Genomic DNA, 144,179 nt, shown 5'->3' with positions numbered 1-144,179 from the left:
AATATTTCTCTACAAGCATACCTTCCCATACGTTTTCATTCCTCTTGTAATATGAAGGATTGATGCTTTTCTCTGAATAGCCTGAAGGAAAAGCTCCTCAAAGCTGGTCCATCCATTGGATTTCAATAGGTTTAGTGCTAGGGCCAATACAGTATAAGAAAGAAGTTGGACTAAAGAGTTCAAAACTTACCAAAAGGGGCAAATTCTTTAAGTGCAGTAAAATCCTGAGCTCATCCATTGATATCAGAGACAAATCTAATCTGTGCTGAAAGGGAGCAGGACCAGGTCTTGGTCTTGCTGCAGCGTTTGATGGTAAGATGTGTGTGCTAAGCACCTTCAAGCTGAACCTGGTCCAAACCCCAGCTCTGCAGAATGGAGATGGAAATTTCATGGAGCTAGGCTTCGGTTTGAATATTTTTGTTCCTTTTGCTTTCACACAAATTACCAGAGTTCTAAAAACAGCTTCGAACTCTCATTTCTACTGGCACGGCTGCTATCGATCTTGTCCAGAAAAGGGATGGAAAGACATGACAGAATTGGCAACAGTCCCGAGCCATGGAGTTGGGATCTCAGTCCCGATCCAAGCATTGCTAATGAACAGGAGTTTTTTTGTGTCTGGAAGATTGGTTTCTAGTCTTTCGTACATGCACGAAAAATCCATAGGGCTTTTTTCTCAGTGGTTGAGATCTATTGGATCTGGGATGACCAGCTTGATCAGAAACCTTAGGGGGAGAGTGGCTGAAGCAGCTTCAGCTGGGGAGTGGAGGGGCTTCCAGCCATGGGAACCAATGAGGCAAAGGATGTTCCCAGCTCTCCCACACACAGCACAACTCAAATGTTTCCTTTAGCTTTTTTTCCAGAACAGTTACTCTTTTGATAGGATGAGAGGGAATGGCCTCAGTTTGTGCCAGGGGAGGTTCATGTTGGATATTAGGAAAAAATTATCTGAAAGAAGCAGTGTTGGGTACTGGAACAGGCTGCCCAGGGAGGCGGTGGAGTCACCATTCCTGAAGGTGTTCAGGGAACATGTAGAGGTGGTAATGAAGGACGTGCTCAGTGGGCACTATTGGTACTAGGTGGAGGGTTGGACTAGGTGATCTTAGTGGTCTTTTCCAACCTGAACGATTCCATGAGTCTGTGATTCAGTCAGATGGAGCTGCTATAGGACATAATAAGACCGATCCCTAGGAGCTCCCCTGACTTTTGATTTCAACCAAATGTTGCACCTAGGAATGAAACCAATTTTACTATTTGTAGTTTTTTAATTTGCGGCTCTTCAGTCTCTCCAGTCAAGAAACCAGATTATTATCGTGTGGTCGAGCCAACCAATATAATCATTATTATTAAAATCAACTAACAAAAATATCACACTGTACAATTAGCAAAAAGACAACAGCTTGGCAAACACTTCTCCAAACTGTTTAGTAAATACGTTCCAGCAATGAATGTCTTAGCAGAAAACAGGAGAGAAAGACCACAAATAAAATCAATATTATTATAAATATTATTTGCCACAAGTAATTTGAAAACCTCTGCCTTCATCCAAAACATTTGTTTTAAATTATCCGCTGACGTATTCTGGAAATAACTATGATAGACTATTTTTAAAGTAGTAGTACACAAAGGAGTTTCTTCTTTACGTCCTTTTTCACATCAATGGTTTCTGATGTGCTAAAATAGACTCAGATAAGGATTTGTGTGTGTGTGTGTGTGTGTGTGTGTGTGTGTGTGTATGCTGCTTTTACGTGTTTATTTTCTGTTTTGGAGTTGAAAATTGCATGCCGTGGGGAGCAGGTGGTTTCCAGCACTTGAAGAGATCTGCATGTTAAGCGAGTTGAGCTTTGCATTGCAGGGAAGCATTGCTACATGTATTTTTCATGACATTCCTTTCAGGCATCTTCTTGGGTTCCTTTCCAAAATGCTATGAAAAAGTGATTTGCTTTCAGAAAGGAATCGCTCAGCTAAAAATAATAAATATGTTATAGCTAATGTGGAAACTGCAAATGTCAGAGGTGATGTGGAAAACATCAGAGCGGACTGAACTGAAAGGATGAATGATCCTTAGGAGTCAAAGGAAGCTGCTGCAGAAAATCCAACTGTTTGCAGTCGGGACAGTTTGGAAACCGCAGATGAAAGATCCCAGCTTCCTGCGTAGGCTTCAGGAGAATTGAGCCACCTTCTGCCGGCTTGAGTGAAGGAGCCAGTTGCTGCCTGTATGATGTGTCCTGATGCTGCCCATTTCTGGGTGGGGACCCATGTGTCAGTAGTGCCCCAAGCCCTGCAGACTTGCTAAAGGGTGACCAGGAGGTTTGTGCCAACTGGGAATACCATGTTTTTGTGGCTTCCAATGTGAGCACTTTGCTTGATGTTCTTTGTAAGTTTCATTATAGTCATCTCAGCTGGGATTTCCTTGGTGGAAATGCAAATAAAGAACTGCACTTTCCACATTGCTGTATGTAACTGAAAGGCCCATCCCCATCAGTATATGGTATTCCCAGGTCCTGAAACCACAAGTTATCCCATTGGGGAAGGGCTGAATGTTGGCTCAGATGGGTGTCGTGCGCTTTTGAGAGCATTCTTCTTACCAGATCTCCCAGATCAATTCTCCAGTTTGGTTACTGAAATGAAAATTAAATATCCTACCCACCAGGAAAACTAATTTGGAGATACATTTTTAACCCCAGAGCAATCTTTTACCTACAAACTTAATTGTATTCCTTTAAGAAGATATAATTAAGTATCCCCATGGCAGACCATCAGTTTTTACAAAGCATTTCTAGAGCAGATAGACATCATTAGTAATACAATTCGTGGTGGTGCAGGCAGGAAAATAAATTGGTTGTCATTGGGACATCATCAATATAATGAACATCTGACATGTAGACTGTCTGTTTCAGATGAAGCAGACATAGATGAGGGGAAAAATTGTTAATAAGAGCAGCAGACAAGATGTTGCAGACTATAGCTGTCTCATGAAATGTTGTTTGCTGCCAACACATCACGCTGAGGAAAGTCTGGTCGACCCATGAACAGCTGGGGTAAACAGAGGGAAGAGATGTTTTCAGGTATGTTCTGAGAAGCTCTGCTGAATCACAGAGTTTTAGTCTCTGATTTTTTTTCCTTATTGCTCAGTAGTTACTTTCATTCCATGGAGGAAATTGGTAGTTTGCCTGTCTTGTACTTTTCATTTACCACTACAGCAAAATGGAAGCTTTGATTTTTGGAACTATCCTGTCTTTCAGAGAAACCAGTAGCTAACATTGTCATGCAGACGGACACAAAGCAGAGCTGGATCGAGTTCTGCAAAGCCTGGGGGGAAATTTTGACAGCAGAAATGAATACCCAAATGCCCTCCGAGGCCTCGGGGATTTCCGGCGGTGTCTGATGGATGCTGGAGAAGAATTCCAGTGTTGAAAACAGCTGAAAGCATTGCGGGTAGTGTCCAGCTCAGTGTTTGTTGGTCTCACTCATCTTATGTGGATTTAAGCATGCGGTTGTTGTTAAGGGTAGGTCCATTTCCAAGCAGGAATACGGCCGCTTCTCTGACTCATGCACATTTGATAAGTGAACTCAGTGTTTTCTTCCGGTATTTGTTAACAAGTTCAGATGATGATTCAACTGGATACTGTTCGTTTTGCATGATAGGTGATTTAAATCAAACAGTATACATTCCTTGTTTTCAATGGCTGCAATGCATCGATGGAAAAAAAATTGTTTTATTGACTTGGAAAAGTTCTGAATGAAAGATTGCTAATGTCAAATGCATTAGCAAAGGGATCCCTGTGTTGGAATGAGTGTGAGCTGATAGCCCACAAGTCAGACAAACAGCAAGGAGCCATTAGAGAGCACCATTATGCAACGAGAGCAGCTCAGAGCACTGCGCAAATAACTGCAGCTGATCAGGAAGCATAAATAACCCTCCCCATGAAACTCCTTTGGCTGCGGAAAGCATTGTAGGCAGCACAAAACCTGACATGGAACCTGAAAGAGGTAACCGATCCTCAACTAGATCATAATGCAGGAAAACATCCTAACTCCCCAATGCAAGCTCATCACAGTCATCTGGGCACAGACTGTTAACATAGCAGTGTCATGTGAGATGGATTTCTCCCAAAGTTTCTGATGCTTCGTGTTTGTTTGACAGGCAGGAAATACCATCAGAAGCTCCTTCCTTGCTGTAGTTCATCGTGTTCAGTGTGAGCAGAAATCGGGAAGTGCAGAGGCAGTGTGAAAATGAAAAGCCAGGAGGAAAGGGAGCCGTGTTACTGATGCAGTTGAATGGGGCAGTTTGGAGGAAGGGGTGCTGTGATGGGATGCTGTGGGATGGAGGCTCGCCCACTGATTCCCGCTAGTCCAGCGTGGGCATAGCATTCCCCTGTCAGTAAGGAATGCAAAGGGATGAGAAGCGTCATTGAAATGAGGAGCTGCAAAGCACTTTTTAGCTCTATGAAGGATTTTCCTTGTGAGGATCCCAAATCACTGACATTAATCTTGATGCTGTTGTTACTCTGCTAGGTACATGACATCCTGGAAACGCTCGCTGTCCGTTGATTGCTTTTTGTTTAATTCATTTTTTGTTTGTTTGTCTTACAGCATCCTAATTAACCACTAGGCTACCCTGCTGGCCTATGCAGCACTGCCTCATTGCTCTGGGTTGACAGCACAGCAGTGCTCCTCTCTGCTGACAGCTTGAGCTCTGCATGGCCATGCTGTTTTGCTGCAGCATAGGCAAATGGAGAATTCTTTGTGTGCAGGTCCGAGGCTGCATATACACGTGTAAACTCTCTAAAAGCAAACAACCGGCCTTTAGAAAGCCAAATTCCAAGCAAGCAACCAGCTCAGCAGCTGCGAAAGGTGTCTGTGTGTTTCATTGTTGATAAAAGCACAACCCGCAGTGACTCAAATCTCAGGATGTGGTGAGAAATGGGGAAGAAAAGAAAGAGTGAGAGAGAAAAGGGAGAATAATCCTTGTCATGAATTGCATTGGATGAGGCGTTCAGACACGCCAGATTTCTTTGGCGCAGACATTGCTGTCATGAACCTTGCAGGCATCTCACGTTAGATTCCTTGTTTTCTTTTCACTTGGCACCAATGGTGTGATGATGGTTTTGAAGGCAAGATGGCAAAGTGTGGGCAGGAGCCTGGCGTGTGAGGGCTGTCACCCATCTGTCATCGGCCAGCATCAGCTCGCTGTGACAAAAGCATCAGTGACTGTTCCTATCCCATCTCCCCTCTGCTCCAGCCCCTTCTTGAGCTGTTCTGGGAGAACAGAAGGCAGCCTATGGCAGGACAGTGGTGTGGGAAAAGGAGAAATCTAGTTCGGAAGCTGAATGCTAAAACGATGCATCGATTTCCTATCAGAGAGGTGAAGTGTTTGAATTTGCTATGCTGCTTTGGCTTGAAAGGCACTTACCCAGATGTCAAGACTACAAGACATGCTGTTTTAAGACGAAGTTAAGCTTTTGAACTTGTTCTGAGGCCCCAAGTTTCACTCCACAACTCCAGCCAGAGGTGTTCAGGAACTCCACCTTTTCACAACTCCACCACCTCCCTGGGCAGCCTGTGCCCATGCATCACCACTCTTTCTGAGGAGATGCTGTCCCACCACAGGGATCATCTAATAGCAAAACGGGTCTTTTCCTGATGAATGTTTGTTTCTTTCAATTACAATGAAATAAGGGTGCAACCACAATAGGAACAAATTGAGAACAGAACCACATCGGGGCTGAAAAGAGTAAGAACCAGGGCATGTTGTGTGAAGGCTGGATGGGCTTGTCTCTAGCATTTACTGATGGAAATAATGCAGGACCTCCTGTCAGCTCGAATCAACCTGTTGAGCTGGCGGTTGCTGATTCAGCAGTGAGACACAGTGCCTGCTCTGCAGGGGAAGATTTACAGAGCTTAACCTGAGCTTCTGCAGCACTGATTTTCACATTGCTGATGGCTGAGAATCCAAGAGCTACTCAAACAAGGAACATAAAAGATAACTAAGGAAAACAAGCCTTTTCTCGGTAGACTGACATTGCCACATCTCCTCCATCAGGCCATTATAGAGCTTTGTGGAAGGAGGAAGATTGGAAATCTCATCTGCAGCCAAATCGAGCTGCTCTGCATCATCATCACTGGTGGAATGTTCAAGGAAAGTGTAGGTGTGGCACTGAGGGATGTGGTCAGTGGGCACGGTGGAGATGGGTTGATGATTGGGCTAAATGATCTTAGCGGTCCTTTCCAATCTTAATGATTCTGTGATAATGGCAGTGGTGCCATCAAGGCACTCGGCAGTTGCTGACAATTGAAATAAACCACGTGCTGTGGTCATTATTGGCTGAGATTTCAGAGATACTGAGCTCCTTCAGGGACAGCAGGCAGTGGGCATGGGGAGAGGCCACCTACTTGTTTGCTCAGCTCTAGAGCACTGAAACAAAGCTTTACAAAGCAAAATACGATATATTCATTTGAATGCCAAACATTCAAGTGTTCCTGTGTTCACATACATACACATGTATGTGTGTGCAGATATAACGTGCGTTGTATCAGTGTGTGTGTTAATTGGTGCATTCTCTACATGGCTGTGGTTTTTTAATGCAGCTATTCCCTTATCTCCACAAATGAATAACACTGTCAGATCTGATCTCTAATTATATTCTGAAGGGCAATAAACCCCTGAACCTTTCTGGATGTTCTTAATTAAAATGAAATCCAAACAAAACAGCCAAAAGAAAACAACCGGAGCGGTTGCTGGAATCTTGCTGCACATTTATCGGTGGTTGGGAACAGAATTGAGTGAACCAATCACTGCGAAGATTTCATGATTTGAGACCTTTCCAACTTTTCTCTGCATCCTGAAAACGAGCTTTGGTTGGGTTTGTTTTTTCACATTTATATTCATTGAATTTTTTTGATACATAGTTGGTATAAACATGTTCCAGCACACTGGTTGTGAAGCAGTTCTTAGCTGCATGCAGGGCTGTCAGCCACTGCTTGTGTACTTTAATGAGAAGGAATGAGTGTTCTTTATATACATCTGTCTTCTGAACTGTGATGCTTTAGTTCACTTCTGCTGCTGAACTGAGTGTTTAAAGATATTTTACCTTTCCTTATTTCTTGTTCTGCTGATTTTCATAGGTATAAAAAAAGCCTCCTTGCTGAAACTCTTTGTCTTCTCAATAGAAGCAAAACAAATCTGGGCTGCAAAGATGCAAGATCAGGATTGGATGGAGAGTGAGCTTGGGAACAAACTCTCTGGGAAGTACATGAGAGGGATCAGAGCTCATTGCACGTGAACTGAACAATGAAAGAATAAAACAACTTACAAGCTACAACAGTCCTGGAAAACAAAAGCATTTTACAGAAGATTTCCTCTTGTTTGAGTTGTGATATCCAACCGTGATGGATAATCACTTCTTATCCTGGTTGGTTTTCTGCTTCTGAGACATGGAGTTTTCACTTTAAGCCTGGTTAAAGAGGGGATGCAGCTGTGTCTGAATTAACCCTTAGCTCAGCAGTAGGGTTTTCTCAGGCTGCTTTGAGAAGAAAAACATGGTTAAAACAACAAAAAAGTTCTAACGTTTGCCTCGAGGGCTGGAAACCCATTTTTCAAGCAGCTTCACTTCTGTCATTCTCAGTGCGTCTCCTCAAATTAGCTTCAGACAGTGAAATAAATAGGAAATATTGCCCAATAGTACTTGGTTTTATCAGAAAGGACTTTGAAAAAAAAGTAGAGGGGAAGAAAAAGAAAGCCTTGATCTTGCTGATGTGAAATCAAAACCTACTGAGGTTATGGTCGTTCAGTTATTACAAACCAGTGTACGAGCAAACCAATGGTTTGATGATTCTGGGTTAAATGATCTGGACAAGACATGGTGTGAACTTCCTCACGTTTGATTTCTAAGTTTCAGTAAAGGGAAAATAATGCCAAGTAAACCTGGTAGAAAGAACTCATCATGTTATAAGATGTTAACGTCGATTCTGGAGAGCTGAGAAGAGTGAGAGATGGGAGAGTAGGGCACAACTAAGAAATGGCACTGGTTTCTCCATAAGCATCCCTAACTGGTTCCTTTCAGGTGCTGGTAGCTCTGTGTCTTCACTGCATCAGGACACAGGGCAGCAAGGTGCCTCCCAAGAGCTGTCCATAAGGTGTCCAGTCCAAGAGTCTGAAAAATATTTAGTGCAACTTTGAAGCTCTGTTGACCGGCATATGTATTGAGGATTGCAAGGCTGTGTGTGCATGTAGGGTATCATCCAAGCCCTGGTCAGTCCACAATGTCTTTCAGCTGTAGAAACTCATGCATCTTAACCATGACTCCTTTAAGCATTGTTCCTTAGGAACAAGAGCTGTTCTGCCCAATTAAAGGGCAAATATCTTCCTTTCTGGATGTTTGTCAGTGGCCTCCTGGTAGTCAGGCACCCATCTGCAGCACAGAAACAGCTCCTGATTTAATATGGTGGTTAAGGAGAATAATTTCTGATCCCAGCTCTTTACAAGCAGCAGCCTGACATGACTCCCTGCCACCAGTCTGCTTCCATTTTCACCCCTGTAGTTTATTTCTTTCCCTCATTCACATACTTTCCTAAGTTGTCTTTTGTCCTCGGTATTTAAATTACATGTCAACTCTTTGTGTTCTCTGAGTAGATGAATTAAACCATTATCAACAGGAGGAGCTTATCTCCTCCTTTATTCCACCTGGAGTTTGCTAATGCATCCATTACCTTTATATCACAGAAAACAATTAACAGAGGTGTTTGTTGATAAAAATAATCAGTATATCTCGATCGGATTCTTGTAGCTCACAGCCCGCAGCTCACCCTGCACACCTCAGGTCCAGAGTCCTTTAGCAGCTTCAGTATCCTTTAGGATGAATGCAAAAGGTATTCCCATATTTCATTTCAAAGATGATTTTTGATTGCAAAGAAAAAACACTTTCACTGTTGATTTTTCTCTAAATATTAAACAACAACAAGAGCCTGAAAAGAGCATGGAAGTGCAGTTCACAGCTCTCTCTTGAGAGATATGCAGTATGTAAATGTATTGCTTTTTGACAAGAACCACTCTGGAAATGTGTGTCCTTCCTGGAGTTGTGCTGGGTGTTGTATATTGCATCATTTCTGTGGGTGTCTCAGCCCTTTCTTTGGGACAAGAAAGGAGAACATCAAAGTGCCAGCATGAAACGGTATTTTGTGGGTAGAGCAAAGCTTGTAATAAGTAGCCCCATATATTCAACCAGATCTGCTATAAATGTCTTCTCCATTTATTGTGATTGCTGTAACACAGAGCGCTCACCACTTTATGCCGCTTCTCTGACAGAAGAGAAACTGCAGTAAAGGAGAGAAATATCTTCCATCTGTGACCAAGGTTAAGGCAACCTGCAGGGAAGAATGGAAACGATGCAGAGAAATAAGCACCTCATTTCAGCAAGGTCCCAACTGCTGTCTGCAACACTGCATGCAGAAAATGTTGGTCCCACAACAAAGGCCTGTTCTACATATCAGAAGCACTTGCTTCACTGCAAAAACACAATCTACCTCCCTCAATCCCAAATGAGTGAGAACTGCCCATTCATGGGTAGAAGTATTGGTTTCCAAACCATGCCATTGGTTTGGAAAGGGTTAAGGAACACCAACCTGCAATCAAACAGCTGAGGCATAATTAGCCAGACTGATTAGGCCATAAAGGCTGTGGTAACCCTGAGTTTGGGTTTGCCTGGAGGGGAGACTGCAGGGCTCTTCAGCTGGGGGCAGCTCAGCTTCTGGGGTGAGTCATTCAGGGCACTGAGCTCTGTGTTCATCATTTATAGCTGTGTTGAAGCTGCTCTGCAGTCCTTGGGTTGAGGCCTGGTCTGTATTTATTTGTGTATTTGAGATTCCCTGTACAGATTTCTTTGCAGCTGCTCTTTAACTGGGTTTTTTGTGAGCTTCTGTGTGCTGTTGAGATACTTGGTATAAAAACCTGAAAGCTGGGGAGCAATGGCTTTGAGCACCCAGAGCTGCAGAAGAGCTCTGATAGTTCATCCTCATTGCTAGCAATTCAGGGCCTGCTTTTCCTCTGGCACAGTGCAGGCAATGGATGAGGGCTGGGGCACCACACAAAGGTTCTCTTCTTTCTTCTCTAACACTCAACAGGGAAGTGTTTGAAGGCACTTACAGGGTAAAAAGAAGAAGGAAGGAAATAATAGGCTTTTGGAGTTTGTTGCTGAAAAACAAATCGGTGCGTCTCTCCTGTGAGACAAAGAGAATGCAGTGCACAAATACAACTTGGTTTCTGGCTTCTAAAAAAGAGGTGAGGGAGTAATAAAAGAAAAATAAGTAAAGCAAAATACAAATGTTTATAAAGCTCCAGGCTTGTGGCACGTTTTGCTGTTTCAATGTCTCTAAAAGCCCTGTGCACCTTCAAACATTCCTGGCTGAGGTGGATATATAGAGTAAGTGCCCAATTTGGGCTTGCAGAGCCCAGCCGTACCATAAACAAGCAGTGCTGCCTGGAATCATTGGCCAGACAGCTGGCATCCCCTGCAGATTTGCTACCACCAACTCTGTGCTTGGAGGGGAGGCTGAGACCTGCTGCATGAACCATCCCCTCTGTGCAGGGCTGGAGGCAGGCTGCAAACTGAGCAGGGAGAATAATTCCCCTACAAATTGCTGTGAGTGTTAAAGCTCCGGGGAGTGGATTTAATAGCTGCCTTCCACTCTGCATTGGTTCAGCAGGCTGTGGTTTATGGGCACAGCTGGACGATGGTGAGAGAAGGCAGGAAGGGGAGGCCCTGCCGAGCTTAGATTTGTGGAGAAAAATGAGCTTGCACTTGTTTAGGCTTTGCTTTGTGTCAGTTCATCCCTGTAAGGTTGGATGCAAAGGGACAACAGTGGGCTGGGAGTGAGGAATGTGGGAACCAGCAAAGTGAGGTTCCAGCAACATGCTGTGGGATTTGGGTGGCCACGTGGAAGCAGCAGCAAGTTCAGCCTTCTGGGCAGAGAAAAAGAAGTTATGACTTCAAGCTCCTATTTGCCTCAGGTTTCACATGGTAAAAAGGAGTGTGTGTGTGTGTGTGGGGAAGGTTGGGGGAGTGTTTAAACGCCAGCTCAGCAAAATGAATGGTTCACACAGAAAACCCAGCACTGGGAGTGAAATTTGACTCACTGAGAGCCTCTTGTGTATTGAGTGCATGTGCAGTAGTGACTGAGGAATATGCCGGCTGCCCTTGTCGTGACAAAACATAATAGTGTTTAATGCATATTTAGAGATCAAAATGCCCAAAAGGAGAAAAAGTTGCCCCCTGAAGATGTGGCAAAGTGGATGCTGGAGACTGAAATGGCTTAGCTTAGGAGGCAGACAGCGATGATTGCGGATCTGGGGAGGAAGGACGTTGGCATCCTTTGACTGCTTCTGTTGCAGGTGTGGAAATGCTTATCTGACCTGGCAGACTTTGCTGAGCTTCATGTAGGAAATACAAAGCCCTTGAGGTTCACAGGGTTTGTTTCTGTTTTTCTCCCACCAGTGGCAGGATTGCTTTCCAAATTTCAAAGCTGGTGAGCAAGGGCTGCCAGGGTTTGCTTTTCCCCAAGTGGACTCTTTGTGCCTCCAGCCCAGGGCATGTGTTCTGGGAAGAGGTCAATGTGTTTTTGCTGTGCCTGGGGACAGGTTCCTGGTAGTGGCTGTACCCCCTCACTTCTGTCAATTTCACCTTCTCAAAAGGGTGGAACTTTGTTCTTTGCCTTCTGGGCTATGTAAACTCTCCAGCTCTAAATCTGGCTGCTATTCACCATTAAAACTGGTCAGAAGCTGGAAAACTCTTGGTCAAGGGGAAGTTTTTGGGACACTCTCAAGTTCAGGGAAGCTTAGGCCAGAGGGGGAGAAGTAGATTCTGCCTGTTAGCAATTCAGTCTGCTTCCACATGACAGCAGCCAGCCACCAAGGGACCTCTTGCATCCCTGCTCATCTAAGTGGAGGATGCTGGGGTAGAGATGAAGGATGGGGGAGGTTTTCCTATCCCATAGTGATCTGTCATGAATGTAAAAGTGGTGGTTGCAGTGTGCCAATGTAGCATGAAGTCGTTTAGTTCTCAGCCTACAAAACAAAAACTGCAGAGAATGCAGTCCAAACCACATACAGCTGCAGTGAACAGAAACCAAAGGGTCCTTCAGATGGCAAAAATTGCTGCACTTACCTAAAACCATGGTCCCCTATGGTTGGGGACGTGGGTGGCAATGGGTTGCGGTGGAGTTACTGTCCAAGAAAAGGATATATACAGCACTGAGGGATGTGGGCATGGTGGGATGGGTTTATGGCTGGACTGGGTGATGTTGGGGTCATTTCCAACACTGAATCTATGAGCGGTGCTGGGACTCGCTGTCTCGCTGACACCTGCAGTTTGGGGCACTGCCGTGGGTCGCGTATGTGAGCTCTGCCCCTCCGAAAGGGCTCGGCACGTTCTTTCCGTCCGGAGCGATCCCTGCTCTCCGGCCCCGCCCCGGGAGGCGATGCTGGGAACGCAGTGCCCTCTAAAGGGGAGCCTAGGAGTGAAGCGGGGCTGTGGGAAGAGCTGCCGCTGAAGCTCATCATACGGCAGGAGACGATTTCAAGCAATCAGCCTGCAAGTGTTTATTATAACCGCGAAGAGTCGGAGACCTTGTGAGGATGCGCAGTCAGGGATGCGGGCATCCCCTGCAGCATCCAAAGCGACTTCTGGTCCTGTGTAAGAGCTGGGCAGAGCTCTTTTAACGCTGCTGATGTGAGATGGCCCTCATTTCATGAGCTCTGATGGAGCGGTTTTATCTCTTTTGCTGTCGAACACCCTTCTGAGCTAAATGGAGCAAATCAAAGCGAATATTCCTGACACATTAATGAGCAAACACATTAGGAGCTCGGAAAATGAAATGCCTCCGCATCACATAAATTCATTTCACAGTGTTTATATATTTATGGAAATGTCTTTGAATTACGCTCCCAGCTCTAGCAGGGATGATTTCTTCCATTACGAAGCAGGTTATGTGGTGATAACTTCTAGACCCCAATGAGCTACTGGAGCATGTAATTATCTTGTTCCACTTATTAATGATGAAAGGTCCGTGCAAGTCCCAGAGAAGCTGTATGTACTGGGCTGAGTAGTTTAAAGAGGCTGTGTAAATTTAATTTGGTCTCCGTTTTAGTTGCTGACTTGAAATCATCTTCAAATAAGGAATGCAAATATTTTGGGGCATTTAAAACTTTTCGAAATCACAAATGGATGTGGAGTACTGAGAAATTACACTGACACAAATGAGGATTCGGGCTCTTAATTTAGGAGTGAGCCCACTGGTGGTGGAAGATGCATCGAAATGAGTTTAATTTTGGCAGTCTGGGGAGGTGGCCAATGCATACCTTCTGGGCAGGAGGTCTGCAAACCTCTGCCCTCTAGCTTTCCTAAAATGGCATCATTGCTTTTATGTCTCCTCACTATGATCCTGCTTCTCCAGGCTGCCATCGTAATACTAATTGGTTCTGTATGTAAATAAACTATTGTTGACAGGACACTTTCGGTGATTCACATATGACTCATGGAGAGAGAGAGGCTTTAAAAATGACTTATCCATAAACAGAGATTCCATATGTTCTAATCTGGCACGGATTTCTCGCCTTCTCTTTATAGCAAGGAATGTGTGTATGCCTGTGTAGCAGGGTTATAATGTGACAATTGGTCTCAAAGTGAAACCAGGATTTATGGTACTTACTGGAGACCACAGAGGTAAAGTGAACAGCGGGCTGCATTTAATCATCTGATTTCTCAAATATTTCTTTTTCTTGGGTAAATGTAAGGCCTGATCCTGGGGCCTTCATCAATGTGATGCTGCTCCAACCTCAGTAGAGAAGCTGTGCTTGTATGAATTGGGTTACTGGACTCCCAGGTGCTTAAGAGGTGAATGTACACCCTTCAGTGCTTGAAAGCTTATTGGGGATATGGAGGTTATGTTGAAGCTACATTTCTGTTCTTTTTATTTTTCCCTGTGACTCGACTGCATTATATATCCTCTTAGGAATGCTATTCATTCTCCCTGTCTCTTCCTTTGGCCTCTTGCATCTCTCCAGGTACTCTTGGCTTTGTCACAGGGTCGCTCATGTTACTCTCACTTTAAATCAAGATTAAGTTTCTCATAACTGCTGGGGCCTTGAGTAAAACAGCTGAGAATTGTGGGTTTTTTCATAACATGCCTGGAAAATGGCAGCAGGGATTACCTGAGCACACAGAAGGCAGTTTAAAAAGTCACAAGCCAGTGGCAGGTGGTGTTTGTGCCGTCATAATTTGCACAAGACAATGCTGCATGTGTGAGCCATAAAATGGGATGAAAGGAAGCGCTGCTGGCAGCGGGTTGTGTTGACTAAACTAGAACAAAAATCTGAATTTTGTCAGTGTGGGGGCAAGGCTGGCACCTGCTGATAAAAAGGGCTGTCTGCTTATTCATGGCAAAGACGTCAGCTGCTCTGCCAGCGGAGATGGAGCCCATTGCCTTGTCTTCAGATGGAGCTCTCTGGGATGGGCTGGTGTGCTGCAAGCACTGGACCAGGCTTCGGTCCGTTGGCAGAGCTGTTGGTGGGGAAGGCAATTCTGGCTTTGCTTTTTCTTTCCAGATGAATTTGCAATGATTTTTCCTTCTTCAGGCTGCGTAGGGAGAACAAACAGAGGCACTACATTGGCTCAGCTGAAGGAGGATCCCTGGGCTTGGCTCCTCTCGTCTTCATCACATTTCTTGGCTCACAACCCGGCTCTGAAGTCCCAAGGGTGGTAGTGGTGGTGCTGGTCAGGTTCATCAGAGAGCCCATTTAGCTGCTCCCAGGAAGATACTTTGCAGCTGTTTCACCTTCCCCTGGTGTGTGAGGCTGAACGCATCCCTTAGCAGACCCATGTCAGCATTCAGGCAAGATTCTACTGATGTGCATTGGCAAAAGATAAATGATTGGGTCAAAGTCTGACCAGTTTCTAGAGAAGAAATTTGATTGAAAGAAATGGAGTTGTTTGTTTGTTTTTGCATATAATGAGTATTACATTGTTATCCTGGTCATGTGAAACTCTCATGCTGTTTTAATCTCTCTGTCTTCTGAAATGTGAGACTTCTGACTCCTTTGCTCTTGATTTGGTCACATCTGGGCATTTGCTATGGAAGACAGTAGGTAATTAGAGAATATTTTAACTTTGTTGCCAAAGGAAGGAACCAGGATGGGAAATCTGAAATGTGGGATGTGGACAATTTATGGAAGGATTATTCGGTTGTTTTACGTGCTGTTCTTATTGCTTTAAGCTGAAGGGAAGAGCTGGTTGTGTGGTTGCTGAGAGGTGAGTAATGTGTTTACTGAGCAGCAATCTGCTGTCTGCCAGCACACCTCGACTACTTGCACTTGCTGGTTGTAGCCACAGAAAGAGCTTGAGGTTAGGGTGCATTTGAACCTTTTAAACATAAAGGGTGTTTGTGACTCATCTCTTTAAACAAATTATTTAATAAGCAATATACTCAGAATAGGTTGCACGAAATAGCTATTTTGGTCAGACAAAGAATCCCAAACCAAAACTCAATCCTGGGTTTCAGTGGTGGAAGGCTGAGAGGGAAGTCACTGAGATGAGTGATGAAATAGCAGGTTATTGAAATTCTATTGTCTTCAGAGAGGCAAGGAAATTGTATGGTGTATTAGAACATGCGTTTCTCATGGCCCTATAAATTCTTCAGGAAAATATAGCAATTAAAGGCCTGTTTTGGTATTTTTGGTGTTACTACCATTTTGCAATAGCACTTGGTCTGGACCTCTTCTAAGAAATGCATCTTGTTCTGGTGTTCAAAGTGTTCTTAAACCCTCCCTGTTCATTGAGAAGGAAATCAGGTTTTGAGTTGCCAGAGGGCTGGGCAGGCAAAAATGCAAGTATATCAGTGAAACCCTGCATTTAAAGGGGAAAACATGAGAAAGATGTCTTTGTATGGTTCTTGTGTATGTTCTCTAAGAACTGAACAGCTGCTGTTCTTGGCATCTGTTAAACTCCTGATGGCAGTGTAAGGGCTGTTGCTTATCCCTTTGCACCGTGATATCGTACCATGTGCATTTATCTTTGATATTCAGGTGCTGTGTTCCTGGAGGGAACCTTGCAGCTAGCCCAAGGACTCCGCTTTTGTCTGTCCACCCTTGTGAGTGATCAGTGCTAAAGAGGAAAAAGCGTTTCGAGAAGGGCATCCTGAAGAGGCTTTTAGCGATGCTCTGAATACCAATTGTGTGAGGAGGTGAAGAGCCAAAGGAGTTGTCAGGATTTTGTTAGAGCTTTGCTGTGAGGCTCTTCTCCTGTAGGAAGCATTGGGGCCACCTAAGAAAGCCCCGTTCACCATGGAACAGGCACTGCATTGGAGGCTTTGCAATAGTTACAGAAGGGGTGCTGGAGAAAAAGGGATACTGAGTGGCAAATAACAATTGTGCCAAAACAGGTGTGGATAAATGAAGTAATTCAGAAACTCTTTTGGGCTTATTTAGCAGCTTCTGTAGAGCTTGTCTGAACACAAGCTTCAAAGTGGATGAGAAGGTGAGCCCGGTATGATCTAAACGTACAGATATTACTGGAGTTGTGTTTTGTTCCAGAATCTGCTACTGGCCTGGAAGGAAGAAGGTATTTGGAGAACATACCCCATCTGTCTTTGATTTTCAGTGAAATCAAAGCAGTGATACCAGTTGCCCACGTGGAGATGAGCTGATAGGAAGATTAATTATACCAGTAAAATAATTTCCATGATCATCTGTGGCAAGTTTCCCAAACTAGAATCTTGAAATAACTTTTTTTTTTTAAAGTACATATTCATTTGATCATGCCTCTTCCCCTCTTATGTCCAGAATGCAAGAAGCATCTCCACTTTTTTCTTTTACTTCCATTTAATTGGATTAGTCATCTACCTCCACAGTTATGTGCCTCGGGTCTGGTTCTTGCTGACAACCAAACCAGTGGGCCGTTACACAAGGTAGATGGAATCCAACATCAAAGGAGGGAGCAATTTGGGTTGGAGAGGTGCCAGCAGCTCTTTGTGCTTATCCAAATACCGGCATGCACGGAGATTTTTCTCATTGCTGCTAGAACTCCTTGCAAGTCAGAAAGTAAAAGCTTTGCTTGAGAACACCGTTTTGCTACCATTTTCTGAATGAAAATAGTGGTGTGGGTCTGCTTGTAGTGTTGGCCAACTCTTTACATTCCTCAGACCTACCAGCATACCAAAATGAAAGTGAGTTGCCTAAGTTGCCTCCCTTGTTTCTTTTTTATTCTAGCGATGCCTCAATAGGATCAGTTCTTCATCTCTTCCCATCACACAATCAATGAGTAATTAATAATTATCGTTGCTATAACGTGGCAGGAAGTGTTTATCCAGAGATGTGAGTAGAGAATTCCTGCTGAGTTCTCCTAATGAAGCTACTGCTGCAAAATAGCTTCCAAAACATCTGTGAAGTTCCCTGGAGAGCCTGTGGGAGATGAGACATCGCAATTGCTTGTGTTGCTCTGGTGTAGACCTCAATAGTGTGCCCCAAGCTCTTGGCCATGGTAACCTCCTTTATGAGCTATTGGTAAAGAAGAACTGGAATAGAAGGCCCTGTTTGAATATTGGTTAGGTGACGGAACTTCATTCCTGTGCTTTCTCCCTCCTTTCACTAATGTACAGAATTGAAAGCTCTGTTGAGGTAGAGGGCTGTCACATAAAGAACAATGAAATCCATGGTGCAACAAGTGCAGGGTCAATTTACAGATGCAGCCATCCATAGAGTGTCTACTAAAGCAGTTGAGGACCTTCAGTAACACTGGGAGTAAGAGTGTTGGGACAGGAGCTCCCTATGTGTCCCACAGCACATTTGAAGCTGCTTTGCTGTCACATTGAGTGCTCTGTTTTTGAGTCCCTGGCTCCTGTATTGGCTGTGCTGAGACTCAGCTTTTCTGCTGGCCTTGGGACAACGTGCCCAAACAGCTCAGAAGGAAAAAGTTCACCCTTGGAGCGCCTCATCCTAGGGGTCTGCATCTGTAAACCCTACTCTGTAATGTCAGCATTTGGGTATGGCTGTTCCCAACGTAGGATAACACAAAGTCAGGAATGCCAGTGTTAGTGCTGGGTGTGGATTTGCTACTGGCTTTTTTTCTATTTATTTATTTATTTTTTTTTCAAGGAGAAGATATTCTTGCTTTATTTCCAGAGGCAAACCTTTCCAAAGCTGTGAACACAAGAGCTTGCTAAATATTAGCTTTCAAGGCTTTAAGTCACAGTGTTTACTCGAGTTACCTCTTCTTGAAGTCTATATAAAAGAGTGCTGTTTGCTCAGGCGTACTCCTAAAAGCCCCAAGACATGGTTCTGGAAGGAGGTATGCAGCAGCAAATGTAAATATTGCTGTCCTTTAAAGCTGGAAGCTCTCAGAGTAATCTATGGAAGGAAAATAGCAACGTGAAGGAAAGATTTCATAACATTTGGAGGTGAAAACAGCGGAACAGTGGAATGAATTAGTGCAATCCTGAGAAATCCAGCGATATTGTGAATACAGCTTCACTTGGATGAGGTTTGGCCCTGCGATTGCAGCTGTTCTGTGTTGCCCTTTGCTGTCACCAAGGCAGTATTTTCCCATACCCCAGCCTGAAGCAGCTGCTGGGAGCAGCTTTTTGGGTCTTTGCTGATCAAACTATACTGTGGGACAGCAGCTGGGAGCAAAATATTGCTCATAGTTCTTCCCTCCCAACTTCTGTCAGTAACTGCTGTTGTTTTTTATTGAGCTCGTGGAACTTTGAGCTGAAATTCAGGTAAACTGCGGAGGAATGTCACAAAGTGGTGTCTAAATACAGAGCATGTAAAGGGATTGGGACAAAAGCTCAACCACAGCATTTACAAACCTCTCAGTTCCTCCACATCCATGCAGGTATGTTGTGGCCAGAATTCATATTGTGTGTTATGCAGCAGAGAGTACTGAGCTAATTGAGCTGTATGGCAAGAGCAAATGCTACTTTTTCTATGCATCAACAGACAACCCATCCAATCCCCATTTCCTTTCTGCCCTGCCTGTAGGAAGCCATGAGCATCCTTCCCACTGCAGGGCTGGGATGTTGATAAATGGTACCAAAACGTTTCCAAGCTGCAGCAGAAAACGCTGTGCACGGGTTAATGTGTGAATTGCTCTCATCTGCATGTTGCATCTAAGGCTGTGCTGTCTGGATGAGGGAAGGGTTGTTACTGAGCCAGATCAGCGGGACCAGCAGTGCAGATGGATTCATGGTTTCCCGATGCCATCTGCTGGCACGCACTTCACACATGCACCCTAAGCCCTTCAGCCTCCCTCTCCCATAAGACGCGCCTCCCTGTGTCTTTGCAGGTGGTGTAACCCCAAACCGACCTCCCTTGCTGCTTTCTTGAGCTCTGCAAAGCAAATGCTCCCTGCGGCCAAGCACCTGTAAAACCACTCTGTGATCCCTGCCGAGGCTGGGCTTTATCTTGGGTGCCCAAGGGCTTTTCACACCTCCCTCTGCGTGGTGTAGTGCTCTATGGGAGCAGGCCTGGATCCAAAGGGAGCTGCAGCTGGGTCGGTTTTGTAGCCATGTGGTTTGGAGGGCGCAGGTTTCTCAGGTGTGATGGTGGCATCAGTTGATCTGGGTATGGGTAAGGCTGTAAGGATACTGATAGCTGAAAATGGGCTGAAGGAAATCCAGGTTTAAGAGGTGGAAGGATACAGGGAAACTCCTCCTGTTCTTGTCTCTCAGCTTGTGGTAAGCAAAGCTGCCCAGCAGCATCAGCTGTACATGTTCCTTGGCTTTGCTACTGTTGACACTCCTGATATTCCGGTGAAGCTGCTGTGTATCCCATGCTAAGACTGCTGTCTCCATCACAGCATCTCTGTGGAATGATGGATACTGCAGGAGAAATGATCTCTGGTGCTTCCTCAGAGTTCAAGCAGGTAAAACTCACTGCATGTAAGCTCTGTTTGTGTGCCAAAGTCATGGCTGTGCTTGTGTGTGCTGCATCAGTCTGATGGGCAGGTCTCTGTCAAAGGAAAAGCTCAGTGGCAAAATTCACTGAATTCTTGTCTTTTAATCTTCCAGTATTAGGAGAATTGTTCTCCTGCAAAAACAAACACTAAATTAAATAGACTTGAGAGTCATCTGTTAGAATTAATGCTCTGTGCTTTGACTTGGGTCCAGGTTTGCCATGGCTTCCCTTCAGTTCTGCCTTTAGGGAGCTTGAAACAGTTAACTAGAAATTAAGTTTGGAGTTCCTGACACCTAAATTTGAGTATGTCAGGAATGGGTAGTGGCAAGACCTGGCTGGGATCTGTATTAGCATGTTTGCAGATATGGATCAGAGGTTGGAAATCCACTTGTCAGAAGGATGAATGAAGAGGAGAAGTTGCTAATCCAATTTTCAAGGGCTGCAATGCAATAAAGCAGGGTAACTCGATGGCAAATGTAATCAAGCCTCCTAGTCTGTTTTCCTGCTACATTCAGGCTCCAATTTTTCAGCCCTCATGCCTTCCTCTTCACGTGGACTTGAAAGGGAAGGAGATGTCTATGAGCATCCATGAGGTCATTTAGTGCTATCAAACAAGTCCAGCAGTCCCACTGGATGGATCTTCCTGATGGCTCTTGTTTGTAACTGGAGGCAATATTTAAAGGAATGTTCCATCTTCAGACTGTTACTGGCACAGATAATTCCAAAACAGAAGATAATGCTGGAGTAGAGAGGGAGAAAAAGATATTTTCCACTTATTAGCTAATAAGTGGCTGAAGTTGAAAGGCATTTTCTATCTTGCCCTGTTTTTCTGATTTCTGACGCTTGATTTTTGTGTCAGGGAAAACTGTTAAATATACTCATGTTTGTGAAAGGAGTGCGTCTGAATGTAAAATGCTTATTGGCAAAGAGTAGAGATCACAGACTGTAATGGATGGGATGTATATTTTATTGATGTGAAACAGATGCCTGCCCGCAATGTACTGCCACCCCTTGATTGAATGAGAGTGTCTCCTTGCTTAAAGCATGAGAGCTCTTACTGGAAAGAGGAATCTGAGGTATTCTGGCATCTTTCTTATAGGATGAAAGCATCTGAGCAAGTTCACAGCCGATCTGCAGGTGTTGGCTTTCTGCAAAGTAACCCCAAATGCTTTTTTTCCTCCAAATTATGCAGCGTAAAAACACTGCAGTGATTGATGCACTGCTTGCCTTTTGAGTTTGAGCCAATATTTAACTCTGAAAGTAATAATGAAGAATTTGGGTTTCTGTAATATTTCAGGCATGTTAGTTAGTAGGTTTAGTGCTGTGCCTGAGCAGGAAGCTGTGTGCAGTATTGCTGACTGAAGACTTAGGAGCTCTCTGCAGATCATTAATTCTTCCTAAGTTCGTTCTAAAACCTGGCTGCCAGGTTGAATGCAAAGTAACATTTAGCTGGAGCTGCCTGATGAGAACAGTAAGCTTTACCTTTCAGGGAGAGTGACAAACTGCCAACATCTTTTGTGACAGGAGACCCTCTAGAATCAAGCTTTTCTGGTTCCAACTTAGAGGCGATTTGTATCTATGTAGCTACAGGGATGTGTGTGCATCCAGGGTGTTACACTGTAGTATAAGGATGCTGGAAGTTCTTCCAGGCATTACGATACAAATAGAATAAATATATGACAGTGTCCTATAAGGCTGGTGGAGATGCAGTTGTGATCGTAGCTGAGGAGTTCTAAAGCTTGTGTTTTACTCGAGCGTCCTTGCTCTCAATGGCCACGCAGTGGCAGCAAAACCCAGACAGGTTACCCCGTTCCTATAGGGGCGGTGGGAGGACGCATGAGCCCATGGCTGCGTTTCTTGCTGAGGATGACACGCTGTGCTTTTAGAGTCCGTTTTCCTTCAGTCTGTTCGGTCATAGTGTTATTTACGGCTTCAGGCTCCTATATAACTGCGTGCAAGCGTGAAACAATCCCAAAACCAAACCTCCAAACCGTGAAGTATAGAGAGAATGCAGTAAAGGGGCAATTTAAATAGAGATAAGGAACCAAAGTGTGGAGGTAAAGAATTGCTTTCTTATAGCACAGGGTTTATCTAGAGACAAGGAGCTGGATTTCTTTATTTTAAGAGCCTTAGATTCATAAATCAGACGGGACTATCAAATATTTGAATGCTTCTTGCCTAAAAAGTGGGCACGGTAGTTACAGGAGGAGCTGACTGCTAAGCAATAATCGAGTGAGATGTGAGGCTCTGGAAGGAGGGCATTGTGAGCAGAGTATCTGGACGAAGGAATGTGGCCACAGAGGAAAGCAGGTCAAGATATCAATGGGTGTGTGAACTCTGTAGCATCTATTTTTTGTGTTCCAAGCAAGTAGATTAAGTGAGAATCCAAATATCTTAATTGTTACCGTTTCCTAAATGTGAGTCATTTATTGGTTTAAAGAGGAAATAATATAGCGCAACTTAATGAAACAGTTCTTGTGGAACGAGGCAGATTCAGCTCACTGTTCTGTGTTTATTCTGTAATAAAGGATACCAGGAGCTACAGCCATACAGATGTGCTGTACGGGCTGCAGCTTCTGGCTGTGGCTCTTCAATATCACCACAGGCCCGCTTGGTTCTTCAGTTCTCCTGTCTTTTCAGGTTTATTAGAAATGATGTATTATGGTTGAGGTGCATTTATCCCGAAGGTAACAGCAGGTGGATGGAATAAAAAGCATGTCGCCAATTTTAAACTTCTCCTTTTCTCACTTATCATTTAGTTCAAAGAAAAATAGCACAGCCCCAAATGGGTTTTTACCTCCTGGTCCACAAATCTTCACTGTTTCTCTCCTCGTCTAGAAGGACAGGGGTTTCTTTGCAAGGTGGTATAGATCAAGATCGATGTTCATCCGGGTCAAAGGATGAACGCATCCAAGACCTTGACATAGTCCTTCTGAATTTCCACTCCAGTGTGCAAATTACATGGTCTAGCATGAAATTCGTTTCACAGCATGTAGTGGATGGAGGGCTAGACTGACCATGAAGGTGATCTGAGAGCCTTAGGTGTTTGAAAGAATGTCATACATTGGAGGCATCTTCTGAAAGGCTTATGGCTCAAGTATAGAATCATAGACTATCTCAAGTTGGAAGGACCCATGAGGTTCATTGAGTCCAACTCCTGGCTCCATCCAGGACCACCTGAAAATCAGACCACTTCCTGAAACCATACTGGGTACCCAGTTACAATCTCATGGCTACTGTCCTCCTGCTCCCATGGGCTTTCTAACAGCCTTTCTTGTTGCTGCCCATAGCCGGCTCTGAGCTGTGGAGATCAGTAGGCACTAAACTTAAATGCTGAAGTCAGAATTACCTTATCTTTGAGGATAATGAACAGTGGCTTTTTCCCCATGTGAGCTCTCTCTCAGCTCTTTTCCTGCTGCTTTTGGGAGGTACAAATATAAACAGGAGGTAGTGCAAACACACTAGACCGTGTTTAATAATAAGTTTCTTCCCCTTATGTTACTCCTAGCTCCCAAGATTCATTGTATTTCCCTGCTCTCTTTGGAGGTGAGACTTTCAGCTCCTGCTCAGTGCACAGCCAGCTTGGCAATACCACAGTACCAGTGGTTCAGGTGAGCAGGCAATGCACCTCCCTTTCCCAGGGTCCTGTTCAGTTGGCTCAGTGTGGCTTTCTCCCTGAATGTTCCCAGATCCTGTTATTTGGTCTCATTCCTGCTTCCACATATTCTCTGAACCTGACTGTTTGCATAACCAGAAGCATATTTCCTGACTGGCGTGCAGCCCTGGGGTTTATTAGCTGTAGTCTTGGATAGGGGTAAGTTGGTGCTTAGAGCTGTACTCATGCTTCATGTGTTCTGCTGTTCATGTAGGTTTAGCTCCTAGTCTCACTAAAGGTTTTCAACCCAATTTAATTGTTCTGTTCTATGTCTGCTCCCAAATATTGCTGCACGTGAAACTTAAGCAGATATGACTCCCATAGAAATGGCCATGTTAGAGCATGGATAGCAAACAGGCACACCTGCCAAAAATGCAGAGCTACCCAGAAAACGACCCATGCCAATTGCTTTAGACCCTCATGCAGGTGATGCTCCAAATGGGCTTGTACTTGTCTTTCTTGAGTATGAGTGGATTTTTGATTATGACAGGAAGGAAGGTTAGTGATAAAGGTGGCGAAGACAAGCAGGGAGCACTAATTAGCACACAATATCAAATATTTTGTTCTTAACTAGTTATAAAGAAATTCCTGTTGGAGATAAGAGAAGAATCCGAGCTTTCCCTTCAGTAAGAGCAATCTTTCTGCATAGTTAAGATGCTATGATCACCTAAAGAGCAGACTTAATCCGCACTGGAAACAGGACACAGCCAGCCGTCACTTCTACATGCAGTGTAATCCGTGGTCTCCTACAGCCCAAAGAAATTAATGTGCTGTAGCAAGACTGTGACGTGCTGTTTTCCCGTCAGTGAGACTCAAAGGAAGAGTGGGGGGGAAATATTCATTTCGGTGGGAGGAGAAGGAGGCATTTCCATTAAGTCTGTCTCCTATTGCCAACACTGAGGAGAAATTTCTTAATATTATTTTATAACTTCACTAAATCATGCGGGAGAATCAGGCTTTGAATAAAGAAAAGCACGGAGGAAGAGAGTGACTCAAAGGGTGATCTGTCTTACTGAAAGCAGAGCTAAGCTCTGTGCACTTACTGTTCCTGAGGCTGTTTTCCCACCTCGTAAGGTTTATCCTTGAAGTCACGACTCACTCACGGCCATGGAGGAAGCAAATGTTGTAGTCTGCACAGGATGTTTGTGGTATTTCTGGAGGGGTAAAAATAACTTTCCCAGTTTCAATTAGTCGTCCTAGCGATAATTTGGAGTTTGTGTCCTGACATTTGGATTCCTGGAGATGGTGTCTGTTGGGCTACCTGTGCTATACATAATATTCTCCATGTATGATGCTGCTATGTTGGCTGAGAGAAGTAATGGATTGGAAAAGAAGCAGTGTTTTACTTCCCGTTGTTTGTGAAAATCAGAGTGTTCAGCTTCACTTTTAAATGGCTTGATTCCTTGTTCATGGCATTTCCTAGTTGTTAAGGTTCCAGGACGTACCTATTAGTATTGAAATGCAACGTTGCAACTCCCGTTCCTTCTTATCAATGGGGAAATAACTGCACTCCTAGGTTTAATTTCTCTGTAAAACCTGTGCTACTCAATTTGACATCTAAATTTTCCCTTTCTTACAAATAAAAAGGAGGGGGATTGAAGGGAGAAGGAAGAAGTGGCTATTTGGGTAGGCCACAAGATCATCCAGTCCGACCATCCAACCATTCACTTCAGGTGGGAAGCGACTTGCTCTGTCAGATTCCACATCTGACCTAGCTGCTGCTCTCCTATTACTTAAGAGCTAGGGCAAGAGCAATAATTGCAGTGGGAGTGTGATTCGGAAAAACCATAATGATACCATGGGACTTAAGGTGTCATCAGTGGGTTCTCTGTGTATAGCTGCTGGAAAATATTGCTGCTGCCTGGGTTATACACATCACATCCCCCTGCTGGAAGTGGCCCTCAGGAGCCCTGGCAGAGATGTTCCCATGTTGGGTGAGAGTGGGGAGAGGAAAAGGGCAGGGTAGAGGCAGAGTTTCCTTCTGCTGTCACCAGTGTTAAAGATACCATCTTCAACACCACTTTAATCGGTTATTTTTCTCAGGTGCTCGGTTCTGTAGTTTGTAGCCTCTTGTGAAATAGAACTAGAATGGTCCTAAAGTACTAGAAGAGTGTTTGTGGCTTCTGGACTAGTAAGACTTGCACATATCCCACTGGACTCAACAACTGTGATAGGTTTGCCTGTAACCCCAAGATGGAACATGATCCAACTACTTTCCTAAATTAAATGTTAAGGTTTTTTTTACCAGTAGGGGGAGAAGAACTTACTCAGAAAACAAATACATGCTTCCTTTTCCCAGTATATACCCCTCTTGTTCTCATGAGTCCCTGTCTAACTTTCTAGGTTACTTGTGTGTTTTAAGGATGAGAATCTGGAAGGATTCCCAGTTTGCTTCGTTCGAACACCGCTGTAATTACAATTTCACTCCTGGCCTTCAGCAGAATTGAGCATCTCATTTCTTGGAAAGGAACATACACAGGAAAACAAACAAAAGTACTTACCAGCTGGTGCTGGGTGAATGGCACTGTTTGAAGTTCAAGGATATTGAGAATAGTATTTGGTATTTATGTGGCTGCTTTGCATGTGACCTTTTATAATGCTGCTCATGCTTTGTATTTATACGTAAATATATATTTATATATGCTTATGTAGCTTCTCTCTTGGCAAAGAGGCTTGGTTTCTCAAATCTTTCTTGATCCCTCCAGATAAATTTCTTGTTCCCTGTTAGCAAATGGTCTGAATTGGTTCCACTCTTACTGGACTCCACAAAATGGTTCTCTTTTTTTTTAACAAACCATAAGCAGATACAGCACGTAGTGAAGGCTGGCTCCCAGAAATGCCCTAACAGTGTGATTGCAACACTGAGATATATGGTTTGCTTTCCTGCTGCCATCTCTTGATTCCCACTACTAGGCGTTTCTCCCTCATATCTGTCCCTTCTATTCTCCCCTCCATCGCCCAGCAAATAGCTTTAGACATTGTATGCTGGGGGTACAGAGAAAGTTTGGTCTCATCCTGTTGTTCTGACTTGGTTATGTCACAACTTCCTTCGTGAACCACTAGGTCTGTTTGCAACATGGAAATGCTGGCTGTGCTGAAAGAAAGCTTTAAAAGTTAGTGTGAGTGAAAACTTTTTCCCCATAGCTTTGAAGGTGTGGATCCCTGATATCGACTGAACTGGATGGGCAATAGAGAGTCCCCTTGAGTCCAGGATTTATCCTCCAAGAGTGTGACTTTCCTTGAGTTGCACTGCAGGGAGTTAATTAACTTTGCAAAGCAAACAATGCCACCAAATGCTTGTAGAACTGTGTTGAAATTTCTGTAGTCTATCCTTTATAAGTTCATGGAAGGCATTGTGAATTCATTGTGTGCTGAAGAAGCAGCACAGCTTTTATGAGGGTATTATTATTATTATTATTATCGCAAATGTCTCTTATCAAATCTGGAATAGGTTTAGGTACCTACAGAAGTTCAGAGGAGTTAGGCAGTGTTTTCCTATGGTGAGAAAAATCTTGGGTTTGAGGGCATATTTCTTCCAATTTGGCTTTGTGCTTTTTCAGATGTTAATCATTCCCATCAACTTAAGATTCATCAAGGAAGTGAATGACAGGTGCCTAAATAATGCACAACCTTGGAGTGTCTTGCCATGTGATTTGTAAAAATGCTGTAATAACGCATGTATTATGCTAAGCGTTAGGAAGCCCTTTCAAGCACCCACATTGAACATGCAGTGTTTCTATTCCTGTTTTCTTCTGCTCCATGTATTTTTCTTTGCTCCAGACATCCAGGATGTTAAATGTACAGGCACACACAAAAAATTCATACGGTAATTCCATCCTATAATATTTGACTTGTATCCCTGTGCAAAGAATAGCACTGTTTCATTCCCAACTTATTAATGCTCGTGTATCTCTTATCAGAAGTGCTGGAGTTGGATGTCTGAAGCACCTGGCTGTCATTTCTGGTTGTTACCTAGAAACATCACTCAACTTCTAGTGCTCTCTCTCCCCTTTTACCCGCCGAGTCCTTAGGTAAACTGTTTACATTAAAAACCTTAACAGTAACCTGCTGGGTTTATCAGGATGGGTGGAGCGGAAGCAAGCATGAAATAGATTAATGTATGCTTATTTTATGTCAGCCTCAAACTGCCTGACACGAGGATTAGACATTCTATAAGGCTGCAGTACTATAAATTTCTCATCTGGCACTTGTAGTTTATAGGGGCTGAGTGGCTGTGGTGATCCTCTATAAACAATTCAGACATCTGGAAGATGAATTTTAATGAGTACTCTCAAAGCGAAGTGCTTACCTCTCTCTTTTACACCTCAAATTCACCCATTTTTTATCGTTACATCAGAGGGCTGCTGTGCTTTTTGAAACTGCCTACAGTCAGGGTGGATTCTGTCAAACCCAATAGAAAGGGAATGTAGCATGACACACAGAGATGGGGTTTTCACCTGGCCTTGCTTAAGTAGTGAGGCTTTAAGCTCTCAGCCAAAACACCTGGACTTCTTTAGAGGTGGGATTAGCATTTTGCGTTGAGGAATTGTTTCACTTGCTTTTGCCCTATGGAAGAGACTTCCGTGTTTCATGTTCTGTCTGCAAAACTTCAACCTTGTTTTAGGAAAGGCTCCAAAGTAAATTGGAGCAGCCTCAGGGGCTGTTTGAAATCACAGCAGCTGAGGCTGCCCCAGCACTGCATGATCCTCCACCCTGCACCTCTTGCACCACTGCTCTGCAATAAGCTCAGATCTTCACCTTCCCAAAGAAAACTCTGCTCTGCACCACTGGTAGGTTTTCCTAGGCTGGGAAATAGTCCTATCTGCTTTAAAATAAGAAGAGAGTGAGAGCCTACTGGCTTTGCTGGGAAATGGGCATTCACCAGTTATTGTAACTCAGCGTTACTGTTTATATCCTGAAGTGTGTAGACTGATGAAATAGGAAACACGTAGCTGGAATAATTGCTCCTGGGAATTGTGCCCGTAGATGCAAAGTTAACTATTCCTAAAGCTGCTGAGGACAATTTCCCTGAACTTCCAGCATTGTGCAATTTACCAGATGCCTTCTCTGGGGTTTCCACTTTCCTCAACTCTTAATAAATACTGGTTCCTGCCAGAGGCAGCACATAGAAATTGATGGATCGATGAAATGATCCAGTACCAGCAAACCTAGAGCTGCAAAAATAGCCAGTTATTCTTATCATTTCCTTGTTCTGATACAATTTCCTGCCCTCCCACCAAGCTGCCCTGAAGACTACCTGAATGACAGATCTGCTTTGGAGATAGTTATACCCTCTGCAAAGCAATGTACCTCTTCTCTTAGAAGCAGGGTGAGAAGCTGAGCTGATGTCAACAGCCTTTGATCACATTTGCCATGTATCTGGGGTGGGTAGTGCTTGTTCTTAAGGTTTCTGACTGTATTGCACTGAAGCACGGGAGATGTTCTTTGCAGCTCAGAACAGGAATGTGGGGACAACAGCAGCAAGCCACTCCCAGCTCTGTGTACCATCTAGTTTGGGTATGTCTCTGCTCAGCAAGGGAGGAAGATGCGTGAGTTTAACAGGGTTCTGGTTAGTGTGGTTTTTTTGTCAAAAGTGGATTAATGAGATATTGCAACTGCAGCCCTGTTGATGGATCTGAAAGCAGTGATGTCCAGCACGTAGCTGTGGTGAGCAGATGGAGTTGGTCACCCCTTTGGCATGTACAGCTGTTGTTGGTGTAGGAAGCACGACAGCCTTCAATATTACCGTAAAGACCTTTTGGGATCTATGTACTACTAGGTGTCTTTAACAGCTGGCCTTTACAAACTGGTCACCATCATCAAACCTCATTATGGTCAATTTTAGAAGGTCTCAGCTTACTTTTAGTGATTCCTAGGTTTTAGATATGAAGAAGTGATGGAAATGAAAAGACTTAAGAGTGCGTAGGGTTGGTGTTATTCAAAAGTCTGCTTGCTCATGGGAAATCACTTGGAGTGCTTTGCTTGGTAGTACTCTAAGCAGTCTTGGCCTTATGTCTACACTGAAATACTTGTTCTCATCCAGCACCCTTAATGGTGTGTAGTGCATCCAACACCTACAAGTGTCTGCAAGACTAATATCCCTCAGTCAACAATTCTAGTGAGTCTGATCAGTCATTTCCAGAAGGTTGTTTAATAAATATGGATGGAGTCTGCTGTGCTTCTAGTTTTAGAGTCTGGATTTAGATACCTTCATCATGCTACCAGAACACCTTATTAGGCGGTGATAAATACTGTAATAGAAGGGATATTCATTTATGTCAATTTTGAAGGATGAACAGCTTGCTTCCTAGCTATTAAATACAAACAAACACAGTTGAAGTCTCTGATGTTAAAACTTTGTGTGCACATTTTCCTTTCTTCAGCTATCCCAGCTCACAGTTTATGAGCAAATGCCAGTTCCCAGAGAGGCAATGCAGGGCAGGGATATAGGATATACTGCACTGAACATGTACTTCTCTGAAAGTAACCATAATGGAAAATACCTCACTTGGTACAAGCTAGTACAGAATACAGCATTTAAATTCATTTCCCCATTCCCAAGTTCCAGAACTTGTCTAGAGCACAGCGTGTTACTCTTCTGGTTTACTTTTCCACGTCCTTTCCACAAGGATCAATTGGACAGAGATAAGAACCTGCTTTTAATATAGCATTTTTGATGCTGTAGATGCAGAAAGAAGGAGAGGTTTTTCAGGAGAAATGTTACAGAATATTGAATGTCTACATTCTTCAATTTGCCAACCCTTTATATCTTATTTGCGTTGCATTTATTGTTCGTAGGCTCTATAGCTTGTGCTTTGTGTTCATCAGACATAAGAACACAAGGGAATGAGTATATACTTAAAAAAAGAAGAAAAAGAGGAATGGCTGAAAAGAGCAAATATCTCCTGGTTTCAGTGGGTGTGTTCAAACCATCTGCTGCTCATGTTTATCAGTGCTGAAGGTTGCAGTCAAAGTCAATTTGGTGATTAGGAGTGAAGTTTAGGCTAGAGATTGCTGTGGGGTAAAATGATCCTTATATGTTACTGTCCAGTGCCCCTGGTATTCTGTAGCTGCCACAACACTATTAATGATGTGTCAGTAGTAAGATTTAACCTGTAGCTATGTTTAGGTTTAATGTTTAAAGCTGATAATAAGGTATCAGCAGTATGAACAAGGCAGCTTAGCGGGTTTCAAAGGAAAAGTGGGTTGAATATGAGAGATGCAAACTTCTGACTGCGGGCTCCTGCTGCACTCAGAGCTCAGCAGGAGTTGAGACCACCTTCATCCTTTCATGGCAGGATCTCTGTGCTGTTTGAAACACCTATTGATTAACAAGAAGTGGGAAAGAAGCAGTGGGGTCACTGATCCTCACTGATTTCAAGGACCAAATATTTCATTATAACTCTGGAAAGAACACTGAGCTGGAAGCTGAAAACTTTGTGGACTCCATTTTCCTGGAACAAGGAGTACCAGCAGAACAGCCAAACCAAAATAAATTATTTATCTTTTCCTTCCTTCCCAACTACTTTATTACTGGAAGAATCAATGTTACATTCTATTCCTGACTGTTATTGGATTTTTATAAATACATATTCCCATATAACTTTAAGCCAACAATAGAACAAAGACTTAGCTCATCAGTCACGTTTATAACTGCTTCTGAGATGTATGAAGATGAACTGATGTTGGTAAACTGCTTGGAGATTCTTGGATGCAGTTCCTTATTCTGCTCCCTGTGTTTCTGCTGTAGCAGTTGTCAGCTGCTCTCAGAAGCACACAGATCTGGTGTATAGCTCTGCACTACTTGGGGGATGTATCAAAAGCTGACTTTTCAGATGTTCTTGAGGTCCATTGTTTGCACAAGAAACAGTCCTCTGCATCACTGCGCAATGAGCTGTCAGGAAAATTACTACGCAGATAATAAATGAAAAGATCTGCCACAAAACGCAGCATGCTTGAATAACTTTCAAAACTATTAATAAATCCTGTAGTAGTTGAAACAACTGTCCCTGTTCTTTCTCACCAGAGACAGCTGATTGAGATGTGGTCAGTGCTCAATGACTTGGCATGGTTGAGTTGCACTCAGATATGGGTGCATGACTTAAAAAGAGGGAAGAGGAAACTTGAGATTTGAGTGGTTTCATTTCTTGGAAGTTTAAACTCAGGTTTCAGCAGCATCTCCTCTGTTTGGGCAGAAAAATGGCCAGGGACAATTCTTCACCTATGAGGTGATTCACCAAGAGTGGAAGGTATGTGTTTATCAGGATAAGTTATTGAAGTTGAAAGTGATAATTCGAGTCGTAACTGATTAGCACTGTTCATATTTTAATCCCAGACTATCAAGAAGTTGAAGTGCCTCAAAGTCTTTGGTATGTTTGTGTAGTTACACAGTGACTTGTACCTTGCAGCCAGCTTGGTTTGTATTGTGGGAATGGCTTAATGCTCATGGACACGGAGAGCAAGCACGCCCTTGGTCCTGCTCCAAATTCCACCTGTAAACCGGGAGCTCAGCTGCAGTTTAGGGACCTGTAATTCTGTGCTGGGCTCACTAGGACTTCTTGGTTGTAATTGTTATGTAATAAAAGACATAAAGCTGACAAATGTTGCTGTGTTTGTTTGAAACACCTTCATTGATTGTGTGCCTGAAGGTTTTTGTCCTAGGCTAACAAATGTCAGAGATCTGTTAAGTAAACTTCTCCAAACAAGTCAGTGTTGAATAGCTGGGTTCAGATGGTTGCTTAGAAGTCAGCTAAATTGATCTGTAGAGCTTCTGGTGGTGACCAGTACTCACGGCAGTGAACACCTTCTACTTGTAGATGGGACTGGAGACTTTTAGAGGAATAACGACCAATCAAAGCTTTGAACTCTAAAAACCTGTATTACTACACACAATACCTGTAAGGGTCAGGGGTATTTTAATGCAAATGGAAGGACTACTTTTTCTTGTGATTGGGTCTCGTCGTGTCTGATGCTGCTTTCAATTCCTTTCCTCATAGCCCTGGAAGATGTGCTGTTGGAAGCAGAGAGGTGGTCTAGATGTTAATGCTTTTCTTGTTGCACCTCTGCAAGATTGCAGCTGAATTTGTGGTTTTGTGTTGAACTACTCAGGACAAGTTTTGTTAGCAGCTGATTAAGTTATATTTTTCCAGTAGTTGTGCTTCAAGGAAAAGAAACAGTGTGGGGGTAAAGCTGCATTTCTTTTCTTTGCTGAGAAAAGAGCTTTTATTTCTTTCACAAGAAAATGAGACATTTTCACAAAAGACAAGTAGAATTTGATAATGCCAACTGTAGGTTTCAATTATACATATTTTTCTCTTTTCTTCCCCTAAAGGAATCGTTAATGCCATCCTTCATAACATGGAGAGAAAATCATTTGTGTGCGTGAAGGGAAAGTTGTACCGTGGCTCCTTGGAAGTAATCCACAGAGCTGCCTGGAAAGGTAATAAAGAATTCTTAGATACATGTATTCTATTTATTTTTTTTCCCAATTGAAACAATTTTGGCTATGTTTTTGACCGTGCATTTGTTTGTTCATGTGCTGTTTACAGCAGGATTTGATCAGCGTTTGTGTCAAAGTCCAGCACTAAGTCAGTTAATAACAACCGATGTTGTAGCTCTTGATGGCTTCAGAGTGCATTGGATGCATTCATAATACATCCTCAGGTTGGCTCTGCTTGTGTTTTACCACTGACTGTACCAGGGTTTTGGTGATCCTTCCTAGGTGTTGTCTTCCTCCTTTTCCCCACTTCAGTTTCTTAACGATGAGTGCTAGTAAACTGGTGTGTTGTTACAGATAGAAGATAAAGACAGAAGAAGTGTTCTCAACAGTTCTGATTTCTTGCTCGTTGGTAATAATTAGTTGTTTAGGTTGATGTGAATATGTTATCGACAGAGGAAAGAAGACTGTGAGAAGAAGAAACAAGGTCTCTATAGGGGCTGAAGAGCAGTAATGACTCACCACACGCACCAGCATTCACAGCAACTAGACAGCAGATATGGCTTCACCCTCAGCATCTGTTTTACAGTGAGACAGATGTCTTCAGTAAACAAGCATTATCTGAACCTGATACCTTCCTTGTCTTAGATGAAAAGATGAAAAAATTATTAGTGGTGCAGGTCTCCTCTCTGCTTTCAGCTGAGATAGTTGATGGGTTTTTCTGTTCTCAGCAAAGTTCCCCTTAAAGCATGTATTTTTAATTGCACAAGCTAAGTAAAGCTGGCTGCTCAGCATTCAGCAGAATTTTGGGAAGCCATATGCACTCTAGGAGTAGCCGCGTATTTGATATAACAGTGACTGCGGTAACCGATCCTCTCATTGAAGTAGTGCTGGAACATTAGGAGCTGGCCACTCAAATAAATCAGGAAGCGAAATACAGCTTTGTCAATACTGCCTTTAGCCCTGCTCCTATAAATACCTTGCACATGTGAGCAATAACCTTAGTGATGCATATGTAGTTCCTCGTGCCTCATCCTTTAGGTTTGTGCGGGACTGGCAGATGTGAATTCTTCCTGTCTAGATTTGGTAGAGATGAGGGTGATAATACTCAAAGTTCTTCCCAGTGCTTAATGTTCATTGCACTATGACAAACCCTCACCAGATGTGCATGGCAATTTGTTTCACAATGGCATAACGTAACTGCATCAGCAGGTTTTACTGGGTGATGTGAGGTCTCACTACGTCACCTGTGCTCTTGAATATACTCTTTAGGGACGCAGAAATGACCTGAGGGATGGAACATGCCTAAAAGGATAGGCTGAGTCTTGGGGCTGTGCATCTTGGAGGAGAGAGGGCTCTGGGGAGACCTTAGAGTGCCCCTTCAGTATCTAAAGGGGCTGTAAGAAAGGGGGACAGACTCTTTATCAGGGTCAGTTGTGATAGGACAAGGGGAAATGGTTTCAAACTAAAAGAGAGGAGATTTAGATTGGATCAAAGGAAGACGTTTTTGCCAATAAGGATATAATGAGGCACTGGCACAGGTGGCCCAGAGAGGTGTTGGGTGCTTCTGGAGATACCCAGGGTCAGGCTGGGGGGGCTCTGAGCTCCCGATCAGCTGTAGCTGTTCCTATTCATTGCAGACAGGTCATACCAGCTGACCGTTAAGGGTCCCTTCCAACTCAAATGACTCTATGATAACATAGAATCCTTGTGAGCAGAAGACGGGGAATTAAATAGATTGCATTACTAAGCTTCTGTTTTTACTTACTGTATTGTGCCTCACATAGCAATACTATGGTCGATGGAGGGTGAATGCCACAGGAAAGAGCAGTGACGTTTGTCCTGTGTGAGATCTTTCAGGCAGGAGTGTGGTGGAGAGTGAGACCCACAGAACGCTGCCGCCAAAGTACCATTTGCCTTTCCATGCTGTGCCATAGTGATGGGGGAAATCCAGGCTTGCTTCAGCTGCAGGCATGCCGGTTAAGTAAACCACCTCACCCAGCCCTGCCTTGATTGCCTTGCCTCAAACACACAGCTGTGCTACTTGGCTCTCTTGCCAGGCACCTGAAGGTGCAGCCAAGAAAACGTGTTACGTGGCAATGCTGCTGTTGGTTTTCTTTTCCCTTGCCTGTAGTCACGCATGCAATTTCCTTTGCAGCTCCACCCTTACTAAGGGCTGTCCACCACCTTCCCCTCTGCCCAGGGGCCTTTGGGACAAAACTCTACTGGGATGCTCTGGGGATCAGAGTGCAGGTGAGTGGGTGAGATTGGGAGCTGGGGAGTTGGTGATGGAGGGACAGAGGTACGGTGTATGGAAAGGGAATGCACGTGGTGATGGGGCTGCTCTGAGGGCAATACTCTGAGAGGAGGAAAGCACTGCTGTAGGGCACTGCCCTGAAGGAACCCACGGCTGGCAGTTTTTGGGGGGGGAGATGCTGCTATAACCGCAGGAGGTTCTGGGAACGGCCCACCCCGCCGTGGCCGCGACGGAGGCGGGGGAAGCGCGCAGGGAGGCGGCGGCACCGCCCCGGGCCGGGGGTGGGAGCGGCGCAGTACGCGGGGAGGAGGAAGCGGTGCTGACAGCAACACGTGCCCTCCGAGGGGAGAGCAGCGCGACCGCGGAGAGGTCCGGCTGGAGATGGACGTGCCAGGCTGGCAGGTAACCCGGCTCGCCCCGAGGCTGCGGCTGGTTCTTGTTGTTATCTGCGTCTGGTCGCGGTGGGGTAAATACGGTGACTTCTCTTAGAAATCAAAGCTGCCCGTGGGAGCGAGACTTTGTGCGTCTTTTATGGATTTTGCTTGTGCTGCGGCTGGCCGGGTTGTTATCGGACTTTGTTCTTGTAGCACTAAAGTAATCCAGGGGGAGTGAGTTTGTAGCGGGCGGTTTGCTTTTGCTCCGCTGTCTGCTTTTGCTTTGCAACGTGCAGCTTTTGCAGAGCAAGAGGCTCGGAGCAAAGCGGTCAGAGTGGTGTGCGTGTTTGTTGTCTACGTAAGAAAGTTAGGCTGAGAAGAATCCACATGTCTTTTACCCGATCCCTGATCTGATTCGTCCCGTTTGCAAACTGCAAAGGAGTTGAGTGAAGTTTAGGCTTGCAATGAGAAATAATCTGTTTTTTTCAGTGGTGTTTGCATAGCACGGCTCTAGCAACTGACAGGGAAATGCTTCATGCCCTTAATGTTATGACAGTGCTTGGAAGCTAAATCACTGCCATGTGATGTTAAGAAAATGGGAATTCTCACCTGCATATTCCGGTGTTAATGTTTGGGTGATGGAGCTGTAGGAGTTGTCAGGTATCCTGCAGTAGTTTTGGTTCCCTCTCGGTGGTGATGCTATTGAATGGGTGCTTCTACCTGTCAGGGTGAATGGGAGCTTTTGAGTAATAATCCTATTTGTTTGATTTCTCGCTGCTGTCATAAAATAGCTTATGGTGGAGGATTGATTCAGCACGTGCAGCTCTGCTTTGCAATAGCTGCGGGAAGAGTTTGAGTGCAGAAAGCAGTGCAGAATGGAAAGTTTCAATCTATCTAAGTTTGTTTTAAGCACACTTCATTTCTAACAGAGATGGAGATGTCAGAAGCATCTTTAACTTGGTTAACATTGAAGAAACCATCAAATGGGTTGAATATGTAGGTTTATAGAATCACTTGGGTTGGAAGGAGCACCTAAAGGCCATCTGTTCCAAATCCCCTGCGCTGAATGGGGACACCTGCAGATCAGTTGGGTTGCTCAGAGCCTGGTTCAGCCTGACGTATGTGTGTATATCTGTGTGTATTTAAGCTGTTTATTAAAACCTGAGATGTAAGGAGCACCTGCAACTAGACTCAGCACAGGTAGGCAGCTGAATAGCACAGGGATCCCTAAAATGGACCCCAGTGCACTGGGTGGTCACAGGGGTGGGAAGGTGTTGCTTGTCCCCTTATTTGAGATTTTGGGGCCATCTGTGATGAACTGGGTTGGTCTGGTGTGCAGCCTGCATCCCTTGGTTACCCCCACAGAGATTTTTCAGGTGATATTGTACATCTGTTTGGCTTGTTTGGTTTAAGTTATAGCGATTTGCTCATCTCCTTGTCTCCGAAGAGGATTTCTTGTTGTTAGCTGAAGGTTGCTGTGAGTCCTCTGTTAGCTGTAGTGAAATTCATGCATGTGTGCAGCAGCTTGAGGTGCTGCCATGACTGGAGGACATGTCAGTTTTGGTCACTCATCCCTATACTCTGAACTAATTGTAGTGGGAGGCATTTGGATTTGGGGCAGATGTGTGGTCTCCTAGCTCACTCTCTATGGAGGGGAGAAGCCATCTTCACCTTGGCGGAGGAGGCCAAAGCATGCTAAATATGCCCTAATTTCCTCTGTACCGGTTCCATTCTTGAGTGGAAAATTGCTCCTGATTTCCTCAGATCTAGAGGATTTATGTTGGCATCCTTCCCACATTCCCATTTTACTTCAAGTTGCATTTATTAGACAGCGTACATGCAATAGAAGCTTGCTTTTAAGTGACAGGACCGCTTTTTCCCAGTCTGTTCCTACCCACGCCAAGCAGTTAAATGTTCCCCAGGTCCTGGGGGACTGTTTCTCAAAATGAAATTGCTCTTTGCAGGATTATGAGGTTGTCGGAGACACGAGTGCCTCCAACACTGCTTGCAAATCGACTGTCAGCCTAACAGCTGCACCGCGGAGTGCCTGTTGATGCTGTAGCAATCAAGCGATGGAAGTAGTTATTATCTGTTTTGGGGGCAGTTTGTGTCTGTCAGTTTACACTTTTTCTTTGGGGTGGGGGGTATCCCATGTAAATGAGAGTCCTGAATGAGGGCTGTAGAATCATGTGCTAAAAGAAACTGGGCCAAGTTTCCTGCCCAGTTGGTCCAATGATATTGATCATCTTATTAAATGCTTGGCAGTTTCTTCACTTGAAGGAATTAGATTGGGTGTAACTACAGGTTTACCAGCATTGCCACAGAGTGGGGTGATTGCTGCGTCGGTGGTTTTGCTCTACCTTAGGCAGCAATTATAAGGAAGTTGTTAATAAAACACTTCATTTGTTAGCTGTGCTCCATCTTCTCTGGATCTCCAGTACTGTGCAAGTGGTAAGGCACTGCAGATGTGTTCTGTGCCTGTACTGCCCCTATAGCGATGAGGACATCACTTCTACAAGCAAACCGTGCTGTTGCCACCCCCATTCTAGCTTGTCTTTCTATGCTAGGGCTAGTACCTTCACCTGTGTATTTTTATATGTAGTAACTCATCATGTAGCCACTGTGCTGATGTAAACTGAGTTCCTGTTAAAAGTATTTGGGAATTACAAGTTTTCTTCTAGTTCATTATAAATGCAGTCCTTAAAACAAGGCAAAACCTCTCGCAGACAGTTGGAGCCAAGCTGAAAGCCATTTGACCTGTCCTTTCCACTTAAAAATTGCTCATTATTTCACATAACTCAACATCTGAAGTGAGAATAAATGGGAAAAGTTCAGTGATTTTATTCATTTATTCAGTTTAATCCTGAGTTTCTTGTCAGTGAAATGAGATGCTGGTTCACACACATAACTTACCCATGGAACTCATCACTGTATGGCATTCCTTTTGCTTATTCTAAACGATTTAATAAACTTTTAAGACAAATCCATGTAGGAAAGTGTTCTAGGGCTGTTAACCTCAAAGCTGCAGATACAGTTTCTGGCAGAAGCAGCCCCTAAATGACGGATTTCTGGAAACCAGGAGATTATTTTGCAGGTGGACTCTATATGATTTGTCAGCCTTATATTCTTTCCTCTGTACATCTGCTTTTGGTCAGAGTTAGAGGCAGCTTATTGGGCTGAAGCGATATTTGGAGCAATGCTGTCCACTTACATACTGTATGGGATAAAAATTTGGAGAGATTCTTTTCAGGTCACCATTACTTTGCCCAAAATCTATCCGAGCAGGTTTACATTGGAGAACCCCACTTGTGTAGGTGGGATGTATGGTGTGGCCACCTTTCGTCTTACAGCATTGCTTGGTGGTAATGCTTCCTGGTGGTAATGCGTCCTTAACTACAAGCAGTTGAATTAAATGCTTTCTTTTGGTTTCTTGGTTACTGTTTGTGGAGAGTTGAGTTAAAGTGACGCAGAGGATGATTTTTCTGCTTGCCACGTTGGTGCTTGTTTTGTATGTATTTACACAGATGCTCCTTGCTAGCTTGTTTTCACTTTCCCACAAGAACAATTTGCTAAAATACCAGTAAGACAGTGACATAGGTTTGGAAATCTTTTGGTTGTTATTTTGTTTACCTTCTAGATCGGGGGTGGGAGGGGGAAAATATTCATATCCTTCCTTTCTGGAAAGTACTTGTACCCTTGACTATTCTTCCTGTTACCCACTCCGAAGAGCTCCATTTGTATTCTGCAAAGTAAATTCTGCTTCAGTGGAGTCTTTAGGTTGGTACAGCCTTCGTTGTTTCAGAAATTCTTGGAGTTGTGTAGCTTTGCTGCCTTAAAATCAAAGATAGAAGTTAATTTGGAAAGGGTTCCAGCTCTGTAGAACGCGATAAGTTGAAAGATAAAAGTGCCTGTGGGATTTTCCAGCAAGTGCTTTTATTCCTCTTTTGCTCTTACATATAGGAGAACTGCTCAAGAACTAAGTTTTAGCTGGGATATGGCATGTAATCTAGGCTCTTTGATTGTCTCTTAATAGAGATAGAGTGAAAATGAGATGACTGTTCTAACTTAAGCAGGCATTTGTCTGTAATGTTGTTGATGTGGAAGTGGTAATGATTTGGAACTGTTGGCAGGGACTGGCAGAGTTTCTCTACTCATGTTACCATGGCTGTGATTTCTTTCTTTTTTATATCTGGCTTATTTGGCTTTAAGTGGGAAGGGGTTATGGTGCTTAGTTCAGTAGCATTCTATTGCAGACCAGTTTCCCTTAACGTGAAGCCCTGTTGCATTTGATGTTATTGACAAATTCAAGTGAAAATATCCACCTAAACTGAAGTAACACAACTCAGTTCCTTATTGCTGCTTCTCTGGCTTTCAAGTGGAATGTTTTCTGGCATCTTCCCTCATGGGAAACATCTGCAGAAGCAAATGACAAATCATTAATGTTAATTCAATAGCCAGCTTTGTTCCAGGTTTCTTGTACTTGGAAACAATTAACTGTAGAGTTTTGTTTTGCCTGGTTTTCTTTTTTCTTTTTTAAATACGAATATTTGATCTCTTATGTATGCTAGTGGATTTTTCAGAACTGATTGTGTGCTTATAGTCTTAACTCCCTGTTCCCTACTTAACTAGCGGTAATTGTGGTGGCACCGTTGTGGTTGGGGTGTGATGCTGTGGAAGTGGCTGCGTTATGCTTAACTTCATAAAACTATAATATAGAATCACATATATAATATATATAGCATATAATTTGGTACACAAAGCTTATGACATGCTAGGTGAGGATGTCTGAGTTTTGGATCCTTCTTCTAATTTAAAGACTCTGGCTTTTAACACCCACTGAACAATACTGGGTGTCTCATGGTCACATTCAGCCCCCCAGAAAAGTCTTATCTGGTCTTTGGTACTAATCAAAAGACAGCTGAAGATCAAGCATTCATCTGGTGTAGAATTTGTTTGAACCAGAAAACCTCTTAATCTATTTAGCAAACTGCGGGCAGTTCCCATTTCAGGACACTTGTCAAATTACCGCCTCTTGCCTCTATCTGTTAGGCACAAGTAAATGGAATCTGGATAGCTCTTAAATTCTTTAAAAGAATTACTGCGTCTTTTCAAGGTTTTTATTGACAGCTGTTGCAAAAGTTTTGTTTGTGAGCTCTAAGTGGTTGTAATCTACAGGGAGGGATAGGAGGTTGTGTAATGATGCAGAAACCTGTCTTCATGGGGTCATCCATCTGGGTACAGCAAGGGGACATCAAGAGCTCTCCAGACCTAGGGTTTGTGTTCTTCAGTCAGTCCGATGTCACTGAAATGGATTTAAATCCAGCAAACTCTTTCTCTTGAATAAAGACATTCAAAATACCTTTATGCTGATGTTTAGGTGTCTCAGGCCAACAGACGAGGTGATCATCCTGATGGCGTTCAGTGAGAATGGACAGTGTTTATGAAGATGCTCTCCAGACAGTCCTAGGGAGGCCTTAGTGTCATGTTGAGGCTCTGCAGCTGAAACCCTGGATGGTTCACTTCATCCTTGCGTTAAGTTGCGGCAAACTCATATCTATCTATATCAATCTATCTATATCAATCTATCTATATCACCTTTTGATTTGATCTTCTAATAGTTACTGGAATTGTAGCTTGTGATTTTCTTGTGGATGATGTCAGTCTATAGGGACTTCTGCTTTAGCAAAGTGAAAAACTGGTGTGTAGACTTGGGTATGTGACTGCTAACAAATGAGAGTTAGATGTACCAACTTTGTCTGATCTCCTTAATGGAAAAATCGGGCTGTAACAGAACCCAGAGTCAAGTTGCGTGTTTCTTTTTCCTGGAGGCTGTAAACTCGTGTGGTGTATGGAAAGATAAGCCTCATAGTTTCACTTCTGTGAGAAATAGCTAGTGGTTAGAGAGACCTATGCTGGCGTATGCTTAGTCATTACAATTAAGAAGAAAGAAGTTTAGAGGAGTCATTAGGTTTATTCTGCCGTTTGCAGGCTGAACATCTTACTGCCACGTCGCTTGGGGGAATGGTGTGACTGGTGTTAGCTGCATGCTTTTGCTTTTTCATTGTTAAAGAAGGACATTATTGTCTGTCAAGGATGAATCCATTCCCCAGAGCTGCATGTATAAATAAATGGGATGAAGCTCCTTCACTCCAAAACGAAGGCATCCTGATGCATGTGCTTGCTTCTCCATCATTTAACAGTCCTGCTTCTTACCCAGAAGCCAGGCTGGTGTAAGCAAGGGAAGTTTTCTTGGCCTTAGTCTTAGTTTATATCATCTCTTTTCTACTTTTTAACCAAATTAAGTGTGTTTCAGCTTATGTTTATGAAGTTAGCAATGCCCCTTATGGCTTACTCTTTATCTAAGTTTACTGAAATGCAAGGATTTGCTGTATGGATGCTAGTGGTTCTTACCAAGATCTTTCCTCTGTAGCCACTGATTCTTCGTAAGTGGTATGGCAGTAATAGAGTTATTTAGGGAACGCACACAAGTGATTTGCATATAAAAAGATTTGCATAACTTTGTTTAATAAGAAGATACTTCAGTGCTTGTAAAAGGCGCTGCCTTACCGGGCCTCCTCTGGAAATGAGTCTCCAGTTTCCTTCCTAGGTTTGTTTTCTCCGTGAGTTATGGAAAGGGATGATCTATTTCTGTGCACCTCTTGTTACAAAAATATGCCTCTTGTTATGAAGGAGGTGATGGGCTTGAAGGAGAGAGTGAGGGAGGAGGCTGCAGGCCTGAATTCCCTCTGGAGCTGCTGGAACATGCAGTGCTGCCTCTCTTTCCTTGTACTGCTCCTCATGTGAGCCACGGTAAACCTTCCATTCTTCTCTTTGTTTTAGACATCACTCTATCAGTACCCGCAGACTTCCCATGTCACTCCTTCCCCTTTGCTGCTCATCAGCTTTCCCTCTTCCCATACTCCTGGATGTGCTCTGCTCCGTGTACCACATTTCCAGGGGTGTGATTGGAATCCATGTGGCAACTTAGAGAATCCAGTGTTAAAGAAGCATCCCACTTGCTGGCCCGATCTCTGCCCATGACACAGTGCCTTTGAAGGGCAGCATCTGTCGTTCTAGGATTTTGCTTGGGGTATGATTAGATGTGCACAGCCCCTCCTGTGATGGATGGCTGCAAGAGGCAGAGCTTCATGCCCAGGTGTCCTTGGGGGGAGGTGTGATGCTCGGTGTGGGATGACATTACAAAGCACATACCTGATTGTAACACCTTCGTGCAGTCCTATGAATTAGATGGAGGGAGGCCTTCTGGCACACGCAGGTACAAGTGACAGTATTTTGAAGGAAGCTGAAAGAGTGGAAGGAAATTGTGAAATATTTTTAGATAAGTGCAGCCAAGCACTTCCTCCTTCATTTCCCCACATACATACTCATCATTTTTCTTTGGTTTCAGAAGAGGCAGAAACAAACCGAAAGCAGTACTTAAGCTGCAGTCAGGCGCAGGGTTTTTTCAGCAGCTTTCGCTATCAGGTGCTGTCTTAAGGTACTTGCAGCAGCTGGTGGGTCTGTTACTTCTTCTACTGACTGTCTGTGCATTAATGGTCAGATGGAAGCTCTGCAGACACCCAGAGTCTGAAAACCCTGTGAGATCTGAGGAGGATATTATTGAAGATGCCTTTATTGTCTGCACTGAACAAGCACATTCTTCTTAAGCTTTGCATTTTCCTTAAATGTTATGTCAATTAAAAAGAATCTGCATCCTGGCATGCTTTGCCAATGAACCTGTCACAGCATCACAGGATGGACTTGCATTATTTGAAGCCCTGAAAGGGAAACCTGAATCCAAACGCAGTGGCAAGATCTGGGAGCTGGCCGGGAGCTGGCCAAGACCTGACCCTGCTTTTGCTGCAAGCTGCCTGTGCAATGGAGATGTTAGCTACACTTCAGCAGTGTGCTCCCTTTCGTGCTTGTTAGTACTAAAAATAATTCTGACACTGATTTCCCCAGGGTAATTAGCCCGTGCAGAATCAGACTGAGGTTAGACTTCTGATGCTGTCACAGATTTAAGCTCAGGTATTTACCCTGTGCTGCAGGGCATGCAGGCAGGAAGAAAGATCTGTCTCACTTGTTGTATATTGTCATGTACGCGTTTAATTCAGTGGCCCTTGCTAGCTTGTGTGATCACCCCCAAGGGGATGGCCTCAAGCCCACCTAGATCAGATTTCTGTTTTGGACTTGTTTTTTCTCTGCAAAAGAAGCCTGATGCTTGAAGGTCTTGATAACCAAAGAGATATCTTGTCCGCGGTGAAGTATGCAGTTCTATTTCAATTACTTTAAGTATGGGTGTAACTGGTGCTGAGTTTGGAATGTCCCAGGAGATACCGGTAGTTGTGAACAAAGCTCTGGCTTTACTTGGATGTGCAGATGTTTTGTGGCTTCGTTTAGTATGTACGGATAAATATTTTCTTATCTCTATGGCAGTCGATGCTTATGGTTAAACATTGCATTTCCAAAGAAGCAACCAAAAGGAGCCACTGCAAAGAAGGAAGCATGGGTTGCTTTTTCTGAAGTGATTCTGCTCTTGGTTGTCTTTGTTGTACTCAGATCTATCTGCTGGCTTTGAGGGTTCATCCGAAGTGCTTTGGCAGGGAGTGTTTCAAGGGTGTTTCAATGAGCACTGTGTACTTTGGATGTGCAGAGTGCGGTTACTTAAGGAGAAGAGCAGGAACATATTGTGATTATTGTGATTTCCAGTATGTAGATCAGTTTGGTTTTGTTCTGGCTTCCTGACAGGGCTGTAAGTGAAACTGAATTACAGGATGATTCCTCTATGCTTTCAATGACTTTTGAAATCTCTCTTGGAGCTGCCTGTTAGAGCATCTAAGGAATGCTTTACCTCTGAATATTCTGACTGTTAAGGGAGTAAGTAGCGTGTGCTACAGTAGGAAGGAGCAAAACACGTTTAAACAAAGGAAAAAGTAAACCAAAGGGCTGTGATCAGAAGGTACTTAAGGGAAGATAAACAGCTAGAATGGCTCGTTCCATCAGTCAGATGATGTGCTGTTACCAGTTGTTGTATCATTAGTTTTGTTGTTTTTTTCCTAGTCTCCATTGCCCCCAAAAGAGGAGGAGATGAAGCAAAAGAACAAGATGTAATAAAAATGACAGGTGCAGGCCCAAGTGGTCTATCCGAAGGAAGGGATTAAAATACATGGATTGCTCTGAGCCTCTGAGATTTAGCAGCGCATTACAGTATATGCTGAAGAAGATAGGCTAAAATGATTTTTTTATTATTATTATTCTTATATACTTCTTCTTGCATAAGAGCAAGGAGCCATTCAATTAAAAACAACCCAGTTAACATTGATAACAGGAAATGTTTCTCCCTGAATGATCATTGTTTGCAGCTTTTTGGTACAATGGTTGATGCAAGCAAGGAATAGAGGCTGTACTTAGAGCTACTATTTGGCAAAGTACACCTCTCCCCGTGGGTGCTTAGGGGATATTTGGAGATAAGCTTGGCACTGAGCTTCTGAGACAGTGGAAGGAAAAGGAAAGGCTTATCTGTGGCAGATAAGGAGTATGTGAGTGAGCAACATGTTGACATGGGGGGGGAATGTGCTTTAACAAGAAATGGGCAATTTTTCTCTATAAAGTGTTTTTATTGATGCTGCTCAGTGTGAGATAGGAAAGTAGAGGGAAATTGATGGAGGAAGAGAGAATGGACTGGATTTATTAGCAGTGCAATCCAACGTTCACCAGAAGCAACAGTCTTAAAGCCAACGTGTGGCTCTGTCTCCAGTACCAAAGTTGGGTTGTGTGGTGATCCCCATCCCTCACTTTGCACCGTTCTCTTTGGGGAACGAATTTCTGCTCACGGGGGTGGTTTTGTGTGTGGGTTTGTTTTTTCTTTTCCTCCCCTGCAAGAAATGAGGAAGTGAAAGAGGTGCCAGTCTGCATCTGGCAGATGTCAGGCTGCATTTGCACTTCAGACTGCATTTGGGCCTTCTTTTTTTTGTTTGACTAAAACCAGGACACTTGCTGCTGCAAAATAATTTTTGCAGTTGTGCTTTAGAGCAGTCGTTTGGATTCATTTGCTTGTCATGACAACATTTGTAAAATGAAAGTGCCAGCTGCAGCAGGAGTGTGGGTGTGTGGATTCAGGAGTGGAATATGGCCAAACCTCTTGGCGGTGCAGGGCTGGGCTAAACAGCTTCTCTGGCCTCACTTCAGGCATCCCTGTGCTTTCCTTACACAGCAAATACTGCCAGCACTGCTTGGTGGCAGCTGTTGGAGCATCTTTGCTGCTGTGCTGGGAAAAAGCAACAACAACAACCACCAAAAGCTTTTTGTGCTTTTTCTCTAATTGTTTTTTTTTTTCTTCCACTGTGGTTGTCTGCCCTGGGGAAGAATTTGCACGTGGTGGGTTGAGTGCAAGTGGGTCTCATATATACTGTGTGGTCCCTGTGTGCCAGCCTTGCTGAGCAGACTTCTGTAGCATGGAAAAAAATACCTAGAAGAATGGAACAGGAGCTGCTAAGGAACAGAATCTCTGAGCAAACAGAGAAAAAACCATAGCAGTGGGTCGTCAAATTGAGAAGGGTGGAGAATAACAGGAAAGGAATGGGAAGCAGCAAGAGCCTTGGGAGGTCAGTGTTGCGAGCCGGGTCCTGCCTTTATTTACACTGAATTCACTTTGGCAGGTTTTGTGCGTGTAGACAAACAACACAGGGAGTGCTGGCATGAAAGGAGTTGTTTAAATGAGTCCCAACAGTGGTGTTTCATAATGTTTTGTGCAAACGTTTGGCCTAATGATTCCTCTTATGTGATAAAAATGCTATCAAGAAGGCCTGTTAACTGCATTATGAATTTATCTAAAGAGGCAAGAAAGAGAAAGCTGTCAGCCAGGGTGAGCAAACTGAGCCACGTCTCCAGTGAACTTGCGTGGGGCTCTGGGTGCTTCAGCATTGGTTTTGCTCCTCAGGGATGCTGTGAGGAAAAAATCATTCCAGTTTGTCCATGTGCACTTTGATACTTGGCCTGACTGCGGGAGCTAGAGATGAAAATACTGTGTTAGGTGATGTATATATTAGCAAACACCCCTGTATGGACAAAACCTGATACTGATGAGTTGAATGCACGTAATGCTGTAACAGTGTATTAATTTTTGTATTGATTATAGCTATTCTGTAGCAAGCAGTGTAGATGGGAGCATCAGTGTAGCAACACAGATTGGAGGCAGGAGGGTTTGTGTGATTCTACAATGATATGATAGTTTTAGTTGCGTAGTAATGCAGGGAAAGAATGTTTTGTAGATGTCCAAACATTGCAAGTATGGTGAGGATAGTCATAACATTATTTAAATAAGTTAATAACGCAACCTTCAAATTAATGTAACAGTAGATGTCTTAGAGAGCAGACAGCGATTCCTCTGTCTAGGTTTATGCACATTTATATTCTACTCTCTGATCATTCTGATGTTTTCCTTAGTGATCGGGATAGCAGTAGATTAAGTTAATTTTGGTAAACCCTGCAATTTGTTCAGCTGCATGTATTTAAATGCACTGTGGGTTTTGGGAGCAGCAGTCATGAACTTAATGGGTATACATTGCTATTGATGCAGGTATGTGAAGTAAGCTGTGTTGCATGTGTCGTCAGAGACTGTAAAAGAGCTAATCTTGAAGGTTTCATTAGCTGTTTTCTTAATGACTTTGGGTGATGATTTGACTTTCTGCTTTTCAGAAGGATGGTTGTTCAGCTGTCAGCCACCAAAGACCCTGTCTGTGAGGATATTCCAGTGCGCAGAGGCATCCATTTGACCCTTGTGTTACAATGCATATTCAGTGAGTGGTTTTGGTTTGAATCTTGTCACCCCTCCCTGTTGCAGGTATAGATGAGAGATGAGAGTCCACCAGCAGCTTTTCAAAATCTTTAATTCCTTCTGTTTGTTTCTGTCCTCGTTTTCTCTCAGCTGCCTTCTTTATGAATATTACTTCTGCAGGGGTGACCTCCATTGAGAACGCATTAACAAAAGGGAATATTTCTAGTTCTTACTTGGACTTTCTGATGTTATCTGTTATATATCAGGACACTCTTCTGCCTCAGTCCCCTAGTTTATGGAGTTGGTATTTTGTGTTGCACTGGTTCACCTGTAAGTCATGTAAGAACCCTCACAGCTTAAGAAGTAGCAAAGAAATTGTGCATAGCCCAGAAAGTCATCATCAGAAAGTGCAGTGCCAGCTTTGCCACCTTTTTTGTGTGCTAGCATTATTGTGATTTAACTCCCATCAGTACGTTTTGTACGGAAACAATTTGAAATGGGATAAATCACCAATTTTTGCCAGTTGGCACTTGGCAGAAGAAATGAAACAGTGTCTCCTTGTAGCAGCCATAAAACAGAGGACAGACTTTGCATTTTAGTGTAGGATCAATTACTTTTTTTTTTTTGTTTTCTCCCTAAACAATTAAACCTACCTACCAGATTTCATCAGGAAGCACTTAGTAATGCTTTCTGTCATGCTTTCTTTTTACTGTTTGGAAAAATGACTGAAAGTTTGAAGGTGATGCAACGTGAATCATAATCTTCAACTGCTGTTCATTCACATAATTGACTTGCCTTCTTCCTACGTTCTTTTTAATCACCCCAGGAATCGCTGATGCTGCTTCGTACCAGAGGCATTGCTGAGGTTCCGGTGTGCAGCCATGGACTTGGAGAAATCATCTGTCTGGGGATCCCTGAAGCAGAGAACGAGGCCGTTCCTGCAAAACCTAAGTGTGAGGAAGACAAAGAAGAGGTCGAGCAAGGTGCTGGTGAGCAAGGTCCGCTCCCTGGACCGGCGCCTCAGCGTGTCAGTGCCTGACATGCTGGAGGTGGAGACTCTCACGGAAGAAGAGACAACATATTCAAGCACTCAGGTGCTGTCCAGTGGCTGCCCCAGTGGTGCCCCCAGGCCGACGGTGTCTTTGAAAAGAAGAAACTCATCAATGAGACCAGAGGGAGAGGACTGGCCATGGCTGCAGCCTGTGCGCACAGAGCCAGCTGTGGCCCGCTTGGATGCACGCATGGCAGACAGCCCTGTGTCTGAGGGGAAGCGACCGTCCAGCGATGACCTCTTGGAGCTGCTGCAGAGAGCCCACCTGAGCACTGAGCTGACAAATGAGATGATGGAGGTAAGGGGCTTGGAATTAGCTAGTCTGAGCTGCCAACGTGGGGCTTATTTGAGTGTGTTTTAAGGGATGGAGAAGGGCGCCTTGTGCCAGGAACGTGTAAGGAAATAAATAGTGAACATAAACCAACCACGATATTCAGACATCCATTCTGTCAGTCTGGAGCAGTAAGAAAATAGCATCTTTTTTTTCTCTACACCTTTGTGGTCAGTGCTCTTGTGACAGTGCTGCAGGAACTGGGGGATCCACGTCTAAATTGTCCTGAAACAGTAAATCCTGCCAGACCTGCAGTGGGGAATCTGCAGGTGCATGATGGTTGTCTGAAATGTTTTCGCCAAAATTTGCTTAGTTTGTCTTGTGGAAATGGGCATGTTTCCATGCCTGCTGTGATGCAACATATCCCACAAGTAGCCGCTGACTATCGCTTCTAGTTGCTGAATTTCAGACTTGTTGGCTTGCTGTTGTCTGCATTAAAAGTAGCTCAAATAGTTTATAACTTCATTTCTATGAGTTGGACTCGGTGGCCGCTATGGGTCCTTTCTAACTTGGGATATTCTGCAGTTCTTTGCTGTACCACATCTCACATAGAAGCATCTGAGATTAATCAGCATATACAGCTGACTGGAGACTCTGGACACGGTGTCATTTTAGGACTTTGTTTCCATGTTGTTGATGGTACTGATGGAATAGGTTAACTTCAAGATGATTTCCCTCCAGGTGCAGAGCAGTCTGTCTTATTCTCTGTAGCATTTAAATCATTCACAATGTATGTGTGTGTTTGTGCATATAAACATTTTAATATATAATTTCATACCAAACCATTGCTCTGTGTGAATGCACTACCTTCCTTCCTGTTATCTGCCTCCAGTAGCAACTTTTAAATGCAGAGATTATTTCTAAGTAACAAGTGGCAGAATGAAGCAAGTGAAACAGATAAGGAATATCAAAGTAAATCTTTTTGTCTTTAGCTCTTCTGCATGACTGAACAGGCACTAAATCTGTGCTCTATGCGCCCTAGGTTGAAACAGCATGTTGCATGCCTACTAGTTGAGGTTGCTGTAGAGAGCACAACAATCAACTCATTCTTTTGTGAGCAGCGTTTGCTGATTAGCGAGGTGTAAATTAAAAGGAAGGCAGATCCCTGGAACAAAATAAACTAAAAAAAGCAAAGATGTAGGTTGGGCTTTTTTTCCCCCTGAGTTGCTTGTCACATGCCACCTACTCATTTGCTGGTTTCCTTTGGTCACCCAATAGCATGAGATACTTCCTGAGCCTCACGCACAAGCACAGTGTGGGGTTGTGGTTGTCAGTCTTCTAAATGCTCATCACAGAGCTGTCAGTGCACGGAGTGTTCCGTCTTCAATAAAGGTTCTCCTGCACGTACTACATATTAATTTGCTGAGAGATTTACTTACTTAATCCCCCGTTGCAGCAAGTTAGGCAAATTAGAAGGGTGAAGGAGTTACCGACCTTGCCTTTTACCCCTACCTCATCTGCTCATGTTGCAGATGAGGTAACGGCACTTCTAAAGACACTTTCTGCCTGTGGTTGTGCATCACTGCTGCAGTGCACTAACACCATTTCTTCATCTTCTAACACTTGCTGTGTGTCAATAGCAAACCCAACCCCATCTGGTTGCTGATGCACTTGATAAACTTGTTCTGAATTGTTCTTCCACACCAAACGAGAGATGGTAAAGATTGTGAACCCAATCAGGAGGAAAGTTGGATTTATATATGTGTATTCATGCACGTGCTCTTGTTTTACTTTCGTACACAGACGCATTTGAGACTATGACCCACTTTGTGAGTGAAGCCTCATTTGCTCATATTTAAGCTCAGAGTTATCTCTGTGGTTAATGAAAATCAAGATTTCAGGAATATGTTTTCAGCTGAACTTTGATCTGTATTCAGTGATGTTATTGCAATCAGCTACCTAGAATAATAGCACTTCACACTATATGAAGATAAAATGAAAAATATATTTTCGATTCTGTGTTAATGCAATGCAAAACAAGCTGTGAAGTGAAAGTATTATCATTGCCAATGATGGTGCCTGTAGGGGATTCCTGTGAAGCCAAAGATTACCATAGAAGTACTTGGTTTAATGCGCACAAGTGAGATTTTATGCATACTAGTCAGGATATTCCAAGTTAGGGTTCCCCTAGCAGCTGTAACTCAGCTCTGTTGTGCAAGGAAACTCTTCTGCTGCTCTTTATGGTGATAATTTTTCTACTTCTAATGTGTTTTTGCAAGGTGGCCAAGTTATGATTACTATGGGAACCATAATGTTAAATTTCGTCTGTCATGTGAGTAAAATTTTACTTGCAGCACAGAAGTATTGTGCTTCCTGATACGAAATATGTGTATTCGGGGACGGGAGAAGAATAATTATGTGGAAGCTTGTATTTATTTTAGCATGTCAGTATATCTTGGTTTTACGTGTGATGCAGAAACTGGTTCTGTTTTTCTTTGTATACTGCTCAACACAATGCAGCTCTCATCGGAGAGATGTGGATGTTACCACACTGCACGCAATAACATTTTCACATGGGGATCAAATTCCACTTTGTGTGCATTTCTGTAGAGCGAAGTGGTTGTTCTTAGAGTAAATCCCTGCATTTGAATAGGCTGAGACTGCTCTGCATTAAGCCAAAGAGTTCCCCATGCATGTTGGTCCTCCTCAATGTAAGTGATGACATTAGACTATCCTGGTAGTCAAAATAGCATGAGTGGTGTCCTTACCATGGAGCGAACCCTTTGTGTGTCCAGGCAGTCTAGACACCATACCTTCAAGTTTTTGCGTGAGTCAGTTTTAAGAGGAAATGTTTGACTTCCTCTAATGTGTTCTAATAACAATCATTTGAGCCTTCCAGTTTCTATAGAATGTGGGGATGTACACGGCCAGCATTTATTTTCCCCTCTTTCCCTTCGATCATTTATTGTTATTACTATTATTATTTTCATGGTCTTTCCATCCCTTGGAGTTACACACATTGTATACGTGCATAGCTGAGTTACTGAATATAAGCCAAAAGGCACTTAATCTTTAGATCGCACCGAAGATCACATTAAGTGTGCAGTCACTGTAAAACAAGTGAAAAAAATATCCCATCTCAACTATAAATAGGTTTTAACAAATAATGTAAATGGTTCTGAGTGTTTCCTTCACTAACGTTATGACTTGAGGGGTATTAGGAAAATTTTCTTGATCCTTATGCTACTGTTGTCTAATTCTTTGTACTTATTTTTTATAGGAATGTGGAGGACTGGCTTTGGATTCATCAGTATCTTCTCAAATGTTTGATGATGGGATGGTAAGTCCTTGAACCTGATCAGACTGTTTGGTGGAAGCAAATATTTGTAGGCTTGGGATGTAACACTGGCGGCAATTCTGAACAGGAATTACTGAGTTTGCTATGGCAAAACCTCATAAGTAGCATTGCCCGCTGCTGCTGCTTTTCTATCTTCTAGAACTGTATAAAAAAACGTGGTCTGCTCGGTAGCTTTATGAAGTGCGTACATCCCCGCGAGTTCATTACATGATGGTGAATGCACAGTGAAAACAAATATTGCATGAAGTTGCTAGGATTTGGAAATCCTGTTCATGCATTTATGTTGTTTACTGTTACAACCCGTTTTAGGGTGTAATCCTCCTTGTGTTACTCTTGGCTTTGTGAGTTTATCCGACAATGATACTTGGCTATTTATGTAATAAAGTCTCAGAGAAACATATTTATTCCCCCTTCTGACAAGCAAAGGCTTCCAGAGTGAAAGGTTTGTGAGAACACCTGCTCTGTTCATGTCTGCCTGGTGAGATGTGCAGCAGGGATTGATTTCTCTGTTCATTTTAGGGTGCAGAGGAAGGAAGTGATTGTTTGAGCCATCTGCCCAGCCCCTTTGCTTACCTGCTGACCATCCACCTGAAAGAAGGCCGGAACCTGGTTATCAGAGATCGCTGCGGTGAGCTGCACCTCTCAGCTGCTTCCTTTTATGAGTTGCACCACTCTGCTTTCCCTGACTTGAGTTTGGCTGCGCTTTGCCCCGTCAGCTTCTTTTCTTATCTCTAATGCAACAAGCCGTTGACTTGCGTCCAGATCAGAGAGCTCAACACCTGGGTTTGTCCGCCTTATACACACAGGGGAGGGAGCTGCCCTGTGTTTGCTGCTCCTCCTGCCTGATTGTGCAGCTGCAAAACCCCTCCCTTGTTCTCAGCATCTGTGGTCATTAATCTTGGGAAATTCTACCCTAGCTTAAAGAAATAACAGTTTTGGGATGTGGTAGATGAAGTACCGAGTGCTTTTTGGGTTATCTGTGAAGACTGTAGTGAAAGGGAAACTGTGAGAGTTAGGGGGGTGTAAGCCAAATCTACCCCCCATCTAATCTCAGCTACAATTTGAGCTGAAGGAATAGGGTTATTCGTACAGGTTTAAAGGAAATAAGCTTAAAGTAGCCATAGACTTACAAAGGTTTGCATCTGGGAGAATCTGTATGGGTTAGTTAACCTTCATATGGGTGCATGCTTTTGGGATTTCCATCTTCTGTTATCTCAGTTGACTTTTCCCATGTCTTCACCAAACAGTAACTCTTGGCCAAGCGTGTGCTACATTTGCCTCCTAGCTTCCAGCTTTTGGAAGGAGCGAATGAATACTTAGATTAAGATCATCAGTCTTCAGACAGAAGCATGTACTTCCCGACGGCATAGCAGTTCATCAGTTTTACTAGCAAGCCGCACAAGCCAGGACACATCCAGCTGTTTCTACAGAAAAGATACTATAAATGAGCAATTCCAGTAGAGGAGGACTTCTATACAAGGACAGAACACAGTTTGCTCTTGACTGTGGTTTCCTGCATAAGAGTGCAGATGCTTTAACTAAGCTTTGTACAACGGTGAAAGGGGAAAAATCAATTGGGGTCTGTCACTGTCTGTGGCAGATGAACTGTTCATTTAGAAGACTGTGAGATGGTAAATAATTCAGTAAAATTCCTCCTTTTTTATTTCCTTTAAGTGGACATTGGGATGGGGGGCAGAAATAGTGACTTAATAATTGTTCTTCAGGCACAGTTGTGTTGGTGGCCTCTTCAGGTAAACATGCTGGTGATGCCCGATGCTCAGCTCCATAGATCTGTGCTGTCCTACCGGTTACTCAGGATTTTTGTGAGGTATTTAGGTCTGAGCTCCAGCTGCTGTGGTTTTGCTGTGTGCTTTTATAAATGGGAAGTTGTTGGAGAGATGAGCAAAGCCAACAGGGGGAAACCTCAGAAAACTTGTGGGCTGGGAGAAAATGCAACTTCCCTTCTCTCTCCCTCGCTGTGACTCCGGATATGGCCGCTGAGCTGGGTTGTAATATCCCCCTCCAATAGTTTGACTGTAGGAACATGCTGCCTGCAGCCAGTGCATCCTTCAAACTGGCTGCAGAGCCGGGGTTGGAGGCCAAATCGTGCTCATTCATGTTTTGGGAACAGGAAACCCCCAGAGCTAACCAAGCAAAGCTGTCTGACGCAGCTGTGTGATGGTTTCGAACCCTCTTCACCACATGTTTTAAATGTGCAGCAGGGTTCTCTGGAACTCTGCAGTGGGTCAGTGCTGTGTTGTTGGTCATGTGTTTTAGCGTGGGCAGTGGGGGTATGAACATCCTTTGGTCAACACTGTGTGAACAACTGCAAAAATGCTCAGGTAGGGTAGCAGGGATGTCAGGCTCCACGAATAGGAGTTCAGCAGTGATTACTCACTCACAGTGGTCTTACAGTGGTGGTAAGTGATCAGAGATGGAAACGAAAGGACAGAAAGTTGTCATATAAACTATAGAGCCTGAATGAAGAGTGTATTGCCATCATCTTCGACTTAGATCAGTTTTGTTAAATTTCCTACGTTTTTGTTTTTAGTCATTGCAATAACAGCAAATGCTTTGGGGGATGGGGGGGGGGTTGGGGAAGACTCGGACATTGGTGTACAGTTGGGGAAAGCTTTGTGTTTGCTCAAAGCAAATTGCACTCGTGTGGTGCCCTACCCTGTTCTCACGTTCTCACACCTGCACTTTTTCCCTCAATATTAACTCCCTGGCATCCCCCTGAACGGCTCCTGCTGAGGCTCAGGGGCTTGCAGGAGGAGCAGAAGCCTCTCCATGTGTCCCTGCTGCCCTCTGCTGCCTGTTTGCTGCCTTGTCTGCAGCCTGTGCCATCCTCAGGGCAGGGGGAGGAAGCGGCAGCTTCAGTTGCATTGTGCACTTTAATATTGTGTGTATGTATGTATTAATATAAGGCATTTGGCAGAGAAAATATCAGTCTGCCATTGGAAACAGCTGTTGCTGGATAGTCCTGGTTCTTCTTAGCAAATTCATGTCTTTCCCTGAGTTGACTTCATTATAAGCTTGTACTGAAGGAAGTAATTGCACTTGGCTGTGTAAAGGTGAGGAATGGTTCTGCTTTAAGATTGGCATGTGGCTTTGCTTTTCCTAAACCTTGCAGATACTCTTCTGAGCTCCCACTTGCTGCATGCTGCTCTTTTAGGGACATGTTTCTGGTTTATTTGCTTCTCCATGATGCTTCTTGGGATACAGGCCACCATGGCCATACATTAGAGACTGCCTATGGAGACGGGGCGTGCTTGGCAAGTGGAAGTCACATCCCCTATGTATACATTGTGCCTTATGGCAGATGTGTGTGGGTGCTCCCATATTTATGATTGCAGCTAATGAACCAAACACTGTGAATGTGTGTGGGTACCAACCCGTTACCAGCATTTTGCTTTTTTGTGCACTTTGTATAGGGTTCTTGTTACTAATAACCCAATAACACGATGGTGAGGGTGAGAAGTTTGTGACTTGTGTAGTTTGAATGCTGTAAATGGTAACAAAGCAGAATGCATTTTATTATTGAAACGTGCATATCTGAGAAACAATGCTAGTTCCATAGGAGTGAAAAGTACTGGATATCTTATTTGGCTTTGATAACATATTAAGAAAGCCAAATGTATCCTAGGCTTCATCCAAAGCAATGTGGCCAGCAGGGCAATGGAGGTGGTCCTGCATCCTCTGCTCTGCTATGAGACCTCATGTGGAGTCTTCAATACAGGAGGGGCATGGACCTGTTGGAGTGCATCCAGAGGAGGGCCACAAAAATGACCCAAGGGATGGGACATGTCCCCTACGAGGATGGGCTGAGAGCTGGGGCTGTGCAGCCTAGAGGAGAGAAGGCTCTGGGGAGACCTGAGAGAGGCCTCTCAGTACCTAAAGTAGCTGTAAGAAAGAATATGGAGAGAAAAGGGGGACAGGATGGCACACACTTCCCTCTTTAAGCACCGATACTCCTGCGGTACACCTGCCATAGCTCTGGGCTGTCTCCTGCCCAGCTCTATTATGGTAGCAGTGCTGGAGGCGAGGATGGCTTTGCGTAAGACTTGGGGGTTTGTCGGCTTGCACGGAATAAATCCATTGTTTGGTAAGCAAATGCTCAGAGCAATTAGGCTGAATCACTCCCTGCAAACACACTGATTAATTTAAATTCTCTCTGTTTTCAGGGTATCCGCAATTAGATCATTAGCTCTTCGGATTTATTAATTATTCAGATGTATTAGGCAACTTTTCACACTTCTTTATGAAAGGCTTAATCATGACTAATTTACAAACACTGCGGATTTGAATGGCTTCAGTACTCATTTGTGATGTTCTCTGGATTCCTCACGGCTCTGCATACAGCAGCTCGTGCTGCAGTGGTTGCTGCTGTGCTGAACCCAGTTTCTGTAGGGATTGTTTTCCTATAGGTACAGATCCGCATGCATCCTTCTCATCCTTCCTGATTTCCCCTTTAAGCCTTGATCTCGGCTGTTTCACCACAAGGACGTTGGTTTTCCATTTGAAAAGCGTGTTCCATTATAAAATGTCTTTTACTGCTTGTTGTAAATAACTCCAATAATTCTATTTCTAGGAGGATTATAAGGAATCTATTCTTTATATGCATATAAAAGAAATCCTTCATTTCCTTCTCAAGATTCAAATGTAGGATTTTAACCAAACCTTGAAACGGTCTGAGTTGTGTTTCACGCTGTTCTTGCTGTGAGCTTTTGGGATTCTAATGCAACTAAGTGGTAATTTTTCTATGTATGCAACAAAACTTGTTTCATATGCTGCATTTTCAGTAAGTTTACTCCTGTAAAATGGAGCATGCTTTGAAATCGTATGGGATCTGGAGTTCTTTTTACTTCTAAATATGAATCGAGTGTGTATACTGTTATGTGGCTGATGTGGCACATCCCTTGCTGGCTGCTAGAGGGCAGCAGTATCCATTTAAAAACGCCATTAACAGTTTCTTGTGCTGCTGAACCCTGTCTTGTTGCTGTGTCTCAGCCACTTTGGCTCTCTGAGTTTGCTCAGGTTTTAGCTGTGGTTCGCTGTGCCTGGACTTGTGGCTTTGTAGCGGTTGTGGGAGCTTAGAGAAGCAAAAGAATGGAGGTGAGCATCACTTTTGGTACGTTCTTGTGCAAAACCAGGTCTAGCTGGTAGAATGATTGGCTGTTTGTTGTATGGAAGTCATCCTTTCTTTTTTTGCTATTAACTGTCTCGGTTGTCTTTGCTGAGAGATCACTTCTCAGAAGCTTTTTTTACTGGCCTGGCTTCTTCAGAGTATTCTCGAGCACCTGTTGTGTCTAATAGAAAGCTAAAACAACTTCCTTTGACATCAGTTCATATCATAAATCACCATTCACTGATTTGAAAAGTTTGGCTAGACTGTAGATTGCCCCTAATTAATAACACTGAATAGATGCAAATATCTGTCTGGTCTTGAATCCAGAAGGCTTCAAACCTTGAACTCTGCTGCAGTTAATAATTGGCAGCCTGTGCTATTCATCCCATCAGGTGTGGCTGCCCCACTGGCCCTGCTTCTCATTCCGTGTCTCCTCTTAGCCTGTGCTGACCACCTGAAAGCAATCTGGGGCATTTTAAAGACCACCAGAAATAAGTGCAGTGACCCAGGGAGACACAGCGGCTTTGCTGACACAATGCAAGGGAAACCTTGACAGCCTCAAGAGGAGCCACAGTGCCTTACCCCCTCCATCCAGCCTTGTAGCCTAACTCGATCAGCCCAAGGAAATGCCACCGAGCCCCAGTTCATATCCAGCTGCCACCTCGGAGGTTGAGGTCCATCTGCCTGCTGGCACAGAGGTGCCATTCTGTCATTTGTAGGATGTTGGAGCTGCTCTCCTGCACTGCTGGCCCCACTCCCCTGCCTGCCTAGTTGAGATGTTACCCCTCTGACAGCCTGACAGCCAAGCGCTGCCGAAACCCACACCCGCTCACAATTATTTTCCCTAACAATTAACACCGCACTAACTTGACACCTTTCCCTTGTTTGGCTTTTGTTAGCCATCATCCCTTTCTCTATTAATTCCAGGCATTAATATTTTCTTTTGCGCAAGTGCCGCCATTCACCCGTGAAACAGTTTGAACATTATGTAGCTGTCAAGATAGCGAGGGATTACCCAGTGTGCCTTGCCGGAGTAAGTGACACCACTGAGGCCCGGGTTTGAGATGTTTATTTTGAGAGTAAGCTGACAAGCATGAAGGCCTGATCCCAGTGTGGCAATCTTATTTAATTAAAGGCCTCTTTTTTATTATAGCTTTCCCCCCGCTGTTTTTTTTAATATATATATATATATTTGTATATATTTTTTTTCCTCTTACATACGTGTTTATAAAAAGAAAGATTACTAAAGCCTAATTCACACGAACAGCACCAGGCAGCCCCTTCCCCCTCTTTTTATTTCCCTTTATTAATGATCTGGAAAGCTTTCAGAGCAATAATGCAATTAGGATGCTTACTTAGATATGGTCCTCTTGCTTCCCATCCTCAGAGAAAGGGCTTGGAGTTTCGTGCTGGCAGATATTGAACTTGCTGGCTGTTTGCTTTCTCCGGCTCCTCTTTTTCTCTTTTTAGGCTTTGCCCTCTCTCATGGGTTTTCTGTGCCAAAACCAGTTGAGTTACAGCCATAGACCTCCTTCAATCCTCTTCATGCTTTAATTTCATCAGCCGCTTTCCTTATCTAAGCTGGTTACTATTTTGTGTGCAGGATAGGTTCTGGACATCGTTATTACTGTTATTGTTTTTGAGCGTGGAGTTTCTTCCTACCCATCCTTTCTTTTCCTTTTAAAGCAGAACAGAGTTGGGATCTTTGGAGCTGGGAGAAACCGACAGCCCAGAGCTCAATGATGTCGTTTCTCAGCCTATAAATCCTTTGAGGGCCACTACCCACATAGCGGGGCTATGTTTTATCTTAGTATTTCCATTCATTGTGTAAAGCATGCTGGTTTTAAGCCGTTTGCTTTATGTGGAACTTCGCTCATAGTTTTGATAGGGATCCTAGTGGAAGGTCTAGTCCTAACTTGGTAAAATCAATGAGAAGTTGACCTCTGACTGCCCTGGCCTTTGGATCAGCCCCTTATTATTATCCCTTCTCAGAGGAGAAAGAAATTTGTATTTGTGTGTGATATTTTTCCCAACAAAAAGAATTTGATTTCAGCAATTACTCTTTAAGAAAAGAATCAGTTACGGGTAGCATTTGAAATCCAATCAGTATTTTCCTTCTGTGAACGAAACAGCCGCTATGTGCAGAACGGGACAGGGCTCTGTGCTTCATCCCTTTTGAAGGAGAAGCAGAATGAAAACTTTCTATAATTCTTAAAAATAACTCTGCGTATCCCCAGACATTCCATTCTTCTTGGCATTTACTGCTTGTTATCCTGCATAGTGAGAGGTGCTAGTGCAGAAACCATTGGCTTAATAACAATCATATAGTTTTCTCTTTTCCTCTGACAGCTGCAAGTCTGTCTGTTGCTGCTGAGCAGCACGAGCCTCATGGTCTGTCTATGGACATCTGCTCCATAAAAATGTGGGACATGATTGCCATGGCAGGGTGTGCTGCTTGGATTAAAAAACGTGTTACCTGCGTATTGTTGCTTTTCTTTATGGAATCTGCTCTCGGTGTGATTCTATCCCGAGCTGATGAATAACATCAGTGTTTTTTTTCCGGTAGAACTTCAAATTGGGATTTAAGCAAATGGGCAAATGAAACCAGTGATGAAATCCTGATGGGTTTTAGCTATTGTTTTACCGGTGTCCTTGGCACTCCTATCCAGAGTTATAATGCCTTTTAGTTTTGGTCTGAATATTTGTTGTCTCAGGATCACATTTTCTCTCTCTTACTGTCTGCGTTCCTAATTGGCCTGTAAAGATTTCTTCATCCTCGTTTGCTCTTTACTCAAAATATTAACGAGGTTACTGAAGAATAATTAACACTCCATAAGAATAATAAGGAAGAGATCAAATAAACTATGAAGATGTTGCTGTCTGCTCTCAGAACTTTCTGGCTACGTTCAGCTGATTTCCTGTGCAAACTAGTTTTCATACAGGTAGTAATGCATATTAGAAGAAAGACATTACCGTTTATTGTTAGGTATGGTTTTATTAAGCTGTATTTTAAGATTTACATGGGGGCAGAGCTGATCTATTTCCTTATAATTATCACAGGTACAAGTGACCCTTATGTGAAGTTCAAACTGAATGGGAAAACTCTGTACAAAAGTAAGGTAGTCTACAAGAACCTAAACCCAGTTTGGGATGAGACTGTTGTGCTGCCTGTACAGACCCTCGATCAGAAACTCTGGGTAAAGGTAAGGCTTGGTTTTAAATATTTTGTAAGCGACATAAATAGCATTTTAAGCAGTCGTTTTCTGCTGTACGAACATAGTGATTGTTTTACTCACCGTAACAGCATGATGTAAAACACGATCCGGTTTAAGGGTTTCAGCCATTTCAAATTAAAAAGCACGTATGTCTTTTCCAGGTTTCACTTGAATGTTTTGCTTTCATTCACTGCAAATTCAAGTTGAAACAAAATTCCTTGACTGGATATACTTAAGATTACAGAGCTGAATTCTGCTGTGCCTTACCATACTTGTGCAAGCTCGGTGAAATCAGCAGTGGTTTCATACGCTCATTTTAAGAGCGCAATTTGGCTGGATTGAACAGAGTTATTGCCTGGGATGCAACCGTGACAAGTAGCAAAGCTTTTTCTCATTACGAGTACCATTACAGTTACCAGAACTGCAGGCTACCAGTTGTGAGCACTAATTGCTAAAACATCTGTAGCGAGAGCTACCTGATGTTGTGCAGCGTTTCATCATAGAGCATAAAGGAACAGGCACAATCTGTAGCAGCACACGTCTTTGTTTACATAATATTAAGACGATACTTTCAAAACGCAGTTTAAATATTTAGCTAAAAATACAAATTAAAGCAGGGAAATGGAAAATTATCCCTGAATTATGTGTAAGCTTTGATCTGAAAAGCCTTTAAAATATCCGTTCTTCTATCAGCTGGATAAAACTGCCTTGTGATGTGAACATTCTGAATATTCATTTTTGTTTTGCCGCCAGGTGTACGATCGAGACCTGACCTCTTCTGACTTCATGGGTTCGGCGTTTGTAGCGCTCACTGAACTCGAACTCAATAGGTAACACGTTTATTTAATTAAGGTTGTTACTGCACTTTAATTGAGAGACGTGATAAAATAATGAAGTGCTAGCGCTTGGAATTTATCTATCCGTGGAAACTTTATTTCTGATTGAAGGGTGAGGAACGTGTTTCGAAAATGAGAAATCAGCTTCAGATAAATCCCTCATAGGTGTGGTTTTGTCTGGCATCATGTACTGGATTGCAGTTCTACCTGGATGGAGCCCTGTACTGAGGAAGCTGCTCTTTTTGTATCTAGAAATAAGAAACGAGTTTCTGTATGCAAGGATTATTTATTCTAGCTGCGCCAGAATAATTTATGGAGGTGGATTTATGGCAGAAGAAAGGGGGTGGAAAGCTGAGAGCCCTATGAGCCCCCTGTAGAGCAGGGTGCATTTTTCTGCGGGTTATTTGGCTGGGGAGTGGTTTGCCTTGCTGCCGGCAAGCTCCCCAATTCCATCCTCCCCCCTGCAGCCACCCAGCCCTGCTGCAGCCGCATCTGGCCCTGATTTAGTGCAGAGGCAAAGCCCTTCGCCTTTTGTCTACTGCTGCTTGGTCTGAATGTGAAGCTGGAAGCCAGGAATTCAAGTTTTATTTCTCTCTTTTATACTCGCTCACTGTGTGACTTTTTTTCTTTCTTTTTTTCTTTATTTTATTTTATTTTATTTTATTTTTTTTTGAGAAAATGAGTTCTCTGTGTGCGGGTGTGTTAAAGCTCCCATGGCTGTTATTTGTGTTTCCAGAAACATTAATGAATTTATCTGTCAGGTAGCGCCACCAAGTAAATGCCAGCGTTACCGTTTTCAGAGGGTGAACTGAGTCACAGAGAGAGATTAAATGCACACAGAGGATAAGGTAGGATACATATCCTGAGTCAGGTCTCAGGCATTAATGTTAGAAAATTCACTTGGATAAGTTTCTCTGTCGCTCTTTTTCCCTGAGAAACAGAGGCAGCAGTAACTTATTTCAGCTTGTACCCACATCTGAAGAAATGCAGATAAGATAACAGCATCGTGATAGGATGCCCTATTAAAAGGGTTGTATGTTTTCTTGGGACTATCAGTGAACCCTTCGGACTTGCTGCTTTCATATTTAAACTCAATATTGGGAATTCACAGAAGAGGCTGAAATTTGCACAGCGCTGAGTGACCTTTAGGAATGAACTCGAGTTTAACTGAAGACAACAAATCCACATCTTGTTTCATTTTCTTTTTTTTTTTTCCTCTTTTCTTTTGCTTGTAGAACTACTGAACAGGTTTTAAAACTGGAAGATCCCAACAGTTTAGAAGATGACATGGGAGTGATTGTATTAAACTTGAGTCTAGCAGTCAAGCAAGGAGACTTCAAGAGAAATGTAAGTGGCTTAGGAAATCAAATTTATAGCTGCAATGTGTTGAGGCGAGGAGAAAAAAAAGAAAAAAGGACCTGACCTAATCTGATTTACTTTGAAATGCCACCTTTATTTTCATCTTCAGAGAACTCTATATAGAAATCGATATAGACGATGGCTTTAGGGGGGAAAAAAAAGCCAGCAACTCCTTATTTAACTGAGTAAAAGATGCTTAGACATCTGTAGCTAAATACTTTTGTCTTGTAGTTGTGAAGTGCACTGTGTCAGTGCTCTCCATGTATCATGTGCATGTTATCTTCCACTCTTGCAATTGCCATTCCAGAGCACGCTGTTTTCTGATTTCCATCAAAGAGCTTAGATTTTAACACTGAGAAAGAACCCAACAGTTCTTTTCTCTCAAGCCAGTGATGGAAAGAAAAAATAAATACATCTAATAGTAGGGATTTAAAATCAAGACTGAAACTGCACCAGTGCAGCAGGAAGTGCACTCTGGCTGAGAGGAAGAGATTTCTCATTAACACCGATTTTTGCTACTGAGTTTCTTTACTCGAGTTCACTTGAACTTGGCTCCTGATGCAGAAGTATGGTGCAGCTTTGGTGCTAAAATGACGGGAAAAAAAACTGGGCAGATACTGCAAACAAACAGCTCAAAGCTGATGATGGTTTTTAAGTTCAGTGTCGTGCATATGTTGGTTTTGTTGTTGTTTTAAACTAAGAAGATTACTACCAGTGTTGGGTACAGCGTGCCTTACTGGTGAACTCACGTTGCTGCTGTCTATTGAGCAGCTTTGCAAGGGGTGAGGAAGAGACACAGTTTGGTGTTTTCTTAGCTCTGGTTTTCAAGCTAGTCCAGTTTTAAATAGGAGACTGAAATATAAATGGAAAAATCTTCCTACAGTCTTCTGCATAGTCCAGTATGGAAGTTACTGTTTGCAACACACTAAATCACAGGTAGGAGATTACTGTCTAAACGGGATTATTTACAGAAATGTAAGTGTTTCAAAGGGTTTGAAAGCAAAATGTGGAAAATTTGGCATGGCTTGCCTGCTCTTCAATCATCATTTTTCAAAGCGTTGCCTTTTTTTGGAAGTTCTGAAACCCTCTGTGTTAATTTTATGATAATTGTACATTTACTTCTACTTTGCTAATGTGATCATTTAATGACTTAATGACATCAAAGCGCTGTTGCTGTATTTATATGCCTATAGTATAAGACAATGGCTTCAATCTGAGATGTGAATTCCCCTGCAAACTTGTACGAGACAGTGTTGTTGGCAAGTGTCACTGGATTACACGAAGGGGTGAAGCAGAGACATTGCATCTTTAGGAGAAAGTAATGTAGCCAGAAGAACCTTTGGAATTCCTCCGGGATTTTTAGGAAGACATGGAATAAAGTGGACTTAGCCAGTGAGACAGAAAATACATTGGTTTAAAGTAAAGGCTTTTGGTACTCTAGGGTGCTTAGTTAACATTCAGAGTGCGGATGATAGAAGAGTTGGTGCACACTGTAATTTTTTTTAAAGATGATGTTTTAAGCCCTCGTATTTCAAATGCAAATTGCTCAGCCATTTCCACTGGAATCAGAATAGTGAAATGGCTCTGTCCACATTAGCACTTAACAGCAAGATGATTCTTTTCTTTTTTTTTTTCCCCTTTTTTTTTTTTAAATTAGCTTACTGTTGAACCAGATGGCACCAAAAGTATAAGCCATGTTTCTTACTAATGGCTCCCTGTCCCTCAGATTATTTTTCCTGACTTTTTTCTTTTATGTCCTCTTATTTTTGGTGCAATGCAGGTATTTTGAGTTTTTGATGGCGCCCTGAAGGAGGAAGGTAAATTAATGCAGTAATAGATCCAAGCCCCTCCTTGTTAATGAGAGTTTCCAGTAAGTTTTATAAGCTGATGTTTGAATTACTTTACTGAATAACTTTCCCCATTTTACTCCTTCTCTCTCCCCTCTCCTTGGTGCAATGCTGGGGACTCCCGAATAGAGATGGTCAAGTAGGAAGAAGAGATCTTCGTCCAAGGTAATCCATACTTTTTCTTTTCAAAATGGCCCATTCCCAAATTTTTGTGCTCTCCTTTATAACCAAGTGAAAAGCATCGTAGCTTTGGAAGTCTAGGTGTAACCTAAGTGTGGTAGTTGCCATTCCCTTTGCTTCTGTTTTCTAACAGTATGTCCTATAGTAGCATCTATCAACAAATGAGAGAAAGGTCTCATTTGGCAAAGTACTGTAAAAACTAACTGAAAATGAGAGCAAGTTCATCCTGGATCCCAGGAAGCCTGATCTGGAGGCTGGCAGCCCTGCCTATATCAAGGAGTTGGAACTACATGATCTTTAATGTCCTTTTCAGCTTTAACTATTCTGTGATTCAAAAAGAACTTCAGCAAAAAGCTGTGGAGGATTTGAATTGCTTAGGAGTACCTGAATGTGGCCATGAGTAGGTACTGGTGTTGAAGACAGGTCTGCTAGTTCCCAATTGGATTGTTTGGGGTGTGTCTTTCCTAAGTAACTATTAAGTTTGTGCCTACATAAATTAAATAGCGAACCCCCTCTTGTTTTATTCATCATAACTGCATCGTGGTATGTAGAGGAGCCAATCCTCTCAGGTACTGTGCTGGCAAAAAGACTTCTGTAAGCAGAAGTGGTACGGAGTAGAGCCCTTAGAGCTGGCTGGTGGCTTGGGGAGCCCTGGATCCAGGGAGATAACACAGACCTGTAGTGCTGTGCTTGCAGAAGGCTGCCAGACATCCCTGAATGCAGTACGACACAAAGTGATGGAATAATTGAGCTCAGCACTTCGGTTTTTAACTAAAGCCCTTGAAATTACTCTGCCCTCACTCAGTTGGTGTAGCTCGATCCCCCTCTTTCTCATGCAAGCACACACAGTTGTCTCTTGGCGCTGGCTGGCTTTAGGTCCCAGGAAAGGGAGCCAGGTTTTAAACTCTGCTCTTTGTTGTGCAGAATAGCCAAACTTCTGTCTCGGTTGCTGTCATTTATTTTTTCTCTGCTGTATGCTGTATCTCATTGCTTTTTGAACTTTTTTTTTCTATATACACGCTTTTTTAGACCTTCAGCTATAAGCCATATTGTCAGGTCTGACGCTTCTCAAGACTCTGGTTCATGCCGTGGCATCTTTTTATACAAAACTGAGATGCTAAGGCGTGTGACCAAGTTACGAGAGATGCAACTGTTGTTTAAAAGGGAAGAGGGGAAGCTGCAACCTTGTGCTCTATTCATTTACAGTCACTAGAGGGTAGGAGAGCTTCAGTTCTTCCAAGGGAAGACACAGTTCATGCTCCAGCGTGATCTCTAAAGAAAAGCTCTGTGACCATCCAAAGGCACTAAAAATATTTCCCAGCATGCAGTGGCAAAATCTGACAAAGCAGTATTTCCTAGTTTATTGATTCTGCTACTGCACTAAAACACTAGTACTGTACATCAATAACCATCTTTAGTTAGGAAACTCTGGGCTGTGGAAGCAGTACTAGCAGTTTGTGGCAGAACATAAAGGCAAGAAAGAAAAATGGTGTGCGTGTAGAATATAGGTGTCTAGGGAAGGCACAAGAGGTTATGGAAGAATGGCCGGAGAGTATGATGGGGTAGAAAACAATGTTGCTGGACCAGATAAAGATATAGCAATAAGGGGGGCAGGGGAAATGGGAAGAGCTCTGTAATACATGCACAAACTCATCTCCTTTTTGTCTCCTGAGCTGATTCTGGTTGGTTGTTGCAGGAATAAAGGCCATATACTTTCCATTTGAGCAGCTGAACTGAGACAGATCTGAATTCCATCTCTTCAGGTTTAAGCAAATAAAAGTTTTCAGTAAGGACTGGTTTTCTTGACTCCATTAAAAGTGAACAAGAGGTGACCTATATTGTAATATTTAGCTTTTCTTTTTCTAAAAAATGCAAGGAAAATGACTTACTGCAAGGATGGGCAACTTTCGCTTTTCCCTATATGAGGGAAATCAGGCTATACTCTGTTATGGCCATTTTGTGCACGTGGCAGGTTTGGAACATGAGTATTTTAAATGAGTTGTTACATTAGCCCTGGGGTTCTTAATGGCTTCTGATATTCACCCCAAATGTGTAGTACCTCTGTTGGCAGTATTGATGCCCAATGCGACCCGGTGTCAGACAGGTGAAGGGACTCACTTGGGCTCTCGCAGATACTACATACTTTTCATGTGTGTTCTCCACACTCCCTTGTTTTTTTGTTTTCAGAGAAAAAAAGCTGCATTTCAGACAACAATAGAAACAGCAGCAGTACGAGTTCATCCAGTCTAGTTACAGTAGTTTCACAGTCGTTACAAATATTACGCAGGAAGGATTTCAGCAACTGAATATTGTCTTTTAAATCATTTTGCTGCAAGAGCTGTTAAACTTGGATGATTTAGCTATCTGATGACTGCACAGTATATATCCTTCACTGCTGCTAGAGGGAATCGTTGCACATTTGGGCAGCACCCCAAGACATGAGCAGCACATCCAGAGCCCTCATTTTTCATGGGAGCTGAGAACTGCATTGTCCTCTGCAGGAGCTGCCTCCAAGAGTGCAGCTTTCTGCTTTCTCATGGAGAGTGGCATTCCAAAGGGAAGGGGATTCTGTTGAGTAGCATTAACGTATGAGCTCATATGTGTGCGTACTGGCAAGCTCTCCCCACTTTAATGGCTTTATTTCTATTTTTCTGGAGCTATCTGGGGTGCAGAAGGAGTTGGTAACCATCTCAGCTGAAGCCCAACATGGTGATGCTCAGTAGCCTTGTTTGTCCCGGGTGGTTTGAGTCTCGCCCCGAGAGCCCCACGTGCTGTTTCCAGCATTTGTACAGCTGAGTAACCTTTAAGTGTTGAACATCTCTGAAGCAAATAAGCAGGTTTGCTTGGGGTGGATTGACCTGCAGCAGTTCAGTCCTGAAACAAAAGCGACGCAATTGCCACCTTGATAGCCGACGCTGATTGAATAAATTGGTCTGAAAGGCTGACCAGACCCAAGCGCTTCACGGCATCTCATTGCAGGGGGCAAATCCCTCGCTCTGCTTTTTCTGTGTGGGCTGTTAGGTTTCATTTTGGCCTGCCTCATTCTATTTGCCTTTCTCCCACGATACCCTGTGGGTAGCAACGTGCTCGGAGCGTTGTGCGGAGCTCGGGGACTCGGCTGCCACGGGGTCACGCATCGTGGCGGCAATCTCATGTCGCTTCACTTGCCTTTCTCGCTGCCCTCTCCTCTATCCCAAGGGGGAAGACTGCCTCTGCAAAATGGTTTCCCTGCCTAATGAGGAGAGGTCCAAAGAGTCTTCTATTTGCGTGTTGTTGTTTTCTCAAATGGCAAATTATGTGGCCCAGTTTTTACGTTGACCTCTTCACAGGGATTGCAGCAGGCTTTCTGTTGTCCTGTCTCATCCTTTTAAATGAAAGATGTGAGAGATGGGCTCACTTCACACTTGGCCACCTCGCTGTGTCATTTAAATGGACAATTTTTCTGCATCTCTTTATTGCTTCAAAAACAAGTTTGAACTTGAGGCGTGTATGTGTGGGTCAGGGAAAGAGACAGATTTGAAAGCGTTCCTGATGCACCAGAGGGGATTTGCTGGGTGCCTTCAGAGGGACATTATATCCAATGGTGTTCGCAGGGAGATTCAAGCTCCCAAAGGGTTTTGTGAAGCTATGGGTCAGTGAGTCCTTTCTTTGCCCTCCAAAGCTCACTCTCGCTCATCTCTAGTGTTAGCCTCTGTGAAGGCAGTGTGGCTCACCTGCTTGTTCTTGTCCAGCTTTCTTCTTGAAACCAAGACTAGAAAGCAGCAAAAAACTGAAAGTTGGTGCAAGAAGCTTCTCTTGACTCATTTTTGAAACCAGCAACTAAATTTGGGGGACGGTGCTGTCAGCACTGATGGTTTTTCCTGTTCAGAGATGTGCTCTTTTCCAGGAAGATGCCCTTTCTAAGCGTATGGAAAAGAACCACCTCTGTTCTTTATGTGACAGGGTCCTGCTCCACCACAAGGCTTCATAGAGTATTACTGCTTGCCTGATGTTTTGCAGTCCCTAAATCTGCGATAAACACGAGTGCTTAGACTTTAAATCCTCTGCGTGTTTTTGGGTTTGTTTGCTTTTACAGTACAGCTTTCTTGGATATTCGTGTGCTCATTTTCTTTGTCATGCTTGTGTGGGAAACATTTTGCTTTACTTCTTCTCCATTTTTACAGCGTTGAGCTGGTCATAAAGATGACTTTTATGGTATTGCTGGTGGTTATTTGCAAGCCAACAGTTACATTAGATGCACGTATGGATATTTTTCAATGTATGGAGAACTTGGATGAAGTCAGGGCTCTTGAGGCGACCCCTCAAATTCTAATCTCAGGGCCAGAAGTGTAATTTCAGAATGATGGATGCTGGATTTGGGGAGGAGGGGGTTGAGATAAGTGAACTTGTCCAGTGTCTTTTGCTCGGGACACCTGCCAACTGCCATCATAAAGCATGTGTTTCCTAATTTCCAGCCCTCTAGTCAAATCCTAGCTGCAGCCAACTTTTCTGTACCTCGGCAAAGCACCTTGATTTTGGTTTGGGACGTAGCCAGAGTGTGAGTTGGCTGACTGCAGCCTTTGGAGGAAAATGCAGCAAGAGAGAGGCCTTGAAGCCTGGCATGTGGTTGGGGAGCACAGCTGGAATGAGCAGGGTTCAGGGACAGGAGGAGCTGGAGCACCCACGCGCAGAGCTGTCTGCAGCTTGGGAGGCAGAGAGGAAGGAAAGAGCTGAATAGCTAAAAATGTTGTCTGATTATCACTGAACAAGCCACCTTTGCTGGGCCTTTGGTTTCCCTGGTGTGAAGGCAGATCAGTGCAGGGACTGATGCACTGGGATTTCACCTGGGATGCGTTTTCTGTAGTACCGCATTCCCCAGGCACCATTAAAGTTGTCTCATTAATGGTTCAGGTCCTTGGCTGTACCACATTTGGCTTTTCTTGTACGTCCTTCCTTCCAGAAAGTGAGGCATTGCCTGTTTGGAGAGGATTTTGATCAGATCAGGGTGGTCAGAGGAACAGCCTTCCAACTATGCAGGAAGGCCGAGGAGGGGGCTGCAGAGAAAGCACAGTTCAGGTCTTCAGTGCTCACATAGAAGATACGAGGCATGGGAGATGTCTCAGACCTGCTAAGCACTCAGGACCTGGTCAAGGGCAGGAAACCCAAAGCATTGCTGATGTGACTGGGGCCGGAGGGGATCAGCTTCCTTGGGACATCATGCTGCTCCACTGAGAGAGAGGGTTACAGGGACAAAATTGCTGTACTGTGGAAGCAGGCAATATTGCTGAGGTGGTGCAGATCAGTGCTATATCCTGAACCAGCTGAAAACGTTTTGTCTCCTCTAACAGTGTGGTGCTTTAAAGCGATGTTTGATCTTGTCCAGAAAATAGTCAGGTCCTGTTTGCACAGCTTGTGGCCGATAGACTCCACTCCTGAGCTGGACTCAGCACCCCAGCACAGGGTGCTTTGCAGCTGCCCAGCCATACAGTGGGGCTGCACAAGGCTGTTTGTTCAGGGCCGGCTGTTTTGGGAGGTCAGAGTTGAAGCATTGCAATGTGCTCTGATAATACTGAGCTGCAGGTGCTGATATTTGCTGGGAATGGTTTGAGTACCTCCCAGCTCTCCTTTGAACTACCAAGTTAGTGGCTGAGAAGGCAGGCTTATATTTCAGGCTGTATTTAGGTAGGAGGACCCCCACCCCCCCGCCTCCCCCATTCAGCACCGTGAGACTCCCTAAAATACCAGACTAGGTAAAAAATGAAAAGAATCCAAATTTGATTTGCAAACTGAGTGATAACAACTCTTTCCATGTTCGGCCTGGAAGCTTTGAAGAGAACGAACAGGATGCTTTGTTTTTTAAAAGAAATTGTAATGTGAATTATAAACTTTGTGGGTTTTTGTTGTTCTTTTCTTTTTTTTTGTGAACTAACATCAAATACCTCTTTCTCCTCTGAGGAAGGGTGGGGGGGAGGGAAAAGCCTTGGTCCGCAAGCAGCGAGTACATCACATCAAACATGACTATGTTAAATACTAAAATGTTCAAAGTACAGCTAAGATAGATAAAGGCTTTGATGGGAAGTGGATATTTCCCAGGGACATTACAAGCAATAATCCAGATGTTATGGTGTAATGCAACGAGTGTCCATGGATAGATCGGGAGCTCAAGCCAAGCAGCGCCTGCTGTAGGCCTTAGCCCTCCACTCCCATGCTGTTACGCCATATGGAAGCAATCTCCAGGCCCCTTTAATAGCCAGCTTTGGATTCCATTTTCACAGGGCTCATAGAGCTAAGTGGAGCTGTTTTATGGACAAGTTAGATAGAAGCTTTTCCAAGATAAACATCCAATTTGAAATTAGGACATACCAAGCTGCAAAATTATTTTAGGGCATATTTCATGGAAGCACTGCCATTTTTCTAAGGCGATTGCCAGACTGCAGAATGCCCTTTGATCCCTTGTGGACATTACTCCCTTCTTTATAAAAAGGATTTTGAAATAGTTGCAGTGTTTAGGGAGGAATATATCTGCCGGGTCTTTGAAGTATGTCCATGGGAACAGCCATGCTTTAGTTTTTTGGCCTAAAAGACAAACTTTAAAACAAAAATAATAAAAAAAAAAAAAGGACAAAAAAATTACATTGCAGCTGGATTTATGAATCAAAATCTCATTTTCTTTTTAAAGGTAGGAATTTTTTCTCCAGTGTGCCAGGAAACACCAAACAGGGTGTTTAAATAGAAGTATATTAATATGCTTGTGGGATTCAAAGAGTTGGGTGTTTTAAAATAAAAAGCGAGTAAAACTTTGTGAGTTCACCACCCGTGATTTAAGCATTTTGTAGCTGGGTAATTGATCCATAAAAAGTAATCTTCTGACATCAGGTGCTTTTTCAATCATTTTATTTAGCAACAAGTTTTCTTACTTGCTTTTAAAGCCAACATGTCCTGCTTTAAAGTGACTTGTGAAATCTCCTCTGTCTTGCTCTCACCTGTATATGATATGATTGAAGCTCCAAAGCGTGGCGAGTTAAAAGTTGCTTCCTAAGAATAAAATATGGCAGGGCTTTTACTGCGAGAAGAAGAGGATAGCCTTGAGTTTTAATGTTTCCAGCTCTCACTCTTACTCCCTCCAAATAAAGACCTATTTAATCATCCTCTGTCCAATAAAATACTGCCAGTTAGCAAACTGTTAGTGCAGCCGTGCTATGTAGGAGGAAATAGCGAAGGTAACAAATGTGCCTACTGGGTAACCGTAATTCCTGATAAAGGGCCCAATCGTGTCAGTGCTTTTCAGCAGGCATTGGTGTTTTTGGTTCCTGAGCCGGGTTTCTAGAAGCTGCAGCTCCCAAGGTCTACAGGCAAAGAGCTGATGCAGAGGACAGACAGTGAGTGGTGGAAGATGTGGCTTCAGTCCTATACCTGTTCACAGGCTGTGTATGGTTGTGGGCTGCCTCTCAGGAAAGGACAGACCCTGGTTTTATGGGTGTAGCTGGAGATGTTTAAGTTTGCTTTTGGTTCTCCCTTCTTCTGTCCTTTCTCCGCAATACTCTCCTGTGTCAGGGTCAGCTGTAGCGTGGAATAGGCAGAAAACCCTTAGCTTTTTTGTGCCCTCAGTTCCTTGCTTGCTATTAGGAACTGCTGATACCTCTCTCACTTCTAATGATTTCATATCGCTGTCAACGACTGCATGAAAACGTGGCTTAGATTGTATAACTGTTTTGTGCCTCCGACTTGCTTTTCAGTCGAGTTTCATGCGGAGCATGCGACTCTCCGACTCTTTGCGTAAGAACCAGCTGTGGAATGGGCAGGTTACCATCACGCTACTGGAAGGGAGGAACATCCCCTTAGGGGGCTTGGCAGAGGTTTTTATTCTCCTGAAACTGGGAGATCAAAGATACAAGAGTAAGGTAAGTACTCAGAATTTCCTCTAGTTTGGAACTGTTCTTGAATCTTACTGTTTTATTTTTTGTCACGTAAGTGAGATCAAAAACAGGAGACCAGATCAAGGATGCTGATGTTTTACTGTTATGTTATATACGGCAATACAGAAATGAGGAAGTTGGGAGCAGTGTATCTGTTTTTGTGCATATAACGTGCTCATCGTATTGATGGATGCTCAGTGTTAATGTGAAATGAAACAAGGCTACATGCATCACACATGTTCGCTCTTCTCTGCCAACGCAGAAGTCAGGTTTGCAATGTTAGGTATGCTGGGGAAGCAGACCTGAAATGGTTCCTGGTGAAGGTAAATGATAGGTTTTTTTAAGCAGTTTTCTTGAGAAATGTTACTTTAACAGAAAGGGGAAAAGAAACAAAAAAGAAAGGAAAAAGCCCACCACCAAGCCATAAAACACCTGGAATATTCTGGAGTTTTGATTTAGAGTTTTGTTCATTTAGGCTGCATTTACCTGTAACGCTGTACCATTTCATAGGAAACTAAGAAATGAGTAGGGTTCCCAAAGGTACATGTTTCACCTCCAAAGCCTAATAAGGAAATAAACAGTAATTAAAATACTATTCTATTGAGAAAGCAAAAGTGTCATGAACTGGAAATGTGGAGGGAGGAGGAAACAAACCAAATCCCTCCTGTACAAAACGTGCAGTGGAAGTTCACAGAACACAGCGTTCGGATGTAGACTGAAACCTGCACTCTGTCCCCCGCAAAAGACCTCACGCAAGGTCACGATATGATGTTTTTATTTTGTAAAGCAGCTTTGAAGAGTAACAAATGGTTTAGTTATTTTAGAATAAATACGCGGTATTCTAGTTAAGATCCCTTTTTATGTTTCTCTTTATGGTCCATAGCTTGTGTTATGAATCCGAACGACTCTCCATTGTTTGCAGTCACAGAAAATTGAAAAGTTTAAAAGAGGGAGTTCAGGCCAATGTTGCCTGCACTGAATTAATTGCTTAGTACTTCTGTCTGGAGTCCAGCAAGAGTTGGGGACCACAGCTTTAGCGCTGCAGTAGGAATTCAAATTGTCTGTACTTCATGTTCTTTCCTGGAGTTTATTTAACTTATGAAGTACAATCTTATGGCCCAGAAAAGCAGCCAGGGTGGAGGAAATCTCAGTCATGGTCCAGCTAATCCTATCTCCTGTTCTCTCAGTGGCCACACTGATGCTGATGGTGGTTAGTGTAGTGTGATATGAATTGCAAGTGATTTAAGTCTCAATCCAGTGAATACTTGCATTCTTGGAGTAACCTGAAAGTGTGAAAGACTGAACTCAGAAGGACAATTTACAGATTTCAAATGAGCAGCATGTTAATATTACCGAAGCTCCTCCTTTGTCACTGATATCTTAACATTAAAGAGTGAAAAATGCCAGCTTGGATTGTTGAATTAATTCAAACCTGCTTTTAAGGTGATCATCTTCATTCAGGCGAATTCCTGATTTCTTCTGGCATGAGTGATGCTGAATGATGACCGTGGTTCAGTGAGAGTGGAACTTGGAGGATCCACCGTTTCTCCAGCCATTCACTGATACTGCATTTGAATAGCTAGCACTGTTGGAAGGAAGAATGATGAGGCTCTATTTGGTAGACTGTGGAGCTTTTAGTTTGAATGACCTTCTTAGCATTTGGTGCCCTAATGTCTGGCTTTGTTATAGGAGAAATGATATGTGCTTTACTGTGGAAAATACGTGCCATGTAAGAAAAGTAAATATTATAACTGCATGTTTTCTAGACACTGTGTAAGAGTGCAAATCCTCAGTGGAGGGAACAGTTTGATTTTCACTACTTCTCTGACAGGAAGGATATGTTGGACATTGAGGTCTGGAGAAAGGATAACAAAAAGCACGAGGAGCTTTTGGGAACGTAAGTTTTTTTCTTGGAGGGGGGTTAAATGCAACAGCTAACATAATTTATATTACATTCATTTATATTCAGGTTGGTGCCCCAACTTATTGCAAAGTCTCCAGCAATTCAGAGCATTGCTTGCAGGGGTGACCTCTCATGTAACATCTCGGTCCTGACTGATGTCAGATTTTGTCCTGCTGCAGTATTATGTTCTAACTTCAGGTTCTCAATCTCATACCATATAAGCAGCAGACATGTGGGCTAGTTAGCTGAACCTTTCATTTAATTTCTTAGTGGTAACAGAGTACGGTTCCTACTGTTAAGTCCTGATCCTTTTTTGTCTAACTCCATCCACTTCTGTGCAGTACTAGCACAGTCTTAGTTTCCTAGAGATAAATGTAGCTTTCTTTCTATTGCTCTCATCTCTTCATTTGGCTTCCCAAACTGTGTCTGTACAGCTGGATCTGTGCTCCAGTCTCTAAACTCTTAGGGGTAGGGATGCCATGTGCTGCTGTTTCCATTCTTACCTGGAGAGTATTTCACAACTTGCTGACTCAATTGCAGTAACTAATAAGAGCATCCTCTTGCTTTAAGTATTAAAATAGTTTGAAGCTGTTCACTGAAAAGAACAATCCCCTTTGGCTCTACAAATGTTTGTGGTTTTGCAGAGCAGGAAATGCTTTCTGGCTGAACGCTGTTGTTCATCACATGGAGAAGTGGCTGGAGATGAATTTGTTCCTTCAGTTCTCACAGTTACTTTTATTACTTCTGATATTTTCTGTTTAGAGTTAAGAAACGTAGCAGCGTTTGTGGCCTGCCTCTGTTCAGCCTCCTTGGCACAGCAGGAATTTCTCCTTATATTATTCCCCTTCTTTTTTTCCCTCCTTGTTTCAGGCAGGTGTTTGGTGTGGCAAAAAGTGATCAGCTTGTTCTATGAACAGTGGCGTTATTAAAGATTCCAGCAATGGGAAAGCTTGTGTCTGTCAGATTTACCTTAGAGTTATTTTTGCTGTCAGTGGAAAGAAAATAGTGCTGTTTCCTTAAGCGCAGTGATTTCACTGTAGCATCAAAAGAAGAAAAAAATAGGCTAAGATTTGGAGATTGCATGTGTAGGTGAATAGCAAATATGCAATGACCAGCCTTGTTTGCACAGCGTAGTAACATTTGAAACCCAATAAATGTTGTTATTTATTGTAATGTTTGGTTCAAGTGCGGTCTAATGGGAAAAAAGTTTTTGTAGGGGGAAAAAAAAAATGCATTATGAGGTGCCATGTTTATTGTCACCGTGACTTCCAAGTTGAGTTTTGAAATCTCCTGACTTGCCAGCTGTGCTGTAAGATAGATTCTATAGTGAAATGCCTGTGGTTTGTACCCAGTCATTACCTACAGTGTTATATCCCAACTGCCTTCATGTATCTTCATGATTTTAAGGAAAAAGCAAAATCTGCTGGATCTTAATAATCCTGTGGTTAACTTGTGGATAGAGTAGAATTCATTATGTTCTCTCAGGGCTGTGTAGGTTGGATTGTGTTGGTTAGGTGTTAAAAGCATGAGTTGTCATGTGCTGCTGAACTTCTGTGGAATAAAGACTTCTGTTCATTCCATTAGGCCCACGGTTTCATGTAGTATGAACGCTCTAAGCCCCTGGAACGTCTCTCCCAGGCATAATTTGGTTTTAAAGTAAAATATTCTTGAAATAGAGCCCAAAGTGTCCGTGAAGCTTATGGAACGTATAGCATAAGAAATGCATTGGACCTTCAGTACTAAACGCTAACACCTGGGGCATTGATCTGCTTCTGAATTAGCGAAGTTGTGATTTCATGTCACCCTTCTCCTATTGTGCAGTGAACCCTCATTGTCAGGGTGCGCTGCAACCTAAATCATTACATTCAGCCTACCTACATTATCCTTATATTTCCATTGGGATCCAATTTCTCACATAATATACTGCAGCACTGAGGGGTTCAGCTGCCAGAGTCTGATGCTGGGGGGTGGCTGTTCTTTGGTGCTGGATGAAATAATCCCTCTATTTAGTCTGCACGGAGCTGCTGCTAACGTTTACGGAGTGCTTTTTGTATCCTTTGGGATAAGAGGCATGCTATAAACAGGAGATGATGTTAATGTATATTAATAAACAAAGGTGTTAACGTGTGCAGAATTTGTCCAGGCTGTGTTAAATTGTTTATGCCAAGTTGGTAGTGAGCATTTCTGCATTCAGAAATACGTTTTGAAGAAGCGATATTGCAAAAAAATCGTTTCTTTTCACCACAAATTTGCATCAAGAAGAAGGAGGTAGAAAAATCACAAGACTTAAGGCCATGAGCAGTGTGGTGGGAAAGCATCTGATATCTCTGAGGAATGCCTCAGGGAAATGGTGCCTTTGCAGGCAGGAACAACTTGTTCTAAAGGCCGCACGGTTGGGATTTAGTGCTAAAATCTATGATGACTGGGACTAAACCTTTCAATTAAATCTCACTGAATTTATGTCTAGTATAAGTCAGAATGGGACCGTGTTCACCATCTCTCTGGCACCCCATGGCATTTGAAATCCCTCTCCAAATATTAACCTTAGGCACATCTTAGTGTATACCTGTGATGATTCTGACCTCTTTTGTGAAGGGCTTGCAAGGGTTCTGGAGGAAAAAAGGCAATCATTTGTTTTGGCATTATCATATATACTTATGCATATGTAAGGATACTTAATGTTGTTTGATGGGCTGCTGGGAAGTGGCTAAGCCCAGCACCTCCTAGTGAAATCTTAACATTTTATTCCTTGATAAATTAAAACAAATGGTCCCAAATGTAGTGGAGGCCATTCTCAAGTGAAGTTTCTCTGCAAAATTAATTGGAAATGGGTGAAAAAAAGATATGGCAGATACATATAAGGGCTGTAAGTCATAACGTCAAAAGAGCAATCTTAAATGAAAACTAAAGCTGTGGCATATTTCTCTACAGGACTAGAGGTCGGTATAGAGGCTTAGACTTCTATATTGATCAAGAGAAGGAAGAAAAGCGTTTAATTGAGGTAGCAGACCTCTGTCCTCTATAGATCATGCATATGGCCATGTGTGAAATATTATGCCTGGACTTAATTCCTTGATTCATGGGAGGATGACGACAAACGGAGCCACTCTATTCTGAAATAAGGTTACTACGTTGTGAATTTAACTCAGGAGATCATTTGCATCGCCTCAGGTGCAAATAATCTGTTTTGCTCTTTGCATTTAGATCTGGCTAATTTCAGCAAAGCCTGTGGAATGCCTCCGTTAGTTTTATGCTGTGGCCATCCCCGTAGTCTCTTCTTGCCTTCCTGTGAAATAATTATCTATATAACGTTGTTCAGATATGAAGCTTGAGAGATGGAAAGTGGAGGATTTCTCTTTCAGGAGGATGGGAGATACAGTTAGACTCAGTTTAGAAGTGCTTGTATGCTAATTTGTGTGTGTGTATATATAGTAAATTGAACATCTAATTGCTTCACCGAGATGCATTCGTTATGGTCTGATCAGTTGCCTTCTATAACCTTAATGAAACATTGTCTTTTTTCTTAAGCCTTTTGCCATTCGCCAAGTGCAAATGTGGATTTTCTTTTCAGTTCCTCAAAAGAAACTGCAGCAGCATGCCGTCACCTTGAGTGAACACAGATGTTTTTAGGAAGTTAGCTTGCACGGAAATCAGACATGATTTGAGGAAGAAATGCTTATACTCCATCTCCTGCTGCTTTCCCCTCCACATGTGCATCCCTCCTACCCCCACACCCTTATACTCAATCTTTTCTTTGACCTTTGGCTAATGAAATTCTTCGAATAAGTGAAACAATTCCAATTTGCCAAAACAAACTAGAATCATATTTAACTTTGCCTTTGAGATACAAGACATTTCTAAGGTTATCTTCTGGTGGGAGCTGCACCGTTGTCTGAAAGTTTCGTCTTTTCTCTCCCTTTTCACATGGAAAGTTCTTAACCTAAAAAGCAAATGCAGCCTTTCCTGGTTCTACATTGTGTTTGAGTGGGTGTATGAAATGCTGATGTGGGAGATGGGGCCTGTGTGGCCAGCTGGGTGACCCCGAGTTTCTCTTCTGTCCTTGATTCGATTTCTTCATCTGTAAAAATAATAACAAAAAAAACCAACAAGATAATTGCACAAATTCCCTCTGCGTTGTATACGTGCACTATCAGTAACACTGCTGTTAGCGCAGCCAAGGCAATGCTGAGCTGAGGGGTGAAAGTGACGAGGTCTTTCTGAAATACTTGTCTTTTTGTTTTATTTTTGCTTTGTTTTCCTTTCTTGAGCATCTTCTCTTGTCGTGTCTTTGAGGAGGGTCCAGGTATAGCAGTGAGCTTCAAGTGTGACCTCTCACACTTGGAAATTGTGGAGGGGCAGCCTACTTGCCGAACGGCGTTGGGACTCTTTCTGGCTTATTTTCCTTCTCTTTCAAAGCTCTTGAAGGCAGCTAATAAGAGTAAACTTGCAACCTGTTGCATCCTCAGCATGGTGAATAGCAAAGAGTGCGCTCAGAGCAAAGTCATCCCCATTGACTCTGGGCAGAAGCTTACACACAGAGCTGCGCTTCAATACACAGAGCTACTGGATGACTTACAAACTCATCAGAACCACGAGTTTCACTTCCCAACATAGCTTGTTGGGTTTTCAGGCTGAAATGTTTTGGGTTTTTAGTTGTTTTTGTTGTTTTTTTTTTCCACCTCCCTTAGCATTCACAGAAAATAGGCTGTTAAGAAGCGGAAAGCATGCAATTTATAGCAGATGGGTATAAACTGCTCCGGCTCTACTACTGGAATGGGATCAATCAGGAACACTACATGCACCATTTACCCAGAAGAAACCCACCTGGGGGAACCCTGTGGAATTTTAGCCTATTAAGACAACACCTTAACAAGTTTAGTTTAAATAAAAACTTGTCGGCAGGCATTAAGCGGAGCAAAATCTCTTTCCCTCCATCATCCACTCGCCATCCCTTGGAGGAACGCGACTCTCCTTGCACTGTGGCAACAAAGCCTCTCCTTCCTGCTTTTTTGTTTGTTTCTTCCATCATCTGCAACTTTTGTTGAGCTTGTTCTTGAAAGCCAGGACCTGAAGAGGTTCAGAAGATTTCCACTCCATTTACTGGACTTCTAAATAGAAGGCATTTAGCTGAGCAAGGTGATTAGGCTTTCAGTTGCACTGAGCTGCTCCCTTCATGTGTAACTGGATGTCTAGCGATCTCCCCTTTTTTAGCCCACCCTTACCTTTTATTCTTGTCTCTTCACAAATGCTTCTCTTTATTTTATTATTTTAAACCAGATTAATGATGCATAGAATGCGCTGGGGGTGGGGGGAGCTTTCAAGACAGCCCTTCCCCTTGGGAAATATAACAGTACAACTGAAAAAGTAACTCTAGTAAGGCTTGTAAAAGAGATTGGGGCATACAGTATAATGTAGCATAAAATCGAGTATGTGACTTTAAAGTAACGTATCTATTTTAGGCTAATGTTTTAAGTTGCGTGTTTGCCCCTTTCCTTTTCCCCCAGGTGAAATAAAATTCTTTCAAATCCATCACAAAGCACTGGGGGATTTGGGAGGGGAAGTGAGGCAGGCCAGAGTTAAGTTTTCTACTGTACAACCCAAACCTTTTACCTTTGCTTTACCATTAGGTGAACCAGAAAGCAAAACCAACATTAAGTACGATGGAAACTGGCTGCTTTGTTTTTCATGTTTAGTTCCATATGTGCACACACATGTGCATACCTTCACAATGCTTTTGTTGCCTGCTTGCTACTGAAATCAGTATTAAATATTGCTTTATTTTACTTACTTCCTCTTATTCATTAACCCTTGGCATTGTTGTTCTAGATGTAAAGTTGACATTTCTGCCCTGTCAATGAAACAGACAAATTACTTAGAGCTGCCTCTGGAAAAACATCCGGGGTCCTTGATAATGCTGATTGCTGTCACCCCATGTACAGGAGTGTCCATCTCTGATCTGTGTGTCTGCCCTCTGGGAGACCCCAGTGAAAGAAAACAGATTGCACAGCGCTATGTGAGTTTGCATTTCTTTTTTCTTTTCTTTCTTTTTCTTTTTTAACCCCTTTTCTGCTTCATTTTTGAAACCAGCCAAAACTGTGACCAAAACAAGAGACAAAAAGAGAAGGGAAAAAAAAAATAAGATTTGTGCAGTCATAATAACATGTCTCTTACCACAGAAAACTATTACTTGGAATAGTTATTGTCTTTAGAATGACAAGTAGATTGGCAGGGTGGATAGACTCGAGCAATTTGGATGCTTGTATTTGTTGAGTTTTAAGCTAATGATTTCCTATGAAAACTTGAATTATGTTAAGACCTTATCATGAGGAATGAGATACTCTGAATATCAGGGAGAGAGAAAATAGAACTTAGTTTTCTTTTCTCCTTTGGGATGATATGTTTTGAATTTTCAAGTTTGGGAGGGTTAAGTCATTTGATGGCTTCCACGCTTCAATCCTTTAAAGCTGAGTATGAAGGAATAAGCCTGTGTCTCTGTAAAATGGGGTGTGATTCTGAAGTACCATGAATTCAGAGAACGTGATAACACTTTGAAGATCACCGGATTGAGCGTGCTATCTTCCTAAACCCATGCTGTTTCTCCAGATCTACCTCTGTCCCATATTTGGTTTTGACAGGCAGATGATATTTCCATAAGCAAGAAGAGCTCCTTCCAGTTTCTATCATGAAATTAATGTGTAACTTAAGTGAACTGAGAATCCTCTTGGGAGCTGCTAGTTTGAGATGTCATGAAATGTATGGTTGCCATGCATTGAGAAGGGGATAGTGGAAGGATGTACGTGGATATTGACTGCTAAACGGAAGTGCTGTAGAAACACTCAGTGAATATTACTAAAGCCATTTAGTAGTTCATCAATTTGTTTCTTACCGAATTACAATTTAACGTTTCCTAAACTAAGTGTTTTTCTCTTTGCAGAGTATAAAGAATTCCTTTAGAGACATGAAGGATGTTGGTTTCTTGCAGGTCAAAGTTTTAAAGGCAGTTGACCTCCTGGCAGCAGATTTTGCAGGTATTCCATTTCTGTTTTCCAGCATTTGATGCAATAGTGTGTTCTGAGTGTTATTTACACTCTGTGCAGTACTGTCTGTTGAACAAAGGAAAGCAAATCTCATTGTTTCTTTGCAGCGTGAAGCCTGCCCCAAGAAACTGAGGCACAAAACGTCTTTGACTTGCACTGCCCAAATATGTGGGAAGGGCCTCCTGGTTGGAGGTCAGATTCCCCTTTGGATTTACGCTAGGTAGCCAGTAATTTAGGATGTCCTAATCAAATTGGCATTTAAAAGTAGCCCATCTGTATGCTTGCCTTCTGAAATACGTCTCTCCAAATTTTGTTGGGTGTGGTGTGAATTTGTGAACAGGAAGAGGGATTTTGGGGCATCTGACACAGCGCTGAGCGCGTGGGTTTGGGTGGTACCTTGGGCTCTCTCCTGAAAAAGAAAGCTCACCCTTGATAGGGAGTTGAGGCTTCAATTGTAGCGATCTTCATGGCTGTCGCTTCAAGAAAAGGACCGGTTTTCCACTGAGCTTTACCTCAAATGGTTCCTGGTCCTGGCAGCAATGGACACTAACACATGTTAAAAATACAACTTCATATTGTTTCTCCAGGGAAGGGCTGGAGAATTGATATTTCTCTGTAGTGACTGCTGGGATATTATTATTTTTATTATCATCTTCTCCAGGATTCTGGAGACCTTTTAATTCCCCTCTGTATCTTGCAGCATCTCGTAATTCACGCTCACGGCATTGTGTGCTGTCTGTTTGCTGACAGTCTGCTGCTTTTTTTTCTTTTTTTGTCAAAGATAACTTGTTGATAAAGGCAAGAAAGATGCTAGAGAGAAAACACTCTTGCCCCATTCTCTGGGATTCATGCAGACAATGTAACATAGGAGAACAGTGCTCCTAAAATAAGGTCCAAAGGATAAAACCCAGCATTAATCATGGCACTGTTTCAGTTTCAATTCCCTTGCGCTGGGAGGGAAGATTTCTGCAGATTCTGGTGCTTCAAAGAACTGAGCAATTTAATTTGAAAACAAAGGAAAAAAGCCTTCCAATAAGGGTAGGTAGCTCATGCAGTGACTTTGCAATGGCAAAGCAGGACCTTCATCAGATGACAGTGCTGTATCAAAACATGTGCAGTGTTGAGGGGAAGAACTGAGCTTTTAGGAGGTCATGGGCTCTTTGGAAAACTTCACCGATCCTAATGCAGTTGCATCAGTGATGGATTTGGCCCCCTTTCCCTCAGTTCTTAACCAGGAACACGTAGGTGGATAATGAACACTGGAAGAGAAACACGGGTTCTTGATTCTGCGATTCAAAGACTTTTCATGCAGGGTTTGTGACACACATTCCTTGTGCATAGCGGAGAATGAAATTCTGCTTAAGGAAAAGGTTACTCAGTCTGTCATTATATTCAAAATAACCCAGGCTTTGAGCCTGATTCATGAAGCAAATGACAAATTGTTTTTCAATGGCAGTGCTGAAAATATCCTAGTATTATGCTGTAATAGACCCACCAAATTGCAAAAGGATGCAGCCATTTTAGGTAAAAATAGCATAATTTCTGATCATGTAATGAGAGACATAAAGATTAATTATCTGTTCTGAGCCATTCATAAATGATTAGTGCAGCAATTATGGGCTTCCATAATAGAGCCCTCCTAGAGCAGTGCCATATTTCCTGCATTACCAGGGAGACTGCTCAGATTTATTGTTATTGATAAAAGTAAATTCAAAGTCCGGCTAAAAGTCTGATAGAGGAATAATTGTGGAGACAATAAGAAGCACGCAGAGTTCCAAGGGCTTAATAAAGGAACTGTCTGAGCAGGTGGCATCCCCTCCCTGTGTTGTCCCACAGCAGTAACTAGTCTCAGGTATGCAAACTGTTGGAGATGAGAAGCGCTGTGCCACTTTGTACCTCATTCCTGACTTGGTGTGATTGGGAATTCTGTTTGCAGGTATATGTCAATGCTGTAGATCTTAACTGCAGGCCTCTGTCCCATGGAAACAGCATAGATGTACTGAATGTGTAGACTTTGTTCATGCACAGCCAGCCCAGTTTGAGCATTCCATACTTTAATATTCCTAGATAATAGTTTGTTGATGTGAAAATCACTTTCTGCTTTGTTGGATGTTTTCAGTGCATGCATGGGAGTTCTTCTCAAACGCTGCATTTGCTCACTGACCAAAAAATAGCATTCAGAATATCAAATTATACAGTGGGATTGTTTCTGGCATATACCAGTTTGCATTTCAAGCAGTTTCTCTGAAGAGCTGCTTTGTAGGGAATGGGCACATAAGCTGAAAAGAAGACAAACAGATTCTAGTAATGTACGTGGTTCTTAAATTTTACCAGTATTGACTAGTCAGTGCCCACTGTTTATATACTGACAAGATTCCATGTTATTTCATAAACTTTCTAGGAGTGAGAACCTTAAGAGCCCTTCATTAATAGTACCAAAAATAAAGATGAGAAAATAAAAATAATGCTTTGGCTTTAGTATCTTCAGCCTACTACCTAAATCCCCGCATTGCTGCCATACTTACTTGCATACATAGGCTGGATAGTCTGAGGCTGAATTGTATATGAAAACTGATGATGAGATTCAATCAGTTACTGAGTCAGACACAGGTAAATGGAGCTCTGCTCATGATGTAAAATGCATTATGTTGTGAAAGCTATAAATTCATGCAGCGTGCTTTATCAAAAGAATATATTAATCCGTTAGCAAACTTCTGCAACGTAGTATGTACCACACCAGCATCTTTCTCTATAGAGGGTTTTGTTTTGTCTGCTCTGTTTGGTTTTTGTTTTTAAATACCCTGCCTGCTTCACACCTGGATTCTGCAGTTGGATCTTTGAGTTGATTTGGGTTTTACTGAAGCTGCAATGCTGTGTAGGGTTTCCTTAGCTTCAAGGACTTGCTCACATGCTGCTGATACACAAACACAATGCCACGCTGCTCTTCTTGTGCTCACTCTAATCAACTGGAGAAGACCACAAACTCTAATGAGGGTGAAAGAGTTGTAACTAAAGCCCCGACTCTGTCCTGATTCAAAGTGACAGTACTGCTTTCATAATGTCATCTGACTAGTTGTCAACTTGAGCAGATTTTTCTTGCTCAACAGCTTTAGAGATTACTGTCTGTAAATCTCAGATTTCAGGTATTAGAGTGAAGACACCTGAGTGGATTATATGGTGGTGTTGATTTCAAAACTGAAGATGCACTGGTGGTATTGTTTGTTTAGCAGAAGTCATTCCACAAGTGGGAAGCCACTTCCAGTTGCCTTAGTGGGTTTATATTTGGATAGTCAAGTTCTGTGGCTTTACTACAAAGAAAGTGTGCGTGTTCACTACAATAACTGGTCTACTTTTCTTACTTTTCTTAATTCCAGTCTGATTTTTTCCATAGGTAAAAGTGATCCTTTCTGTGTATTGGAGCTGGGAAATGACAGTCTTCAAACACACACCGTTTACAAGAACCTCAATCCAGAGTGGAACAAAGTTTTCACATTGTAAGTGAATTGCTTTTGAAAACATGATGAAACACCAAACTGTTAGCAGCTTATCTATAAAAGCTATTGACTTTGGAAAAATACAAAGGTCAAGTGTAAGATACGTCATTTTTTCATAGCCAGAAGAGGATGTTGGGGAAATATCAAATATAACTCAATTGGAGCTTTTTGCCTTTTACTAGTTCTTGCATGGAGTTTATTAATAGAAGTCATTAAGACAAGAATTACTGTGATATTTATAGGAAGAATCATGACTGGACATAATGGAGTTGTATCTGGATCCAAGAGATAATATAATGGAAAGTTATGACCAGATACTCAGGCCTACGTTTTCCATAATTTAAAATGTTTCATTGAACCGTGGCAGAATACCTCATTTAATCTGTAAGCAACAGGAACAACATGAGCTCTGATTTTCTGCTTCTGTTTTATGAATTTAAACTATAACCAAAGATTGCTTTACACAGATTAGAAGCTTAGATTTTTATGAAAGCAAATACGTGTGTTTTGGGGGTGAATTCGCAAGTAAGAAAAAAGTGATAGGTCAGTTATAGGCAGTCAAATAGTTTATCTTTTATGCTGAAAGGTTTTTGTGAAGATCTGATTGAAATAAATATCTCCAAGGTTGTAGTAGGCCGTGTCAAAGTAGGAAGCGGTGAGGGCTGGCAGTTGGGTATTTGTAACGTTTACAGATCTCTGGAAACACGGTTTGAGAACTACAGATTTCTTGCAAAAGCAACATTCCAGAACACTTAGCTGAATGCAAACACAATAAAAAGTAACGAATCTCTTTGATAGAAGTACTTTGCTGGATTTCTGTTTAAATTCATGGATGCAGCTGAATGCGTGTCCAACCTTGGAGTCCTTTCCTTGGCTTTGTCTGTTTTCAAGAAGTTCCCACTTGTTTACTCTGTGATTGTGCCAACAGATGAGTCTTTTCGGATGTTCAGCCAACAAAATAAACCTTAATAAGAATCCCGAATCATTATTTTTTTTAAAGAAGGTTTGTTTCTACACTTCCTGAGGGTCTCAGAAGTGTCAGCTGCAGGCCATCACTAACTTTCTTATTGCTGGTGCATGGCCACTCTAAGCAGCAAATGCACAGAGCCAGTCAGGCTCTCGTAACTCTCTTGGGATATCTTTGCTTACTTCCCCCCCACCCCTTTAATCAAGATCAAACTACTTAAAAGCTATTGGAGATGATTTAGAGCAGAGTGGATTGTTCAGAGTGAATCCCTTTCAGATGGAGCATTCAATACCACCAAAGAGCCTTTCCCGTCATACTTGGATTTTCTGCAACACACTTATCTGTGTCACACTGTGGGTTTCTTAATATTTCATACCACTGGTTGCAATAATGTATGGCAAGTTGTAGTGGCTTGTTAGAGGTATGTGGAGGCTTGGTGGCTGAAGTGAGGGGTTTTCATGTATTTTACAGATGAGGTCTTGTAAATAGTGCATGTGTAGTGCAGATAGCGCCTGGGTCACACTGGAAGATACACTATGGCTGCTAAGTGGAGGGACAAGCAGATGGCTTCACGTTCCTGACTGCTCTGCAAAGAGCATCTCCATGGTGTCAAAGGGAGAGGTTTCATGAGCAGGACTGCCCTGAGACAGCCTTCTAGGAAGGATAGTTGCACTGATGTAAATAACAAGCAGGCGCTATGCCATGTGCCTCTTTATTTAATTCTAGCATGTGGTAGAGGGAAAAGAGGAAATAATGAATGCAACTCATAAATCATCTCCGGTTACCCAGGTTTTGCAAGCACACGTGTAACATTTTTAAAATGAGACTGATTTACTGATGATCTGATAAAATACTCAGCGTTGGGCGCCTGCTGCCGCACTGTTTGAAAGTTTGGGTTGAATGGAATAAAAATATTGTACATTTGGCCTTTAATTAGGGGTTGTTAGGTTTATTATTTTTTTTAAGTAATTGGTTTTGCTAATAGTTTAAAAGGAGCGTAATAGCTCAAGTCAAATGAAATTACATGTTTTGCTTCCTGGATGATTTTTCATGTATGCTCGGTGTCCTGGAGCCTGGTTTTGAATTCAGCCCTGGACCCCTCCTGGCCACCGGCTTCCTCTGTTTGAGAGCAGAGTTAATCCACTGTTACCATCAGCATAGACACACAAAAAATGTCACCGTCTGGTAGTTGTTTATTCTTCACCTAGTTATGTGACTGCAACACGAGGGGAAAGCTTGGGGAATATCCATCATTTGATTCAGTTTTTTTTTTTGCAATTTAATTAAATTCTAGTTTTATACTCCAAGGTAATACAAACTTAATTAGTAAAACAGCATTCTCAGATCTTTGTGGGGAAGACTGCTTGCATGCGTATCGAATATCACTGTTTGTGTCTGCCCTTTTCATTACAGCCCTATTAAAGATATTCACGACGTTCTGGAAGTGACAGTGTTTGATGAAGATGGAGATAAACCCCCTGATTTTCTTGGGAAAGTTGCTATCCCTTTGCTGTCTGTAAGTTACCTTCGTATGTCTTTCAAACAACGGTGGTTTTGCTGGGAACGAGTTGCATTTCTTTTCTTCTCTGTGCAAAGCAACAAAGATTTGGAGACAAACAGCTTTTGTGACCTATATGTACCTTAGTTGGCAGTGTTTGTAGTCCTCTTTAGCGTAACAAGCGTTGCCAGCCCATTTTAATAGAAATTTAGTTGATTGGAAAGAAAATTGCAGAAGTGTCTGTACTTCATCAGCACTACGTGCCATGTAGGTCTGAAAACATAATTGAGTTGTTCTGTGTGTTTCCACATCATCTTCGGAAGGTAACATTTTATGCATGTCTTTGTTCTGTCTTCTTTTTTGCTCCAAGAAAGTAATTGCACATCACAGTAGGATTGACTAGAGATAGCTGTTGTTATTGGCACAGCTGAATAAAATTACCTAAAAGGGGTGTTTTCTGCTCCACAGTGCTTTTAAAGACGGGTGGCTTTTGTTCTGTAAACAAATATGTGAAGAGTGAATGCTACCACGGGAGTATAAAATCAAAACTGGAAACAAAGCAAGCTCAGGGGAAAGGAGTTGCTCTGGAGATGAAGGAGTGTTAAAGCTTTTTTTGAAATGGCCAAAAAAAAGGCCAAGCTAAAGAGAAGGGAACATGAAAGGGTCATTATAAGGCATTAATAGAGAAATGGGGTAAAGCAGTTTTGTGTTTCGTAAGGCTGATTTAATTTGGAAGAAGGCTGGTAATAACAGAGTAAACCAGATCAAGAGGATGCAAACAGCTCCATGTGTGTGTTTGCGGTATCATAGAAGGTTCTGGTAAATGTTGCAGTAAAGTTTGGAAATAACTTTCTGGGTTGTTGCTTTCATTAAATCAGTAGCTGAGGATAACAGCCTCGTGGACTCTTAGGCTCCTATCACTCGGGTTCTGTAAGCACATGCTTAACTTCAAGCATGCGATTTCCCTCGAGTTTTGAAGCATCCCCTTTTGCAGTCAGTTCCTTATAGGGAGATGTGGGTACTGCCTCATGCCCTGTACAAACATTCACGCTTACGACATACCACACAGTGTGAGAGATGCTTGCAGCAGTGCAGACCTCTCAGTAATGCACAGTGTGATGCTGTGAGTAATAGCTCTCGTGAATAGGCAGTCGGTGAGTCTTGATTGAAATTACAGAGTACCAAATTGCCATATTGTTTCAGAAAGCATTCCTGTGAAAGCATATTCACCTCTGCAAAGGCTGGCAGGCATCTCTCGTATTTAAGGCGAAAGAGTTTGAATCTCAGAGGTGGGCAACTGCAGGGAAGGCTTTGTTGTGGGGATGGCTTAGTGGGGCTCCATCCTTGCCGTGAGTGGAGTAATGGGAGGTTTCTAGAGAGAAAGCAAAAATTCCATTAAATCAAAGCAGCCCCTCAGGGTCAGCTGGGAAATATACGGACGCAGGTTAGGTAAGGGACCAATCAAGATCAGAAAGGGGAAGCTGAACTACAAATATTTGATGTTTCCAAATAAATAATGAAATGCCTGAAAAGCTCTTGAACTGTTTTAGAGAATATGATCACAGCTTAAAGAATGCTTTATAGTGGTGAAGGAACAGGCTAATGTGCTCCAGTTCTGTTACTGTTTTGTTTAAATATGTATATTTCTCGTGCATTCAAGTCGAAAGCAATGTGGCTTCTGAATTTCTTCAGGAACTTGTGTTTATGTTTATTTTCCTCCTCCATGTGCTTTTTCCAAGCTATTCTGGAGTCCAGATCGTGGGCACCTCGGGATACTTCACAGAACCATAGAATGGCCTGGGTTGGAAGTGACCTTAAAGGTCATTAGGTCCCAGCCTCCCTGCTGTGGGCAGTGTTGCCAGCCACCAGGTCAGGCTGCCCAGGGCTCCATCCAACCTGCCCTTGCAGAAGGTGGATAAGATGTGCAGGAGTGGCTGTGGGATAAATACTGGGCTTAAGGAGCCTCAGTGCTACACTCAAGCAGCAATACTGGGCAGAGCTGCTCTATCCATTCAGTAGGCCCAGAGACTTGGGTGCTGGTTTGACCATGGTCACTATAGGCAGAATAATATTAAAACTTCCATTCTGGGGCTTTGTGGAACAGAAATGTGCATTTTATGTGTACGCACCTCTGTTCAAGCTGCCCTGTATTCTGCCTCCCTCCATGGCTTACACTGCAAGTTCTGTCTGAGGCTGGGGGTGCTTTAGACTATTTGTCTATTTTTCAGTGGCTTGAGTCTTCAACATCTCCACTTTCTGAACAATATTAAAGTCAGTTTGGCGCGAGGGATGATTTGATGTTTACAGGGAAGAAAAACTCTTTAACATCTTTTATTCCATTTTTGATCACTTGGTTAATTTTTCCCCAAGTCCTCATATCTCTGATGTTCCTGGAAGAGAGTGGCTGGAGCAGCTGCTCTCCTGCAGACCCAACGCTTGCCAAATGGCCTGCATGATCGGCAGTAGGCTGTGTGGGCTCACAGCGAGAAGATGTTAGAGTTGGATTTTCTGTTGATTTTATAGGCATTTGTCAAGTATCCCTTAGGAAGCATGTAACAAGGCAGAGCAGGGGAGTGTATGTGTGTGGTAATGTCCAAACTCTATTCAGCATAGGTTTTTTTTTTGTCCAAAGTTTGAGACAAAAAATGAAATAATAACTGTTTATGCTTTTCCTTGCCAACTGATTTTCTTCCTTCCCATCCAAACTTCTCTGCCTCCTGTTTCGCTCAAATCTAGCATAAATATATTCATCTCTGTTTCTGATTAAAAACATTTTGCACCTATTAACTTGGTTCAGGCAGAAAATGGCGGTTTTTCTAAGCTCTTTTTCTCAAAATGAGTATTTCGACGTATGTTGTGAATTTAGCTCTGAATTTGAATCTATCCTTTGAACCATTTAGATACATATGCTGAAAGCGAACAGTAGTTAAAGATTCAAGGAAACCTCACAGATCATACAAGTTTAATTTCTCGGGCCTAATATTTGGCTTGCATTACGCTCCCTTTTGAAATAGAAATGCATCTGCCTCTTTGTTCCCCTCATCTAAGTTAAAAATGCACCAGCCTGAGTTGTGAGCTGTCAGCACGTGAAATAAGTTTCCTTCAGGAACTGCTCGTGGATGGCTAGATTTTCTTAGTGAAGAAATGCTTTGGATAAGGGTATATATTGGAGGGGTAGGAAAAGTTTAATTTGAAAGAGAATTTTGCTTTGAATATGTCCAGAAGTCTTAACAGTGCGTGAAAAAGATGCAAATTACTGCTACTAGCATTGGGCAAAATGGAGTTCTGTTGTGCCAAAGGTGACCTGTAGAGTCTGGCTGCAAAGAGGGATTGCATTCTCAGACACTGGGCATCGAGATGGAAGGTCAGACCACGTACAGCACTGAACATAGCAGGTTTTTGTGATAGAAGCTGAAGAAGTGAGGCAAAAAGTTAAGTGCTTCAAGAAAGGAGTTTGATAGGTTCCGTGATTGTTTTTCATCTTGTAGGTTTTAGGGGACTTGAACTGATTATCAAAGTAGTCGTTTCTCATCTCTGTGTTCATTTGTGCCCTTGGTCTCACTGAAAGCAGCCATGTTTCTGTCTGTAAGGCTCTGTCGTCTTTGCTTTGCTACAAGAGGCTCCTCTCCTAGAGGGCTGCAAGTGAGAGGCACGGGATCATATCATGTGCTTCAGTAAATCTTAAAGCAGGGTATATCAAATATCCTCATATAGAAAGACCTTCGAGTGAAGAGTTGTATGGCAGGCTGGAATGTTTTTATCTGCTGAGTTATCAGCTCAGAGGAGATTTCAGCTGTGCCCTTTTTTCAGCAAACAGGAAGAGGTCTCTGAAATGTTTCCAAGTGCCGCGCAAGGTCGGTAGCTGAAGATACAGTGGAAACAACTAGCATGACTTTTGCAAGCTTAATTGTCTGAAACATGGCCTGGATTCAGAGAACAGACACCTGCCTGTTGTGATTACATAGCACTTGACCATAAGTGTACAGCCTTTTGCTGGGGGAAGCTTTAGACTTTGAGAGAGCAGTGGAAATGGTGCACTTATGTTGCAGAGGCTGCAGTGCAGTAGATCATCTCTTCTGATTTTTGCTCCTCTCATGAACCAGAAATGTTGCAACGAGGGTAAGAGACATTGCTTTCAGGGAAAAGGGACACCTAACATCTGAAATATTCGGCTTTGACAATGCTCTGCTTATTGCAAATAGTATTGATGAGGCAATGTGGGTTGTTTGGGTTTTTCTTGAGCGCTACTTGAGATCCTGGCTTATACTTGAGTGCTCCTGGCTCTGCCTGGGAAGTGGCTTGCTTTCAGACCATTGACCCTATACGTGTTCAGTCTTTGGACATCAACCCTCTGCCAAGAATCTATTGTACTTTAGATCCTACAGAAGGTTATTAAAAACAAAACGTTTGGGGGAAAGAGTTTGGCATGACTGAATGGACATTTTGTATAAAATCTAATGAACGTGTATTACAAGGCTGAGGGGAAACAAAAAAACCTCCTTACTCATATCCAGGTGGATCAAATATGTGCCTTGCTTTCATCTTTTCCTGGGGAAATATGTCCTTTGATAAGAAGAGGTGTGTGTCTATAACAAGACAGCTTTATGTTATTCAGGGCAAATGGTATGACATTGTGCATCAGCAATGAGCTCAAGCAGGAATATCAGAGGTCCCAAATGCTTTAGATGAATTACCTTTGGAGAGTAGCCATTACCCTTTCTGCACGTCACGGGTGTTGATGTACAGAGGTTTAACCCAGCATTGTTCTGTCAGGTCATCGATATATGACATTGAATCTGCATCAAAGCTGGATACGGAGTGAAGTTTTCTTAAAATCAATGTACAAGAAAAAAAAAACAAACAAGCCACTAAGCCATATTTCTTTGAGACAAGAGCAATGAAAAAACACCCTTTGCTGCGTAAGGGTCCTGTCTTCTCCGTGTTTTGTGTCATATCAATCTCGGCTTTGGCTATTTCATTAAAATTCCCAAGCGGTCAGAAGGTTGTTGCTTAATAGATTTAGCATTGGCTGGCTACATCAATACTGTGTTTAGTCACATTTGTTTTACTGGGGACATCTGTGGGAAGAGTTTAGCAAATATATTCACTCATTTGAAAGGAACTTGATGCACTTTGGGCCTTGACTGTTCTGTGGTTTCATGCACCTGAATGTCTTCTACCAGCTGGGAGGGCGAGCTGAAGCACTGCCAGAGGTTACCTCTGCCTGAAGTGCTCCTGTAGGTATGAATATGGAGTGCATGAAGAATTTTAGCTTTTCTTGCAGCTGGTGATTTCCTTTGCATGCTCCTGTGTAGAGAAGGTAGCGTATAATAGGAGAAGTGGTGAACTGTGCTGATGAAATGGTGCTGCTGTTATTTTGTCTTTCTGAGTTGATTCAGAACATGGAAATATCCCCCAAATATTAGAAATTGTCATGGGATAAGAATGCTGATTTCTGATGGTTATTTTTTGATGGTAACTTTGTCTAATGAAGCTTATCAGTGAGATTGGCACTACTGTCCCTCTGTGGTTATGGGCAGTCTTAATTGTTGTTTGCACCCCAGTGTGTTCCATGCAGTTAGCAAACTATCAATGAATGCAAGCTTTAGTGTTCCTTGAAGAGACAGATATACACACAGATGGAATTAATAAGGGGATAATATTGGTAATATCTCTTGAAGGATCTCCCCTGTAGATGTTTTCACTTTTCCCATATTCCTTTCCATACCATTCTTGATCTTTATACATAAGTTACCAAAGATTAGACATGGCTATCAGGACTGCTAGTTCAGGTATCTTGTGAAAGACATTTGGATGGCAGAAAAAATCGATCTTTCTGAATCCGTGTTCTTCGTAGGACCCCAGCACAGGGTGCAACATTATCTGCAGCTGGAGAGAACATTTGAGTATTTTTTGCAAATAGCAGAGATAGGAGGAGAAAGAAACGGATCCCAAATGGAATTAATACGACTGCTTGCCTCCTGAGACAGAGGGAAATGTCGAACAATCTAAACTCTGACCCAAGAACAGGATGGTTTTGGGTGTTTTCTTCTGGGCACAGTTGAGACATGCCACCAGTTTAATCTCTAAGCAGTCATGGGCATAAGAGTTACTTTACACCTTTTGCTGAGCCTCGTTGCTTTAGCATGCTGCCAAAACTATTGAGAAACTTCTGTTTGACTTCTTTTTTTTTTTCCCCAAGGTTTTTTTTTCTTCATCCAAATGAGAATGCAGTGGAGAAATGCCAGTTTACAGCCAATTGTTCTTTCCTCTTGTGCTTCTCTCCCCTTGAGGAAGGTCAAAAGCTAGGAAGCCTGTATTACTTTTAATCTTACCAGACCTTCTCCTTCCTTTTATTTTTTCCTCTGCATTTAGCAACGTGTGCCATGTCCCCCCTTATTGGCTGTGCTCTTAAATATGTTTGTAAGAGGTATATCCAGACATATTTCCATGTGTTCTTACTGCTGAGGTATGGAAGCATTTCATCCTAAGAGTAAAAAGTGGTGAGAACTGTTTGTAGCTGAAATATGTGAAAATTAAGTCCCCAAATTCATAATTATGAAGAATCTACAGTTATGCAGTGTTGATATGTGTTGGATATCTATATCTCACAGACATGCTGCTAGGAACAAAGCTCACTCTAAACCTTCTTCTGGTGCCATTGCATTGGACTGAAGGGATGATAATCTCAAGCCAAGTCCATTTGGCCTCTTATCTCTACTCAGAGGAAATCCAATTTTCAGTTTGGAAAATGGAGCATCTTTTAGTTTCTGAATAACTTGGAGTGGTTTTGTTTTCATTCCATATCTTTGGAATATCTTTCTGATGGGCAGACAATACTTTACATGGCAGGACCATCTGATATGAGTGATCCTAGAAATGGGGCTGGCCACTTCCTTTGTCTCTATGATTCTATGATTCTCTAACTTCAATGCTTTGTGTTTTCCCTTACATTGAAGGCAGGTTCATGATCGGTGCCTGTTACTATTAAAGAGACTCTACAAATGACTGCATAGCTCCCAGCATCCTTTTAAGCTCAGCTTCACATGAAAACATAGTAAAAGCTGGAGTTCCTGTTTGGACCCTGCTGAGGATGCAGACTTGGTCTTTATGAGAGCCCTCTTCCCTTTTAACTGTCAGCCAGGAAAGCCGTCTGCCCTTCGACGAGCTGTTTGGTACAGAAAGGGTGGAGCAGCATTGGGAAGGAAAGTGACCTTTCCCTTGTAATGTGAAATCGCTTGGTTCCTATTATACCTTTTTTTTCCTCCCCCCTTTCCTTACTCATTTCTGCCATGGTTTATATGAGTTCCTCTTCTAAATGCCAGAGCAGCAATAGCCGTTTTAAATATGGTTGCAATTTCATGCCCCCAAATTTCCTCCGTTATCTTTAATCTTTGATCATTACAGTCCCCGAATGTAGCTTTTTGGTAAGCTGCAGTTTTTTTATGTTACTGCTGTTTAGAATTAACTGGTCTGCTTCCTAAAAAGCCAAATGTTTAATCAATACATATCCTACTGTGTATAATAAATACATTTCTGCCATCACTTTTAGAAGAGAGAATGCTTTTGATTTGAGCCAAATAGTTTACAAAATGGTGAGGGAGGGAGGCTGTTTTTCTTTTTATAGGCGTTTAATGTGATAGGGCCAACCGGCAGATTAGAGCATGGAAATGGTGTTGAAATTCAGAGGTGTGTGGGGGGGGGGGAGAAGTCTCTTACGTGAATTAGTTAATTTTGAACATTTGTTACATTAACATTCATTCTACTTAAGCCGATTAATTTCTTTGGATTGCGTTTGTTTACTGGGTAATGATTTGACAACCTTGCCATAAACGAAGCGTTTCAAGTGAGTTCGTGTACCCTGCAGTGTGCAGTAGGTGGGTAAGTTGTTGTCGTGGCTCTTTTTCTGAACTTTGGAAGAAAAATTCCATTTTCAACCTGTAATAACAGAGGCTGATTACTTCCCATCAACTCACTGGCTTCCAGGGCAGAATTTTTCAAACTGGCTATTGCGTGCATTGCTCTACTATAAAGTACAAGGTTTGTAAATTAAAGTTGGACCGTAAGAGATTTAATCTGCAATTTTATAGGTCTCTAATCCAATGGTCATTTTGTATTTCATGCTCTGAGTGTATTATCATGGTTTGGGGAGAGGATTTTTGTGCTTGTGAGGTGTTTTTTTGTTGTTGGTTTGTGTTGGTTTTTTTTTTTTTGCGTAGTGTCTTTGAAAATTACATTGTAAATTACAGCTGGGAAAATATTGATGCTTTTTCTCTTCCCAATCTATAGATCAGAAATGGCAAACAAAGTTGTTACATGCTGAAGAATAAAGACTTGGAACGTGCTTCAAAAGGAGTAATTTACTTAGAGCTGGATGTCCTATTTAATCCTGTAAGTTAAAATATTTTCTCTTTGCTCATCATTTGTGTAAGAAATGTGGAAACGTGTGCACCTGGGAGGGAGGTAATCGATCCTTTGAAAGCAAGAGCCAAGCAGGAAAAGTCCTGACCTCACTGCATCTGGTTGCAATGTTTCATACTGCGGGTGAGGAGACATTGGCACATCATAACGTGACAGCCCATCTGGGTGGATGGAACAACGCAGGGGCACTTCAGGACTTAGACTGACCACAGGAGCTTTAGGAAGGAGGTGTCAATTACTGTACACCAGGGCTTCGTTTGCAGCAGCCAGAAAAGGGCTTAATGTTTAGATTATTATGCATTACTTTTAACACCTACTTCCTCCCAAAAAAGCTGACCCACAGTGTTCTCTTCCCAGGGTGTTGACAGGAAAATTAATGAGGCATGTACGTGGTGCACTTAGTTTTTAGGTGGCTGAGTCAGTCTCAATTGTTTATGCCCTCCAGCCTTCGCTGAATGGAATCCCATTTATTAAGGCCGTTGTGGGCTGTGCTGCAGCTCTGCTTTTGCTGGCCCTGGGGTGTAGTGAGAGTGATCAGCAAAACTCCCAGGTACAGGGCAGAAGCAGTCCAGGTTCTTCCATCTGTATGTGTTGAACGTGTAAGATGATGAATATTTACTTCATTTCCTCTGTAAGGTGTCCCCTTGGTTTCTGTTAGTCTTTGCCTAAATGCCCCTTAAAAGAGAGAAGGATCCGAGTGCTATAAGGAATTATGAATTTAAAAGCACACGACTTTCTTATTTATTTTAGATCAAAGCAACTATTAGAACGTTCAAGCCCCGCGAAAAGCGCTTCACTGAGGAGAACCGCAAGTTTTCTAAGAAGGTAAAGGTTATTTTTGGGCTTCGGAAGGATTTGAGTTGCTGTGGCCAAGAACAACACCCATTTATGCGTTAAACACTGAACATGTGTAAATTCAGTGCGTTTCGTTACGTTTGAAGGCTTTCTGATCTAGTTTGCATCAGTAGTTCAGCTTTGTGCTTCAGAACAGGGAAAATGATAGGTGTGGGTAATGCACAGTTAGCAGCACCTGAAGCAAAGCACAAGCCCTGTTCTTTTATTTCGTAAGGAAGAAACCTGGTTTACATTAGTTAAAAAACTCCACAGATTTTAGAAGGATGACTATTACCTTTTTAAAAATAAAGCTAAAATCCTCATATTTGTTTCTGTGGATGAATCTAAAACACAGAGAAGAGGTTCCGTGTAAGGGTTAAATTATATCTAGCCTTTCCTTCTAAGACATTACAGTATTATGAACATTGAAAGGGAATGAAGGTAGGTTTCTGTTGCTGTTCTATTTAATTTTGGCAAGATATGCTTTGTTGTGCTTTGCTTTTTTTTTATTGTTATTATTAGTTTTTTCTTGATGTATAAGGAAAATCTGGGAGGTATGAGTGTAATCAGAAAGCAGACAGGTGCAGGAGAGTGTCTTTGAAATAGAATCTTTATTTGTAATATGTGCCCTGGCATGTGTTTGTAGCTTAAATTATCCCTGTTTCTACAGAAGCAATGGTAGGATATTAGAGTGTTTGATTAAACTCTTCTCCTCCCCTCCTCCCACTCAATATTTATCAGATCTTATCGAGAAACGTTGATCGTGTGAAAAAAATCACCATGGCAATATGGAATACAATACAGTTCCTTCGGAGCTGTTTTCTCTGGGAGTCCACGGTAAAGAGCGTGATAGCATTTGTGGTAAGTGGATTTCTTCTTTTATTGGATGTGGCTAAGTGATATAAGATCTCGAGTGTTAACGTGCCTTCCTCTCCACCAGTGTAAAGCCATTTATCGTTTGCTGTTATTGGTATTTTGTAGCTACATGGCTGCAGGGTGTGCAGATTTCAAAGGCAGCCAGGTCAGCGCTGGGTCTACTGGACGTGGAAATTAAACCTTCAGGAACAGTCTTTTTTTGCTGTGTGCAGAGACTCTTGTTGGCCTGGGCCTGCCTGTGTGTGGTTGGTGACAGACCCTGTAAAGGCTATGACTATATGGCTGTTCTATATTGCTGTGGTGGCCTTTTTTAGAGCATGGAAATGGGATGGTAGGAGAGAAGAGAGATGGTGGCTTAGAGAAGAGGCACCAGCTGCAGTTAGATGTCATTGGTTGTCATGATGCACGAGGAGGCAATCAGCTGCTGGTTACCAATGTCTACTCTGTTTGCTGCTACCACACAGCATGCTGCGTGTCCCTGTGGCACATGAACAGCCTTGCCAGTTGCAAATTGATTCCCTTAACCATCACAATACATTTATTTATTGATTTGTTTATTTATATTTATATATATGAAAGGACAGAGGCTGGTCAATGACTTCTCCCCTCTGCAAATGAAAAGCCAAATTCTCTACCTGCCATTCTTACACTCTCCGTTTTCCTCTTGGTACTAAACACCCCATTTGCAGTTTTCTCATGATCCACGCAGGCACAGAAAGGTTTTGCATGGTTTTGATTCTGTGGTGTGACATTTTCTTCGTGCTTGAAATGTTTGGCGCTCCATTAAAGGTTGCGAAATCATTTTGTGGTGGTCCAGCATGCAAAAAGAAAGCTTTTGAGTGTTGATTAAGCAAAAGAACAGCCACATCTTCAAGATTTTTCTTTTTACTCTCTGTGCATTTTAAATCACTTAAAGGCTCTTTAGAGGAAGGCACTTCACAGTGTATTTCTTACAGATAAGTAAAGTGATGGAATGAAAATCAGAGCAAAGACCCTGCAAGTTATAGGCATGACATGTACTTTAGGTAGGATGAGAGGATCTTTTCTGTGCGTTTTTTTTCTGCTTCTTCTCAAAGCTTATTCAGATCATATCTAGCATTAGTGGCTCAAGAGTTGCTTCCTAATACATTAAAATGTTGTCTTCATTGAAGACAGAGATGCTAGCTGATATGCTGTAGGCTTCGCACAGACATATTGGAAGTGCTCAGAGAAAGAAAACTTAAATCAACCTAGCGTTGCCCTTTGGGCTTTAAGATGATGGCTCTCCTGAAAGAGTTGGAGATGCTATACACGCATGTTTGACTGCAATATTGGTAGCTCTGAAACCTTTCTCCATGTTGTGCAAGAAAGCTGCACGGTTGTGCACAAGGAATTGTATGCTTGTACACACGGGGTCAAAGGCAGTAGGGACTCAGGTTGTACCGTCAATGTTAAACAGGAACCTAACTACGTGCTGAAGAGATGTGCTCCGTGAGGAAATACAATACTTGTGAAGTTATGGCCGTGAACTTCATCTTTCTAGTCTTAGGAGAAGGTTGTAAGTGGTAGAAAGGCATGAAAATAAGGATCCGGGATAGCGGGTCCACAGAAAAAGGAATTGATTCCAGGTGAAAAGGAAGATGAAACAAAAGAAGTGGTACGTTACAAGTTACAGATGTTAACATCTTTACTGGGTAAAATAATGCGCCCGGTTTCCTACAGAAAGTGGGTAGTGGGAAAGGAATAAAATACGCTGCTAAGGATAATAAAAGCAGTTTTCTTCTACAAACCAAAAGTTAAGTGTATTTGATCTTTCCCACATGGCAGTGATTCCATTTAGGCATTTATAATGAAGTGTTAATTCCCTATCTTCTGCTGTTTCCACTAAGTGCATTCAGAGTTGGGAAAATATGTACACAGAAAGATAGGTGCTATACCCCACTGCCCCGACCTGTACCTATAATCCAGTATTTAGCAGTTAAAATAAAAGGTGTGCTAAAATATGTCATTTTCAAAACCATCATCCCCACCAAGCAACTTCTGTGTACAGTCTTAGAATCAGTTTAGCCTGTACCATGCTGTTCTTACTGACATCATGCTTGTATCTGGCACTAGAAACGAGAGGGGAGGAAGGTGCACAAAGCTCCTCTCTCAGGTGGGAGAGAATATTTGTAAGAGATGATCAGAGCGTTGCAGTAGGAGCTCATATGATATCTTGCGCCTTGCTGCTTTAGTCCTTATTACAGTGCACCTCCTTGCCTGTTAGTGCTGACAGCTTGCAGATGCAACAGAGATGTTTGCTGCTACTTTTGGGTATACAAAAGAAAAAAAGACGGGAAGCAGAGGGCAGAACAGGCAGGACTCAAGAGGAAAATGCTATGTTGACTTATTTATGTGTCATCCCAAGCTAATTTGTTGATATACTGGCTAAACTGGCACTTGCAGAAAGCACTGCTGTAATGTTAACAGTGTTCTTCCACTGGGAGAGATGTTAATTCTCTGTCCATGTGTTCTCTGCCATCTACTCTGGGGAACATACTCCTACAAAGGAGTACAAATTCTTGCTTCTTCCTTCTATGTGCATGCACTCCCTACTTGCTCTGCTCCCTCTTCTCACCAAGTTGGTTGTGGAAGTCCATAATCAGAACTTAATCCTTCCTACTGCACTATATGTATTTTAAAAAAAATATTTTAAGAGTTAATTTTAGTCACAAGAATGATTTTTCGTGAGGAATTATGCATCGTTGAACGTTGTGCTTGTGATTTTATACAACATAATTACACCTTCTATTGACAGTTTTCCTCTGAATTAGCGGTAATTATGTCATTTAATGAAATTACAGTAATTGCTTAAAAAAAAACCACAACTATAATCTGGAGGAAATTAAAAGGATATATTGACTGGAATTTTTTACGATCATGTATTTTTTCTTGTGAAGCTTGCATGATACATTGACATGTTCAGGCAAACGATGGGGAAGCGGCCACTATGGCACCTCCGGTGTGACTGGCAGCACTCGCTGGCAATGTTCTTCAGGGTCCCTGCACACAAACCCCTGCCAGAATACTTCATTTTTACTGGTAATGTGTCCCCCTGCATCAGGTTCAGGCTTCCGCTAATCAGGACTGCTGCCAGGGTGGTACAGGTGGGAGCTGTATTTCAAGCTCTGACCTAGCTGGTAGGCAGACCGGTGTCCAGGCTGCATGGGCAGTATTTATTATATTTTGCGGTGACATTGCAGGGTAATTCTTATATGATGGGATAGTACCATCACAAGGAAGGGATATGTGATGATGCAGCGTAATTGTGGTTGAAATGTGGAGTTTCTGATCAAACTGCCTGTAGTTATTTAATGGTGCACAGCTGGGAAAATGACAGGTGTGGGATTGTTTTGGAGTGTTTGGGTTTCCCAAAAGCCAGCTGATTCGGGAAGAGGGAAGCACTGGGGATTTGGGATGTCCAGCAGAGCTGCTGGGAGCTATGGATGCAGCAGCAAACCCACACTTGAGCTTTTGTACTCTTTTCTGGAGAGGTGGGATGTTGGCACCCTTCTCCAGTTCAGAGTTCTAAACCTTTCTGTAAATCAGAAGGAGCTGGAGGATGCTTTCTGGCATTAGCCTCCTGGGGCTTTGAGAGTCATGGGGTGCATTGGCTGAGACTGCACTTTACCACGTTGCGTTGGTCCTAACCTAGAGTAGCATGAGAAGCTCAGTCCATGAACTCTGCAGCTCACACACGTTGGGGCAGTGTCTTTAATGCCTTTAATATGCAACCACTTAAGCCTGTGATATGGAAGCTGGATTTGAGCCCAGTTAAAATCATCTCGTAGAGGAGACACCAACCATCTTAGTAGACATGAATAATTTTTAATCCCCTTTTGAGCTGGGCTATATTTATACTGATGACATAAGGATGAAAGGCTGAGAGCCTGTTGACAATGTCTTCTAAAATCACCAACTGTGCATCACTAGGAGGGGAATGTACTTTTCCCTCAGGAATGATGTTTGCTCGCTCAAAATTTAAGCCTTCTGAAGTTAGCTTGAGGTGGATCTTTTATTCTGCATATGGGCAAGCATCTTCTGAATGTTATGCTGAGACTTTTCCAAGCAAAACGTCCCAATCCTTTTTGTACTAAATATAATGCTGTGCTGGATATGACAACAAAGTACTGGTAGAACGTCCAGTTTAACTCAAAGTCGGGTGTTGCTTTGCAAGCTGAGATATCCATGTAGAAACGAGACCAGCGGCATTCAAACAACTGAGGATAGAGATTGAGTGTCGCCAAGCATCTCTCAGTCCTTGGCCAACCAAGTAAAAGATAAAGTTTCACCAAGAGTTCATGTATGAATTACCAATAGATGGTAACAATTAACCTGTAGGGAGTTGTAAGACTGTATGTATGCTCCTTCATTACCTTCCCAGAATTCTTATATGCTATTTGAACAGCCCACTCATTTTGAGCAGGCAGTTCTCTGATACACAGGGCAATCCAAACTGTCCCACTACTACACTACATGTGTAACCAATGAGAATGGTATAGTCTTTTTGTTCTCTCTTTTTTTTTTTTAATTCTCGGAGCTGAAGATGAAATATAAATCATTGTTCCTAAACTATTTGGGAAAGGCATTAAAGTAATGGTAGATTAAAATGTCCCCACATTAAAAAGCGAAATAAAATGAATAGATGTAATCCTAAAGAGAGAAGAATGAGTATTCTTCAAACACTGAATAAGGAACTTGGAAAAAAGAAAAAGCTTTTTAAAAAAATAAAAAGTATTAATGCAAAAGAGATGGCCCTCACTTGGGCTTTACTGAAGAGCTTTAGCTGAGGGCTTTTCTCAGCCCACTTACAGTTTGTGCTGCTTTGCTGCAGTTTAGAAGAAGCAGTCGGTGAAGGAACGAACGCAGTCCCTTTTTAAAGTAAGGAAGCTGAGAAGTATCGCTCCGGTCGAATTCCTTTCTCATACTGAAGACTAGAGCTAGTGCTGGAGGAGCAGTCAGAGGCACCGTTTCAAGAATCTGACCTAGCAACTAATTCTTCAGAGCCCCCAACGTTTCCTCTGCTCTTTCCCCCTGCAAATCCCTGGCAAAGGTACATCTCTCAAATTATTGTCTTGAATTCCCGTGAAAGGGCTGGATCAGAGGTATATTTTTATTTCGGGCTATTACATATCCCTGTAAAAGCATTTTTCTAATGACAGAGGAAACGTTTACATCCTGCTTCCTCCACGCTGCTCACGGCACTGCCTGTGCAAATCCAGTGCTGGTGCACGCGGAGCTCTTACAAGCACGTTACCTGACGCATGCAAGTAACGGCTCGGATGAGAAACGGGATTCTCTATGCAATTAAAGGGGGTGGTTTTGCCTTTCTCCCAGCAGATTTTACATCTCCAGTATTATCCTTCTGTGCTTTAGGAGGATATGGTTTAAGCCTGAGATCCCAGGCTTTGCTTTGCTGCAGCAGTTAAAATTCCTGGAATAGCAACAGCAATATTGGTGATGCCGAGAGCCACACAGCGAAAGTAAACACATGTTATTTCCAGCTCTTTCAGAAATGCAAGAACAAACAAGGACAAAGTTAATAGGGAAATAACTACTTAGAGGCTTGACAGCGCTATAAACAAGATTTAAAAAACAAAGTTTGAAGCTTTGGAGTCGGAATGGGATGAAGCATAGCAGAAACTGATACGAGGCTCCTTGTTTTTCTGGGGCTGGGGAGCTTTGGTAGCTGCACTTTCTGTGCTGCGTGTTGCAAACTTGTATGCATTGCATTCTCACTCAGTCCTCACTTAGAGCCCTATTTCTCTGCCTCCCCCTCTTCCTGTAATTGCGTTATGTTGTTACTCGATGACAAAGCCTTTTAATACATCACTGGTACGCGTTAAACTTTATGGGCAGATTGTTAAGTTAAAAGCCCAATTCTGCCATAAGCTGAGCTTCTCTACAGCTGGTCAGTAGGAATGTGTATGCAGGCATCCAGCAAGGAATTATAAGGCAACAAGGAAGAATTTCAGCTTTGTTACAGGGTGTAGATGTATCCTTAGAAGGTGCTCATATTAACATACGTTATCTATCTGTCTCCAGAGCAGAGTTAGAAATAGATAGTTTTCATCTGTTTGGCTATCTAACGACAGCCCACAAAGCCAACCCCAAATGTGCAAACATTTTGCTTAATAAAAAAAAAGTAGGAAGGAAAAAAGGGGCTCGTTATAGCTAAAACCTGAGCTAAATGCATCTGAAAACAGTTCCGACCAGCTTTCTGTTTGAGTTGTGACCTGTTGGAGAACTCTGCTCAGTGCTTGCATTCCCAGCTAATTTGATATTGCCTTTTTTTTTTGTGGCTGAAGCTTTGTCATTTGTTTCTAAGCTGTCATTTTTATTAGTCTCCCTGGCTGATCTTTTTGGGCTCTCGTCAGGTGGTGTATGTTCTCCATTGTCTGCCTGGTCTTGGCAAGCTATAGGTCCTTTTATTGCCATATGACGTGGGCGTGCTTGCAGCAGTAGCCTGTAATTATACCCACCACAGGTGACAGTTACAAGAGAGCTTTGGTAATAATTTTAGCTGCCTGATCTGATGTTTATGAAGAAAGAGCCCTCTTTGTGGTCTGGCTGGAGTTTGCTATATTGTATTGTACTTTAGCTGTTTGATTTATGAAGCCCTTTCTTTTTTAATATATAACGTCTTGTGTCTTTTGAAGTTTGGAAGTTTTGTTAGAGATGACTGTTGCTCTTATACTGTTTTGTACATTTTCTACTTATTTCGTATATATTGTGTTTGTTTTGCCGTTCTTTTTTTTTTCCAGTGGGGTAAAATCCAGCCTGTTGGCTTTATTTGTTTGCCCAGCATTGCTGAGCTCCTGTTCCCAACCACGCGTTAACAGACACGCTGTGTGCTTTCACTTGTGAATGTAGGCACAGATTAGCATTGAATTGCTTTCTTATTTTTGTCCTTGGGTTTTACTTGCTTTACAAAGGTGAAATTTTGTATGTAAAAGTTTGTATTTGAAGTTCAGAGAGGGTTGTGTCTGAGTAAGACTCATGCTGAGCACAAATGTGGGAGAGAAGCTGCTTGCTCACCGCTGCTGGAAATAACTGAATTTCAGAAGCGTATGCATAGAATTACCTTTGTTGCAGAAGGCTGTTCACAGTGCAAACTATATGGGAGAAGGGCTCAGGTCAAGTGTCTGCTGTTCTTGATGTCAAAAGTGGAGAAATTGGGGGGGGGGGGGGGGGGGGAAGTAGGAAGTCCACGATATCTGTTAGGAAGTGAAGTCTTCATTAAAGGTAAGAATTATCTTACTCTCTTAGTGTGCTTCCCCTCACTCCCCCTCCCAAACGGAACTCAGGTGCATTGATTTTCTTTCAGTCAGGGTCTGGTTGGTTTGATCTCATCCATGTTACTTTGACCTGGCATCTCTTAGCACTTTAAAGCCCTCCGTTTTACAGGAAGGTTGCAGATGTTGACTATTACTTCCCGTGTTGTTGTTGGAGTAACCCTATCAGTACTTTGTGGTTTTTCTTTTTTCTCTAAAAAAGGCGAGTCCTTTACTTATAGTACGAGTAATATTAAAACAGCTCACTCCCTGGAAATAGTCAGGTTTAATTCTTTCTAAAGTGAGGGAATTAGTAGAGAAGTCTGTAGGGGTTTAAAGTCACCACAACTCCATTGACTTCAGCGAACTTACGTTATTCAGCATCGGTTAGAAAGTTAAGTCCTGCTCCAACATGAGCGTTTCCAAAGAGGAGGAAAATCCTGTAGGTGGCGATGGCCTCTCATGAATGAGCCAGCTTTGACGCTCCTGCTTTTGTCAGATTTTTCTGTCAGGTTTTCCTTCTTCTTGCTTGAACTATTTTATTGTTAATTCAATTCGCTCGTTCTCTCGGCGCTAATCTAACACTAGTTGCAGAAATGTTGACAACTGGAAGAGATTTCATGTTTGAAGGTAACGCGACGTTTTGGTTTTATGATGGAGACAGATGCACCTTGAGGGGTTTCTCTGGAAGCACTCTACTACTTTTTTAAATGAGAAAGAGTTGGATCCTTTACAGGATCTGAGAATAAAAGAGGATTAGTGTAGAAGCTATGGAGCGAAGATATTTTTTTTTAAAGCCTATTCTCTTTAGTTTTATTTCTTTTCATGAGCAACTAAGAGCTGCTCTGACTGAGGTTAGTCTTATGCAACTGGGACATTCCTAGGGTGTGGAACGTAAGGTTAAGGATAAAAATCATAATGAAAGTATCCTACATCAGATTATTACTATTATTTTAACTTCAGAATCCCAGAAATCTGTTTTTAAAAGTCAGTCCTATTGATTGTTAAGTAGTTCAACTACTACAGCAGTAAACAATTAGGCTGGCACAAGTAGCATCCCTGAGTTCTGATCTCTTTTCTCCCTGTTTCATTAGAATTTAGTGTATAAGTTGTAATTGTGACACCCACATTGTAGTCGAGCTTAGCTTGGTGGCAGATGCTCTTTTTTGTTTAGAATGCTGTGCTGTGATTTTAATAAATATGTAGAGCATGCAGTGTTTTGTACTGGTCTAATACGCTGTTTTATTTTAGCATGAACTTTACCCACGGAACCCCAGCATGCTTAATGAGAGATGGGTGCCATGTGTGAGCAGAAGCGTCCACCAAAAAAAGAAAAAGCAAAAACAACAAAACAGCCTTTATATGCTCTGCTAGTTGAGATGCAGAACTTTCTGCTTGCTTTTTGAGAGAAGTCGCTGTCTTCTGTACTTTCCTTCAGCTTTCATCTTTTAATGGAACAGAGGAGCTGCACAGCTTTGTATCAGAGCCAATTGTCAACTTTCATTAGATGCTGCCTATTGTTTGTTCAGATTAGAAATAACTGCATTACACTTTGACTTTGAAGACTTGTTTCTTTTTAAATATACTAGGTATACGTGACCTTTTTGTCATTTTTGATGCACTTGGCTTGGCAAATCTGAGATACACGTTTAAACAGCAGCAAGAAGCATTTGTAATGCAAGGGCTTCACAAAAGGCACTTTCTGTAGTTCTAGGAAAGTGAAACAAAGTCCTGCAACTTAATGCAGACTGTTCGTAGATTAATATAAAGTCACCTTAGCTGGGTTTGTGCATCAAATCCGTGGCATGGGGGAGAAGAAGGACCTCCGCACCCGTTATCTAGCAGTGGGTTCTTTTTAAGATCCCGTTATGTGTTGTCCTCGTGAGGAGTGTTCAGACGTGGCCTCTGTCAGAGAATGACAGCAAGGAGCTCTGATTCCATTAGAAAAATGCACTGAGCAAATTTCCTTCAAATGTTTAGAATATTAAATGGGAAATGCTAATATCACTCTATCAGTTCCGTATTTATTTGGGTTTTTTTTGCAGTGCGTGCCCATCAGGAATTAGATGGTGACTTGTTCTAGCAGTTAAGAAAACATCCCCAGATACTTTCTTGCCCACGTTTGGGAAAGTTATTTGCAGTGATGTATTTCAATTTCCTTAATAAACTAGAGCTGTCTTCCTAATTCCCTTTCCCTCAAGTCCCTCTAGAGGGGCTAAAGAAATGGAGTATTTTGAAATTATTATCAGATAACTGTTTCCACGAATAAAGAACCAATGTACGCCTTTTAAAACAGATTTATATTGCAAAGCTGGGAAGTAAACGGTGGTGACAGAAAGGGAAATATGAGATTATTAAAAAATGAAGACATTTTGCAGAGCTACTCTGGATTGCTTTATTTTTTTTCTTCCCCTTCTTTTTTCTGTTGGTGGGAAGTGGCAGCTCTGTGACTGCATGCACTGCAATGGCTTTCCTGTTATTTTAAAATTAGAATACCAGATAGTGGTCCTTCAGTGCCCGGTGAATACTGTCTTATGCGCTGATACCTATAGCAACACACAGGGAGTGACTATGAGATCAAATGCTCTGCTTAAAAAGCCTTAGGGAAGCATTATGTGTCTAAGGTCTGATCTATTGTCTGAGAGGTCGGAGAGTGTTAATGCACTCTGCAAAGATTAGACTCCCTCTCTAATTGCTCCAACACTTCCTTAAAGGATTGGGAGAGGTGACGCTCCGTGTCAGTTTTTGTCTTCCGACAGCCGTTGAAGTTTATCTGTCTTTCCACAGCGACCACTCGATCACTGCAGCCAGGCGGTGTCAGAAGTAAAAACCCAGAGTTTGGGTTGAGAGCAATGAATGCCTCTGCTTATAACTCTGTGTTTTTTTTAATACAGGTTTTAGTTACTTCTTGTAGTAGGGAGCAGGATTGGTCTCACAAGCTTTTTGGATTAAACGTGGTGAGGGGGGAACTCCTGGAGTCCCATGAAAACTTGAACTCGTTGAGTCTGATGAAAAGCCACTCAAATTCCAAAGTGGTTCAGATGATTGTTTGCATTTCTTATAGCGCAGCTGATGTTTCCCAACTGGATCTCTATGGAGCCAAGCCAGCTCAGGGAATAGCCACGGTTACGCTGTGTGTCTATAGAGCTGTGCAGTGCCACGGTCTGACTTAGCCAGGTGCTCGTTGCTGCTTATCCCAAACTTTTCCTTTCGCTCAGGAAGCTGGTTTGAGCTTCAATTTCAGCTTGAATTTCAGCTGGAAGCACCAAATGGTTTCGTTGTTTGCTTAAAGCACTGACCTACTGCACTGGGTTCTGTTGGCCAAGGATGCTTCTCCTGCACTTTAAGAGCAAGGAATGAGAAAGGATGAATGTGACTGGGAAAAGAGAGAGATGGTTCAACCCCAGGAGAACCTGGAACATGTCATGTTTCTGCAACAAGGCCTTGATGCTGGAATGTTCACAGTGGAGTAGCAAGAGGGGAACTGCACCCATCTTTAAACAATAATAAAAAAAAATGGGCCTCCTTGACAGGCAGATGTGCTGTTACGGTGCAGTTCACACACCACAGGGCCTGTCAAACAGAGAACTTTCCTGTAGGCTTTTTTTTTTTTTCCTGTGGTTTGGAAGCTTTTGAATCTGGTAGTGTCAGTGGTTTTGCTGGTCTTGTTGGTACATACAATCCATTTCGCGCATAAAAATGTATTTATATTATATTTATATATGACCTATATAAATACATAAATTTAAAGCATCCTTTCTAGACCCTGAGCAGATGATTCATACAGCTGTTCAAAGGAGAAAAGCTTGGGTTGTTTGGTGTGTTTTTTTTTTTTCCAAAGAAAAAACCCTCTTGGCTCTGAATCGGAAATTGAGGAGCAGAATTCATCAAGTGTATTCTGGTCGTTCTCACATGGGTAGTTCCTCCTTCCTTTTCTGCATAGCGTGTTCCTTTGCACTGTTGCTATATTACATGAAATGTTTCATCTGTATATAAAAATTAAAAATTCAAACAAAAATCTGGCCCACATGAAGAACAGGCCCTTTGGGCATATGGTTCATTATGCATATTCGTTTAATTACTAAAACACTTGGGATGTCTCTACTGCCCTTGCTTTCAACTTGTAAAGTTGGATCTGTTCTGCAGCACAGAATATGTTGAACAGGCATGTGTTATAAAGGACTTCAGTCTTCTCCTGTTTAAAACTCTGTATAATGTTCTTGGCTGGATTGATAGAATTTACTGAATATTAGTTCAATCCGCTGCATCAAAACATCAGCTCAGGATCTCTTTTCCCTTAACACCTTCCCTAACCCCAACAAGGCAAGTTTTACAGTGGTTACTTCATAGCTGTGTTTACTATCAAAGTAACACGAGACCGAGGCTTTGGATTTCAGGCACATTCCCACAAAGCACCTCAAGTCGCACGTTGAAGCTGTATAACTTTTATTAGCTAAGAAGGGATTGCTGCGATAGTGTGACTTTAATTGATTTTCAGGGCAAACAGGTGGTGATGGTTTCGGCATCCCCTAGTCTCCTGCCATTCCTAATTTGGAGCTGCACGTATAATAGCTTTATTAAAATAAACAGTCTTCTGGCTTTAGTTTTACCTGAACAGCTGCCTGAAATTGCAAGAGTCTTGCAGCTCCTTTCCCCTCCCCCCCTATATTGTTGCGTGTTTTGGAAAGCAAGATGCTCTAGGTCTCTTAGGGGGAAATCTCTGTTAGACAATCACATTGTCAATGCTTAGGATTTTTATTTTTTATCTATTTATTCATTTTGCATCTCTGCTGTTGTTGCTGATTTACAATCTCAACGTATTTACGATGTAATTCCAGGGAGTATCCCAGCCATCTCCACACATTTGTTCTGTACGGCAGTAGTTATGTCTCTTTGAAGGTTGTGAACCTGCAAAAAATGATGTGTTTTAATCACTCTCTCTGTTCTGAGTATACAGTGTGCAGGTGAGCTGTGAGGAAGGCTGGGATCCAGCTACGGTTCTTGCTCTCCTACTTAAGTAACATCTCCCCTCATAACAAAACAAACCAAAACATACAGCCTAAAAAAAGCAAAAGCAGTGCTTTGCTCCTTCTGTTCTGTTTCAGTCTGGAAGCAGCAGTGGAGCTGGGAGTGTTGGGGGCAAAAGCTGCAAGGTGGTTCTGAAACATTTGTGGCACCGAAGGACGTGGTTAGCGGGCATGGTGGTGATGTGTTGGTGGTTGAACTGGGTGATCTTAGTGGTCTTTTCCAACCCTAATGGTTCTATGATTTTTGTGTACAAGTGCCTTCGTATGTGGGTTTACTACAGCCTGCTTTTTTTCCATGCCATAGCTGGCGACTGCCAAGCACGTTGTATTATGAATTAAGTCTAATTGAATGTGCTTACTTGATTAGAAAGTCCTTTTTTCTTTCCTCGTTTAGTTCCAATATTCACTGTGAACATGAAGGAGAGAAGTCATTAAAGTCATTTAAGCATATTGCTTAAGTGTGTCTTTTGCTACCAATCGTAACCCAGTGTTGATAGTCCAAAGTTACAGAATGCTTCCACTGGGTCCTGTTACACTTACTGTACATTTACGTCACCATTTGACCCCTACAGCTAGTATTTCTCGCCATGTTAACAAATATGTCTCCAAGGTAAATGGACATCTATCGGCTTAGGTAATGATCTTTTTTTTTCATGACCCTTTTAAGGTGTTCACCCTATCCAGAATAAATAAAATTAACCTACATTTTTTTCCTCCTTTTAAATAGCGCAGATATTTTTTCTGACATTTGCTGGAAGAATTATTTACTACACGATCAGGCTTTTAACTCTCATAGTGCCTGCCTTCCCCGAAAACAGATCATAACTTTCTGAATGAGACTGATTCTTAAGCTGCAGCCCTACTGATAAACAAACCAAAACATCAGAGATAAAAATGACCGTTTAATTTAGCTACAATATAAAACAGCACATTTTTGTTTGGCATGCCTCCCTCCCCTTTGTTTTAAGACCTTCCTCCATTGCCTTTGTCTGTCATAGTTGTCCCTTAAGAAAGAACATGCAGATTTATTCTCCTGACCCACTCCCAGTGGACTACCCTAAAAGATAGAAAACTGTTGTAACATTATTTCCCTGTCTCTTTTTTTTTTTCCCTCTTAATTTTTAAGCTTTGTTGCTTGAGGGTCTCTAACTGTATTTTACTTGGCTCAGGAAATGTAGAATATGCTAGAAAAAACATGAGGGAAAAATTAGAGCAGTCAGCATGGTAGCAAACAGCTATTTCTTCAGCGTCTTCAGCCTGAGAAGATGAGAAGTCTTTTGCTGTAAAACTGTAGTACATACATAAATATAGAACCCCCAAACAACGGGTGTTGTGCTTGTTTTTGTTTTGATTCCCCCCTTTTTAGGTTAGGGATAAAGAGGAAGTGCAACCTCAAGAGAATTGTTTGGAGGCATCCTGTGGAACTTGTGGTGGGCCGGCGTGCTTTGGGGTTTTAATGTATGTGTCTTAAAGGAAAAAAGACAGCGTGTCTCCTTCAGACACCACTTTCTGTGTTGAGAATAGTTGTCCATGATGATGTTTGATAGACAGTCTTCAGATACCTGCAATGATACATATACGTTGTTTCACCTTGTTGATTATGTGAGTGTATGCATGGGCTAATGGCTCTAAGGTGTGCCGGGAGAGGTTCAGGTTAGATATTAGAAGTTTCTTCTCAGGAAGTGTGTTGGGCACTGGCACAGGCTGCCTTTGGAAGTGGTGGAGTCACCATCCCTGGAGGTGTTCAGGAACTGAAGGATATACAGTTAGAGGGCATTGTGGGGATGGGTTGGGCTTGGATCAGGTGATCTGAGGGGTCTTCTCCAGCCTTCATGATCCTGTGATTCTATGGAATTTTGATTTACAAACATAAGAGATATTATGAGTTTGGTGAAGTAAACCAAGTGGCTTTTCCCTGACCCCTCATGAAAGAAGGATCTCTAAGGATTTTGTTCTTAATTTCCTAGGCAAGCTAATCTGATTAATGTAATAAAACTTAAAATAATAAAAAAATAAAAAATAAAAAAAGGAAAATAAACTACGTTTTTTTTTCATTCCTTTGCTTTTAGGTGTTGGGTGAAGTTGTTTCGTGTTTAGTGCTCGTTCTGATTCCAGACATTTGTTAGGAGTGAAGAATAAAAATCCACTGGACTTGTTAGTAACATAAAAGCAAGTCATCCAAGCAGGGACGTTTTGTAAGTGTTTGCAGTCAGGTATTCTTAAGTGTACCATCAGAGCCTTCCCTGGTTGAACTGCAACAGCAGTGTCCCAAGATGATGGTGGAGAACAGACCATAATAATACCAGCTCTTCTGAGTTCACTGCGACTTTGACAGAAAAGCGTGCTGTTCGGTAAGCTCCCTTTCTTGGAATCCTGTGATTGCACATGAGTCACAGTTTTCATTTAAAACACAAATGAGTTTCTACTTCCAAGCAGCAGCACAGAAAATGCGATCCCCCTGAAGAATCTAAAGTAGGCACTGATAATAAAATAAAGGGCCCTGTTGCACGTTGACTCGAGTAGTATGAGATTTCTTTTATGTTCTTAAGGGAGTTTTTTTGGTTGTTTTGCATCTTATATTGTTGGAAGTAGGGAATATTGTTTTGGGTTTTTGGTTTTTTTTGTGTATTCAAACTGCTGTTAAGTTATTGACCCTTGTGAATACAGTTCCAATCCCTGTGTATTACTTCGAATGCTGTATTTTGACACCCGTTTTCCTTCTTGCATTGTCATATATATGTGGAGCAATGCAGGGATAATCTGTAACGTAGCATGAATGTTTAAAGATCTCCATTCCTTTACATCATTTCTGATGTTGGTCATCCCCGCTCAGTACAATGCATGTACCATGCTGCTGTTGTGGTGCTCTGTGTTCTTTTGCTAGGGACACAAAAAGCAAATTGAATCTAAAGTAAATAGGTTTCTTCTGACAGTACTGCTTTATTTAAGTGTAATTTCTCTTCCTGCCATGCTCTTTGGTACTGCATCACAATGAGTGAGTGACTCTGCTCGTTACCAGCTTGAGCTCTGCTCAGGTCAGTAGGTGCTCTCAGCTGAGCATGGTATGGCAAAGTAGTGTCCAATGGAAAGAGGGTAATAGGAAGGGTGGTGGAGTGGGACTTTGGAAGAGTCTTCAAAAACCGAAATCTGTGGGAAGGGTGATTTAGTGGAAGATATTTTCTGTGTGTCAACCACTGTTTGCTGTGCCTCGACATGGAGCTATTTTAGACAGGTTTCCCCGACTGCTCAAAAAGTCCTTTTCAGTGTTCTCCTCCATCAAGTGCACGCGCCGTTCCATGATCACAAAGATGATGACTGCATTCACATGGCTCCTCATGCTGTGCTTTGATTTCCATTACGTGGGTTCAGCACCTTCTTAGCACCTTATCGTGCCTGTTATCTCAAGGAGATGCCTCAGTACGTGCAGGTATGTATGCACACATGCACAGGTTTCCTGCGCTAAGTAGGTATGTCCATTCTCCCTTCAGCTCTTTTAGTCTCCCTTTCTAAGGGCAGGAATAAGTATCTGTCAGAAATAATTTGTTGTTGACGAGCTTATTGCCTCAGAGGGATTTGAATGCCCTTTTGGGGAGCTGGTGTCTTATGTTATTGGTTGGTATCCTGTATTTTAGGTCAGAGGGTCTGAAAGCTTAAAAAGAATGTGCTAGGTAGTTCAGAGTCCATTTGTGATGACATGGAGATAAGTTAGAAACATCTAATTCCTCTTCGCTGTAAATAAAGGGAAATGTGCCTTTATGCCTCTAATCAAAATCAGCGCTTTGATTTGGTTGAAAACAGAGAACTTGGAGTAGCATTAGCTCATTTGTTTCTCCTGACTTTTCCTGAATTGCATAGGCCGCGTTTATTAATGGTGAGGAAACGTTTGACAAAGCTGTTAGTCATTTAGAGTTCAGTCAAATCGCGTGTGGTTTTGGAACCTGAAGTTTCAAATAATATTTTTCACAGTTCCACTGATGAGGCATTTCATTAGCATTGGAGCCTACGCTGCCTGAGAAAATAACCTTTTACCATAGGTTTCTTGCATGCATTTAATCTCCTTTCGCTTTATTTTTTCCATCCGATGGAATGCATCCCTCTCCTTTTCCCATCGCTGCTGTTCTTCAAGAATTATTCTGTTGAACAACATAGCATTTGCTACTTCTCTAGAAAGAGTTACTAGGCCAAAAAAATCCTGGTTTTAGTTTAAAGAGAAAAAAAGAGATACAATTAATAAGTAGAAAAATTACACAGAAAATCCCATTTAACGCTAGGTTTCTAAACCCCTTAAAACTATTCTGTCCCATGACTGTGGGTTTGCTGGTGACAAATGTTTTATGGGCATACTTTAGTAGACACCCGTCTAAAATCTGTTCCTAATAGTCAGATCCTAAATTGGAACCAGAGGGGCAGAAAAACCAGATTTGAAATGTGTTTCTAAAGGTTTGTTTTTACTTTCAGTTGAGACTGCCTTCTCTCATCTTTTGTACTGCTGTCAAAAGGGCCACTCTCGTGGTTGTTCAAACTCCATGCTTCTTGACAGGAACAGTTGGACCCCTCTTCAATGATTTTCAGATGAAACAGCTTCCAAACCTCCAGAGCTTTAACTTGTAGTTATTAGGCCCTTTGAAATAGCAACACATTAATCAGCTGAAATCGAGTGGTCCTTTCTTCAAGGCTGTGATGTTGCTGTTCTCTTCTAGGTAGAACTCTAGTCTAAATATTACTGTCAAGAGCTCTTTTTTTCCCTTCCAGATATGTCTGTCTCATTCCTGCTTCTATTTTGATAATTGTTTTATAATGTTGTGAATTAAACTGTTCAGTTCAATAATAGGCTTTTATGTTCTCAAATCGCATTAGAAGATGTAACACAGAGAGCTAGTTTTTGCTTGTTGACTTTTAGAAATCAGCTGCTGTCGTTTTAACTTCTCTCATGCACAGTATGAAGCCCAGCACAAAAGATGTCAGTGATGTCATGGATTACGTTTGACCGAACTTGGTCTAACGGTGATATGAAATGTGAAGAAATAAAAGTATGGTTTGTTAAAACCGGATCGTTTGGATCAGGGGCTCTTGGATGCTGTCCTTGATTTATGTGAGCAAGTGATCTGAACCTGTTAATGATTTCCACTACCAACCTATGTGTTAGGAAAATAATAGACAAGGGCCTAAAAGAAGTTGGGAAAACATCAATCCTTGCAGTAACCATTGTATATGTCAGCAGCTGAACCATTCTTCAGTTTTGAGAAATGGTTTTGGTAGAAAATCATTTAAGGGGGAAGTTGTGGGTGCTCATTTTGTCCAATACCGCTGAGGAGGAAATGTAAGCTTCAATGTAGTGTTCTTTCTCTTTTGTATGAGCATTTTGGGACTTACCTGGCACAGGCTTTACAATATGCACCATTGCTACCATGACAGCAGTGTGTGGCTTTATGGACACTAAAATGCCAGATTTTGTCAGACTGCACAGCTACAAAATGTTAACGGGATATTGATGGGAAGGGTCAACCTCTACTGCCATACCACCAGCATCCACCTATGATGTCGTGGGTCAACATAATAAAATAGGAGGCATTACTTTCAGAGCAGCCCTTGCACTTGGTATTCTGGGGCTGCATGAGAACTGAAAAGCAGGATTTGGGCTTATATAGGAACCACTTTGCAGTCTGATGCCATAAAACTACTGAAAAGGCTGTAGGATGCAGAAATATATCTATTTACTGTATAAACATGCTTTGAAATTTTATTATGTACTGTATGTTCACAGCAATTGTTTCCCATACCTCCAAAGCTAAATAATTTTTGAATAGCTAATTCAGTTTGTCTTGTATCTGTGTTCTGTCACAACAATGTAAGTTGCCTCTATTGCAATGGTAACAGTAAAGCAACTCTTCTTAAGTAGGTGTCGCCATCTGAATTACAACTCAGCAGCTGATAACTAGACAGCGTTTGAAAGGAAGCAACAATATGCCTCAGCTATCAGTTGAGCCTGCACTGAGATTTTGTAATTAAATTTTAAGTTTTATTTAAGGTCTGAAACTTAATAATACACAGAATATACTGTTGGATCTAAAATCACCAAGGTCTTGATTTTCCATCTTGCCTAAATGACCTGTGATTGCAAGGTTGTATTATACTTGCAACAGAGCGGAGTGACGTTCGTATAGGATGGTGACAGATGCACTAGAATTGGTACAAGTCCTGCAGTTGAATGAATGAAGAAAGGTTCTTCAAGGGCTTCAGTGACTCCTGTAGGAGTCAGCATAGCTGACTGCTGCTGGAGTCTTTGCTGCGCTGAGACAAGAGTGAATTCATCTAGACCCTGAGGAGATGATGTATATACAACCTCCTCCAACATGCCAAAACAATATGAATTTCTTAAAAGTACTTTCATAAGGATCAGATATATATATATATATATATATATATATACATATATATATATATATATATGCATGTGCATCTATTTTTTAGCTATCTATATAAACCCAAGGTATATATAGATACATATTTGCAGTAACATTTATTGACCTATGAAAAGATTGTTTTAGTGACCTACAAATGCCAACAACAGGTTGACAATCTAAATCCTTGCACAGAAACAGTTAAGATAGAATCAGGTTGGCTTTAGAAAATGTGACCCCTGTTTGGACAGGGCTCTGTGTATGGTCATTGTCTCTTGGTTTATGTTCGGCCCCTGGTAGATGTGAACTGACCGACTGTCAGATGTCAGGCAAGACTTTTTGTTTAAAAGTTACAGGAGCTGCTGTTTTGTAGGGGTGTGGATTCTCCCCATGGGATGCGGTGGGAAGTAGTGCTTTGGTGTTTTGGTGTGGTGTGGGTAGAGTCTGGGGTCTGTAACACTATGTATGTTGCCATAAATAGCTTGTTCTGCAAATGCCAGCCTTGCTTTTATATAGAGTCTGACATGCTGAGGGTCAGTGGAGCTGGAGGTTTGGCTTGCTGATCACCCACAGTTGTCCTCTCATGACAGTTTGAGATGTGTGTTAACCAGAGGATCTGTCTCGCTTTCACCTGCCTGTGTTATTCCAACAGTGTGATTTTTTGTTTCTGATCACTTCTGAGATTCCTTCGGGGGAAGAAAAATCTGATAAATGTTTTTGTGCCTACTCTCTAAAAGAGACTGGTTAAGATTTACCTTAAAGTTTCTACCAGCGTTACTCAGTTCTTCTGAAAATGCTGTGAGTAGAAAGGGAAATGGGATCACAATGTGCATTTTATGACAGTTCTGGATTTAGTTTAACTTGCCAACCACGAAGTTTGGAGTCTGTTAGTTTATCATTGGTATTTGTAAGACAACATTGCAGTTTGGTTTGGTATCATGTTCTTGAAAAACCTTAAGTGCTTTTTAAATCCCCATCACAGTGGTTACATGTTTCGCTGTTTCAGATTACAGAGCAGAACCTCAAAATTTGGCTTCTACTTTTGCTGTCGGTGGGTTTTATCAGATACTGCCCTTGTGGTACGGGCTCAGATCTTCTCTGGGTAAAGAGGCCCCAAATAACCAGTGAAATCAGAATATGCTTTACTGAAAAATGGTGGAGTCTGGAAACAGAGAATGGAATTTACGGATTCCTTCCCAAAATAAAGCATCACATGCAGACAAGAGCCTTGCACTCTCAAAGGTCTTTGCAGTGCTCTACCAAGAAGTGCGGGCGGACTAATGGTGAAGTTCCATTTGCTAAGCGTATCTCTTGGATTGACTGAAGAGGTGGATGGCTCCTGTTGCACAAGAGGAAGAAACTGTCAGTGAAAGACTTGCTGGCAATTAGGGTTTGATGAAGTGGGACAGATATAAGTGGGTCTATTATGCTCTAGCATTAATGACAAGGCTTTCAGGCTTGAGGAAGTCCCAGGATGGAGTGAACAATGCCTTTGGACCAACCTTATGTTCATAGATTTGTACTTCACCAAAAAAAGGGAACGAGAAGCAAACAAATAGCAGCCTAATGGATTCAAACAGAATAGAATGAGTATGCTTTTCAAGCAGGCTTCTTTTTTTTGCCAAAATAAGAAATGAGTGAGGTTAGCAGAGATTCAAGGATGCGTGTACATCAGGATAATGGCTGAAAGGCTTTCTTGCATCACATTCTCTTTAAACACCTGGATGTGTTCTTTTCTGTTGCTTTATTTCTCCCAGGTATTCGTGGTCACCGTATGGAGTGTCGAACTGTACATGGTGCCCCTGGCTCTGCTGGTTCTCTTTGCATACAACTTCTCCCTCATCAGAACAGGGAAGATCAACAACACCCAGGATGCTCAGGCAAGTAAAATGGCAGTAATGTTTCTGGCTTGAATTTGTCCTTCAGCAGAATGTCATGCATTTTAATGGTATTAAGCTAGTTTTGCAGCTAAACATCTTTATTTCAAAGTTACTGAAAAGAGCCCTCCGCCCTCTCAATTTTTTTAATTCAATTCAAGCAATAAACCATTCAATATAGTACAGAGAAGAAGACAAGAGAACGTGTAGGAGGGAGATTTCACTTGAAAATATTTGCAGTTATTTTGTAACTATGTTGAATTAAGAAGGACTTGCAATATGACAAGACCCCAAAACCCGTGCCCCCGCTGCTCTTACACTTTGCGTCACCCTGATAATTCATGATTCACAGGGGAGGAAAGTCAATTCAAGCTGAAAGAGAAGTTAGCTGTTTTCTAAACCTTGTCCTGGAGCTTAAAGAAGAAACCCTTACTCCTCCTCCAAGCCCCCCCATTTAAATGACAAATATTTTTTTGTGGAAGTTGGTCCTCAGTTCTTTCAGAAGTCCAGAATACAAAAATAATTGCATGTTGCAAATTGCATATGTTGAGATATGAAACTCTGACGTTGACCACTGTCTTTACTTGCATAACTACGATAATTACAATGAAAGCAGGGAATAAATTTGTGGATTCTTATAACATTCCATTTATAAGTTTATCATCAGGCTGAATTAACTCTTATAATTTCTGATAAAAAGATGATTGACACTTGGACCCCTAATGGCTGCCTTTACACAAATGAATTGCTTGAGACATTGTATCCTAGGATTAAAAAAAAACAAGTTGATTGCTGTTGTATGAGTTTTAGCAACAAAAGCTGCTTCTAGTTCAGTTTTGACCCATTCCCAAATGGAAGGATTGTTGGAACATGCGGAAAGTTATGCTGTAATGACAGGGATGGAGGTTTGATTTGAAAATGAAGGGTAAGAAAATGCATTTTTCCAAGTCCAGAATAACATAGAAAGGTATTGCACGTCTCTAGGGACTACTTTATTTCATCAAGAAATGAGGACTACTCATGTGGGAGAATCTCAGCCAAACATTTCTTTTTATTGTTTTATTTTAAATACAAAAGGCAATACAAAATCTTGCTAGGTTGCCTAGGAAAAGTGCACAGAGACTACCATTCAACGCCTGTCACTCATCCTATGGTGAGTTTATTGCATGTTCAGGTGAGGACAGTCTCACACAAGTCAGCAGGATTGAACAGCAGATCATTCCCGTGGATGCTACAAGAGGACCATATTCGCAATTCCAAGTTAAACAGGAGGGAAGGAAAGTTGAACAGAAAATTGGCCCTTTTTGGTCACATATCCAGTGTGAGCAGTGTGGTGCTGTGAAATTCAGGGGTGTATTTTGCGTAAGAAAAGTTACACGTCTGCGTGAGTGCTTTGCAAGATTGGGATCATATGGAACAAGTCATCAAAGTGCCTTTAATATTACCTGATTCCTTTTTTATGTGTGCCTATGATTCCAACCATCTGTAGGTCAGAAATAGACAATCAGGTGCTACCTCTAGTCACATCTGTCCTGCAGATGACAAAAGTTAATTTCTTCAAAATACCAGTGCTTTTTTCATAGTTACTTATTTATTTATTTTTGTTTCTTGAGACCTTGGCTACATGTGCAGCACTTTTCATGTGTAGTTAAGGAGAACAAGAGTCTTTAGAAGAGAGGACTTCATATTCTCACTCCAATTTCTGTGCTATAAAATGGAGATAACAGTATTAACCTTATAGGCATGAACCAATTGCCAGGACGTTAAGTGCATGAGTATTGGTAAAACGCTTTATGATTTACAGATGGGAGCTTCTATAGAAATGTAAACCATGGTCACTGTTAACTTAGGTACTCTGAGTGTAGTAGAGAGCTGGGGTAAACCCAGGTATGAATACTGAATACTAGTTGCAGCTATTTTGGCAGGAAAGCTAAAAACCGAATCCCAAACCTTTTTTGTTGTCGATTTTTCACCTTTATTTAAATTTTTAATATACTGATGGAAATATTAAATAAACAAGAAAAACTTGGAGGACCCTATTAAAGACCCAGTTTATAAAATACCTGAATTAAAACCCAACCGCTCCTAATTTCAAGCCATGAGCGAGCCTTTTGTTTTCCTTCCCTATCTATCAGTGTAGAAGTTAAAGGGAGGGAATAATACTGCATAGAAATCTGATTATGAATCATGAGATTGATTATATTCATACTAATGTATTTTCTACAATCTAATGCTTTGGTAATGGCCCTAAAGGGAGAGAGCAGTCATTGTAACAGTGAGGATGGAACAAGTTGAGTGTAGAGTCCTCAGCCTTGACATGCTGACTGGTTCGTTTGTCAGAGGAAGAACACAGCTGTTTACAGCTAGCTAAAGTTGGCAATGAATTTGAAAGCCTGTTGCCTTCAGATGACAGGACACAACCGCTAATGCTTTATTTAGACTTAAAATTTGTATAGGGTATTGCCTGCTTTGTTCAGATTATCATAAAAAAATAGAAGAGTCCTTGAATGCTAAAATTATTTCTGAAAGGTGAAAGTTGTGGGTTTGTTAATGACTTGCAGTAGAAGTGGGAGAAAACCTTGTAATGAAATGCTGTGGGAGTAGCAAGCTTTTTGAACATTGCCTATCCATGAGAAATAAGTGTTATTCTTTCTAATATGGACATATGCTTTTGCAGGAGCTTATGGGCTTGGATGAAGATGACGATGAGGAAGATAAGGTAAATATATCTCTTGGTATTTTGGCTAGAATGAGAAAGAAAGTGGGTGCAGCACAAACTAACCATCCTGTCTCCATGAGATCTGCATTCCTTATCTGTTTTAACTGGGAAAACTGTTATTACCCGTTTGCTAATCACCAAACTGAAAGTTTGAGGATTGCTGGTTGGTTTGATAATGTTTAATAGTGGCATTACCTGCATGAGACTTGTGAACTTCATTTGAATCAGTGGGGTGCCCAGGGTGTGCTTGAAATCATAAGACATATGTTCGTGTGCTGGTGTATGTATGTGTATGGGTGGTCAAGGTGAGTATATAAAATACATCATCACTTCCACTGTGAGTGTTGGATGAACATTCTGCACTAATGGCTTACAACAAATCACGCAGCATTTCCATTTCTGTAGGCCAGAATTGCTGTGATTTGTGAAGGACTGCTAAAGGTTTTCTGAACATTTCTTCTACGGGCTGGAAAAAAAGAGGTTTTCAGTTTTTTCAGCAGAAATGTAGAAAGAGTTGGCACTGGTGAGGCCTTGTTTTATTAGAGCATGCTTCTTCATTCTGCTTGCTATGAAAAATTCATTGGATTTAATGTTTTTTCAAGTTTATCAAACCACAGTGACAAATGATGAAGGGATTAGAGGGCATGACATGTGAAGAAAGATTAAGAGAATTTAATGTATACAGCTTGAGAAAACATAAGTAAGAGAAGGAGAATCTGATGATCTATAAATACTTAAGAGCTAAAAGGTGAGGAATTATTTAACGAGCAACAGCATGCAAAGGAACATTAGCTGTTGGGAAGAAAGTGCTCACAAGGCAATGTGAAACTCTCAAACTGTGTACTAAGTTAATAAGCTCTTCGTGAATGTTCTGTGGTTTAAGTGTTACAGTGAAGTTGATCATTGTGAAGGAAATCAATACCACAGTTAGGAAGTGTACTCTAACCCTTCTCAGTCGCAGACACTAGAATTGAAGCTCAGCAGACCTGTTGGTGGGAATAGATGTTTAAATGTAATGGGCTCTTCTGTGGTTGCTGTATTTTGATGAGCAAACAAAAATCCATCCAAGTTATAACTGTAAGTTTAGATAATCCATGTGAATTGTGGGATTCTTGCGATGAGCAGAAAGTTTATCGTTTTTACCTCATTCTTCTTGTTGTTAAATTGGTCAACATGTGAGTTCCACCAGATCTCCATTTCCCAGAGCCTTTAATGCATAAAACATGTCGCATGGACCACTCCATTAGGCTTTCTTATCAAGATAATTCTTTTATCTCAATACTGTGGCAATAACAACTCCTAACTTGTATTAATTTGTGTTCTAGTATTGTGTGTCTGAGATTCAGACACAAAATTACTGCAGAATTGCCAGTCATTCCTCATCTTCCAGGCCACTCACTTTGCTGCGTTGCCTCACTGTCTTCCTGTTATCCTGGATATATTTGCCCCAGTGTTAGACCACGTGGTGCACATCTTTAAGTGTGTTAGGTTATTCTAAGTGACTTTTCCAAGTTTGAGGGTGGCCAGTGCTCTCTAGGCAGTGTAAGAAATATGTAATTCTATGACATTATCTCACTGCAATGTCAACATTTAAACAGACAACCGTACTTTGAGAAGAAGTCTGTGTATTTTTTTTTCCTCCCTAATACAAGAACCAAAGTTGAAATCTGCTAGTTGAGTCGTAGTCTACGAGGCCACTGTTTCTGTTTCCTATCATCATGTTGTATCAAAACAGTCGCACACATAGCCTTTCTGGGTTCTGCTGCAAGTTAGACATAACAGACCACGCTTCTGGGAATTGTAACACACCCTCTAAGAGATGAACTGTTTACAAATTATAAATACACAGACGCTCAGTTCAAAAACCCGTGAGCAGATTAACTCCCTCCACCTAAACTATCTGTCTTAAATGACAGCGCTTAATTGCCGCATCCCCCATCGTTTCTCCCTCTGCCCTTTCCAAATACCATCACAGAGATAAGAGAGCTGTGTCCCTTTGGCACGAGCTGCTCGGTGGATGAATGCCTTCTCGGATTCATTCCATCTTAGATGTGGAGTTCAGGCTCTGTCCTGTCAGCTCTGGGCTCTGTCAGACTGTCTGAAGGATTGTTTTAGAATTATGTCGCTGAAACATCTTTTGCCCACCAGTAGAGTGGTATAGACAAGTTGTATGCAGCTTAGATTGCGAGTTGTCTGATCATTGACCGTTTCTGTTTATTTTACTTCTTTTCCTCTTTCTTTTCTTGACGACGACTGTGGAGCTTCAAGAGCAGACAGCTACTTTGTTAAATAAGAGTGTGCTAGCACCAGATTGGAAAGAGTCTTGGAATTTTCTCGTGGCATTAAGTTTTGTGGAAAAAGCTTTGCATTTCCACCAAAACAAAACATAAAAATTAGTGTTATTTCCAGATTTGTTAATTGAACTGAAAGAAAATCAGACCCAAAAATAAGTCAACAGAGATCTCTGCTCTTTTTCTTGGAGGATCCATCCAGTGGTGAGCTTACATAGCTGTGCTGGACTAATGGGATGTAATAGGGAAGGATTAGATGACGCTGTGACTTCAAGCCAAGTTCATTGACAGCTTCCAAGAAATGTTTAGCACCTCGTGGTTAATTTTTCTGAGGGAAGGAGAGGCCAGGAAAAATCCCCAAAGAAGGAATTCCTCATTCCCTATGTAAGAAATTCTTTCAGAAATGGGCACCAAGAGCAAACCAACTTGTACGAGAACAGTTTGGAAAGATTCAGCCAAACAAATTAAAGTCAAATTCATCCGGTAGCAAACAGCTGACATTTTCCATTTGTGTTTGATTCAGCATGTGGAAACCTTCCGTATGGATCTTATTTGTACGGGTGGATTAAGATGAAAATTGCATTAATTTCCTCCACAGTAAAGGTCAGTAATTGAAACATGAACCAAGAGTCTATTGTGTAAGATGCTGTATCCCCATACTTAGCAAAGGTCATAGAAGACAATAGCATCTCATTGTTTTAGTCTTTGAAAGTATAAATAATTTCATTAGACTCTTACTTTTTTCTTCCATACAACAATTGTAGTATAATATTTCATCATTTCCCCTTGAGGTTGATGAAGAGAAATGATGGTAAAGGCTTGAAAATCCCCCATCATACAAAGGGTGTGATCAGACAAATCGGGATCACACGCCTTCTCCACAAAACTGTGGGCAAGATCGTGTCATAAAAACAAAACAAATCAAGGTGTATGTTTATGTAGGCTTGAGCTTCCTTACATTACTGCTCTCACTTCAGTAAGTATGATGGATCCTCTCTTACTTCTTCCTAATGAGTCTGTGTACAGACCGCAAATAAGCTGGGCTCCTCCATCATCTATATTGGTACTAAGGGATGGATTCTGCTGCTTGTCCCAGGAATGATTGGTGCAAAGAGGATGAGTCACTTCTAAGCACACAGGATCCATCTGGTCTGGTAACAGTCTTGACTAAAGTAATGAAAGTTTCTAGTTATTGCATAAGACACTATTTTGACTTTGGCAAGTTTCCTCCATGCTTCTTATTAACCTAATCAACTTCTGGTTAATCCAGAGTACACAGATTGCTCTGTGTATGCTTTCCTCTTTGCAAAACCTTCTGCGTACCAGAAACAGGAAGAGAGATGATCTGATATTTCTCAGTTTGCAGTGTGGCATGTTTTAGGAATGCTGTGATCCACAGGCAGCCATAACTTGGCACAATCCTTGGCCCATCATCGTGGCCCACCAGCATTCTGGACATCCATAACTTTGAGAGTGATGGGAGAGAGGAATTCATAGTAGGGACTGTGCAAAGATTTTTAGGTATACCAGGTGCTGTTGTGTGGCTTTCCTCACATAAAACCTTAGCAGACATATGCAAGCTGACATTTTTCCTCTTGCCCTGCAGGTAGGCGAACCAACACTGTAACTCCTCTAAATCTCTGGGGGAATATTAAATAGCACTGAGCAGACCTCTGGGCTGAGCTCATAAACCTCAGGGAGCTTAAAACAAAATTTCCCTTAAAAATTCCAACTATGTGAAACGTTGTTAAAATTTCTTTCGAATTGGGCAGACATCTGAATAGGACTATCTTCCTCCCGTACCCCAAATTGCTAGATTATAGATGATGATGCAGTAGTTTAAATCTAATCACTGTGCAATTGTTCTTAGGTCTCGTGTATCTCCAGGAGAAAGCACTTTCTTTTTTTTTTTTGCTCAAAGTTGTTTTTCTTTTAAGACAAAAGATGAACGACGCATTCTTCTCTCTGTTCAGACTTCTCTTTTTCAGTTCTTGTGCACACGTTTCTCACCAGAACGTTGTTTTATTCTGTTGTGACTACTGATATTGCTTTAAGACTTGCAGTAGTATCACCAGATCCTGGGCTATTTTACATCTCTAAATACATACAAGCACAGAGCATGCATTTTAAACTCCTGTATTTCATAACTGTCCAGAGGGAAAGCAACAGAGTTATGACCTAAGTCTCTCCATACAATCTTAAATTCTGGTTTGGTTTAGAAAAATCAAAGTCTGCTGTGCACGGATGAAATCTGTCTAACGTAAGCAAAGTAAATGCTGTGTTTTCCTATGAGCTCTCCTTAATGAGGCATGAGATGGCCATTTTTGGCCTTTTTGCCCCCCAGACGTAGCTGTAAGATGCTGTGCCCCGCTTTTAAAATGTGTCCTACTAAGGCTGGTGGTGCTGTCCTTCGTATCAGCCTGAAGTAATTCTATTGGCTCTGGTGGAATTATTCCAGATTTCACACCTTTTTAACTGAGAGCATAAATTGACCTGTATGTGTTGCATTTCCTCTATTTGGTAATTATTTCAAGTATGCTCAGATTCGCTACATTTCCACAGCCAGGCAGGCACATTTGCAGCATGGTGTTAATAAACAAAACGATCCTGTGATGCACAGTTTTGGGACTGCACAAGGCAATCGCTGGGAGTTTGGCAGCCATCCCCTCTGCGTGCTCGTCCTCCTGTAAGAGCCAAGAAGCCTTCCTCAGCATGCAGCAGACATCACAGCTCAGGGCAAGGCAATGACTCAGCAAGGCAGATTGCTGGGATCATTATGGCCACCCTTAGCTCCTGTGGAAAGCAGGAGGTTCAAGGTTGCCATGGTGTCTATTTTCAAAGCTCTGCCTGGAATTCATTTTAGCTACCAAAGGACTCCCATAACTGCCACCTCCCACAACAGCTTCATTCTGCTGCTGGACTGATGCTGTTAGCAAATGGTTCCCTGTAGAGAACAGTGGTCTCCTATTTATGCCTAGTAAATTCTTTCTAGTTCCAGAAGTTCTTCATCTGTGATCTGTGACTATTTTGGCCTTAAGATGTTTGATAGGAGTCTTGCCAGGCAGCAGTGAGTCTGGAGTTCCACGTTCAAGGTGAGGCTGGACCATGCTCTGAACAACCTGATTGAGCTGTAGGTGTCCCAGTGCACTGCAGGGTAGTTGGACAGGATGACCTTTAAAGGTCCCTTCCAACTCAAGTGATTCTATGGCTCTAAGCTGCAAGTGAAATCCAACTTTGGTTACATCTCTTTTTCTCTAAGTAACTACAGCATGTTTTTCAGAACCCGGAAGAACAGCAGACTAAAAGGCGTGCATGCCTGAGCTTCTTTCTTTCTGTCGATCTTGTTTTGCTGCCAGTACACTGGGGAGTTCCTATCTGGTGCATGGGGAGAAATCCTGACAAAATATTGCCCTAACGTGTTTGTAGCAGTGGTAATGTAACGGAATGGCTGTAAGAAAGCTAATCCTGATGGCTAGGCCAGCCCAGAGGCAGACTGACTCTTCTGATTCCAGATTTTCAGTCCTGACTTGGTGGCCTGTGTCTCGCTTTCTTCCTCCTTTTGTATTAATTCCTATTTATTCTCTCTCCTCCCCTTATTCCTCATCCTTGCCCCCGAGTGTTCTTCAGCTTTATATATTGAGTTTCCCTTGGCATGCCAGAAATTTGCTGATGAATACCACTTGTCTGAAAGTTGCATGCAGGATTTCTTTTTGCGCAGGCGCATGGTACGAAGCAATTAGAAGTTGCTAGTGAGTACACGCCTGAATTTTAGGTTGTCTGCACACAGTATGTGCAGTATATATAAAGAAAAATTCACGTGTAAAACAGCGTGGTAAAACATCCTCACGTTTTACTCTTTTGGATGTATCCAGAGCAAACTCTGCTTTTAGCCTTTGTGAAAGCGACGGTTGTTAATCATGGAAACAAATGACGGCAAGAAGTAGCAGATCTCTACCATCCGTGTTTTCAATTCAGCACTGAATTCTTTGCTAGAGAAGCAGCAGTAAGTAGCTTTGTTTGGGCTGTGGTGCAGAGCGAAGCAAACGATGGGTAATTTTTGTCCTCGGTCGCTTCCTCCGTAGGTTTCATGATTTCCCTCGCAGTCCTGGCACTGACAACTGTAGCTCACCAGTGGTGAATTGATGTGTTAATGCTGGAGATGGCTCCTCTCGGCATGCCCGTATTTCACGCACTTTCAAAGTCTCTGTCACTGCAAGTGCATCAATTTTGTTGTCATGCGTGTTTCTTTTGCAACTGTTCCTGAGTGTCTGGGACCGGGATGGTGTTGTTAGGAAGGGAAAAGATCAGAGAAATGCAGTAACCCCTTATGTGCCTTTCTGTGTTCAGGTTGTTAACCGCTGTGCATTTCAGAAAGAGAAATGTAGAAGGACTTTTTATTCAGCAGGGCAGAGAGAGAGAGATCTGGTGTCTTCATGTGGAAGTTCAAGCCGATGTGCATTAACTGGACACAAAAGACTTAACTTGTGAATTTGCTGGTTTTTTTTTCTCCTTTCCCCCATCTTCCACTGACATGCTTAATCTTCTGTAAGACCCCTTTTGTGTTTTTTGTTCAGGCAATTAATGTAGAAACGAAGGTTTCTTAAATCGGGATATGCAAGGAAGATTTGAAGCAACACACTGATTATATAATTAATTCTCAGTTGTAAGTTCATTTTGATGGACTTAATTCTTTCCCAGAGGCTGCAGACTGGTTTTGGTCCACCCACAGTGCTGTAATCAGCTAAGAAATAAAGAAGAAAAAGGCCTTGAAGGAAAGGAAGTTTCCCAGCTGATTTAAGGGGGGAAAAATAAGTGTGAGAAGCAGGCGGGGTATTTTATTTTAAATTCAAGGAAGTGCTTCAGAGCTTTGGTTTTGAACCATGGGTATCCAAATCCTGTTTTCCAGCAGCATAATACATTGAGTCCAAAACAACTGGGAGAGGAGCGATATCTGAACAGGAAGGAGCACAGTTACCTGTGCTGCGGGTGGGACCATGCACAGATAGAAAAGTAGAATGGAAGGTGAATTTAGGATTACATCTCTAACAAATATCTTAATGCTCGGTGATAACTTTCTGTATGGCAGTTGCTCATTTACTAATAAATATGGAGCTGTGACTGTATTCTTGATGGGCTACAGCTATTCTCACTGCTTCTGACAGTGTTTTGTGAGGTTCTGACTTGAGAAAGCATACACAGTGCTCCACAGCCTACATAAATTGGAAGATCCTACTTGCTGTGCTTCGTTTGTCTGCTTCTCTCCTGCTTAACCAGTGCCTAATCATCCTGTAAATGTGTTTGGTTTCCAGAACAAAAACAGTAATAACAAAGAAAAGACATAGATAGGTTTTCAGATTAGTTTGGCACTGGCAGAGCAATGCATGGAGTGAGTAGTGGCTAGCACATATTATCGTCCAACAACTGAGTTCAATTAAAATGCATTCTAATTCCTAACTACCTCTGCCCATTCCTTGCTTGCATATATTTTGTATTGCAAATAGAAAATAGCATATTGTCTGGGACTGATTTTAGTGCACATGCTAGGTAAGGATACATATGCAGTTGTCCTTTTATCCCGTGAGCTGGTGGTTCCTGTTTTATTTTCCTAGTCTGCTTGGTGGCTGCTGCAGGAGTGATGTGGTGTTGGTTAAAGTGCATTATCACTGTGTTTCTGTGCTCAGTGGAAAACGTGTAAATGAAGCCAGCATGATGCAGATAGAGTTGTTGGACAATCTTCCTTTCAGCTGTGGGTAGCAAGAGTAGGCTTGCCCTGGAATATCACTGAATATCATCTGAAGTGGTTTCTTTTACCCATCTGTCTGCATTAGGATAGAACGAAATCCCCACTGGCTGCTATACTGCTCTCAACTTATACCGGCAAGTTTGGTGTGTAAGTGCCAACTATGACTAAGCGACCATTGCACCGTTCTAGTGAAGGAATGGTTAAAAATAATCCTAATGTGTCATTTACATTTGAGCCTAGCAAGGTTATAGCTGGAGCTGTGTGAAAATGACTTTTTGGTGCTATTTTCACATAAGCTGGCTATTTCTTTATTTATTTAGTTCTGGGGTTATTTCACACCCCAGGGGTTTTGTGGGTTTTTTTTTTTTTGGTTGGTTGTTTTATTAATGTAAAAATACTCATTTTCACACCCAAATGTGTGATTATTTAAAAATCTTGCTTCTATTTACTGTGCATTCCCTTGCAACCTAAAGGCAAATATTCAGATATCTGGAGCTTGATAACTCTGTGGTGGTTTTGGCTGGCTTTTTCAACTCAAAAATTACTGTGAAGAGAAATATGCAGTAAGTAATTCCAAGCTTGGCTTTTAAGGGTTATGAGGGCCATGCTGTCGTGTCTGGCTCTTAGTATCCAAGGATGGTTCATATGTTATTTTAGCACACACAGATGTAGGGCAGTGCCCTCTCTCAGATGCACACAGTCCCTCTCGTGGCATGATAGTGTCAAAAGCCTGTAGCAGTGAGACTTCACCTCTGTGGCCCTTTGTGACTGCAGGTGGCCTCTGACCCTCTATCCTGCACAGCAGAATATTGCGGTTTCATGGCAGGGGGAAAATTGTAGGCAGTGTTGCTCTGAATGTCTCCGGTTCCTGCTTACTCCCACATACTCTGGCTGGCAGGGATGATGGAGAAAGATGGAATCATAGAACGGCTTGGGTTGGAAGGACCTTAAAGGTCACTGAGCTCCAACCCCCTGCTATGGGCTGAGTGCCCCCACCAGATCAGGTTGCCCCATCCAGCCTGGCCTTGAGCACCTCCAGGAGAACATGTACATGGACATGACTTGCAGTGTACCACTATCAGCTCCCCTCTCTGGATGCTGACTGGTTAAAAACAAAAACACAACAAATTTCTTTTTTTCTAAATGGAGCTGGTTTTGGAGAGTCTAAATGTGATGTAAAATCAGTGTCCAGGGCTCTGCATTTTGTAATAAGTGAATGTTTTGCTGATTTCTTGCTAGAATATCTGCAACCGCACCAATTTGCATGCCTGTATGTGTGTTAGATTGCTGGCAAAGAAACGCTGAATGCTGATAATTGTATACTGATTTCTAAGGCTGATTTAAGTCATTTTGATTTTTAATTCATTCTGTGCTTCCTTTTTATTCCTGCACATGTGTAGTAATGTCCTGTAATGTTGTTGCCTAAAATAAGCAGTAAGAAATGAAGTTGAGAGTTGCCTGCTTTAAAAAGAAAATGTCATTTTTTCCTTTGATTCTTTTTTTTTTCCCACCCCCAGCCCCCCAAGTAAAATAATAAGTCTCTGTATGTAGAAGGATTAAGAAAAAAACACATTGCATCCAGTATCTTGCTGCTAATTTATGGACAGAAAACAGCATGGCTGTTGGGAGTTTGCAATGCTCGGAAATGTGATATTTAGCAGTTATGGATTGAGGGATGCTCAGCACCTTTACTGGGTTGACATATAGCTGGGCTCTTCAGCGAAAGCCTGGCCTGAAATCCTGAACTTCATGTTATAAGATAAAGAAACCTCTAGGGAGGTAGTGAGGGAAAGAAGGAAAATGTGAGGAACCATTTGCCTTCATATTCATTATGTATAGTAAATGTTTTCTCTCCTTCTTTCAGTGATATGCTTGAGTTCATGGATACATGAAGTGGGAATCTCTAACTTTTCTCATGTATCTGTGAACATGTTAGCAAATACTGAGCATAATGTTTTTCTTTTTTTTGGGGGGGTAGGAATCTGAGAAAAAGGGAATAATTGACAGAATCCACATGGTGCAAGAGATCATCGTAACTGTTCAAAGCATTCTAGAGGAAATTGCTTCGTTTGGAGAGAGAATTAAAAAGTAAGTGGTGGATTTTTCTTGCTTTACCTTGATTTGCAATGAAGTAGAGCTGGGGCAGATTTCTTGCAAGGTGAAGCAGGGAGAGGCTGGTCATGGAATTTCTATTCCATAAATGTTCCTGAAGCGTAGAGAAGAGTAGAGGCCATGCGCTCTGCTAGTGTAGCTCTCAAAGCGTTCATCTACTCAGAGTTATGATCTTGTCTATGATGGAGTTGGGATGGGAAATGCTACTTGAGGTTGTGGGCTCAGAACTATCGGGCTTTTCTTAGTATTTCCTCCATAGAAAATACATAGGGGACTGATAGTATTGCCTTTCCCATGCCCTCCCTACCCTGGTTACAGGGGTTACCAGTCATGTATTTCCATCTACAGTGCACTGATGTTCTTCTCTACCATTTTGAGCTTTCTGCTTCCTGCTGATACCACAAGGAAGCCTGAAGGCAGTTTTCTGGTCTTGTCACAGCAGGAGGCACATGGGGTATTCCTGACCCTGAAAGGGAAAGAGGTGAAGAGCCAAAGAGGGATAAAAAAAAAAAAAGGAAAGTCCCCCACACAAACACATATAAACTTTTATAACCCAATCTTTATTGGCAATTCATTGACCCACATTGTTTTCTGTTTTGGGCACAAAGTGATGGTTTGTGATTGAGCCACACTTTAATGAAGAGCTGGGTTCATGCTAAAAATACAGCAAACCCATGTGCTGTGGTTCCACGCCGTGCACCCCAGCTGGGGTGGAAGTGGCCCAGAGATGTATTCCAGTCTATGAACGGGGCAGTGTTCTGCCCAGCTGCGTGGCAGGAAGACTCACTATTAATTCTTGTATTCATTTCGGTGACAATGGTCTTAAAGAACACATTGGGTATTAATGGGGAGGCCCAATGTAATTTCAGAAGAATTCCATTGTAACTCAACAGAAATGCGCCATTAAAGAATTGCCACCAAAATTCTTTGTAAGTGACAGACTGAATCGTGCTGCAGTTTCCATCTGTCACTCTAGTTATGCAATCATAGGGAATTTTACTAGTTTAACAGAATTGAGCTGTTTTGCTACTTGTTCTTTTTTTCAGCTTGAGCTATGTTGATGGCTTCTCCTCCACCTATTTTTACTTAATACTTACTACGTCTGGTGAAGCTTAAAATTGTTCTCCTGTACTGGTAGTTTTATTGGTCAAGAGAAGTTCATGTTATTTTATAGCCTGACAGGTGATCCACATTCACTCCCTCTTCTTCCTACTCCCTGTCATCATGACATGATGAAGTTAGCAGGTAGATGGCATGAAGCGAATGCTAAGATCATAGAATGGCTCTTGGGTTGGAAGAGACTTGAAAAATCACTGAGCTCCAGCCCCTTGCTGTGGACTGGTTGCCAACCATCAGATCAGGCTGCCCATAGCCCGTTCAGCCTGGCCTTGAGCACCTCAAGTGATGGGGTACCCACAGCTTCTATGGGAAAAGACCTGTAAATCCACCTACAAACTAGTTAATGTTCATATTGTCTCCAGGTATCTCATGATGATACAGGACAACATGTTGATGAAGTGCCTGCCAAGATGTGTTACTAATAGCTGATAACCCAAAGTATGTAGTATGCATACATGTGAATGATATGGCTGAAAGAAAGGTTTTTTGTGTGTGCTACAAGTCTAAATTACTGTGGTGATTGAGAGCCCAAGTGGAAAAATGTGGGTGTGAAAAGGCTTGGACAGCTGAGTACATACAATAGCTGACCTGAAACAGCCTCCTATATTCAGTGTAATAAGAAATTGATCAAAATGTAAGGAAATAGAAGCAAGTGCATTCCTATTAAGATGTATTTGTATAGGATATTATTCCCCAGTACTACGCAGAGAAGCGACTAACTGCTCTTGTAAGGTTTAGAAGGTTTAGCATTAGTTGTAATTAATCCATTCCAAGTTACTGGCAGAGTTGACTCTGGCTACCTGCCACTTTCAGGTCATGCATCAACACCCTTTTCATGTCATCTCCACTGTGGTCCAGCAGAGCCAGCTCAGATGGCTTGCACCTGCAGCATGGCCTTGTCTCCAAATCAGATAATCTTCCCATGAATAATGGAGAGCTGACCGGTGAGCAGAGATGTGTAACAAGTGCAACGTGTATAAGAAGAAACAAGAACAACTCTCTACTTGGCTAACAACTTCACCAAGCCCCCTGAGGCTATCCTCTCTCCTTGTCCTGATATCTGCCTCTCAGATATCACCTTTAATCTGTTACAGCATCCAGGTGCAGGACTCTGCTTACCCACTTTCCAAAGTGCATCTCTGTATTTCAGTGCATAAAACATTGCAAAGAAATCGTTATGTTATCATCTATCACAAAGTACAGCATAGAAATACTGAGATGTGTCATTCCTTGCAGCACGTTGAACTGGACGGTGCCCTTCCTCTCTGTTCTGGCCTGCTTGTTCCTTGCTGCAGCAACAGTTATTTTGTACTTTATACCGCTGAGGTACATTATTTTAATCTGGGGTAAGTACTCCACTGTCTCTCATATGCTTGCAGTATGTATGTTATGTATTCACTGAGTTAAATCAATCTTTATATTTCCTGTTACAATCAGTTGCTTTTACTTATAGATGAGTTAATATGCTACGAACCACTTAACATTTTTTTCTTTCACTCCCTGGGTCACCCAACAGTCTTCTTTTCTTAGGGTTAGCACATAAGTGTAGATAAACTATTTTCATTTATTGCTATTACTATTATTAGGAAGCAGTTAGCTTCCTTGTGCTGAAGCTCCCAGCTGGGAAGTGATAGGGAATGGGCAAGGTGTCTTTGAAGAGCTTGACCATGAAGGCCAGGGCCCTGGCAGCTGTTTGATTCTTAGCAAAACCAAGGGGAGCATTGTGCTCAATAACCTGTGGTCCAATGGGAGGCAGTGAGAGTATCTTTGGAGCAGGGAATGGAACGGGGTTGTTATGAAAGTGTATTGATTTATTGGGATGAAGCAAAATAGGGGCTGTTAAATATGAAGAAGTGCCTGATAGTGTTTTGAGGAAGAGGCGGTCTTCAAGAGCAACAGGAAAAAAGCATGTTTCAGTTGCTGAAGTCTGTTCTTAACTCAGAGTGGCCTTCTGTCTTTTTTATCACGCTGTCTTTTATCTCAATCTGAAGGTAGTCCTCACCAAACTGCTAAGCTCTGCCCTGGTGCAGCACTGGGCTGTAGGGAGCTCCCATCACCCTGCCAGGCCTGAGCCACTGCTTTAGGAGAAAAAAGAAAATAAATAAAGGATTAAATTGAACAAAAGAAAGAGCAAAAGGAAAAAGGGGAGGAAAGTTCTGTAACAAAATACTGTTGTTCTGGTATGGAGGACATGGTGAATACAAGAGAACTATACATCCATTCAACATCATCTAGACTGACAGGGCCTTCAAATATGATACGTGTTAAACAACTACCCTGTGGCAAGGCCTTAAAAGACCTTATGGTATTTTCTGTTTTTTAAAAATCAGGTACACAGAAAATTGTGTTGGCATTTTGCTACAAGTATATGGCTTAAAAGCTGCATCTCAGATGTGAAGCAGGAACATTTCACAGAGAGGAGAAGGCTGGAGCAGCCATCTCATTTTGAACTACTTTCAAGGAGACTAGCATGGGATTTTGGACAGGGGTGTAATAGGATTGAATGCTCTATTATGATTCTTGGAGGCTGCTGGCATATGAATTTTTTTGGCTGTTCTTTGAAGTGAGCTGGCTGTTTTCTTTTGCTCAATGACACTTTGCTCTTCTACCGTGCCTTTAGATAGCCATACTGATCTCTTAGTGGGGAAGCAGCAGGGTGTTGGGTGTCTTTGCTGATGTGGGATAGTGAATTTAACAGTCATTTCAGTGGCAAATTGGTTATATTCTCCCCACGTTACCCTCCAGCATGAGTGCATGCTGCAATCTCTCCCTCCCCCCCATCCCTCACCCCATTGACGTGACTGGCAATGTGTGTGTGGCTTGAAGTTTGAGGTACCGCTTTCATACTAATTTTTACTTGTGACTTCTTCCCTTTTTCACCTCACTTGAACAGTTGAGTAGGGAGTGGGATAGAAATGAGATGCGTTATTTTGTTTGCTTTTATTTTTCCCAGGCATAAATAAATTTACTAAGAAGCTTAGAAATCCCTATGCCATCGATAATAACGAGCTACTAGATTTCCTCTCCAGGGTACCATCTGATGTTCAAAAGGTACGTAATGAAATGGCCAGCACCAACAGAGGCAACGAGCAGCTCTGAGAGTGGCTGGGGTGCTCTGTTGGGGAATACAATGCCCCTTCACTTTTGAATAACTGAGATAAGGGATTGGGAAAATCCGTGGAGGGTGAGGGGGTTGGGGGGGAATGTTAGAATAGAGGGGAGCCAAAATCCTTTGTCAGAAGCATGATTGCAGAAAAATTATCCTGAAAAGACTTACTTAAAAATGATCCGGAAAATCACCCAACGTGGTTAGTGAACTATGGTTTCCGTCACCTTTCTGCTCCTATATTTGTACGGAGGAAAGAGAAAAATAGTCTCTTTGATAGAGATAACCATCCAAAAGGCTTTCTGAATTCTCCCTTTTCTCAAAATCGAGTGTGGGGGGGATTATTTCCGTCACTTTGTGCTCGCTGTGGTTTTTTTTCACATCAGCCATCCCTCAAAATTCTTCCTCCCCACCCACCTTGAACTCCAGGCTGCCCTTGGACAAGGCTCAGCTCATCTTTCTCATTACAGAAAGCTTTGAGATGTGTATAAAATACTCTGCGGTTGATGAGTTCAGTCTTCTACCATTACAGAATTATAACTTTTAATCTAGCCAGAATCTATCCGCCCTCAATTTCAGTCAAGTCTCGTCTCTTTTCATATTTCTTTGAAACAACAGCAGTGTCTTCGGTAATCCTGCCAATCTTCCTGGGAATTATTTGAACAATAAGTCCTTTAGAATGTCAGGATCTGTTTATTTCTCCTAAAGGAGGGAGAATGGTCTTGCTGAGTAACAAGGCGCGTGATATAAAGGATTCTTTCTTTTGTTTTAATCAACTGGAATCTGTGTCCTCAGGCCCCGATCCTGATGCTCTGGATCCCACTGACATTGTATCTTCCTCTGTGAATCGTGGTACATTCACAGTGAGGTGCTGCTTACTGTGAATAAGGGGATCACAATCTCGCCTGTAGTGATTTTACTCTGCTGGAGACCGAAAAATAATTGCCTCCATGCAGCGTCGAAGCATCTGGTAGAAACAGGGTTGGAAAGGCTTGTGGTGACATTTATCTCAAGAGGTCACCAGATTGGCTGATGGCAGCACTAATAACTTGAGAGAAATCTCTTCGTAGACTGGTGGGAGCAAAAGAGCTAAACAGGAATAATCATAGAGACATTAAGCTTGAGTGTATTTTTGGTTGGGTTTGGTTTTTTTTGCCATTGCTCTCGTCGAGCACCCTGGATTTGCAGTGATGGTTCGCATATGCCCTTTTAATGTTTATATTTGGAGATAAGCTGCTTTTCTATTTATGCTTTATTTAACATTTACATTTGTAACATTTCCTTGAGTGGTTTCTATCATTTTGGAAACCTTTGAACTCTCTGAGGAAAATGATGACCATTTACTCTGAGAGAGGACTAATAAAAGTTCCTTCGATGGGACAAACCTTCTCAGAGCAGTTTTCCACTGGTGCTAAAAATAGTGAAGCCTGAATGTTAGCCACGTGGTCCTCCAGCAAAGAGTCATCCGTGGCAACTCCAAATCCTTTCTGTCTGCTTCCTTTAACGTGCTATTGATGCATCATCATGATGCACTGCGGTACTGCAATGACTTGGAAAACACCTCTGTGTTTTAGCCATTTACAACCCACGTGTGCTAGGCAAAAGGCAGAGGAGTGGAAAAGATGGCGCATTCAGCAAAAGGTTTCTGTGGTTTCAATGGAAATACTTCTCTATGGCACAATGGGCAATTCGCTGATCCTCTTCAGTTTATCCACATGTGTTTTACCTGTTTAATGGTAAATGAAATAGTATTGGAAGGTGGAGGTAGCTTTGTCCAGGTTCAGTTTGATTAAATATTCCAGCATCCCAAGGTCTGCGTGCAATTTTGACAAGTCATTTTTGATGCATATTGGGATCCACCTGATCCATTACTCCTCGGAGAAGTTTATTAAACTTATTGGTTAATGCCAGAAGAAGAAAAACAGCTCCCAAACTAAAACAAACCCAAAGATCTCTCCTCTGCTACAGAAATTAGGTAGAGCCCCATGTATCTCATTAGAAAAATCTGCTTTTAATATTTTCGTTTCGAGAAATGATGCATGACTTCTCAAATCCTTCCTGCAATTAATCCCCCATGTTCCTGTGTTTAGAAAATGATTCATTACTTTTGAACCTTCCTTAGTTTCCCTTGGTTTGTCCTTGGGGAGCCATTAACACACGCTGTAGTGAGCTAAAGTTACCTAGCTGCAAACGTCATGTCTATTTGTTTTTACAGGTGCAGCATGCTGAATTGAAACCATACAGCAGCTCCAGTCCCATTAGGAAGAAACGGAGTGCTCTGTAGGATGAAGCTCGATATCGGAACGCAGCATCTCCCTCCATACCCCCGACATGAACACACGTGCTTCCCCCTTGTCTTCGTAGTTCAGAACAACACAATAATTTGCTGGGGCTTTTGTTGTTGTTGTTGTTTCTGGTCTTTTTTATAAGCACCTATTTTGAGTGGTTTTTTGGGCTGCCTCTTGGCACCAAGATGTAGTCCCTAAAGAGCAGTGTGGAACACGTGGATTAGTTTGTAGGGTGGGGAGCAGTGTGGCAGGGTATGGTGCCACTGCATTCCCTCTTATTTCATATTTTGCTTCGATTGCAGAGGCAAGGCTGGATGTGGCAGCGCTCCATTTTTTTTTTTATGTAGGAGGAAATAATTCTGCCTAGCATAGCAGATCAGCTGAGCTGATGTGAGGAGATGCTCTGAACCAGTTTTTAACATATCCAACAGATTTACATTAAGATATGAAAGCTATTCTTTTCTGAGTTAAATCACTGTGCCTAGAAAGGTTTAAGCTCTGAATTAACGAGTCTTTGATACCCATCTTCTGTTCAAGCAGTGTACATCTTAAAAAGTTTTTTATCATAATTAGCAGAGTGAGGAGCTCCAGCAGTATCTCAATATTTCATCCAGCACTTGTGGGTTTTTCCTTTTTCCCTTTTCTTTAAAAAAAATAAGCCCACCCTGTGGTTAACTGTTTGGGTACTGGATTCATCAGAGATCCATTGCTGGCAATGGATGCATGAGAACCTTCTGCTACCAAAGGATTAAGAGACTGCAGAGAAGCCTGACTCACTGACCTGAAAAGACTCTGTTGACTTGCCTTTTATAACTCTATCTCATCAGATATTTTCAGCACAGCTCTTGTTTTTCTGTCTAAATCCAGAGGGGTCAACACTACAGATCCAGGAGAAGAACACTTTATTGCCTTAAAGAAACAAGTGCTTGTGCAGGAAGAGTACGTGGTGCCCAAAGATGTGGCTGTGCAATAGCGGGCAGGTGTTGGTCTGCCACTGATTCCCATTGGAGTCCACAGGGAAAGAATCAGAAAATGAAGTTACATGGGAAATGAGCAATGAAGAGACAGGACAAAGGACTCAGTCTTCTGAGGGGAATGTGGTTTCCCTTGCTTTCTTATTGATCTTTCAGCTATTGTTCTTCTGCTTTGTAAAATTCACATAACCAGCATGATCCATGTGGTTTGCCTTGGGAAACTGAGGTGGAGAATCATGTAAACCTGCTCAGTTGTTTTTTTTTGTTTTTGAGAGTGTAGTCCTCAGTTTTGTAGTTGCTGCAGGACTTCGTGGGAGTGACTTGTGACTTGCCCCCACGAGACATTGTTAGCATGAGAGCTGGAGCTTGGTTCTTGCCGTTTCCAGGCAGGTGCTTCCATCAGCATTGCCTCAGGTGGTTCACCTTACGAAGAGAATCCTGGTGCTTCAGTTACTTCTTAAAAAATAAGGCTTTGGAAGCAGTCAAATTAGAAGTAAAACAGGTGAAGCTTTGCTTATGGATTGGCAATCCAAATGGTGTTGCACCATTTGATGATGCAAACTTGAGGCCCTAATGTATGAATTTGGGGATGAAAAAGTAACATCAGAGTATTTTCCATTGGGTTGTTGACTGGATTCAGTGGTTTTTAGATGTTTGTTTTTCCAAAGTAACAATCCCCTCTCTGCCATTGGATCAGGAGGAGCACGTGTTCATAGACTTGAGTTAAAATGGAATAGTTCAGTTGGATAGGATCCACAAAGGTCATCGAGTCCAACTACCCAACCACTTCAGGGCTAACCAAAAGTTAAAGAATATCCTCAAGGACATTATCCAAATGCTTCTAGAGTGCCAACATGCATGGGGGCATCAACCACTTTGTTAGGAAGTCTTTTCTAGCGTCTGACCACCCTCGTGGTAAAGTAATGTTTCCTGATGTCCAGTCTCAACCTCCTCTGTGCTGTTCTCATGGATCCTCTTGTGGGCTACCAGGGAGAGGAGATGAGTGCATGAGTTTGATAAAGAATGTGTTTGGCTCTTGTAAGAGATAGAAGGAAGATTATCTCAGTTTAAAATACTGTAAAAATGCCTCTGTGTGTGCACGCGTGCTTGTATACCCATGCATGTACGCAGTTGTGTATAAAGAAGAGAACATGTATAATGTATTTATAGGTGAGTGTGTGTGGGGAAAGTGATTGAACATACAGATTTAAAAACCTTGAAAATGTTTATGAAAAATGCCAAAGATTCTGAAGCTTATCTTGTGTCTGTTCTTCTTCATTTTGTACCGTTCCCGGCATGTCTCTCTGGCTGAGCCAGATCTCTGCATGATTTGATTTACTTCAAGTTAATGAAGTCGGTTGGAAAGAGTCTTGTAGAAATTATAAAATCTCCAGTAAATCTCCTTCTTGTACAGACAATGGATGTCCACGGATCTCTTTTGTTAAACCAGTTTCTCAATCTTCTGTGTAAACAATGCCTCATTGTCTCGCTTCAGACTACCATGCAGTTCATCATACTTTAGTATTGTCGCTTTGAAGGGACCAAAGTCCCACATATTTAAGCAGGCATGTGAAATCAGATCATTGATCTGAGTGAAAATATTCAGCTGCAGCAAGTGTTTATTTATTCAGAAGTTGAGACTGATATTGTAATAGTATTTTTTTTTTATTTTTTTTTTCCTATAGATTTTTTTCACATTTGGTTTCTGTTCAGGAGAGAGGATGATGTCTTTATGTATATATAGATGTGTGTTTTGGAATAATTTGTATTAGATTGTTACGCTGGAGACATACCAAACAAAGGGGTTTGGATGGCCCAGTATGTATAAATGTTATAATGAGCTCTTTGTTTTGATAAGTGCTATTTGAAATGCAATAAATGTTTGAGGTTATGATGATGTTTTTAATTTACCTGGATTAGGACATATATTTCTCGTTCCTTACAACTTACTGAGCTGTATTATTTAGTATCTGGCTAGGTGAGCAAGTACATCACTTGACAGTGCAGTGTACCAGCACCTGTGGTTACCTGAAGTGGACGCTGTACTGCTGTAGGAGATAAGGTAAAGAGATACCCCACCTGCTTTTAAACATTTTTGGCTGGATTTCCCAGCCCCTGCCTGGGGGAAAGGAAGGTTACCTGCATTTGCTGCACAATGAAGTAATCAAAACCTTTATTCAGACTTTCCGTTCAATTCCTGAAGCTGGGATATCAGTAGTTATGTGCCTGAGTGTCCATCTGCCCATGGGAATTATTGTTTTTTATGTTGTTAATCTATACACTGTATAGCATGGAAATCGTAAACTTATGTTCTTAATTCAAGGCTGTCGTTTGAGTCCCACAAGATGTACATTTGCATTCTAATTTCCTTAAGACCAGAAGGCATTCCGAAATGTAAATCTATCTGTGGGTCCTTTGACTGACTGTAGATTACAGAACATGGAGATTTGTTGGTGGGATATGACCAAACGTGTCTACTGCCTTCGCAGTGTGTAAATGACTGGGTTTGACATACATGTGCAAATGAAATATGTACTCGTGTTTGCCCAAACATAAGCTGCTGCTAAAAGTTGGTTTCTTGACTAATCATGAATAGGAACGAGGACTCGGCTCCCTTATGGATCACTGTCAGGAAAACTCAGTCACTGAAACACACATTGTGGAAAGCAAGCAAACAGCTGAATAAAGCAGTCAGTGGAAATGTCACAAGCGCCTTTACTTTCGTGCTTGCAAAGCTGCAGTTTTAACCTTCAGCTCTTGCATTCCTCTTTCTGCTCCCCCCCCCCCCCAGTCCTTTCCCACACAAAGCAATGGAGAGCTCAGGCTCAGCCCTGCTGCTCTGGGACTCACACCTATGGCTGCTGCCCTGCAGACCTACCCTCGTGTGCATGGGGAAGTGCTCATCCCCAGAAACAAGGCTCCTGCTAATTGACTGCCTGGTGTACTAACAGCTCCCAGGACTGGGTAATCCCACAGGAAAATGGAGAGTTGCCATTTAATTTCCTGTACTCTATGTGGGGCAACTTTGGTTGGGTTTTTATTTGTAGGGCCTGATTCTTCAGGAATCACCACAACTGGAGTTGTTTTCCCATCAGCTCTGTAGGTTCACACTGGGAAGGAATTTGGCTGCTCTGAAGGGTTAGGACAAAAATCAACAAAATACATTCTAATCAAACCTTAACCTTTAGATTCTCCATCCTTTAAACTAAGCTGATAGACTGTTCAGGAAATGTTAGCTTTGACTCTGGAGACTGTGGTATGTATTAGAAGTGAATCCTCTTCTGACTTAATACTGTACTTGTATTTTATCTTTAAAGCTACACGTGTCAGTGCCCCGGTGCATCTACCCCTTCAAATCACACAGAGACACGATAAGAGTATCTGCTCTTCAGCATCCTGAAAGTTAGCAGCTGGGAAGAAAGTACTACATACTGCTAACCTGCTGTATTGCAAATGGAGTGTTTTAATTGTTCCCAATTGAGGATGAGTTAAACCAGGTGAAATTCCAGCGTTTTTGGATAAAATGTCTGCCAGGCAATTTTATCAGTGGAGAAGACCCTCAGCAGCAGTTACTTAGTTCCACAGGATATGTGAGTAAACTATGTTTTGCTTAGTGTAAATATTCAAAAGCATTTAGAAATAACGAAGTGAAAAAACCTGCAGATGATACCAATTCTAACCCACCTTCCTCTGCATTGCTTTGACTTAAAACAGTGCAGCATGTAGAGGGTCATTTTGTTTTGAATAAGTGATGTGCTCCTCTGACATGAATCATGGAGCTGAGTACAGGGCAGCAGGAGGTGGCATTCATTCAGGGCTCGGTGTTTTCAGCAGCAGCAGCACCTGGGCAGGCAGGAGTTCAGGTTCTCAGCATGGCTCTAACCCGAGGGCTGGTGATTCTTGTTAAATTTTACGTGGGGGAACATTGCCAATCAGTTTCCCTGTGTTGGATTGAACACCTGCAATTTCCCTTTTGGCTGAACGAGATGATGTGCCTCTAAGAGTGGAAGAAAGTAAAAGCCAGAAGATAGGCAGGCTTAAACTTAATTTCAGCTGCTTTCTTAGCACAACCATCCTTCCTACCTCTTCTGGACCTCCTCATAGATAAAGGTAAGAGGCTTGCTTGTAGGTTGGACACATGCGTCTGGTTCTGAGTCTTCTAGATGCAAATATGTTCAGGTTTGGATGTGAACAGTTTGCCCCTCACACCGGTGATCAGTGGCTCGGTGAAGGTGCGTGCTCAGCTGACACATACAGTGGCCTTAAGTACACGAAGGATGGATAATGCTCTGGGCTTTGATGAAATGAAGGTTGGATGGGTGTGAGGAGTGCTTGGGGGAGTGCTTAGCCAGGGGTTTCCCATTTACACTCATGTTTTGATCGAATTTTTAGCAGATGAATGAAGAAACTTTCTGGCTCTTGATCTCTGCATTTTGGTAAGTTTCTTCTGTCAATGGGAGGAATATTGGATAATGTTTAACTGTGTCACCTACCGAATAGAGGTGATAGGAGCCAAAGAGTTGGTACTTGCAAACAAGCCCAAATGCACTGTTTTATTTCTTGAGCAAACCCTTTCTACTGCATCTGTTATAGCACTTAATCTGAAAGATGGGATCCAAATATCTTTGTGCTCATTGTCATGTAGGGCAACTGCTTCTGAGGGCCTAAGCCTATGCACAGTGAAACGTGTCTTGCTCGCTTGCAGGGGTGGGGGAATGTCTCCCTCCATCTCTGGCAATGGAGGACTTTACTGAAAGTCATTGCCATTCCCTTGCATTTATCACTGCCACTCTTGCTCTGCATATTTTTGGTATTCGCCATGCATTGTTAGCAGTGATTGTCATGTAATTAAATCACTGCTCATCACAAGAGCCTATTTTTATGCTGAGATAAGCATCAGAAGTCTGCTGCAGCGTCCCCCAGATCAATAAAGATGTTCCCTGTAGGATTACAAATAGTCTGGGGTTGTACAGGGCACTAGAATTAATTAGGAATGATTTCTCTTTTTCTTTCTTCTTTCAATACATTTTTAATTGTTTATCCATTTTCGATGGGCTTGTTTTTAACCATGCCATGATGCCCAGATGCTTCTGTTCAGACCTTTTGAGTATAAGATACGATATCAATCTGGACAATGCCATTTGCTGTAAGCGCTCACTATTATCATCATCTTTCCATAGACGTGTGTGACTGTTGCTTCAAAACACATTTCTGGATGTGATATTTTCATCTCGAGTTGTACACCTGAGATTACCATTAAATGGATCCGTTAAGTGCTGGGATTTAACCAAATACAATCCATAACCTTCAGGCTCTCTCCTGAAGATGTGGCATTGTGATCGGAGGATACTGAGGGTGAGCGGAGAGAGTCAGGCCATTTACCAAGGAAGTGTTTGCACAAGGACTATCTTGGAAGTCTCACATTTTCAGACAGTTTGAGAGCTTGATTTCTGGGGTAGGACTGCTTCTTCATATAGATAGATAGACAGACAGACAGATAGATAGATAGATATTTCTCTTAAGTTTGTACAATTGTATAGAAATCTCCTTGGGGAAGGTGGATAAGTAGCAGCGCTGAGATGTTTGGGAGCTGCTTCTGGGAGAAAAATGAAGTTTGATTTTC

The 144,179-nt window shown here is 42.2% G+C and overlaps 1 protein-coding gene across 2 annotated transcripts; it reads left to right on the top strand.

Annotated features, from left to right (window-relative positions):
* Positions 1-35,571: 35,571 nt before the first annotated feature.
* On the top strand, positions 35,572-140,445 carry MCTP2 (multiple C2 and transmembrane domain containing 2). 2 transcript variants are annotated; one of them, XM_072345870.1, is made up of 24 exons: positions 35,572-35,689; positions 47,359-47,459; positions 48,264-48,786; positions 52,040-52,099; positions 52,637-52,745; positions 60,306-60,448; positions 61,214-61,290; positions 62,532-62,643; positions 64,632-64,667; positions 72,398-72,562; positions 74,344-74,474; positions 80,307-80,493; positions 81,415-81,508; positions 84,909-85,011; positions 87,392-87,494; positions 95,766-95,867; positions 96,648-96,722; positions 97,473-97,592; positions 118,085-118,207; positions 120,882-120,923; positions 130,936-131,045; positions 133,425-133,534; positions 135,142-135,239; positions 137,510-140,445. In XM_072345870.1, exons 3-24 carry the CDS (start codon positions 48,319-48,321, stop codon positions 137,576-137,578), a joined length of 2,637 nt encoding a protein of 878 aa, XP_072201971.1. In that variant the 5' UTR covers positions 35,572-35,689; positions 47,359-47,459; positions 48,264-48,318; the 3' UTR covers positions 137,579-140,445. The 2 variants fall into 2 exon arrangements, with proteins under 2 accessions (XP_072201971.1, XP_072201972.1); XM_072345871.1 differs by lacking the exons at positions 35,572-35,689; positions 47,359-47,459; positions 48,264-48,786; ... (4 more) ...; positions 62,532-62,643; positions 64,632-64,667 and adding an exon at positions 71,925-72,040.
* The last annotated feature ends 3,734 nt before the right edge of the window (positions 140,446-144,179 follow it).

This window comes from Excalfactoria chinensis, chromosome 10 (genome assembly GCF_039878825.1).
Source record: "Excalfactoria chinensis isolate bCotChi1 chromosome 10, bCotChi1.hap2, whole genome shotgun sequence".
NCBI lineage: Eukaryota > Metazoa > Chordata > Aves > Galliformes > Phasianidae > Excalfactoria > Excalfactoria chinensis.
This window is presented reverse-complemented; position numbering and strand designations above follow the sequence as displayed.

Bases quoted from the DNA above. Each gene is read 5' to 3' on its own strand.
- MCTP2 (XM_072345870.1), top strand. From the start codon at position 48,319: ATGGACTTGGAGAAATCATCTGTCTGGGGATCCCTGAAGCAGAGAACG. The intron at 48,787-52,039 runs GTAAGGGGCTTG...TATTTTTTATAG, and splicing joins TGACAAATGAGATGATGGAG to GAATGTGGAGGACTGGCTTT. The intron at 72,563-74,343 runs GTAAGTACTCAG...CATGTTTTCTAG, and splicing joins ATCAAAGATACAAGAGTAAG to ACACTGTGTAAGAGTGCAAA.